The sequence below is a fragment of the Coffea arabica genome, chromosome 6e, assembly GCF_036785885.1.
Source record: "Coffea arabica cultivar ET-39 chromosome 6e, Coffea Arabica ET-39 HiFi, whole genome shotgun sequence".
NCBI lineage: Eukaryota > Viridiplantae > Streptophyta > Magnoliopsida > Gentianales > Rubiaceae > Coffea > Coffea arabica.
In genome coordinates, this window is record NC_092321.1 from 55,681,347 (window position 1) to 55,825,525 (window position 144,179).

Consider the following 144,179-nt stretch of genomic DNA (forward strand, 5'->3'; position numbering starts at 1 on the left):
TATTGGCAATATCCCTAAGATGTATAATGTGAAAACAGTATTGTGTGCTATTAATACACTTTGCTCATGTTAGGACCTTCCTTTTATATTCTTACTAAAAATGGTAAAGTAATGCCAACATATTAAAAAATAAAAATAAAAATCACACTCTCAAGTAAAATAATTATCTAAAATTGTAATGCACGTCTACTTTTTCATGCTTCCACAACAAATTTCTTGTGCTTTGATAACTACAACTATAATTATTGATATATATATATATGTAATAAAAGTGTGTTAAATGATTTACTTTTGGGTGTTTCTTACTTTTTTGGATCTACCTATATTGCCCTTGAGTAAATCATAAAACATCTCTTTAAGTAAGGAGTAATATACCAATAAGGGAGGATTGATGGGTTTTTTATACAATTACAAGTTTAATTCCGAAATATACCCATTTTACTACAAGTATACAGGTCAAATAAGTAGTTTAGGGCATATATCGGTTCGATCTTACATGAAGCAACTTTACAAGTACGAAGACCTTACTTACTCTATTATTTAGACTTATAATCAATTAAAGCAAGAAAAGTTGTAATTTCTAATATCTAACTAATCTTAACTAGATAACTTGTAAGGTAACAATGGAGAAAATTCACTAAATACTTGCGTTTAGAGATGTAGAGTCCACTTATGGCATAAAAAGATACAAATAAATAGAATTACCTCTTGTTACAACTCTTGTTTAACTAGAGATTCATTTCCAATATTACCTAATCTCATTCTTACGATGAAATGGCCTAAACTCGATTAGTTTTCCCTATTCTCATGGTGAATAACTAGATCTACTCTTGTTTCTTTCATGAAATGCAAGGTTAATCCACTTAAATGTATCTCTATTTTCATGAGTCTACTACTTAAGCTTGATTATGTTGTTCCATCATTATTACCAACCTTTATTGAATAATAGCAACTTATAACTTGCTATTGGTGATCAAGCAACAACAAGTGATAAGCATGCATAATAGACAATTTACTACAAGGTGTAACAAGTGTAAATCATGTTCAATTCATATCAAATAGCCATAAGGTTCATCTACTCCCTAGATCTAAAAATTTAGCTACTCATATGATGTATGACAAGAAAGAACATTGTTTCATTGCATGAACACTATTGAATCACAAGCAAAAGATAGATAAAGAAAGTTTAGCCAAAATAATGAAGAAGCTCCCAATGATCTTCTATTTCTTCAACAAATGAGTTGTACAATGAAATCTCCAACTGTTCTCACAATTCCTCTAGCTAGAGAGAACAAAACAAGGCTAAAAACTAAGCTCTCCTAAAATCTAATGATAACCCGCTCTAATGTCCCCCTTTTTCTCTTTCTAATCATTCTTACATATCTAGTGTTAAGAGAGTCAAAAAGTGGTTTTTGACAAGACATAAAGTTTCTTTTCTCTTCCTTTTGGAATCTTGAGCACGTGCAGCCAAAATTCTATTCAGAAATTGAGCAAAAAAGCAGTATGAAAGCAAAGCAAGTGGCAGAGCAAGTTGCAGAAATCAGGCTAGATGTGCGGCCTTAGGAATACGTGACTTACGATCGTGTATTAACAGCTCGCGTTTTCCCTTCTGCGAATTTAGCACCACTTCAACTGATATTTTTTCAATGATGTAGGATGAACTACCTCTTGTGCAAAACATGAAAATTGTAGCCCATTGACGTAACTTTCCAATGCCTAATTATCATCCAATTTGGAGTTCTGTGGACCAAGAATTGACCAAAATACCCTCTAATGGTCAGAACTCTATTTCAGCTTTCGACAATGAAATTGTACTTCAGTATTTCGACTTTTTGACAATAAAAAAGACTGAACTGGCCTTCGATTTTTTCATACCAAATGTAGATTTATCTCTTAAATTCAAAATGGTACAAGAATCACCTTAATCCAATCATTGTAACTCAAGATATAGCTAAAATATCATAAGGTGTCAAAGCTAGAGAAATTGCATTTCTTCCCTTGATTATTTTGCACTTCATGTCTTCTTTTTACCACTTTAAATCAACAATAATCATCCAATTATCTTCGCAATTCATGCCATTTGATGATTGAATCATTAAACCTACCAAAACATGAAGTTTTTGCCATTAAAATCTATAGAAATGCAATGTTCACACTTTAAACCACAAAATACATATTTTCAATAAAATCCTAGCTAATTAGCTATAAAAGTGACTAAAACACACCAAAACTAAATAAGAAAACACACTTAAAAACACTCAAAATTTGCACTTATCAAACTCCCCCATACTTGAACCATTGCTTGTCCTCAAGCAATAAGAATTACAAGTCAGCAATGATCCAAAAGTTTGAAAATAAACATATGTGCACCATTCCACTTCATTTCTTAAAAAAAAAGGTAAATAACTATTATGCAATCACGTAACTAAGCTCAAGTACTCATAATATCAAGTAAAGGAGAGCCAATTATACCATAATTGTAACTAGTTCAACTCAATTTCTCATCCTTACCCAATTTTACAAGTAACTCATATGTCAACAAAAAGGCTACCTAATCCCATGGTCATCTTCTTATTCAACTTAAAAAGGGATTTATTCATATATATATATATATATATATATATTTTACTCAAGTTGTGAAAGTGCCTTTTGATACGAAGATCAACATTTGTAGATGAAGATTGTCGGTTACTCAACACTTCACAAATTCAAATTACTTTGCATACTCTTAATTCAAGTACCGTTTTACGTAAAAGTCGACATTTGTAGATAAAGACTCCCGATTACTAAGTACAAGAACCATTGGAGTAGAACAACTTTTACTCTCTTCTTCTTTTCTTTTTTTTTTTATGAAAAAGATAATTATTCCCTTAAAAGAATAATTGATAAGTGAATATTTCACATTGATTTCATTTGATAAAATGTAAGTTTTTGTTGTGTTTTTAGGGGTTCATAGCCAGGTTTAAACCCTTTTAGTGCAAAATTTCTTCAAGTGTTACTTAGTGAACTAAATGTGCAAATGAGTGAATTAAAGCGTAAATATGTGATATTTTGAAGGTTATTGGCGCGTGCAACACTCTCTTCAGTTGAAGAAGATGCAATGCACTTCATGGAGGAAAACATATAAGTGAAACAAGAAGAGAATTGAAGCTAGAAACATGGGAAAATGGATCCGAGCTCAGATCCGTTTCCACAAGCCTTCAATCCGAGCCCTCGTCTGAGAATCTGGAGAAGTTGATCTGAGAGCAAGGGATCCGAGCTCGGATCCAAGTAGAATAGGCCCCGGATCGTCTTGCAAAATAAATGAAGGAAAATGGGAAAACCCAGATCCAATCTCGGATCTGTGTGAAGCTCCCGAATCCAAGGCCTCAAATCTTTCTCTTTCCTTTGCAATCTACAGAACAACTTATGTACATTTCACACTTACTTTTTGACTCTTGTTTCACAACAAATTCCGACTAGAAACTGGCAAAGCATCTTGTACACTTGAAGAAGGAATATTGGAGATTCTAATGAGGGGCATTTTTTGAACAAGAAGTAAAGAAACAAGTAGAAAAACACATTATTGAAGATAGAAAAGAGGGTGTGAGGAGATAGAGAAGAAAAAATATAGAGCTTTTCTTTCTATTCTCGCTAGTTTAGCTTAGTTATAGTTTTAGATCTAGTTCTCATTTCTATTGAAGAACTCTTGATGTATTAAAGCATTTTTGATAGCAATGAAAATGATGGAACTTGAAGATCATGTTTCTTCATTTGAATGAGCATATCTTCCTCTTTACTCTCTTTATTTGTTTCACTAATGCTTTGTTACATTAGAGATATGAGATTTATTATTAAATCTACTATGTCTAGCTTAATCTTCTTGTTCTAAGGATAGATGAAACTATTTGTGCTTTGACTATGGTTGAATGAAGTTGATTATTGCTATATTTTATACTTGCTAGTTCATTTGTTCATGCTTTAATACTTGTGAATGCTTGATCACCATTTGCAAGCCATTTTAGTTATTGTTAATCTATGAAAATAGTTGACAATAATGGAAAATGAATGAATAGAACCTAAGGAGTAGACACACAAAAGTAGTGGTGCACCTAGGTGGATGTTTATGATATTTCTTGTGCTTGATCTAGTTTATACTTGAGATTTCACCATGAAAGTAGGGAAACTCTAGTGTAGGCTAAGTTCAGTTCATTGGCGAAAGTGAGTTCCGATGGGTTGAGTGAAATGCATCCTTAGCAAGACAAGGGTGACGAGCGCGGGATATACATATAATAATGAACTCATTCCACAGTCAAATTTCACATTTATAACATTCTAAATACTCCACACGCGATTTTTTTGCAAGTATACAGGTCATGAGCGAATATAGGATATTAAGGGTCTAATCCACAGGAAAGATTTTCAATTACCGGTGATTTTTGAACTTCTTTATTATTTAAACTATCACAAGTAATGAAATTAAATCTACATTATTAAAGTAACAAAAATACAATAAAAAACTCCTAGATGTATGGAATTCCTTACTATTCTTGCAAGTGAAGTTATCAGTTAAGTGAATGCTATTTTCTTGATCAGTTATGGCGTAATTTCCTAATGTATGTGAAACCTACTCTCCTAATGAATCAACTATACTTGTAGTTAAATCATACCTACTCTCATGGTTATGAAATTAACTACAAACTCATTTCTTTTATGAAATTACACGAAACAAGTCACTAAAGCCACATAGGTGCTCCTCTACTCTCGTGAATGTACTTCCTAGGTTTATTACTTCTTTGAACTAGTGCTAAATTCCAAATTTCATTGCAAACTTAACACCTTAAAGTTATCATAATTAATGGCCGGTTAATCATGATTAGAAAAGCAAAAGTGATAAATAACTTGATCAAAATAATATCAGCAAATAACCAAGTAAATATCACTAACAAGATATAGAAAGTTCATCTATAACTCTAGGCATAAACTTTAACTAAACATGAAAACATATACCAAACTTGTATTGTAGTTAAACATGAACTTAAATACAAAAGAGAAAGTGATAGGAGAGAAGTCACCCTTGTCACATCAGCTCTAACTCTCCATCTTTACTCTTCAAATCTTCATCCAAGTCCAGCTACAAATACAAGAAGGAAAACTTACACTAACTATACTATACTATTCTAACTAATGAACTAAGGAAATTCTAGTCAAGACTACATTTTTGGTAAGTTTCTCTAGTCTTCCAAAATTGTGAAAATAGTCTCCAAAGGCTGCTATTTATAGAGGATTCAAGAGCCAAATGAGTTGTTTCTAGTTGTCATTTTTTACTCTTGAAACTCCCATGAATTGTTTCTCCAACTTTCCATACTCTTCTTGGACAGATACAACCGAAATTACTTGTTAGAATTAAGTTGGAAAGTTGTGTAAACAAAGTACAAGTTGCAACCGAAAATGATGAATACGTGACTTGAAAACGTGACCTTAAGTCGTGTATTGCACCCCCACGTTTTCTCCGTTGCAGGTTTGCACTTTCTGGGTAGAATTCATCATTGCTCCAATTGCAACTGATAATTTTTTTATGTTAGAAGCTAAGCTAGCTCTTGTATAAAACATAAAAATTGTAGTCCTTTGAGTTAACTTTTCAATGTATCAAGAATCATCCAATTTGGAGCTCTGTGTACCGATAAATAACCAAAATACCCTCGACTGGTCAGAACTCTGTTTCAAGTTTCGACCATGAAAATGTACTTCTGTATTTTAACCTTTTGACTAGGAAAACGGCTGAACTAGACTTCAATGTATCATACCACATATAGATCTATCTCTTAGTTTCAAAATTGTATAAGAATCACCTCAATCCAATGCTTATAGATCAAAATATTGTCAAAATACCACAAGATATCAACGTTGGAAAACTTGCATTTCATCCTTTGAGTATTTTGCACTTCATATTCTCTTTTTTATCATTTCAAGCCATCATCAATCATGTAATTCTCTTCTCAATTCATGCCATTTGATGATTGAATCCTTCAACCTACAAAAACATGAAAATTTCACCATTAAAATCCATAAAAATGTAATTTTTACCACTTAAACCACAAAATGTTTATTTTCACTAAAATCCTAGTTAATTAGTTATAAAACTAAATAAAACACATCAAACTTACTACTAATATACACTTAAAACACATAAATATGCACTTATCAAACTCCCCCACACTTGAACCATTGCTTGTCCAACAATGATCCAAAATTTTGAAAATAAAAATATGTGCATAATTCAATTTCATTTTCTCAAAACAAGGTGAATAACTATTATGCAATCAGTCAACTAAATTCAAGTACTCATAATATCAAGTAAAAGAGAGCCGATTATGCCATAATTTTAACTAATTCAACTCAATGTCTCATCTTACCCAATTTCACAAGCAAATAATTCCTATGGTCAATAAAAATGCTTCCTAAATCCATGATCATCTATTCATATTTAAAGAGGGATTCATTCATAGCTAAATATTCACTACAAGAAAATTGTTCATCAGTGACAACACAAAGTCATCACAGAACATACAAATATCGTCACAAATACCTTTTATTGACGACTTTTTGATCGTCACAAAGTCGTCACTAAATCCCCATCGGTAAAAGTAAACAGTGACGACCTAAAATGTCGTCACTAAATAGTTCTCATTAGTGACGACTTTAAGTAGAGCATTTTTGACAAAAGATCAAGTCGTCAATAAAACACTTCCAGATTGTCGTCACTAATGACAACTATTTAGTGACGACCTGAAATGTCGTCACTAAATAGTTGTCATTAGTGACAACAATCTGGAAGTGTTTTATTGACGAATTGACCTTTTGTCAAAAATGCTCTACTTAAGGTCGTCACTAAAAAGCACCGAAAGCCATTGTATATAACTATTTTACTGACAACAATTGTCGTCACAAATGTAGCTTAGATTTAGTGACAGTCTCTGTTGTGACAAGGAGTTTTTATTTTCTATTTTGTGACAACGTTTTTTTGTCATTAGATAATTTCTCAATAACTTAATAGTCATAATTTGGCCTGTAATCATTACTAAATCATTGATTTTAAACAAACCATACAAATAAACATGAGCGATTGATAACCAAAAGTATTTGCATTAGATTACATGGTAATAATATAGCATTCTCAAATGCCAAATTCAAGTGTACATTACCCAACTAATGCCTACAAAAATAACATTTGTCCAAAATATCACTTGTACATAAGGTACATTTACAAAAGCAATCACAGTTTAAGAAATTGAAGAACATCTAAATGAACCACTCCATGAGCAAAAGGCAATTTTGTCTTCAACATTCTTCAACCATAACCATAGATATCTTCCAAAAGCTAGTATGAATAGCATTTATCTGTCATAAAAGAGTAAAAGAAGTAGGTAAGGGGAGGAGTACAATAATAAAGAACAAGTAATGAGACTTAGATTATTAAGACAAAAATTACAATTCATTAAGAACCTCATATAATTTGGGCCCACATATTACAACACCAGCAAGAAGTTAGAAATCACAGTCCAATCTATACAAATACAACACTGCATAAGCTCAACTACAGAGCTCTCTAAAACAGTTTTTTTTTTATTTTCTTTCTTCTTCTTTAAATAGCTCAACTTATTGAACAATTAAATTGGACTCCCACCATAATTATTGTTTAATCTTTATGCTTTTGGTTGTTTATATATTAAAACACAGAAAGCAACTTATTGTACAAGGTGTGAATATAGGAGGTACTAGTGGTCTAAAGAATATGTCAATGTCATTTCCAGGTGCTTTGGGACCAGGAATAATCATTGATAGGAAAAAAAATGGATCTTTTAAGCATTTCCAAGGAGGTAGATTGTAAGGAACAAGGATAACAAGCCATATACTATATGAATTGCTCATGGTTCCAAAGGGATTAAAGCCATCATTAGCAAGTCCTAGCCTCACATTTCTAGGATCTTCAGCGAAGGACTTGTGATTTCTATCAAAATCCTTCCAAGCTAATGAATCAGCAGGGTGTCGCATCATGTTCTTATTATCTACACGTCTCTCCTTATGCCACCTCATATCCCGAGCAATCTCTTTGTTCACAAACAGTCTTTGCAGCCTTGGTTTTAATGGAAAATAACGCAACACCTTTCTAGGTATTTTGGAATTTGGAGATTTATACCGCGGTGCTTTACATTTTTCATTTGGACAATGATCAAGGCCTTTATTTTCATTCCAAAAAAGTACGCAATCATTTTCACAGGCGTAGATCTTTTCACACTTCAGCCCCAACTCACGGATGAAATTTTTTGCCTCGTAATATGAACTGGGAATCAAAGCTGTAGGAAATACTTGATGCAAGAACTTCAGCAACATATCAGTAGATTTACAAGTCCACCGATTCATTGTTTTCAAGTGGAGGATATGGACAATAAACGAGAGTTTTGAATACTTTTCACAGCCCGGGTATAGAGATTTTTCAGCCTCCGATAATAATCTGAAAAACCTACTTGCTTCTCCTTCTTTCTCGGTACAAGCACTCGTATCAAGTTCCGGTGAATGTCTCCAACTCTCACCAAAGTTAGCAACTCCTACATCATTTAACAGCTCCTCCATACTGTCAAAGTCACTATCGTTGTCATTTATTTCTATGTCATCATTCTCATCATCAGATTCAAACCCTTCGCCATGATATATCCACCTAGTATAACTATCAAAAATTCCTCGACACAAGTGATTGGCCATGACTTCCTTAGTTTGATCCTCAAAATTATTGCATACTTTGCAAGGACATGGCAGTTTACAATTAGGATCCTTGCCTAGAAAAGCAAACTTAATAAATTCATCAACTCCATCTAAATACTTGGGGTCTAGGTAGTTCTTAATAGACATCCAACTCCTGTCCATATTGTTGCAGTCCTTTATCCTACCATAAAGAATATGACCGCCACATTATATAGAAAACAAATGCAATGTAATATGAACTAAATTTAAACTCCTCAAATACCAGCAATGGGATCCAAGGTGTAAAACACATTTTTAGCAAAAATCAACCATCTCAAGTACAAATGCATTAGTAAGGCAACAAACTAAATAGAATCTGCAGCCACAGTATACATGCAAAAGTTTGGCAAACAAAAGATAAAGCCATAACATGAATAATCAATTTCATAGGCTGATTTTGCTAGCTAACAGCACACTACATGTTCAAAAAACATAGGATCAGGCATCATATATTTGTAAAGGGAAGATGCCTAATGCAGAAATAATAGAAGAGTAAAGCACAAATATAAATTTCAAGCCTGAATAATGGTAAGAAGGAACAGTACCTGAAACTCAGACCACTCAATTGGTTTCCTTTTCCTACCAAGAACAGGAGCTATTTGCAATCTTAGCACCGCTCCAGATGCAACAGTATGTGCCTTTACAAGAACCTCCTTATATCTGGTCTGAAATGCAACTGGGAGAAAACGTCCAGTGCTTTTGTCACCAACCCTGTTTATCAAGAATATCCCCAATTATATGGTAAGCCACTAATGTCTTGTATAATTAGTGGTAGGAATTAAGTCTTCAGATTTAATTCTAGAGAGAGAGAGAGAGCGAGAGATTAAAGTATGTGAGTTTGATTGAAGCAATAATAATTTCTAGAAGATATTTTCATCTATCTCATGTGTCGGTTCATTTAAGGCTTAGAAACTGATTCGCAGCAGAAATTTATTCACATGTTCAGATGTAAAATAACTCACACAGTCAACTTACTAGAGTTATGTTTTCTTTCTTCTGTTTTCTATTTTAAATGCCATTTTTCCCATGATGTGGATCAGCCGTTTTGGTCGGTAGATGTGGAGTGAGATGTATATATATATATTTTGGGGTGGGTCAAGTCCAAATACGATAATGTAGAAAAGATCAAAGCTGGCTAGGAAGTCCGTTGGTTACAGTGGGTCTAATCTACTAATTCCCATGATTTGACTCAATGGTCACACTTTTCTTGCCGTGGGTCATTTTCTTCTAAGTCTGATCCACAAACACAATAATAATAATATACTTTGCGGAGATATAGAACAAATTGAACAACTTTCCAATTAGGACAGAAATTATATATATAGTTCCTTGCAGGTTAGGTACATGATTTCACTACAACAAAAATGGCCTTTCCTGACATATCTGTAAGGACACTTGTTGGTTTGTGTCATTATAGCACTCCTATCATGACACTTATTAGTAATTCAATAATATATACTCTAATTTTTTTATTTTATTAGATATAAAAATAATAATGTGCCTTTAGACTATCTAACATAACACTTGAGAAAATATGAGATACACCAAAAAAAAGAAAGACACTAAACGGCATCGTTTGATTTTGGCGGAAGATTCATTCGCCCTAAAACACTCAAAATTTTCATTCTGCCGGCCAAAACACTTGCTCAAAACAATTGCTCAAAATTTTCATTTTCCAACTCCACCATTTCCCGCCACCCTCTCTCTGTCTCTCTATCTCTCTGTTGTCAGATTCCGATGTAGTTGGTGGGAAAAATGGGTAGCAGCCAAGCAGCAGTTTCCATGAAGCTTCAACCGTGGCTCTCTCAGGCAGCTAACAGCAGCATCAGCAACAAAATCTCTCTCGAAGGAAACCCACTTCCGGGTCATCATCATCTTCTTCTTCGAATTCAGCTCAACAAATTTCTCCCCCGACTCGAATAGTTTATCGAGAATTGTCTTCCAAGTCCAATCTCAATTTGCCCTTTTGGCAAACTACCTGGTTCATTGGCTTACTTTTACTAATGGCAATCTCGTTTTTCGGTCTCGCCATTTTCCTTTTCTTACCCTTGACTCCAATTTCACCTCTTCCCCCATCTCTACCGCTTCCGAAGGCGTCCAAGTAAGCCAAAAGCCCACTTACTATTTCAAATTCATGGTTTTTGCGTTCTTGTAGTTGCACAGATATGCGGTGCATCTTTGTGTGTGTGTGTGTGTGTTTTTCCCCATATTTGTTGAAATTGTACGCGGAAAGTTGTTTTATAGTTATTTTTGGTTCAAAATTTTGACCAAGTTTATGCTATTATAGGCATGTGATGGTTATAAATTATAGCGCTTCAGAGGTTTATAAGCTAAAAGAGGACAGGGAAAGAGGAAATGGAGTTGTTTGTGTAGAATTAGTAATAGCCTTCGACATGTTTGATGAAATGCCTCGATAATCTTTGTTGAAAATCTAGCTGGGTGTCAGTTAAAAATTGCTATTTGGATTTTTTAAAGAGCTGATTTATGAATTAAATTTGATTTTTTTCCTGTTTTATAGTTTGAGGTTTCTGTTGTGTGGCGAAAATAAAAAATGGTGTATGATGCTTTGAGTTCTAATAGTTGTATAATGGGGCTTTGTGCTAAGTCATTCTTATTTTGTTCGGCATCTGTGATTTTGGTAGATTACTTATGGGTCAGTGATCAAGTTGATGCATGAGAGAACAAAGTTTAGGCTGCATTTGCATGATGTACCATATGGCTCTGGTAGTGGACAGCAATCCGTCACTGGTTTTCCCAACGTTGATGACTCAAACAGCTATTGGGTATGTTTCTTTTTCTAGTATCTATTTTTTCTAGATCATCATAATTTTCTAAGTTTAGGTATGATTAAACTTGGCTTGCAGATTGTTAGACCCGTACCAGATACCAATGCCCAACAAGGGGATACAATCAAAGGTGGTACCATCATCAGGCTGCAACACATGAGAACCAGAAAATGGTTACATAGCCACTTGCTAAATGTAAGTCTTACTATGATGCCTATTGGCTTCTAAGGTATCAAACCAACAACTGATACTCGATCGTACCTCTTTTGATCACTTGTGCTTTTTCATACCAAAAAGGTACCCAACAGACCTGTTCGAAAGAGCTGAGATCAACTCAGTTTTAGACTGGCATCATGCCAATCTACGACATAGTTCAGGTGCCCATCTTAAGTTTTGGCTCTCTATTAAATTATTACTAATCTAGCTGTACATTATTAGCTTGTCTTCCCTTATCAAGAGAATTGGGATTTGTCTAGCGATGTCTAGATATAGTCATTCCAAGTTTCATTTTCAGTATTTTGCTTATAAATGATACGTTATCATCAATATTAATGTTGTACTCCTTGATGCATGCGCTTATTTTTCTTACAGCTGGATTAGTCTTCCATAGCAAATGGATCTTTTTTGAAGTCATTATGATCTCATCCCATGAAATAATTTTACCTTTCTTTGTTATTTGATTGTTGCCTATGAACATTTTGTGTGCTTCCAGTTAATTGATCTTTAGGAGAGTCATTCTAGATTTATTGTCCCATAACAATCTTTAGCTAATATATTACTGGTTTTCTTTTGGGTTGGCAGACCACACTTTTGGATTACATCAGGAAAAGCAAGGTATGAATCGATTATTTTTATTGATGTTCACATTGAGGTACATTATTTGTAATGCCATTATGATTTGATGACTTTAGAAGAAGTACCTTATTCTGTCTTATGTTATGATACTTGAATAGCTGAGAACTAAATCTTAGACAACCTACTGTAGGTGGCAGCATCTGAAGCAGGTGGAATTACTCAAGGCATGGGGGCATACAAGGTACAAGTACCTTTTGATGGCAAGCCACAGACTTGTGTTTTCCTTGACACCCCTGGACATGAGGTAATTAATGATGTAGCACTGGTTCTAACATTTAACTGCTTATTCATGCAAGTTTTTTTTTTCTTTTTTTAAAATTTTTATGTCAAATGCTCTTCTTGGAGATTTTGCAGACATATCTTAAAAGGCCCTTGTCAAGATGAATTATCTAACATAACTGTAAAAATGGTTGGATAGGCATTTCGAGCAATGAGAGCTCGTGGAGCCAGAGTAATAGACATTGCTGTTATTGTAGTTGCTACTGATGATGGAATTCGACCTCAAACAAAAGAGGCTATTGCTCATGCCAAAGCAGTTGGAGTGCGAATTGTTATTGCTATAAACAAAGTGCGCTTGCATTTATTCTGAGATTTTCCACTGTGTGTTGGCTTGTATATCATTTAGTCTCATTTGCATTCTGCTTTTGATGTATGAAACATGATGACAAATCTCCTCTTGCTTATGGGAGTTGGCATTTTCAGTTCTCATAATCACAGTACTGCTCAAGTTTGATGTTTCTAGATTTTTGCATCATAGCATATTATCTTATATGCATTCTGTTCTTTGGGATAATTTTAAAAGTCCTTTGGGTTTCTGATTGACGGAATGTATAGCAGGGAGCATTACTTGCAGGTTGCTTCTATCTCAAAAAAAAAAAAAAAAACTCCTGACAATTAAAAGTGTCAGCATAGAATTCGATATTCTAATATTGTACTATACCTATCCTGACACTTTCAATTATCAAGAAAAGGGATTTTTGTTGGTAGATGGGATGTTATAACAACATAGTTTTCCTGACATGTTGAATAGTATGAGTCTATCCCCACATTGGAAGGGACAACACTCGCCCTAGGTGTGAGGATAGATAAAGTGTCAGATTAGATTATCTATACTGACACTTTTAAATGCCGTTAAAGGCCATTTTTGTTGTAGTGTTTTATGTATGATTTTCGCATCCTTAGCTGAAAATTGTCTAAGGCTGTAAAGTGTAAATTTTTCTAGAAATATAATTTGGGGTCAAAGAAACAATGAGCTAGGCATGAATATTGGAAGCCCTCAACGTTCAAAAGAATCTTCCATCATGGAATGCAACTACTCTCAACCCATATGGCTCAAGACTTGTAAAAGAATTCTTTATAATTAAGTTGACTGTACAGAGCGGAACGAAGGATTTAAACATACGCTCTGTTTTTCTTCCAGAAACGGGAAATGTGATACAATTTAGTAGCATTTTTGCTGTTTTCAGCTTCAAAAGCCTGCTAACTTTTCCAGCATCTTCGCATATTTATGCCAAACAGCGTGCTGCATTCAAAGATCTCTTGTACATTTCAACTAAAACTTTCCTTGTCATATTAGATTTTCATTTACTACTAGTTTGCGTGCTCTTTCCACAGGATATTTCAAAAATGATAGGATTTTTGAAATGATCGACAAGAATTGATAGTTCAGGAAAAATGACATAATAGTGGATATCAAAAGTTAGGGACATGTTAATGGCACTCTCTTATTTTATGAAATTATAATCAAAATGAAGAGTGAAGATCTTTTTATCCTGTTACATAATAAAAAAACAAAAAGTTTGACAGGAGTGTTTTTAATATTTTCCTTCTGATCCACATCAGAAGGAACTGGAAGCTCCCATGTGCTTCCTCGACATAAATAGAGGGGGCAAAAGAATGGAAAAAAAAAAGGAGAGAAGAAAATGTAGTAGCATGGCTAACAATTTGACAGACGTTTAAGACTCGAATAGACAACTTCTCAAACCTGATCGATGCACCAATCAAGCGGACTCCTCTTCGAAATAACGGACATCCAACTCAACGACCAATCACGCTTGCAGAAATGAACTTGAAACAAATCAGCCACAGGTTAGATGAATCGAGTCGAGCGGGGGGAGTTCCGAGTACAACATAGCTATGATAGCATCTAATAATCAAGAGCTGCTAAAAGATTTTGGGCAGAAATTTGCAAAAAATATTGTAGAATATTAGGGATTTGGAAAAATTGGGGAAAATGTATAGGAGAGAGAAAAACGAACCTTTCCAAAGAAAACCTTGCCCTTTAATGCTGGACAGCCATGGTGATGCTAGTGAGAAGCCAGAGAACGGATTTGTTGTGTGGGTGAAAGTATCAGGTGCCGTGCGGAAGCTCTGTTTTGTGCTCAGTGCAGAAGCTTGTTTGTTTCAGCTCGATGAAAGTTTGTGTTGCTCAAGTGTTCCGTTGCTTTAACTCAGACCAAGTGTTCCGTTGCTTTTGTTTTCAGAATGTGTTCCGCTGCTTTGGTCTTTGCTTTGCTTTGGATATTGTTTTTGTTGCGCGGCACTTTCACTATGATTTGATCAAAATTTTGACTTCACTCATTTTCCCTCCATTTGATACCAAAAATCATGTTTTTTTCTGGATTTGTAATATGGTTTGAACCATACATTTTAATGCTATAGTATAATTATTTATTTTTTAGCAAAAAATAAAAATTTTCATCAACATAGGTGGCAAAATTTGTTAATTTCATATAATTGAAAATGTACTTTTATAATTTGCTAATATTTTATACTAATTTCTTATAATTGCAGCACTAAAGAACATCATGTAATTGAAAATAATTAAACTAAATTATATGGTTATAACATAGTTTCAATAAAAATAATCATTTTCCCAACATTTGAGACCAATCATCATGCTTTTTTTTATTTTTAATTTGGTTTGAAGCATAGATTTTATTGCTATAGTATTATTCTTTATTTTTTAGTACAAAAACACAAATTTTCATCAATATAGGTGGCAAAATTTGTTAATTACATATAAGTGAAAATATATTTTTATAATTTGCAAATATTTTAGCCCTGCAATTTTTTAAAATTGCAGCACTAAAGTACATCATTAATTGAAAATAACGAAAGTCAAATTCTATGGTTATAACAGACTTTCATTAAAAATAATCAAATGCTATTAATAAGACATTATTGTTAAGTCAAAATCAAAGAAAATTTAGTGATGACATAATGTTATCACTAATTTATTCAAGATTATAATGACAAGAAAAGTCGTCACTAATTAAATTGCTAGTTTTTAATATTGTCAATTGCTAGTTTTTAATACTTTTGTGAAAATATTGATAATGGTTGAGAAAATTTTGTTACATTACCGCAAGTGATAAATGTACTTTTGTTCTTTTTCAAACATTTATTTTAATGTTTAATTTTGTTTAAAACTATTGTACTAGTATAGATTTGCAAGACAAAACTTAAGTTCTCAATAGTTAAAAAATTCATTACAGAGAAAACACAAAGTAGTAGTTGCAAAATGTGTATAAATTGCAGATATTTTAATGTGTATAAATTACAGTTTATTTTAATGTTTAATTTTGTTTGAAACTGTATATTTTACTAGTATACATTTGCAAGACATAGATTTATGGGTAATTTCTTTTTTTTTTTGCTTTCACATATTTAATTTATGTTAAATACAAAACCTACCAGTTTCCCTTTCATAAAAATATTAGTGCAACACTTTTTGAATTTTACTTACAAACATTTATGTATTTAACATAAATTAAATGATTCAGAGTGAAATGCCCATAAAGAGCAGAATATTTGTTCATGTAATGGAGGAAACCCACAAAGAGTTGGTACTTTATGGGCCATTTCTTTTTTTAAAAAATTTAATTTATGTTGAAAAGATAACATGCCAGTTTTCGTTTTGTAAGAAATCGGTGTAACACTTTTTGAATTTTACTTACAAACATTTATAAATTTATCATAAATTATATGTTTGAGAGTAAAATGCCCATAAAAAGTTGGTACTTTGAATAGATAATGCTCATTTGCCCATAAATTACACCCCCTGAAGGCTATTTTGTTAATTATTTTGTAGTACTTTGTTATTCCTTTGCTAATACTACTTGGCATGTAGTACAAAGGATAAATCTGGCATAAATTTCTTATTCCATTGATAAAAAGACCTGCCTGCCTTATAACTATTGTAATGAAAGATATATCTTTAGAGTTTATAACAAATTATTACTTAAGTTTGAGAAAATTATAAAATATTTATGCATAGTTTATCAAGATACCATTCGCAATTTCCTAATAAAAAATAGGGGCTAAATTGTAAAAGCTAGGGTGCCATAATAGAAATAATAAAATTGGTGTATTACATATGGGGGTTAAATTGCAAAAGTTAGAGTGCCATAGTAGAATTAATGAAATTGGTGAATTACATATGGGGCTAAATGACAGGTCGTCAGCCTGTGCAATAATAAAAACCTGCTCAAACTAAAAATAATTTCTGTAGATAGTGGTAAGCAGGGTCGAATCCACAGGGACTGGGAGTAATTGTTTCTTTTTAAATTCACAGTGACAAAGTGGGTGTTTTTATCTCAGGGGTAACAATTTAAGCAATCCAACTAAAAGTAAAATAATAAAAATAAAATAGCCAACTAGAAATTAAATAACAATTTACTAAAATCAGAGGATCTAGCCAAGGAATGACTTCAGCAATGGTTCACCTAGTTGATCATTGAAGCAAAGGCAATTCCAACTATTCATCAATAAATAGGTTATAACTACCAAACAAGCGATGGCAGTCAACCCCTCCTTACTGTGTCGGTGATCAAGGTACGCCCGTTAATCACTGCTCTAATTGAGAAATAATCCTAGGTACGCCCATAGAATTTAATTTCCCAATTGCCTTACGTATTAGAGGAGCCCTATTCTAACCAAATAACACACTACCAGGGTTATTTTAGATTAGCCCGCGTACCCCCCTGACACGAATCCAATCATGCCAGTTATCACTATTTTGAGACAATTAAACAATTACGGATTTAATGTCCCAATTGACAATAGATTATCGAATTAACTAATTATCCGGATCCAAAACAATCAATTAATTAAACAATCATGAGCACTGTAACCAGGGAATATGCGAATACCAATAAATAAAGGAAAAAGATTAAATTAAATCGATCTCACAATTTTCAGGCAATCCAGAGCCTTCGTTGCTCCTTGACTAGAATTGGAAAATTAGTTCATAATTGCTGAACTAAATCCACGGGAAATTGAAAAGGGGACAGCGGCCATTGTCCGTTGAAATTCTGGAGAATCCAACTCGTCCGAATGTGAATAAATAGAAAAGCTATGAAAGGCAATTCATAGTTTCACTTCGTCTCACGCACAAAGGAAAAGAAACCAGCATTTAGAGAGGAAAAGTCAAAGCCAGCAATGGCTAAGCTCCTGACATTCGTAAGTCCCAAAAGCAAAAGGTAAAACTTCAAGGAAAAGTCAACAATTTGTGCTAAGCCAAAGACGAAAAACTAAGCATGAAGCCGGCTGCCTCATCCACTGTCTCCCAGGGAAAAGTGAAGATCTGATGCTCAAGAACTGCTCTCCTTGCGCGGCGGCCCCCTTCCGGAGAGGAAGAAGAAGACTCCCACTTCAGCCCTTCGTTCCTCCTTTTAATGCTGCGCTCTGCGAATTACCAAAAAGGACTTGTATCTCCTTGTTCCAAAAATGCCCTGGATGCCTGCTACTTGAACTCTTTCCTGATAACTGTCAAATCGGCACTTATTATGGTATTTTCGTTCTACTCCCTGAAATATATGTAAAATACTAAAAGTGAGTAGAATCTAATAATTAATTCACATTGGGTTAAGTAATAGGGAAAATTAATAATAAAATAAATGATAAAATTGCAACCTATCACTAAATTACAAAATTTAGGGAGTAATAATAGAATTAAAGAAATCGGTGTACTGCATATGGGGCTAAATTGTAAAAGTTAAGGTATCATAATGAAATTAATGGAATTTTTTACAACATTTGGGGCTAAATCGCAAAAGTTAGGGTGGCACAGTAGAATTAATGAAAGTGACTTAGAAATAAGTACTTTAAACAGTGACGATCAATTCTTGTCACTAAATCCGAATCGGTAGAGTGACAGTGACGATATTAGAAGTTGTCACTATATAGATCATTTTAGTGACAACTTTTTCAAGGTCGTCACTGAAAACTTAGTTGCTTTGAGCAATTATGACAACTTTCCTTGTCGTCACTAAACAACCACGTTTTGTGACGACTTTTGTCGTCACTAAAAAATGCTGTCACTAATGACCATATTTCTTGCAGTGTAGTTTGTGACGAAAATAACGGGTCGTCACTAAACATTTAGTTGCTTTGATGCAATTGTGACAACTTAAGGTGTCGCGACTAAAGAAGCTCCTTTTGTGACGACTTATTGTCATCATTACAAAATGTTGTCACTAATAACTTTTTTTTTTAGTGATCAGTGACGACAACAAAAAGTCGTTCGTAAATAGGCCAAGCAATAGTGATGATGTTCTTAATGTCGTCACTATTGTGTGTTCTAAACACTCCCGCGCTCTTGCTAAATCTTGGCGGGAATTTAGAAAAGTCGTCACAAATGAGTTGGCTCCCATTAGAGGTTTGTGACGAGTTAGAAAGTCGTTAATAAAGGATCCACTTTTGTGACAACTTTTTTTCGTCACAGAGAAAAGTTGTCACTGATGACCAATTTTCTTGTAGTGATTACTAAGTTGTAAAAGTGCCTTTTGATGCGAAAATCGATATTTTTAGATGAAAATCGCTGATTACTCAACATTACACATCCTCAAGTTGCCTTGCCTACTCTTAATTCAAATACTGTTTTATGTAAAAATCGATATTTGTAGATGAAACTCCCCGTTACTAAGTATAAGAACCATTAGAGTAGAACAACTCTTATTCTCTTTTTGTTTTCTTCTTCATTTTTCATTTTTTCCTTTTTTCCCTTTTTTTTGAAGAAAAGATAATAATTAGTCCCTCAAAAGAATAATCATGAAAAGAGTATTGCAATTATTGACTATATTTATCACTTAACTATGTAAAATCAAGTAAAGAGAAGAAATTTCATCAATCATACAAAATTTAGGCATAATTATCTCCACTTTACACGATATACTTTCCTATAAATACACAAATTATAATCACATAATAGTCATTTTCAAGTAAATTAAGAAAAGAAGTTTCCAAGTCACATATATTTATCTCAAAAGTAGAAGGAATTTGAATTACTAATGGTGTGCAACTTGTTACCCTTTGATAAAATCGAAACAATTTGAAACATTTTATGGCAAATTTATAATTTTGGACAAGATTTTGAAAAAATTTTGGTAGAGTTTTCCCTTACACACGGACGAAACTCCCTGTCAGCAAACCTAAGATTGACAACATTCAAGACACATGGCAATTATCCAATAACATGTTCAAACATTTAAACACAAAAAAAAACATGTTAAGACAATTCTCCCCCCACACTTAGCATACACATTGTCCTCAATGTGTAGGAGAAGAAAAGATGCAAAAGAAGAACAAGTTACTCCCTATTTTAATGGTTGCGGTCTAGTTCAACCTTGAATCACGAGTCATCAACTGATCAACCATCTACAATAAACTATCTACTAACAACTACCACAAGTTCCGAATTGTAAAATAAGACGTGCGAGTTAAACATCCCTTAAAGAGGAGTTAAAACAAAATACAACCACGAAGATAAAACAAGATGGAGACAAAGATAAAGATCATGCTAAATCTGGCTGAACCTTAGTCGTCGCTCTCTTTATCACGCATGGGAGGTGGACTAGCTCTTTCTGAAATGATCTTCAATGTAGTGTAGGTGAGTATCCATTTTGATTAACTGATGTTCAATGTCATCCAAACGACTAAAAAGCCTCTGCCAGTTGGATTGAGGTGGATGCACAGGAGGAAGAGGTGGTGGTGCAACAGTGGAGGGGCCAACCTCATCTCGACCATGTCGCACCTTGTCTCGTCATTCCCAAACCAGTTGAGGGACGACTGCCACATCTATGCCCATGCTTCATAGTCAAGTTACAGATAAATCAGTACTAGGGCGAACAACTTCCTGAGTAGCTCCAGCCAAATTAACTTTCATCCTCTCAAACATCAAGGAAAGTAGGCGAGGAAATGCTAATTTGAACAACATTGTGCGTCTTCTCTCTGTGGAGTGTTTTAAATTGACGATGATGTTCGGTAGAAGAATACGGGCATAGAAGGATTCCTGGTCGTGGAACATATAATGAAGGAAGTAGATGTTGCTCTTCTGAACCTCGTTGTAACCCATCTTCTTCGGAATTACATTATGCGCCATCATATAAATAATAAGACGATGGCGAGAGTCAAAGACACTTGCCACCATTGTTTCCTTCTGTGAAGACCGAAAATGTTGGTACTTAAAACCAAACCTATTCATGGCGTGCGATAGATCCTACCACTTATTGGGTGCGACAAATCTCTTATTCAGATGAACCGCCCGACTCTAGTTGCTACAACCCAAAATAACTGCCAAACGCTCCCGTATTAAATAAATGCACTTCCCACGCACCCACGACTCTACCACCTCACCATTGTGATGTGCCCTGTTGATGATGTTGGCATAGAAATCGCGCACTAGATCAGGGTAATAGGATGTTGACAGGTTCAGAATCGACGCCCAATCAAATTGGTTAAAAGCCTCAAAAATACGATACACTGCTTCAATATCTGACCTCACATGCTTTTCAAACAAGAATTCCAAGTTAACATGTGCATCATACCACTCTTGATTCTGCAGCATTGAAAATTTGGTGCTATCATAAACCATCGGCTCAGCTTATTGCAATGTTCTTCCCGATTGATGTCGTGGCACCAGTTGAGGCGACAGAGATTGCTCCTTGTCTTCACTTTCCTCAACTTCTTTGCTAACTTCCATCTCTTCGGTCTCCTCACTACTAGAAGAAGAGGGTTCATAAACAACTGGTCGATTTCCTCCCACCATGGTACCTAAAAAAAAAATTAACTCTTATATTAAAGCATAAAGGTACACACATCGCATATCATAGGAGAAACAATTCTAACAGAATACCTAAGAAGAAATTTTCCAATTATAGTAATCGTAGGCAATTCAATAGAATTTCATTTCAAATATGGGGATTAAAATTGACTAAATCAACCATACCAACACATCTTAACATCATAAATAATCGATGCAAATTTTCAAAAATGTATAATAATATGACATATAGACATGACATGAAAACTTGCTGAAAAATTACCAAAATCACCAAATTCTTGTCATCAGTAACAAATAAGATCAATTTAGTGACTTTTAGCAATAATCATGCTTATAGCAAATACTAATCGACAATAATAGCTAATATGTAGCCATAAACATGAATTAGGAAAAAATTATCCTGAAAAATCATAAAATCCATCAAAATTACTCCTAATCAATAATGTAAATGCTAAAACACCATCAACCAACCATTTTTAATCATAATCATCCATAAACAAGGGTTCAATAACAATCCAAGAAACTTTTTCAATTTTATCCAAATATAGCAACTCAAAAATTTAACAACAATATAGACATCCAGTTGCTATAGTAGAACATGTAATCATGCTTGAATAACATCAATAAACATATTAGAAATCATAAACATCCATAATATTCATCAAAATTTCAAAATTAGAAGATGCTAGAAAATTAAAAAATACCAACTTCTAAAATTCAAAGAATTAATGAAGAAATTTATCTCAATCACGTAGAAGGATGTTTGGTGATGAATAATATGCAAAAAGCCTTATGAGAAACACCCCAATTGACCTTCAATTGAAGAAATTGAAAACCAAGAACCCTAACCCCAAATTAATTAAAAACTAATTTTTTAGTTGTTTTTCTTGGATTTCAATCGATTAGAAAAGCTATATGATGATTAAAAGGTGTTGGGTTAATGATTTCTAGCAAAACTATGGAGTCAAAATGAAAGTGTGTGAATTGTGTGTGTTCTGGTGGAGAGAAAACGCGAGGAATATGAAGAAAAAAGTGAAAGAAAGCTTCTTCACGTTTCTGATTTTTAACATTAAGAGGCAATACGCAACCTCAAAAAGCAACTTGAAGTCGCGTTTTAGTATGTCGCATTTTCTGCTTTGTTAGTGCAGAACTGAATATGCGACCAATGAATACGCGACTTCACTAATAGTCGTGTATTCTGTTTTGTCAATATAGAATGGAAAACGCGATTTGAAATATGTGGCTTGGGGTCGCGTATTCAACTAAGTGTTGTGAATTTCTGCAATTTTTGTGCAGAAATTCATACTTTACCAAAAATGTGACTTTTACCCTCAAGTACTCAAAATATATCTTAGATCATTTTTTTTGCCAAAATTATCATTGCACGCACATGTAAAATGATCAAAATATCTATTTTACCCCTTTTTAACTGATCAATAACACCTTTAACGCAAGTCGAGGGGTTGAGTTTCTTGACCAAACTTCATTTTTGTTGCCTCAAATGATCCTCTTTGCTTCCATTTGCCGAACCTACAATACAAAAACAACAAACTAATTTAAATATATGCGTTAAACACGAAATCACACCGAGTTAACATATATAATAAAAACATTCGATTGCCTCCCAACTAGCGTTTTTGTTTAGAGTCGTTGACTCGACTCAAAAGATTTGGCTCATTAAGTTGAAGAAGAGTTACCCAAAGGACACTATTTCACCCGCCAAGAAGGATTTTAATCTTTGTCCGTTGATTTTGAACCGATCATTTCTTACACGGCCCCATAAGGAAAGACTTGAATGACTTCAAATGGTCCCGACCATCTTGATTTGAATTTTTCGGGAAATAATCTAAGGTGTGAATTGTATAAGAGAACTTTTTGTCCACCTCAAATTGTTTAGATATAGGATGCTTATCATGCTAATATTTAACTTTATCTTTATAAATTTTGACATTCTCATAAGCATGTAACCGGTGTTTCTCGAATTCGCTCAATTCAAGTAATCTTCTTCCACCTACAAGATTAAAATCTATATTAATTGCTTTAATAGCCCAATATGTCTTATGTTCAATTTCTACAAGTGAATGACAAGTTTTTCCATATACCAATCGACACGGTGACATCCCCAAAGGTGTTTTAAATGCCATCCGATAAGTCCACAGTGCGTCATCGATTTTTCTTGCCCAAATTTTTCTTAAATTGTTCACCATTTTCTCCAAGATGAGTTTGATCTCTTGATTGGCTAATTCCGCTTGTCCGTTTGATTGTGGATGGTATGGAAGTGATATCTTGTACCTACAACTATATTTAAGTAACAAAGAATCAAGTTGTTTATTATAAAATGCTTTCTTTCATCACTTACTATGGCTCTAGGGATACCAAATCTACTAAAAATGTTTTTTTTTTAAGAAATCGAAATACCACCTTAGTGTCATTAGTAGGTGAAACAATTGCCTCCACCTATTTAGAAATATAGTCTATGACTACTAAAATGCACTTATTATTAAAAGAACTAGAAAATGATCTCACAATATCCATACCCCACACATCAAATAACTCTACTTATAAGAAAGTAGTTAAGGGCATTTCACTTTTTCTAGAAGATATTTCAATTTTATGACAAGTACCATAGGTTTTAACATACTCCCTAACATCTCGGTACATGGTAGACCAATAAAATATCAATTACCACACCTTAATTACGGTTTTAGAAGTACCAAAATAACCACCCATTTCTAAATTATGATAATGTTGTAGAATATCACGTACCTCCTCTTCAAGAATACATCTACGAACCATACCATCGGTACAATATTATAGAGTAATGGTTCCTCCTAAAAATAACTTGTAACATCATGTAGGAATTTCTTCTTTTGGTGAGAGTTAAAATCCTTCGGAAGTACTCCACTTATCAAATAATTAGCAAAATTCGCATACCATGGAGAATTGATAATTGTTAAGTCAAATTCATTCAAAAAATGAGAAAAATTTTCTTTAATTGGAAATTGGTCATTTGTTGGGATATACTCTAACGTCGAAAGGTAATCTGCTACAAGGTTCTCCGATCCTTGTTTATCCTTAATTTCAACATCAAATTCCTACAATAAAAGAATCCATCGGATTAGACGAGATTTTGCATCTTTCTTATGCAGTAAATATTTAAGAGCTGAATAGTCCCCATAGATGATAATTTAGATCCTATCTAGTAGTTGCATAAATATCACCACCAATAATTCATTTTCTGTAGTTGCATAATTGATTTGCGCCACGTTTAGTAATTTGTTACCATAATAGATAACATGCATAATTCCTTCTTTCTTTTGTCCCAAAATTGCTCTAACCAAGTAGTCACTTGCATCCCATATCAATTCAAAGGATAGCGATCAATCCGATGAAGTTATAATGGGTGCGGAAATCAATTCCTTCTTCAACTTTTAAAATTGAATTAAACACTCATCATGAAAAGGGGTATTTTTACATAGTAAATCACACAATGGCTTTGCTATCTTAGAAAATTTTTTAATAAAATATCTATAAAAGCCTACGTGTCTAAGGAAGTTTCTTATCCCCTTGACATTATTTGGAGGTAGCATTCACTCAATAATTTCTATTTTTGTTTTGTCCACATCAATTCCTTTAGAAGAAGGGCAAAAAACCGCGGTGGTCCTCAAACTTACAACTTTGCATACTTTTAGTCCTCCAACTAATAAGTGCGTAAATGTAGTCCTTCTATTAATAAAAATGTGTAGTCATAGTCCTTCCGTCTAATTTGACTGTTAAGATGGACGGAAGATACAAAAATGATACAAAAAATAAAGGGATAATTTCAGAAACCTCCCTTGCGGTTTTTAACAATTTCATTTAGCTCCCTTGATGTTTTAAAAATTACATATGCCTTCCTTATCATTTAAAATGACAATACTACCCTTGAATATTTAATGAAATTTCCTTGTTTGGTATGTTTATATTTAGAATAACTTTTAAAATTATTTTTTATTATTTTTCCTTCTTATTCCTTTTTTTTAATTTTTTGCCAATAAAACTGTAAAACTATCACTATTATCTCTAGTTTCTATTGCAATCAAATGTCCAATTAGTGATTTTTTGATGAGTTAACTTTATATGCAATCCAATGTTTTTGCTGATCTTTATTTTCTATTTTTTGGTATTAAAATTAACAATAAATCAAAAGAAAATGGTCCAAAATCACTATTAAATTATGATAATCCAACTATTCAAAAAATTCATAAACACTAAATGAATTGTTTCAACATTTTCTTTTCTATCTTATAAATTTAAATACATAATAAAGCACCATCAAAAGTATCCTATCATAATGATAAATTATTATTATTGCCGTTTATCAATAGTAGGTACGAATATGAAAAATTGGGCACATTTTGATTATAATTATACTAGATAATCTTATAATTGTATAGGGAAGTAAATTAAAACTCATTGCACAAGGGTATTTTTGGAAATTCATTTAAATATTTGACCAAATCAATATTATTTTAAGATTTTGTTACTAAAACTATCAAATCAAGAGAAGTAGGTGTAATTTTCCAAACATCAGGGGAGCTGAGTGAAATTTTTAGAAACCTCTAGGCAGTTTTTTGTAATTATCCCAAAAATAAATGTCATGTGAGCAATGTGTGATGTGTTTCCCGTCTGTCTTAACAGTCAAAATGGACGGAAGGACTATAACTACACATTTTTATTAATTAGAGGACTATATTTACGTACTTATTAGTTGGAGGACTAAAAGTGCGCAAAGTAGAAAGTTTGAGGACCACCGCGGTTTTTTGCCCTTAGAAGAAATCTTGTGCCCTAAGACAATTCCTTCACGAACCATAAAATGACATTTCTTCCAATTTAGCACAAGATTTGTCTCCTTGCATCTCTACAAAATTAAGTCTAAATTATGAAGAAAATGGTCAAAAGATGAACCAAAAACTGAAAAATCATTCATAAAAATCTCCATAATTTTCTCAATATAATTAGAAAATATAGCCATCATGCAACGTTGAAATGTAGCATGTGCGTTGCATAGGTCAAATAGTATCCTTCTAAAGGCAAAGTTGCCATAGGGACAAGTAAATGTGATCTTTTCTTGATCTTCCGGAGCTATAACTATTTGGTTATAACTTGAAAATTCATCAAGAAAACAATAAAATTCATAACCAACTATACATTCTAATAATTGATCAAGAAAGGGTAAAGGAAAGTTATCCTTCCTATAAACTGCTCCAACCGCGTAGTCACTTGCACCACACATCAATTCAAAGGATAGCAACCAATTCAGTGAAGTTATAATGGGTGCGGAAGTCAATTCCTTCTTCAACCTATCCAATGCAATTAAACACTGATCATTAAAATGAAAAGGTATATCTTTACATAGTAAATCACACAATGGTTTTGCTATCTTAGAAAAATTTTTAATAAAACATCTATAAAAGCCTACGTGTCCAAGAAAGTTTCTTATCCCCTTAACATTGTTTGGAGCAGGCATTCGCTCAATACTTTCTATTTTTGCCTTGTCTACCTCAATTCCTTTAGAGAAAATCTTGTGCCCTAAAAAAATTCTTTCACGAATCATAAAATGGCATTTCTTCCAATTTAGCACAAGATTTGTCTCCTTGTATCTTTACAAAGGTAAATCTAAATTATGAAGACAATGGTCAAAAGATGAACCAAAGACTAAAAAATCATCCATAAAAATATCCACAATTTTTTCAATATAATCGAAATGTAGTAGGAGCATTGCATAGGTTAAATGGCATCCTTTTCAAGGCAAAGGTGCCATAGGGGCAAGTAAATATGATTTTTTCTTGATCTTCAGGAGTTATAGCTATTTGGTTATAACCTAAAAATCCATCAAGAAAATAATAAAATTCATAACCAGCTATACGATCTAATAATTGATCAAGAAAGGATAAAGAAAAGTGATCCATTCTAGTGACTGCATTCAATTTCTTGTAATCAATGCACATACTCTACACCCAACCACAAGTCGTGATGGAATCATTTCATCATTCTTATCCATTATTATTGTGATTCCACCCTTCTTAGGGACAACATTAATTAGGTTAATCCAAATACTATCAGAGATGGAAAAGATTATACCTGTATCAAGCCACTTTAGAATTTTATTTCTTACCACCTCTTTCATATTTGGATTGAGTCTCCTTTGCATTTCCACCACTGGTTTGCAATTGTCCTGTAATAAAATGTGATGCATAGATATGAAAGGACTTATACCTTTGATATCCGAGATTGTCCACCCCAATCGGCCTCTGGTGCTTTCTTAGAACTCTAAGCAGGTTCGTAGATTATTCCTCGTCTAAATGAGCACTTACAATTACCGGTAGAGTGCTATTCTCTCCAAGGAATTCATACCTTAGATGGTTGGGAAGCGGATTGAGCTCTAATTTTGGTAGTTCAATCTTCGAAGGTGGTGGAAGTCCTTTTCCCTAATCAAGATTTTCATAAACATTACCTCTTTTATAAGGTGCCTGAAAACCCAAATACTTGGCCAATGTTTCAATTTCTTCATCATTTTCCTCTTGTATCCCTACACTCATTAAACAAATCTCAAGAGGATTGAAGTCAAGATTGACTCGACTCAATTCTTGGGTTAGCATTTCAGTAGTACTAATGGAGCAAGCATGATCAGTAAAAAGAAGGGTATTTTTTCATTTCATGCAAGCTAAATACTATCACTTCTTCACCTACTTGAAATTTGAGTTTGCCATTTTTTATATCAATCACAGTGCCCGTAGTTGCTAAAAATGGTCTACCAAGAGTAATTGGTATAGACATATCTTCCTCCATATCTAATACCACAAAATCCACAAGAATGATGAATTTTTGAACTTTAATCAACACATTTTTCAAAAGTCCTAATAGATATCTAATAGCTCGATCAGCTAACTGCAAAGTAATATTAATGCGTTTAATTTCATGCAAAGCTAATTGTCTAGCCATCATTAAAAGAATTAATGATACACTAGCATCAAGATCACATAATGTCTTGAAAAATTCAATATTACCGATGGTGTATGGTATAGAAAAACTCACCGAATCTTTTAATTTCAGCGGCAGTTTGTTTTGTATAATGGCACTGCATTCCTCCGTTAATGCTATCATTTCACGATCCTCCAATTTCCTCTTTCGCATCATGATCGCCTTGAGGAATTTTGCATATGCAGAAATATGCAAAATAGTATCAGCGAAAGGAATATTAATATGCAATTATTTAAAAAATTTGACAAACTTTTCAAAATCTTTGTTAAACACATTTGGCTTGAATCATTGACGAAATGGAACTGAAAGAGGTATCGAAATGGTAGTGGAGAATGAAGATTGATCTTCTTTCGAATTTTTCCTACTACATTCCCCCACACTTTCCTCTTGCTCCACTTACTCATCTCCTTGCTTCTCATTCTCATTGTTCCTCCCATTTTCTACCACCAGAGGATCCTTTAGTCGTTTACCACTACAAAGAGTAATGGCCTTGACATGTTCCCTCGGATTCACCTCCATTTTACTAGGAAATTCTCCTTGATTTCGATTGTTAATAGAATTGGCAATTTGACCAATTTGGATCTCTATGTTTCTATACATCCCTGTCAATTGGTCCAACCGCCCCTCTAGTCGTTTGAACCTTTCTAAAGTGCCCTTGGTTGACTTTTCCACCACTATCTCCCAACCTGGTTTAGTATCCATTTGTGGTTGACTTGGTTGGATTTCCGGTGGATTATCTGGCTTTTGAGGATTGCTTTGATCTTTCTACCCAAAATTTGGATGATTTCTCCCACCCCAATTGTATGTATTCGAGTATGGGTTATTTTAAACATTTCTATTGTAATTATTAACAAATTGAGCCTGCTCAAGATCAAGACACTCGTTAATATCATGATCACCTCCGCATATGGAACAACAAACTACATGTACATTAGATGAACTTGAACCACATCCGACTTGTCTACTTAATACTTTCATCATATTACTCATTTGGGCACTAAGCATATTGATGGTATCCATTTCGATTATACCTGCTTGCCTCCTTGGATTGCCTCTTTCATTAGCCCAATGATAATTGTTTGCTGCCATTTCTTCTATCAAATCTTGAGTCTCTTGGGGTAATTTTGCCATCAAAACTCCACTTGCGGCTGCATTAATAGTCGTTTTAGTAGAAAAGAATAAACCATTATAGAAGGTTTGTACGATTAATCGTTCGGGAAGTCCATGGTGTGGACATTTTCGAAGCAAATCTCTAAACTTTTCCCACGCTTCATATAATGATTGACCATCTTGTTGGCTAAAACTAGTAATGCCCATTCTAAATTTAGCCATTTTACCCGGTGGAAAATACTTATTCAAGAATACTCTAGACAAATCATCCCAAATACTGAAAGCATTAAGAGCATGAGAGTGTAGCCAAATTTTAGCTTTTATCTCTTAAAGAAAATGGGAACAACCTCAGTCTTATAGCATCCTCACTCATTCCATTCATTTTGATTATATCACATTCTCCAAAAATGTGGTTAAGTGTGCATTTGGATCCTCTACGACATTACCTCCAAATTGAGATGGTTGGATCTACTCTTGTTTTCTTCATGACATGCAAGGTTAATCCACTTAAATGTATCTCTATTCTTATGAGTCTACTACTTAAGCTCTATTATGTTGCTCCATCATTATTACCAACCTTCATTGAATAATAATGACTAATAGCTTATTATTGGTGATCAAGCAACAACAAGTGATAAGTATGCATAGTAAACAAGTTAATACAAGGTGTAACAAGTATAAATCATATTCAATTCATATGAAATGACCATAAGTTTCATCTACTCCCTAGCTCTAGATATTTAACTACTCAGGTGATATATGACAAGAAAGAAAATTGTTTCATTGCATGAACACATATTGAATCACAAGTAAAAGATAGATAAAAAAAGCTTAGCCAAATTAATGAAGAAACTAGTTAGAGAGAACAAAATGAGTTGTACAATGAAATCTCCAATTGTTCTCACAATTCCTCTAGTTAGAGAGAACAAAACAAGACTAAAAACTAAGCTCTTCTCCTAAAATCTGACTATAACCCACTCTAATGTCCCCCTTTTTCTCTTTCTAATCATTCTTACATGTCTAGTGTTAATAGAGTCAAAAAGTCACTTTTCATAAGACATAAAGTTTCTTTTCTCTTCCTTTTGGAATCTTGAGCATGTGCAGCCGAAATTTTGTTTAGAAATTAAACTGGAAAGCAGAGCAAGTGATAGAGCAAGTTATAGAAATCAGGCTAGAATACGCGATCTCAGGAATACACGACTTACAGTCGCATATTGACAACTCGCGTTTTCCCTTCTGCAAATTTAGTACCATTTCAACTGATATTTTCTCAATGATGTAGGCTGAGCTAACTCTTGTACAAAACATGAAAGTGTAGCTCTTTGAGTTAGCTTTCCAATGTCTAAAGAATCATCTAATTTGGAGTTCTGTGGACCAAGAATTGACCAAAATATTCTCCATTAGTCAGAACTCTGTTTCAGCTTTTGACAATAAAATTGCACTTTTGTATTTTAACTTTTTGACAATGAAAAAAACTGAACTGGCCTTTGATTTTCATACCAAATATAGATCTATATCTTAGTTTCAAAATAGTACAAGAATCTCCTTAATCCGATCATCGTAACTCAATATATAGTCGAAATACCATAAGGTGTTAAAACGGGAGAACTTGCATTTCTTCCCTTGATTATTTTGCACTTCATGTCTTATTTTTACCACTTTAAATCATCCGTAATCATCCAATTATCTTCTCAATTTATGCCATTTGTTGATTGAATGATTAAACCTACCAAAACATGAAGTTTTCGCCATTAAAATCTATAGAAATGCAATATTCACACTTTAAACCACAAAATACATATTTTCAATAAAATCCAAGCTAATTAACTATAAAAGTGACTAAAACACACCAAAACTAAATAAGAAAACACACTTAAAAATACTCAAAATTTGCACTTATCAAGGATTAATGCCCTAACACAATATTAATACTCTGCTTTAATCAATTCAATACTCTCGTATTGCAATACCAATACTATCTAGTATTATCCAGTGACTAATACCTTGAGGAGAAAAAATCAACAATCTGCAAAGGATGGATGGACGTTTGGGTCACCGATTTACATAAATCTTCCTATATGGATTTTCAAGTTCATACTATAACCTAAAGATTCCTCAAAATCCGCGAGTAATATATCCTATTTTATCACCTTCATATCAGACAATTATCCATATATAACCAATAATTGAAAACGGACAATTATCCATACCAATTATAACTAATAATTGAAAACGGGAAATAATACCAACTAACAAATAATTGACCATCTATTTTATCACCTTCATATCAGACAATTATCCATACCAACTAACCAATAATTGAAAATGGAAGATAATATATACCAACTAACCAATAATTGAAATTTTCATATATGTAATGTAGCTATCAACATTAATCATCCCTGCAATAACCAAGACTAATTACTAGGAAGACGTCTATGGAAATGTTAATTTCAGCATTATGATTGAAGGTTATTACCTAGGAATGTTGTGAAGTAGAGAAAACTCCATTAATCTGTTGAACAGAGGATACCTTTGTTGCTTGTTCCGTACCATGCTGGTTTTGACGTGTGCACGGCTGTTGGTAGGGCATTTCGTTTCTTCCGGTTGTTTTTTCTTGAGAAGCTACTATTCCTAGCAGCATTCCATTTCTTTATCAAAACTTCAAAACTTTACTATCAATAATTATTTGAAAACTTTATTTTACTGTTTAATGAGCGTAAAACACAATGATCAGGAGTATCCAAAAGCGGCTGAGTCTCGGTGCAACCATGCAAGTACTTAAAGCAAGTCGCTAAGAATCTATGTAAAACAACGTACGATTGTGTTTTATAGAACTTTATACACAGAATTTTATCTAAACTATGTTTTCTAATTTTTTTTCTTTTAGTGAATATTTTAATCATGAAATTCAAACATGTAATAAACAAATAATTACTGCCCATACCATTATGTTTCGTGTCATTAATAACTAAAGAAGTTACTACCCATAATATCCTTTCAATAAGCCAAACAATCAATAAAAGAAGAAAAGTGCAAAAACATAATAAACTTCATTTGCATAGCTAGGTAAGCATACTAGAAATTTTGAGGAATGATCTTTCTACACACACGTCGATATAAAAACAAACTTCAAGAATTACATTAATGACATTCAATGAACATTTATTTTGACAAAAGATTAGAGCAAATATCAGTTGCTAGAATTAATTTTATAATTGAAGATTTATTATGGATCAACAAATTAAATGTTTACGTTTTTGAAAGTTAAATAATTAGCACAATAAAAATAAATAACTTAATAACTTTTTTTAAAAAAAATTAATTCAAAGGTGGCTAATTCACACACACACACATATATATATATATATATAAACTCTCATAATATAAACTAAAATTATAAAAAAAAATTAGAAGACAACTTTATTTGGACATATATTTACACACTGTTGAATTAAAATTTTCAAAACTTAGCCCCCTCTGCCCGCTTGGCTCTGTCAGCCCCTTGGCTTTGTCATTGATCACATAGAACCCAACCGCATTGAGTACTTCCCCTAATAGATGGGCCATCACCACTTCGTTCCTCAACCATGTATATTACTAGAGCCCCGCCTGAGGGAACAACTCTAAGTTCCACATCTTTTTCACTGTGTTGGAGTGAAAGAGAGACAACATGGAGGCCTTTTACCTCTACTTCCTCTCCCTCCTAGTCGTGTTCATTTCCATTTCTCTTGCCTTTCTTTGCCACGGTTCTGAGTCTAAAAAGTACAAACTTCCACCAGGTGCATCTAGATTCCCACTAGTCGGAGAGACACTCCATTTTTTCCTGAGCGGCCCTGAAAAATTTATTCATCATAGAATGAAAAAATACTCTGACGAAGTTTTCGCAACTTCGTTGGTCGGACAGAATATGGCTGTAATTTGTGGTGCAGCTGGGAACAAGTTCTTATTATGCACTGCAAACGATTTCGTTAGTCCTTGGCTTCCAGACTCACTATTGATGTTTTTTAATTGGGTGGATTCTCCTGGAAAGTCACGCAAGGATGTATTTTCAAAAATCCGCGGCTTTCATCAAGCAGTAATCATGAGGCCTGAAGCTTTGAAGAAGTACATACCTATCATGGATTCCTTGACAAGGCAACACCTGAAGACTGACTGGGATCCTTTCCAAGTAGTAAAGGTCCATCCAGCATCCCGGAAGATAACACTTGCATTGGCATGTAAATTAGTGCTAGGTCTGGAACCTGAACAAACTCAAAGATTTTCTGACTCTTTCACAGTCTCATTACAAGGTCTGTTCTCATTGCCTATCAATTTGCCCGGCACCACTTATAATCGTGCTTTGAAAGAGATCGAAAAGCTTAAGCAGGAATTCCTGAATATCATTCTAAAGAGGAAAAAGATGGCTTTAGAGAATGGGGAAAAAGCAGGTTCGGACATACTGTCTCGCACGCTGCTGGATGAAAACGCCCATTTGTTGTCCGACTTGGAAATTGCTCTTTATCTTGTAAGTTTGATGATGCCCAGCTATGAATCCACCAGTGCAGCAATCACCTTTGTCTTGAAATATCTCGCAGAGCTTCCCCATATCTATGATATGGTTTATAAGGGTACGTTACAAGCTGGTCTAAACTTCAAGAATTTTTCAAGATTATAGCATCTCCCCGTGTAGTGTGTAGTGAACGTAAATTTCTCCTATAAAGTTGCTGATGAATTGTTGAAATCTTATCGGTATAAACGGGTTTTGATCAACCATGCATTAGTGTATAATTTTCTTAAAGAGGCTAATTAATCAGCGCCTGTCTTGAAAGCTTTAAACATCTATACTAGCAGCTTCTTTGGTGATATGCAGAACACATGGAGATTGCCAAGTCTAAAGATCCTGAAGAGCTGCTGAACTGGGAAGATGTTAAGAAAATGAAGTATTCTTGGAATGTGATTTGTGAAGCTATGAGGTTAACACCACCAGCCGTAGGAGCCTTTAGAGAGGCCGAGACTGACATCCATTTTGCGGGTGTCACTATTCCAAAAGGATGGAAAGTAAGCACCAACAGTTATTGTAATCTACCGGGACAAATGACCATTACAAACAGTAATGAGAATTGATTGATGCTCCTTCATTTAATCCCTCATGATAATTGTACTTTCAGGTGCTTTGGAGCCCATTCACAACAAACAAAAACCCCAAGTACTTTCCTGAACCAGAAAATTTTGATCCTACGAGATTTGAAGGTGACGAACCAACACCATGCACATTTATACCATTTTCAACAGGACCGCGAATGTGCCCAGGAAAGGAGTATTCCAGATTCCTGATACTCGTGTACATGCATAATGTTGTGAGAAAGTATAAGCTGCAGAAGTTGATTCCAGACGAGAAGGTCCTATATCATGGCGGCCCTTATCCAGCTAGTGGTCTCCCCTTGCGTCTACAACCGCATTAAAACTTAATCATAGTTTCTCTTGAAATTTAATGTTTGAAACGCTCTGTTAGCATTTGGCTAATATGTTTGGGTTGTATCTGTCTTGCGTCATCTCTGTAGCCTATCAGACAAGAAGTCCTCTGTTTGCTGTTTGAATAATGAAACTCTAAATCGTTTCGATGGAATACATGTGTTCATACAATTACAATAATTCTAAGAAGTTTCCCAAGTATTAAACCACTTAAAAAATAATGGATTCCTAGGGTATAGAATTCATAAATTAATTTTAATTTGGTTAAATTACCTTTTACTCCTCCCTTGATTTGGCACTTTATCATATAACTCCCCTATGATTTAAAGATTCATATATAACTCTCTTATAATTTAGATTAAAGTGTCACTATTAATTTTTTTTTATTATAACTAATGGTCAATAGTAAAAAGTCAAAATCAAACTAATAAATTGACAAATTTCTTGTTTGATAGTTCTTGCTTCCATAAATTTCTTATGCCACCTGTTGTTTGACACAAACACATTTTCAGTCTTTTTTCCCCTTCTTCTCCTCTTTTGCTTTTTAATGGAAATGTGGTGTACAAGGCTTTGGCGTATTTTTTTAAGGAGTATGTGGACAAATTGTGATAGCAATAGCAAATGGAGTCTCAGATTTTATTTATTTATTTATTTAAACTAGAGTAGAAATTTCATCAGTAGCAAACCAATGGAACTAACATGAAAGCGGATAGGTAGAAATTGTTACACGAACGATTCACAAAAGTAACCAAGATTCAAAAGAACACTTACGTTCAAGAAATCTCTAGAGAATTCAATAAAAAACTATTTAATTATAATTGATAAAAGTTTGAAAATAAATCCCATAATCCATCCCTGTTTATAACATACAACCTCTAAATTGCGAAGGAAAAAATACAATTAAAAAAGAAAACTAATATAGAATAGTGACGCAGCCACCATCAAGATTCCCTCGCGGATGCATTCGGTGAACTGGTGAAGCATGGATCCTTGAAGCTGATCCAAAAGCAAACTCTCTAATTCTGTTATAAAGGAGAAAACTTTTGTGTCTGTTTTAAAAAATTTAAAGAGCCAACTGTTAGGCTATACTTTCGAAAATTTTTTTAGGATTATATGTATAGGTGACTAGCTATGATTATATAGGAAAATTCTGTGGGCATTGAACTTTTTTGAATAGACCAGTGGTGAATTTTAAGTTCTTCAAGCAAATCTTATTTACTTATTAAAAAAGTTTGTTTAGATATTTTTGTTGTCCTTTTTTGGGTGTATTTTGGATTTATTTTATAGATAAATAATGTAGTTGGTGGAAAAAATGATTTCATACTTTTACTATTCATAGGTAATTTAGGAATATATTGGATTTTTAGCATACAACAAGATGAAAGAGAGGAATCTTTCTCTAATTCATATTGCAAAAATATATGACAATTAAACACAATTTTATAAGCAATTTCATAGTTTTTTTCGTTGATGGTACGGCCATATCAGCCTTCCATTAGTGGAGATTTCTTTCCTTGCTTTTATTTATAAAAATATATTTAAGATAGAAATTGGCTCTAAAATTAACACCTTGAACTTTTTGGATTTTTTCAAAATAACTTTGTACAAAAACTATATTATTCTTTTAGTCAAAATATAAATATGTACATTGCATAGGTCAAAATGCTAGTATAGATATATATGAAATATAACCATATTTAGTTCAATAGCTAATCATATTCTATTTGGTAATATATTCTGTAAGACCTATTAAAAAAATTCTAAACAAAATAAATACTGTTTTTGTACAATAAATCTGTTGTCAGGCAAATGTTGAAGCATGCTTCAATAAAAAAAATATTTGCAGCACAACTCACAATCCTTTGGACCTATAATTCACGCACGGTGATCCTCTCCTAGAAGGACAACTAATGAAGAATAATCATAACTAACAGTCAACATCGAATTGGTGTTAGTCAAAAGTTTTGAATTTGCATTTCTAGTCCCTGATGTTTCAAGTTTCAATCATTACGGTCTAGATTTGTTTTGAATTGGCTTATGCATAATTTTGAATTTGATTTGTGTGTGTCAGATAGTCATAAGCAGATATGTGACTTTTTGTATAGCATGTGAGGGCATCAGAATTGTATTTCTTCTTTCTTTAATTTGTTTTTCAGAACTTTCTTCTTAGTTTCAGAGCACATGAAATAGGAAGCAACTAATGGGAATATGAGTTCTGGATATGTGCTTTATGTGAACTTCAAATTGCATCTGTAGTGTTGGAGCTTCTACAAAAAAAAAAAAAAAACACAATTGTCCGTCTTTTCTTACTCTTTCTTGGTAGTCCTAGCTGCTATTACCATTTCACCTGTATATCTGGTTCTTTATGCTTATGGTTTTATTTGCATGTCATATACGCCTTTGAATTTGTGTCCTTTCAAACCATGAAGGTTTTCCAGTTTTGCAATTAGAATAACCATATCTTGAATCTGGATTTTTTTCTTTTGCAAGCTGCAGGAAACTAATTTTTGCTAATGGTGTTGTAAAACAACAGATTAGCTGATACACAGTCTTTGGTTTTCCTAGTGTCTAGCAAGCAGTGTTAAGCTAGCTACACTTACAATTCTAATGGAAAAATCCTTAATACATGAAGTAAATTCTTTGAGTTTTCTTTTCTCATTCTATCATCGTATACTAAATAGCTGGGTGCTTGTTAAAGAGTGAAGCTTGGCTTTTGAGTAAGGCTTGATGATATGTTAACAGGACGGTAGCCTAGCTAATTCATGTGAATCGTGATTGAACTGAAGGAAGCTGATGTTGGTCTATAAAAGTTTTTTCTTGGCCATGGGGCCAACCCAGGGATTGCCTTAAGTCAATAGGAAGTTCTGGCTGCCTCATTTGACCGGTCAAAGAAATTGTTTGGGCTTGCAGGTTCCTATTGGTTGAAAGCTTCATTTAATGTAGCTTACCAATTAAGTAACACTGACATGTTATATTTTTCCTAATTCTTGTTAAATTTGTCAGTTTGGCCTTGATGATGACAACTTGGTCATCTGTTAAAGCATGGCGATATTCCCAGAAAATAGTCTTCCTACCAGAGCGAATTTTACCCTCAACTATCAACTTCATATCTTCTCATTAACTTTTCTAAATCTATTAAGCACTTATTACTCCACTTCCTCTCTCCAATTAAATTTTTCCTACTATCATACTTTCCTTCTTCCCTGTCACTTTTTCTCTCTCTCTTTCATTAATTCATCAATTATTTTCATGATTTACTAACTTAGATTTGGCTTTAATATTTTCTTATATTCTAATTATTTTGCTTCAACATACTCTTATATTTTTTTTCTTCTTAAAATTTTACTCAAAAGGCTTTTTTTTTTTCAAATACAACATAATTTAACTCAAACAAACAATAGTCTAAAAATGAAAATAATCCAAAAATAAATAGTTTTACTTTTCCTTCAATCTTCAAGGAATATAAAACAGATCTTTTTTTACTTTTTTACCAGGAAAAGATTGGGATTTGAGAAGTGTGAAGGGGTGGAATATACGACGTAATAGAATGTAAACTTACTTTCATCTAATTATCAGAGAATATAAATACTTGATAGAAACCAAGACTTACATGACATATATGAATATTTGATAGAAGCCAAGATTTACATGTCTAGTATAAATGTGGAAAAGGTACTAAAATTTTTAACAATATTAGCTATTCAAAACTACGATAAACAAGCAGAACTCAATGGAAAAATGCATGTTGCATGTCAAAAAAATTTTAAATATACTAAAGTATTGAGTTACAATGACATCATAATAGAAACAATTTTAAACCGAAATCTGTTGGAGTTGAATCATGTTTCAAAAAAATTTAAATAAAAGTTTTAGAATTGAATAAAAAAGAAAGAGCTTGTTGAAGCAAAAAAATTACTATATAAAAAAAGACTATAGCAAAAACAAGTTACATAACTATAAAAATAATAGATCAATTAATGTGTGTGTGAGAGAGAGAGGTAGGTAGGATAGGGACAGAGTGAGAGATCATATCATAAAATATTTGATTAGAGAGAAAAAAAAAAAAAGAGAAGTAATTAGTGTATAGGAAAATCAATAAAATACATGGAGTTGATTGATTAAGGATAATTTTGATATTTGAGAAAATTTTGCTTTATAAGAAGATAATTGCTGCAAAATCGCTTGCCTCTATTTAAAGGTGGGGCTTTTGGCTTTGCAATTCAAGCTAATATGACGAGACCCCCATTTCTAGTTGGCTATTACATTATTCCATCACCACCAAATTCATGAAATGATGTCCACCAGAATTCAAAATTGGTGGACGCTCGCTCAGGCATCATAAATGGTGGCCAATTATTTGTGTACGTATAGGTCTCGTATATGTAGGCCTGTCAACGGTCCGGGTCTAGATCCGGACCCGGACCCGGATCGAATCGGTGAAATTATTGCGGGTACAGATAGGGATTTAATTCCGTTACCCGGACCCGGACCCGGATCCGTTTTGTCAAACAAAAAAACGGATCGGATACGGAATATAGTATTCCGACCATATTAAACCCGGATCTGAATATAAATGGATTAATAATTTAAAATATATATATTTATCAATATAATTTGATTAGGGTGATGTATTTGAGTAAAGTTAATTTGATTTCTTTTCTTATTTGATTTTTTTTGTATTAGTTTACAAATATATTTTTTCTCTCATTTTTATTAGAAATTGTAAGTTTTGATAAATTTTTTCGGGTAGACTCGACCCGGATCCCAGGCCCGTCGGATTCGGATCCAGAACATAGAGTAAAAGACCCGTCGGATAAACAGGTCAGATCCAGATCCAGGATGGTATGTCGGGTCCGGGTCCAAAATAATAAATTTCGGCCCGGACCCGACCTGTTAACAGGCCTACGTATATGTCGTTTTGCTTGGTATTGATACACATTCATTTGTTTCTATGCTTATCTCCCCAATTTCACTTGGTAGGTGAAAGATGATGGGTTACGGGGATCGTGGAGTAAGAATAGCATAAGAGGGATCATGCAAATCTTCTCTGTATCCTTCCAATTTTATTAGATGTCTTTGAAAAGACATAGCATAATTCAATTTGACACGCATATATCATTGTCTTTAATGATGAATAGCTTATATAACCAGATTTGCTGGTGCAGAAGATGACAACTGTCCAAAATGGCCCACCAAATAAAAAAAATATTTCCAATATTTTTCTAAACTATTTTTCGAGTCTTTAGCGATCTAATATGGAATAGATATTTTTAGGGGTGTTTTTTAAAATTTTCGTACGAGAGTGTATGTGAAAATCAACTAGTATAGAAATATTTGTTTGGATTAGGTATTTTTAAAAATGTTTTTAAAATTTTATTTAGCTAGCCTTAAAAATTTGAAAAATTTTTATCACCCATCACCACCATCTGCCTGCCCCTGCTCTACCTCTATCGTCTCCTCTCTCTTCCCTCCTCCTCCCCCTCCCTCTTTCCTCCCTCCCCTCCCCTACTTTCCCTCACCCTCTCTGGTCACAACCGGCATGACTAGAAAGCTCGTGCTGATCACAATCAGAGAAACGGAGAAGGGAGAGGGTTGTGAGAGGAAGGAGGGGAAGTGAAAGGAGGGAGGAAAGAGAGAAGGGGAGGAGGAGGGAGGGAGGGAGGGAAGGAGGGAAGGAAGAGGGAGGAGAGAGATGGGGGGAGAGTGAGGAGGAGAGGGTGGCAGTTAGCGGTAGTAGCCAGTGGTGGTGGTGATGATGGTGTGTGGAGGAAGAAAAAAGTTTGAGATTTATTTTTTGTCTTTTAATTTTTAGTGTATTTGAGTGTGTGTTTTTAAAATTGTTTTTGATGTCTTTTCTATAATTTGTTACTATAAACTCTACAAATAGTTTGTAGGAAAAATAGCTAATCCAAACAGGGACAACATACCATTGAAGTTCCAAGCTCAATACGCATAATACATTGTCATTGACGTAATAAAAGAAACTGAGAAACACATCCCTTCTTAACTGACCCGGACTTATCCTTCTTAAATTCAACTATGTATCTAGCTAATTATTGAAAAGCCTGGATTTTGTGAAAAATCTTTCACCAGCTGATCTTACCCACTGGTTTACTTTGCTTCGTATGATCAAACCTGTGCACCTACAGTAACAGGACATACGAGATTATGCATAATGAAGTAAAAAAAGGAGGAGGGGGGGGGGGGTCCAAAAAAAAGTACGCATTTCTTGAAGTCATGTATGAATTAGTGACATGCAGCCAAAACTCTAAGAAAGAAAATTAGGCAAAATTGAACTCTATTCTCAGTTATTTCATATATTTGGTAAAAGCACCCCATATTCCAAAGCAAGTCATATCCAAATTCAAGAAATTAATGATAAAAAGCCGTCTATTTAAATTGAGCTGGAAATAGTTTCCAATCTTCACTGAGGATTTGCTGGGCGGCTATTGGCAGATGAAACTCTAGATCCCCATTCGAGCAGCTCTTTACTTGTATCATCTTTATGAACGATCACTTCGATGAAGCACAAACAGTCTTTCTTCTCCCCCATCGCCATCTCAATTGCGTCAATTAGTTCCTCCTCAAAGTGTACCTGAAAATTTGCACCACCATACAAATAGTCCGCCACACAAAATATTAATATATTACAATCCAAGGCATTTTTTTTTGGACTTAGCAATAATTACCTTTGTATTCCAGCAATTGCCTTCGCCATTGCAAAGTGCATCCACTAATCCAGTGTAGTTCCAGTTCTTAATCACATTGTATGGACCATCATGAATTTCAACCTCTATGGTGTACCCCCCATTGTTAATCAAGAAGATGATCGTCTTTTGGTTACAACGAATCATTGTACTCACATCTTGGGCAGTCACCTGCAACACAAAAACTTTAATAGTTTTTCACCTGAAAGCTCCCATCACCAATGCAAGCGATCACCCGCTTTTCAGGCACAGATTGAGCATAGCCCAGTGTAGCACCAATCCACCTAATGGAGCCATATTGCATTTGAAACTCATACCTGCAGCACCACCTTTTGCTGTCTAATTTTTAGAGAAAAAAAAATGGATGAAAAAGCACTAAATGATGTCGATACCTACCCACATCCTTCTGGTAATTTGAGCTTCTGGCAGTTGAACCAGGAATCACCAGTCTCAGCAATCACAGCTGTTTGTCTTTTGGATGTGCTGGAATAGTACATTGACCCTTAATGGCTCAGTAGGCTCACTTTTCCGGGGAAGCCCTTCGGGGACAAAGATTCGTTGATAATTTTCATAGGCAGTGTTATTCTTCTTGATCTTTTTGGTCAATTCGTGAAGGAAATCTTTCATGAGTATGCACCCAAAAGCAGGTCCGTTGCCAATGACAGCCCGGTCGGGCTGCACAATGATGGCCTTTTCTTTCTTGAGTAGGAGTGAATATCCAACTGAACTGTAGTCATTGAAGATTGGACCAACGAATATATAAGCATCGGCCGATTCCACAACCTCAGCGCAAAAGGCTGTGCCAACTGCACCCCAATAATGCCGATGAAGTGAGGGTGTTGCTCTGGCACTAAGGCCTTCGCAGATGGCATCATGGAAACTGCATAACAACAGGCGTCATCCAATTCTACGAATGCATCGCAAGCTTTTGCAACTCTCAGCTTCGGGCCTCCAACCATGACAGGCTTTACTGCCTTGTTCAAGAAGGCTGCTGCTGCTTCTACTGCAGCTTGGAGTCCCCTCTTATTAGTTATTACTCAATCTGAATCCATGTAATAATCTCAGGCATCAGTTGATTTTCGATAATTTGAGAATGAATCTAACAAGTATTTAAGCTCATAAGCAGTTTAATGTACCTTGGTGAGATTGAAAATGTCGGGGAAATCGGGTAATTTCCCACTCAAAAAATACAACTAGTGATTAAACCGATTCAATAATTCTCAGGAAAGATCGTCGAAACAACCTCCTAAGACAGAATTACCATTCCAAGTAAATTCCCAGGAAAGGCTGGAGGGGTCACAAGCGGTCCCACTTAAAACCCAGTCTCCTAAACAGAACTTACGTGCACGGTGTATTATCACAACTATACCCGTGTATACATAAATAATACGTACACATGAATAAGAAAAATACACCCAAATGAACCGTATAAAACACTACAAATATACCCGACAAATATAGACAAATATATTGAATACTATACTACAATAGAAAAGAAACTAATAAATAAATGCGGAACAAATAAAAGAGATAAGGAAAGAACGCACCCGAAAAATTGATAACGGAGTTCGGCCAATTTTGCCTACTCTTCGAGCACCACTCAAGCGACCTGCTTTTATAATTTAGGAGAGAAGAAAGAATACAAAGAATTACAAAATCCTTATGGGTAATTCTTTGTTGTTCTTGGTACAATTTAATTGGAAGGACTTGAGAGCTATTTATAACTCTCAAGCAATCCTACAATTCCTAAAACAATCGATGTGGGATTAAGAATTAAACCACCAATTTCAACAATTGTTGGCTTGTAAAAGTCAACAATTGATGCATTGAATTCAAGGTTTTGAATTCAACAAATCTCCACCTTGGCATAATTTTTAGTCCCACCCAAAAAATACAAACCTTCTCCCTCAAACAAAAAATCAAACGGTCCTTGTGGCGCTTCCAAATTTGCGCGCTCAGGCGCCAATTCAAATATGCAGGATATTGACCAAATTTAAACAATGTTCAAATCTGGACCTTGTAACCACCTTGGTCAGCATATCTGCAGGATTCTCCGTACTCCGAATCTTCTGGAGAAAAATCTCCTCTTCTTCGAGAATTTCCCGCACAAAGTGATAGCGAACATCAATGTGCTTCGTTCTTGCGTGAAAGACTTGGTTCTTTGCTAAGTGAATAGCACTCTGACTGTCACAAAACACGTCAATGTATTTTTGACCAACTCCCAAGTCTTCAAGCAATCCTTGAAGCCAAATTGCCTCCTTCACAGCTTCTGTAATCGCCATGTACTCTGCCTCCGTTGTTGACAAAGCCACCGTTGATTGCAAAATAGACTTCCAACTAATTGGCGCCTTGGCAAATGTGAACAAGTAGTCAGTTGTAGAACGTCGCTTATCCAAATCACCTGCATAGTCAGAATCACAATATCCAACTACACATTGACCAAGTGATTTATCCTGCTCAAATATTAATCCAACATTTACGGTATTTTGGATATACCGTAGAATCCATTTCACAGCTTGCCAATGACCCTTGCCTGGATCATGCATAAACCTGCTTACTACATCAATTGCCTGTGAAATGTCGGGTCTCGTACATACCATTGCATACATCAAGCTACCAACTGCATTAGCATACGGGACTTTCGCCATGTATGCTCGCTCTTCATCCGTCTTTGGAGATAATAGGCTACTAAGTTTCAAATGAGGAGCAAGCGGAGTACTTACAGGTTTTGAATTTTCATTCTTGCCAAAACGTTGTAGTACTTTCTTCAAATACTGCTTCTGTGTCAGACAAAGCTTGTCTCTCGTTCTATCCCTACTTATCTCCATGCCGAGAATCTTCTTGGCTTCTCCCAAATCTTTCATCTCAAACTCTTTACTCAACTGAGCCTTCAATTTGTCAATTTCAACTTGGCTCTTGATGCTATCAGCATATCATCAACGTACAAGAGTAAGTAGATGTAGGAATCATCTCGTAGCTTGCGGAAATACACACAGTGATCGTATTTGCTTCTTATGTACTTCTGGCCCATCATGAACTGGTCAAATCGTTTGTACCATTGTCTCGGTGATTGTTTCAATCCGTACAACGATTTACTCAGCTTACAAACCCAATTCTCTTTACCAGCAACTTTAAATCCATCTGGTTGAGCCATATAGATTTCCTCCTTCAAGTCACCGTGAAGGAATGCGGTCTTCACATCAAGTTGAGCTAGCTCCAAATTCAACTGCGCTACCAAGGCCAACAAAATTCTAATAGAGGAATGTTTAACAATTGGAGAAAATACCTCATTATAATCAACTCTCTCCTTCTGAGCGTAGCCCTTAGCCACCAATCTTGCCTTGTAACGAACATCATTCTTGTCAGGAAATCCTTCTTTCTTTGCAAATATCCATTTGCATCCAATTGCCTTCTTGCCCTTCGGTAGTTGTGTCAACTTCCACGTATTGTTCTTCTGAAGAGATTGCATCTCTTCTTCCATAGCATCTTTCCATCTACCATCTTCTGTACTTCGAACTGCTTCAGAAAATGTGGATAGAATATCATCAACAACTGGAAGTGCATAGGCCACCATATCAACAAAACGAGCAGGTTTATGAATTTCTCGTCTTGCCCTATTGACGGCAATTGACTCTTGCTGCTGTTGAGGTTCTTGGGTTGAAACCTCTTCCTCATCTGACTCTTCTTCTGTCATGGGAGAGTCACTGAAGGTGTTGTTTGTTGGGCTCACCATTATCTGCTCAAACTCCACCTGTTTCGGCGTATACTCCACCTGTTGCGGAGTACCACTGGTTCTGTCTTGTGTTACCTTATTCAACATGGCAGTTTTATCAATGGTAACATCCCTGCTGATAATGATTTTCTTTGCTTATAGACACCACAACCGGTATCCCTTAACTCCAGCACTAAAGCCCATAAAGAGAGCCTTCTTTGCACGTGGATCCAATTTTGATTCATTTACATGATAATATGCAGTAGAACCAAAAATACGCAAAGAATCATAATCTGTTGCAGGTTTTTCAGACCATACCTCTAATGGAGTCTTGCCACCGATTGCAGATGATGGCAAGCGATTGACGAGATGTTGAGCGTATGTCACAGCCTCAGCCCAAAACTTTCTGCCTAACCCAGCATTAGACAGCATGCAACATACTTTCTCCACTAGCGTCTTGTTCATACGCTCTGACACCCCATTCTGCTGCGGTGTTTTTCTAACTGTGAAATGCCGAACTATGCCACATTCTTGGCATATCTTCTGGAAGGGATCACTCTTGTATTCTCCACCGTTGTCTGTTCGGAGGATTTTGATCTTTCTTCCCATCTGGTTTTCAACCTGAGCTTTCCATTTAAGGAAAATCCCTAGCACCTCATCCTTACTCTTCATAGTAAACACCCAAACTCTTCTGGAAAAATCATCAATAAAAGTGACAAAATAATACCTGCCACCAAGGGATGGAGTCTTGGCAGGTCCTCACACATCTGACTGCACATAATCCAAAATACCCTTGGTATTATGGACCAGTGCCAAATTTCACTTTTCTTTGTTTTCCCAGAACACAATGCTCACAAAATTCTAATTTACAAACTTTCGTACCTTTCAATAATCTTTGTTTGGCAAGATTTTGCAAGGATTTTTCACCAGCATGTCCCAATCGCATGTGCCACAATTTTGTTGCTTCCGCATCCTTCTTGCTACTGGAAGATGTTGCTGCTGCTGCTGTTCCAACAACTGTACTACCTTGGTAGTAATATAGATTATTCTTCCTCACACCTTTCAACATCACAAGTGCTCCCGAATTTACTTTAAGAATTTCATCTCGCATCTTCACTTCCAAGCTTTTTGACTCCAAGAGTCCCAAGTAGATGAGATTCCTCTTCAAATTCGGCGCGTACCGAACATCCTTCAAGATTCTGGTGGATCCATCATGATTACGCAACTTGATTGAACCTATTCCAACTGTTTTACATGGATTGTCATTTCCCATGTACACAACTCCACCATCAAGTTCTTCAAATTCAAAGAACCACTCCAGCATGGGAGACATATGGTAGGTACAAGTTTAATCTAAAATCCACTCATTTGGATGGGATGTTAAAGGTGATACAGCCAAAGAGAAATCTGATTCCGCATCACTTTTGCATTCTGCAATATTTACGTCTTGCGGAGCTTTCCCTTTCTTCTTTAATTTTGGACAGTTTTTCTTCCAGTGCCCTTTCTCACGACAGAAAGCACACTCATCTTTGGCAACTCTACTTTTCGATTTGGACCTTCCTCTTCTCCCCTTTGATTGGCTTTGTTGACGACCTCTTGCCACTAACGCTTCATCTGCTGCAGCTACTTTCTTTTTCATTTTATCCTGCTTTCTCAATTCACGACTATACAAAGCAGAACATACAGCATCTAAAGACACATTTTCCTTCCCATGAAGTAACGTAGTTTCCAAATGTTCAAATTCATCAGGAAGGGATGACAACAACATCAAAGCCAGATCTTCATCTTCAAAATTTACATCTAAATTTAACAGGTCTGCTACTAATTGATTAAACATAGTGATGTGTTCATTTATAGTAGTACCTGGTTGGTAATCAAATCGGAACAATCTTTTCTTCATTAGGAGTTTATTCTGACCACTCTTCTTCAGAAATTTCTTCTCCAATGCCCTCCACAATTTCCATGCAGAAGTCTCGTTCTTGAAAGCATATTTTTGCTCTTTGGACAAACACGATCGAAAAGTTTCGCATGCCAACCGATTTATGGTACTCCACTCCTTCTCTTCTATGTCATCTGGTTTCTTTTCTTCAATGGCAATGTCAAGACCCTGTTGGAAAAGGAAATCCATGACCTCGCCTTGCCACATGCCGAAATGGCCAGTACCGTCAAATGTCTCCACCGCCACCTTCAAACTTGACATTGGAATCCTCGACCATGTGGACGAGGAAGCCGATGCCCCAGATATAATTCTTGACGTGGAATTGTCAGATGCCATTACAGACTCAAATGATAGTATTCAATATAACAAATTACAAATAAACTAAAGGACGAACCTTCGGCTCTGATACCACTTGTCGGGGAAATCGGGTAATTTCCCACTCAAAAAATACAACTAGTGATTAAATCGATTCATAATTCTCAGGAAAGATCGTCGAAACAACCTCCTAAGACAGAATTACCATTCCAAGTAAATTCCCAGGAAAGGCTGGAGGGGTCACAAGCGATCCCACTTAAAACCCAGTCTCCTAGACAGAACTTACGTGCACGGTGTATTATCACAACTATACCCGTGTATACATAAATAATACGTACACACGAATAAGAAAAATACACCCAAATGAACCGTATAAAACACTACAAATATACCCGACAAATATAGACAAATATATTGAATACTATACTACAATAGAAAAGAAACTAATAAATAAATGCGGAATAAATAAAAGAGATAAGGAAAGAACGCACCCGAAAAATTGATAACGGAGTTCGGCTAATTTTGCCTACTCTCCGAGCACCACTCAAGCGACCTGCTTTTATAATTTAGGAGAGAAGAAAGAATACAAAGAATTACAAAATCCTTATGGGTAATTCTTTGTTGTTCTTGGTACAATTTAATTGGAAGGACTTGAGAGCTATTTATAACTCTCAAGCAATCCTACAATTCCTAAAACAATCGATGTGGGATTAAGAATTAAGCCACCAATTTCAACAATTGTTGGCTTGTAAAAGTCAACAATTGATGCATTGAATTCAAGGCTTTGAATTCAACAGAAAATGGAACGGGCTCTCTGCTGAAAGTTGGATGAGGAATGCCTGCCTAGTTGCAACTGACGCTAATGTAGACAGGCTTGCTTTCTTTCAAATCGGTGGAAATGGCTTTATCAATTTGTTCATGTGCATCTTCTAAGTTATTAACCACGGCCTGGCACAAAAATTACACCCACAACAACAAAAATGGAAAAAAATCACTTCTCAATTAAACATCTATAATTTTAGATTGCTCCAATTTGCTACCACCATGATTTTTTTTATTTTATTTAATATAGATTTTCTTGGTATAGAAGTTATCTGCAGTGCAAATTTCCGACATACCAAACCAAGTTGGTCAATCAATTTGATACAGGGGTTGATAAAAGGAACAAGAGAGAGCGTTGTCTAGTAAATTCAAAAACCGTCGTAATTTTTTTTTTAGTGCAACTACTATTTTTGAGAAAATAAGATTCCAAATTCAGAAAATTATTTCTTCATTTATAATCTCCCCAAAATTTAATATTAGTATATATTGCTTTTGGTTAATCTAGGAGAATTTCATATAGTGATTAAAATTTACACAGGCACTTTTAAGAAGTAATATAATAATTATTAAAAATGGCATCATCTATCATTTGTCACCCGCCGCGATGTTCCATTGACAATAGATGCATTACTAAGTCCTTTCTTAAATAGTTAAACTAATTTAGGTTGAGATACAAAACCTAAAAGAGCTTACTCAAAAGGGGTAAAGCAAACAAGTTAGTAAAGAGAAAAAACTCCAACACACGCAATGTAGTTATAAATGGTGTTTTACAACGCCTTTTTTCTTTCCATTTTTTTTTTGCTTTTTTTGGGTTTTTTTCGGATTTTTATGTAGTCCTAAATTATTACACATAGATTTATTTTTAAAAAACTACACATAGATTTAAAAGGAAGAATCAAATTTACTACAAAAGACCCTATTATAGTGTGAAAAAACAAAATAGGCAATGCACCACAAATACAAAAGGACACAAGTACTTAAATTCATAGACACCCAAGTTTTTTGCTTTCTCTCTTTTTTTTTGGGAGGATCTAAGGACCACGTCAACCCAAACTAAGGCGAATTTCGATGCCCTTGATATTAATGCCAGACTTCTAATTTGGATTTCCCGAAGAAATCCTGATTTTCACGGTGGCATTGCTTCTATGGCTGTTCATGAAATCACCCAAGTGAAGTTCCTTCCATCCGTTGCCATGGGGTTCGGGATGTTTACCCGGTTCAATATCCTCTGGTGACTTGCCAATAAACACAATTTGTTGAGGTGAAAAACATCTAGTAATTTCGGTATGGCCTTCATCTTCAGCAAATATGATCGATGCAGATGCCCTTTCAAGTTCATGGGACTCAGAATCTAGCTTCAACACGAGATATGCCGAATAGAGTACTCTGCCTCTGTGCAGGTTCTTAGCAAGCACACATGCCAGAATGTCAAACGAGGGAACATTCTCGGGCTTGGCAACCTCGATGCTGAACACGCCTATCAAAATCAGTCCACAGAAATTACAGTACTATTGTAGACACCAAATTTTTGGTTTCGAATTTTATTTAATTAGTTTAATTTTAGATTTATTTGTTTCAATTTTAGGTTTATTTTGGTTGTTTCCTGTTTTGTGCCTCTTATTGTATTTTAATTAGCTTACGAGCATTTATTTTATCTACTAATTTGATTAAAAAAAAGAGAAAAAAGAAAAGGAAAAAGATGAAAGTGAAAAATGAAGGAAAAAAGATTGAAAGATGGCAACTTTGTTGTTTTTAGTTTGTATATTTTGGTGTGATGTTACTTAAATTGTTATTTTTTATTACTTAGCTTTATTATTAATTTTGTTAAATTATTAATAAAAAAAAAAAAGAGACTCGCACATGCAGCAGCGTAGGAAATTATTGTCTTTTTCATGGGTTTTTTCTGGTGGATCGGATGGCTGGAATTTTAAGGTAGAAATCAACCCCCCATCCTCACCTTTGAGGTGAGGGTTTAAGGGGGTTCCACTGGATATAAAAGGCTAAAAAAGAAGCGCAGCCAAAGGGGAGAGATAGAGAAATCTGAAGAAAGGAAAGAAAACCAGAGAGGGGGAACAGCGGATGAACGGAGAAAAAATTCTGAGGAGGGGGGAAGGATGAGAGTGGGCGGCTGAGAGAGAGGAGCAACTGGGGTTTTAGGGAAAAAGGAAAACAGCTAGAGAGAAAAAACAACGGCCAGAGGGGTCGGCTGAAGATTGCGAGGGAATAAGAGAATAGAGGAGAAAGTAAAGGGGGCGGCGGACGGGCCGAACAGAAATAAAAGAAACAATGAAGGAGAAAAGGGAAGCAAACGCAGGCAAAAGAAAAGGCTACAGTTTCTGAGGAAACCAGAGAGAAAGAAGAGCAACTGGCGGAAGGGAAAAACCCACGGAGGAGCGAAGAGTTTCAGGCCGTAGCGAGAAAGAGGAAAGGCCGCTGAAAAGGAATCAAAGCAAGAAGGGAAGGGAAGAAATATCTGGAAAAAGCTAAGGGTCGAGAGAGGTAGTTTATTTCTGCTATCTCCTTACGTTTTCGTGCATTTCATAGGCCAAAGAGGATCTCTTTTCGTTGTTTACCGGTTTTTTGTGTAGCCTTGTTTGATGGTTTTGTTTCCTAGGGTCAGATTTTGTTGGGTTGAGATTTTGTGCATAAAAGTTTGCTGCAATGAACTTGAAGCTTTCGGCTCATTGCAGCGATGATCATTTCTTTGTGGTTAAGTTATTGCTTTGCAATCTGTGCTGATTTTTCCCGTACGTAGTAGCATTATTGGATTTGTTGGGAGTAACTATGTGCATTTGTGTTGCTACAAAGCTATTGAGGAAGCTCTGGTCGAACGAAATTGCTGCCAGTCCTCACGTTGCTTGTTGCATTCAAGCCTGATGTTTTTGTTATGCTGTCTTCATTTTCCTTTCACTTGTTTGTTTATTTGCGCAAGTAGTCGCTTTCGTGTGTTTCGATGGAGCCTTGTGTTTGCTCAGAAGCTTGTCTGAAGTTGGTTGGGCCTGAATTGCGGTTGAATCTGTTAGTCTACTGATTGATGAGCTTGCTAGCTTTGATTTAAAAATCTGTCTGATGTTGAATGCTATGAAAATGAATGAAAGTTTACGTGGGTTGAACTGCAAAGCTATAGCAGAATTTTGTCGCAGCAATGATTGACAGGAGCTGCGTTTTCCTCTCCCCTCTCCCTGTCTCAAGTTCATACATCCAATTTTGGTTGATGATCTTGTGAATCTGATTGGAATATCATGTCTGCCTTTGGGATTAGCTATGTTTCTGCTACTTGGGTTTGTTCATTACCTGGTTTGTTGTTCAAATCTGATGCTAGGCTTCATCAGTTGCCGAAGCCTTCAGTTGCAGCAATCTTCTTCCATCTTGCATGAAAGTTTCATAAGTATTTGCATAATTTCCCTCTATGTCTTGCTTGTTGGATGTGGAAGTTGTTTGTTTTGCTGCTTAGTACAAAGTTTGGATAGATGAAATGATTTTAGTCAAAGCTGCTTAGAATTTGCTTATGAAATGGAAATGCAGCCGGCGGTCTTTTAGTTTTAGAAAACGTTAGTTGCAGAAATTTTCTTCTACGTAAGCTTGCATGCAGACAAAACACAATTGTCCTTTAACCCCTTAAGCCTCCTTAATGCTACTAGGACCCAATCAATTGAATGATTTCATCAATTTGGTCCCTGGTAGTTTTAATTTTTGCAACTTCGTTGTTTGTTTGTTTCAATTAACTACCATGCTTCGTTTATATTGCACTTAATTCATGACTTTAGGGGCTTTATCATCAAGCGAGCTTTGCTTTGCACATTTCTTTTAATTTTTCTTAATTAAAGTGGTACCTTGACCTTTTTATTGTTTTGAAGCCGTTTTTCCTTCATTTGCTTACCGACTCGAGAGAGGTACATCTATCCCTTATTTTGACCTTATTTGACCCTATGTGATCCAACGTGCTAAGTGAAAATTGCATGTCTACTTTGCTTTCCTTGCTTTTCCTTAATTCCTTTCATTTATTTCATTTACTTTCGCTTTTATTAATTCATTCTTTTATTTATTTATGAGGTATGTGTACACCTCTTGGCTTGTAATAGATAGGGCTTGGAGAGCATTTTTATTCACTTTTCCCCTTCCCCATTTGTTTTAGTTAGCCAATGTAATAGGTTTATTAGTGCGATTTGCTTGCTTTTGTTTCTACGTGTTAATTTGCTTTCTTAGGGTCTTGCATCTAGATACCATGCTTATGTGTTATGTGCAATATGTGATGTATGTGTTTATTTGCTTTATTAGCCTTTACATGATTTATTTGGTTTATAATGAATGTGTGACGTAACCGTGGCTAGTCCAAAGCTAGTCATGGTTGTCCCCTCAAACTCTTGCAAGTCCAATGCTTGTGAGAGATCGTTAGAAAATGGCTAGTCCAATGCTAGACCCAATAGGCCGTCCCCTCTCGTTAGTACATACTTGCATGTTTCACTACATTTCATGCATTTTTCTTAGTTTTTTGGCATTTGGCATGATCCTCCAATCCTTTCCCTTTCATTTTAGGTTTTTGCATTCTCATACTAGTCATAGGGTACATTCGCTTGAGAGTCCCCTTTAGGTAAGGGAAACGAGCGAGTGTGGCTACAAAATAGCCTTAGCACGCTAGTTCTTCCTTCTAATCAAAGGGAAAATTAAAGTCGTGAAGTTAGAAGTCATTTCCGTACCCGACTTGATGCATTCCTATAGGTTCATACACTTTCATTCTCATCATGTCACTCCCTCACCCTCTTATCCACATTTTCTCACTACTTATATCCTTCTCAATACAAATGCCATGTTCACACATTTTTCTTCTTGTCACTTGTTTTTCTACCTCACAAATTGCACCCAATTGCACTTATATGTATTTACTATCATATTTTCATCCATTTGCACACAAACACCTTTATTTTCCCAATTTGCACACATGCACTTGTCTTACATTCGCACACATGCACGTTTTCTTACATTTTCACACTTGCACTCATATTTGAGTCTTCATTTGCATCATTCGCGACCTCTATGAGGACTTTCCTTATTGGCCACCACAACTCATGTGGTTGGGACCAAAAAGCCTCGTAAGAGACATTTTAGATTTAGGATTGCATTTCTTTTTCATATCCATTAGTCATATCTAACATGCAACGCATATTTTGGGTAGAAGAATTAGGAAACGTGGGGCTAAATCGCGCAACTAGCTTTGGCTAGGGTAAGGGAGTGCCTTAAGCTTTGCCTTTGCCTTCTCCCTTATCAAATGTGACATCCGATCCCTTTCTTTGGTTACGTAGACCTAAAAGTTCTTAAAAAGGGGTTTGTTTACTTTGCTTTTCAAAAAAATTTATTTTTGGGTGACTTGGTACACCCTAACTCTATACCAAGTGGCGACTCCATTTTTCACGCAAAAAAACCCTTTTTGAACTCTGTTTGGCCAAATCGTCGCATTTTCAAGTCCCACGGCCTTTTATTTTCATTTTTACACACGTTCACATACATATCCCACACACTACTTTCACACACTCAAAAAGTGGGGCGCGACAACTATAATATGCAAAAAAATCGACAACTAAAGGGAGAAGTGCGACAACATGAATGCAATAGGAAGGGTTAGTGGGTTTGCATACCCAGAAGATTCATTAGAGTGCCATTTCCAACAGAGTGGATCATCACCGTGGATGATTGTTAGATCCCTTGCTTTGATGATGTATACATATCGCCCGATTCGGAGAAGGCCCGGATGATTTGTAACCAGAACAGTGCTTGCTGATACGAAATCAATAGCCAAATCAATGAATGACCTGTCTCTGAGTTGACTCCGGCTGACTTGGTTGATATTTGCAGAATCAATTCAGCGAGACAAGAAATTAGCCGAAACTGAGCGATTCATGACGATCTGACAAGCGAGATAGAAGTTTATGAAACACTTTGATTTTTTAGTATACTGAAGTTTGGAGCTTTTTTTGAAGCTTTTTTCATTTTTTAGTTAAGATGTGAGTCTTTTTTCATGAATTTTGAAGATAAAATCATCTTTTTCACCAAAAGAATCATAAGTTTTTGGGCAAAGTTTTGCTTCAGTAGAACTGTAGAAGGCAGAGCCGAAATCCGCTGAAGAAGACGATGAGTAGCCTCTGGTTTTAAATTTTAGACAATTAAGGCAAGGATTTCACACTATTTACCAAAATACCACCCATATTCTCTACTATGCTGGTTTAACCGTGGTTACTATGCAACTACTTCTTATCTTTTTCAAAATAAAATAATTTTATAAAAAGGCCAAAATCCTTTTAAATCTTAGTATAATTCAAAAAAACCATTTTCACTAAATAAATATTCTTCACTTTTCACTAAATAAATTAAAATTAAAATATTTATGGTATACTTCATAAGTATTAGCTATCGCAATGTGCATATTAAAATTAAAATATTAAATGAAATATTTTATGTAATCGCAATAAATTAAAATTAATGAATTATGTACAATTTTTTTATGAAATTCTCTAATTTTTAGTAATATTTTCAAAATTTTGAAAATTTTTATATGCTTTAATGTGCATATTACTCGATGTTCAACCGATATACCGTGACAGATGTAGAACAACCGCGACCGTGATCGGCGATGGCGAACCATGGATGTATACCTGTTGGAAAATTGAGGATAGAACTGAAACAGAAGGCTGATGAGCTATTCTAGTATGAATTTAAGGTAATGAGTACTGCTATTATAGTTATATATATCCTGAGCAGATGCTGCTTCGGAGCATGAGGAGGACCCTTTACATTTTGTTGAATGAGGATTGAAGATTGCAGAAATGGATATTTACAGGCCAATACAATTAAGTGACGTTTGTGGATATTTCTGTGACGGCCCCACCTCACCCTAAGGGGAACCAAAGGGTTCGATGGACCGCCTGCCCAACTCTCGCCAGGACTACGGAATCGAATCACACAAACCCGATATAGCGAACAAATGAATCCCCAAGAGAACAATCAATCAAAGACTACTAAGTTGAGAAACATGAGTTCTACACGGTAAGGTACCATGGTAACGAAAATGAAGACGAAAATGCAAATGGAAAGTGGACACATCACAATCCGACCAAGATACGGCCGGATTTGGTGAACAGTTCCCGCCAGAATTTTCTTTCCTTGTTCAAATGCCATGCTCATCCGATCGTCCAATGGTTACAAGTAGCATCTCAACAAATGCAAAGGTACCACCTCAAATGAATACACTTAATGTACATGATAAAACACTTATATACATACATTGAAAACTTTACAATTAAAAGCGTGATACATAATTAAAAGACAACTAAGGTTTTGATTACACAAGAGCTAACAAAAGAACGTTTACACAAGTTCAACCCTTTTCTCAAAATCACGGTTCATAGTATGGTTCTCTGTAAGGAAAACAAAGATAACGGAAAGGGGGTGAGTTTACCCTCAATGAGGTACCAAAATAATAGCAACTAAGAATCATGGAACTTCATATTCAATTAGTCACATATGCAAATCAAATAAAGAAATGAACAAACACTATAGATAGAAAGGATACGGGTGGCTCTCAGGAGCCCCAAATTTCCGGGTGCAGTACTTGATCCAAATCCGTTAACTCTCCGTCAACGCATGAAGAACAACCATGTCCTTAGACCCCCACTTTACACCAAATTCCGTCCACCAAACTTACCCCTTACTGGGCCCGAACACCTCAACAGAAACAGAAGTGGTAATACTCGAGTATACCGGAATCAAGAATCTCAATACCCAAAGATTCCTAAAAACAGACTACCGTGGTTCGTTATCTAATCGACCTGGCCCTTGCCGACACGACTCGAATAACTAGCCACAGGTTTTGAGCTCAGAGGTCACAGAAAGATCGTTGGATACAAGCCTCCAAACGACGTCAGAACAGATACAGATAACATATTCAAATTCATACAGTAAATAGGCATACAGACAGACAAGGGAACGAGTGTGATAAAATACACCCTCGTCTCAAACAGAATAAATAGATAGTACAGTCATTCAAATCACAGATGGCAAGTACAGAAACCAAATTAAGCAACAATGAAGGGAGTGGTACACTCACCAGTTCAAGTAAAACAAATTCAAACGTTCCCCCTCGAAGTACTTCCTGGATCACCAGCACGTCCTAAAATGATCAAAGTAAAATAATTATGGTTCCTATGGGAACGACATTCACAAATGAAACTCAACTATGAGTCATATGCCTAACTAAACGAACAACGAATGCAAGGGTGCAAAAGCATGATTTTGGACCGAAAAGGTAATGAGAGGACCTAGGGCTTGAACGACCCAAAAGCCCTTCATTTCTAGCAAAAAGGCAACTCAAACTTAAAGGAACCAAACGGCCTAGAAAATTGGACAGCATCTCCCCTAAATTTGCTTAGTTTTCCATCTTACAATCAACACCAACTCATCTCAAATCAATCACAATTTGACATACAAATCATAAACACACCTTTCGGCATAATAACCACAATTGAAGCTACACTTATCAGATTGAAACGAATTTTATAGTGTTTCGAAGCCAAGACATATACCTACATTTCTTATGAAAACCTCCAAAACCAAATCATGCATTTTCGTGGTCAAAATAGAAATCTCCACGAAAACAAAAATCTATCCGTGAAATAGGGCTCATTGGCAGTCAAGAGTATTTCAGTCATTTCACATGCTACAGTGCTTGGATTGAGCTGAAATTTTTCAGGCAGCTAGTAACACCATTTTCTACAACTTTCATGTTTTAACCTAAGTCTGATTCAGTCTCGAACATGCACGAATAAAGCCGGTCAGAACAGGGCAGATTTGAACCCTAAAACTGAAATTTCCGCACAAATTCTGAAATTTTCCGCAAACAACCGCAATTGACGTACAACGGCTCCATTTAACACAATTTAGAACTATCAATCCAAGGTCAATCATACCCATCATATGAAAACAGAAAAATCCCCAAAAAAAATAGAAATTTATATAACTCCACTTTAATCCATGAAATCTTTCATAAAACACCCTATTTAGCCACCACAAGTCACTAATTTGACATTAGCATGAACAAAGATGAAGTTTGTAAGCAAAGTACCTTGACACCTCAAGAAAGATGATAACTTAGGCTTTCCCTTTCACAAATCCCTCCACTAGAAACTTTAATCCTCCTTAGTAAGCAACTTTGATGCAGTAATCTACAATTTCAATGGTTGGAAATTAAGATTGAAGCAAGCAATTGAAGTTGAGGTTGACAAGTTTCTCTTGTTTCTTCCTCTAGGAGGTTCGGCCAACTCAAGCAAAAATAAAGATGATCTTGGTCAAATTTTTTATTTAGTAAAGGTGAAGAAAAGTTGGTCAAGTCCACCATCCAATCGGGTCGCGACACATGGCACTTTTAATGGTTCAAACTTATCTTCTTTTTTCCAATGGTTAATCTATCTAGGTAACCTCTAATTATTTCCTAACACCTAATACTTTAATCCCTTTGTGCAAAACTTAACCTAATTGGTCGAATTTCTCTCACTTAACGCACTCACGGGTCCCACGTCCAATATACACTCCAAACGTAACAGGAACTAACTTATATCAGGAAAATGATTTAAAAACTCTATTCACTTATAAAATCTCTAGAAAAATCAATATTATAGGGTATAGTGAAGAAAATGCATGAGAAAAAATAAAATAAAAGAATATAAAATAAGGGAAATTTACGAGTCTTCACACTCTCTCCCCCTTAAAGAATTTCGTCCTCAAAATTTCCTTCTCAACGGAATCTATCAAAATCTGCATTAGACGGCAGATCATACCTTCTACGTTCTCAGACGAGTCAGAGACCTGAAGTTGCTCTAGGAAATTCTCCCGAATCGGTACTTTCGATCCAGTCCCTTTTCCCTTCGTCTGTCCAGGGTTAGTCTTGATTGGTTGCTGGGTTCTTTTCCCTTCGCGCAGTACAATTGGGCAGTTAGCAACCCGATGATTGGCACCCCCACAACGTAGGCATTTTCTCCTTCTTTTCCAACAATTCACCTCAGTATGATTGATTTTTCCACAATAGCCACAAGAGAGGTGTGGAATTGAGATTTGACCTCCTGGTGAGGCCCCTCTCGGAGTATCTTCTTTAGGTGACCCCAAAATTTTCACACCACTAGTTCCTCTACCTACCTTAGCGAGTGCCCTACCTGGATCACCTTGTTCTTGTCTTTGAATTTTACTAAGTGCACCTCTTTTCTTTGCATGGAAGGCCTTCACTTGTGTACCTTAAATTTCTATTCTTTGGCTGTTCTCTGGAACTTCCGTAAAAGTATTAATTTGTGCCCTTGCTAAAGTCTCTGCTAAAATCCCTTCGCATTGCCTTTTCAGTTTTATGTTCTCGTGCAATAGCTCAATTTTCTCCGAACATTCATGTTTCCATCGCTCTTCCCAGTACTCGGCTAATCTCTTTTGAACCTCTACTTCGTTTCGAAGAATCTCAATTTCCTTATACATACTGATACGGAATATGGGCCGCTTATGGGCCATGTTTCGGGCTGCAAGAGAATGAATCTTTTAGTAATAGTTTAGTAGCTTATTTTTCAGATTTCTATTTTATTTGGTAGGAATAAGTTCAGTCCAAGACCTCATGTTGAGTTGGATCCGATTTATAGAGTCTAGGCTCACTATTACTTAAGTTGGTTAATTAGCCTTTATTGGGTTATGTTGGGCCAGCTTAAAGCCTTCATTGGGTCGATTATAAGCTGTCCATTAGTTAGCCCTAACTATGATTAGTGAGTCATTAGTTTAGCTGTCAAATCGAATAAGGAAACTTGCATTGTTTCCAACTTAGATTAGGTTTGCTTCTTTGTAAGGCTATAAATAGCCAAGCTTTGATAATTTAAGGTAGACATTTTTATGATAAAAATATTGAGAGAGTTTTCTCCATAACTTTTGAGCAAACCGTGAACAACTTAGAGTTATACTCTAGTGTTCTTGTTCGGCTTATCAATTCAAGAATCGCACTTGAATTGTGGCGCCTTCTACACTTGCCTGAGGTTCACTAATTCGTTTGGTTACGGGTTGAGATAATATCAACAAGTTCGTAGTCACGGGGATTAGAGGGGTCGTAGGGTTTCCGCTGCTACCGTTCTTGCGTTCGAAGTCAAATCCAACAAGTGATCTTGGGTCGCGAATCTCCTCACCAACGAGATTCGTATCAGCTGGCATCAGAGCTAGCTTGTTGGTAACATCGTTATCCCTCTTTTTGTGTACTAATTCGTGTCTGTCTTATTAGTTCAAAAAAAAAAAAAAAACAGGAACATTACCGCCGCTAGAACTTTTCCTTGTTCGTTCACATCGTGTCTTGTGGTATTGTGTGCAAACTGTCCTGAAGCTCTTTGTTACAATTGCTATTGATTCTGGCCAGATTGGAGTCTGTATTGTGTCACTTGGGTTGTGCAAACGACCCAGCAAAAGTCTCAAAAAAAAAAGAAGAGAGAAACAAAACCGAACAACTAGTGTCCTTAGAGTTGCGGCCATATTGCTGTTCCCATTGAATCTGGTGCACGCTATCCATACCCTTTACTGCCAATTCCTAATTAGTCTTGTGCGTTAACTCTGGTTGTGTCTTGCTGACATTACTTCAACTGCTTGGGTCCAGCAACTAAGGTGTTGAAAGTTGTGTCCAAGTCTTACAACAAGACATAGAACCCTTCGGTTTTCTATCTTTGCCGCACTTGATATCGTTTTACTTGCACTGACCAATCTGACCGAATTGCCTCATTATTGTTTGTGCGTGTCTATTGTTCAGTTTTGTTGTCTATTGCCTTCGTGACTAAGTTCCAAACCTGAGTTTAAAAAAAAAAAAAAAAACAGAAGCAAGACCCAAAGAAAAAAAAATTACAGCCGCAACTAGGGTCTTCTTCCTTTCTTGCCGCAACTAGGATTTTCCTTTTGGCGTTGAGTTGTGCGCCAATCTGCCAGGAATTTCGGTCACTAGATGGCTCTAGTTTCTGTCCAGTTTGTAGTATAATTTGTGTGGGGGTCTTGTGTGTTTGGACTGTATACAAAAAAAAAAAAAAAAAAAAGAGGAAAGGAGTACCTTGAAGCCAAGTTGCTGGAATTTTTTTTGCTTGACTGCCGAACCTGATTTGCCTTCACACCTTGATAGTCTGTGTTGTTTCTTGCAAGTGGAATACCAAAACATACTTGGGAAGTTCAGGAAGCCGCACAAGAAAGGAAAAGAAAAAAAAAAGAAAAAGGAAACCAAAAAAAAAAAGTAGAGAGAAACAGCCGCTGGAGGACTTCCAATCCTGATTGATTTCTAAATCCAAAGGGGTTTCCATTCTTATTGCTTCCTGATTTGTAGCCCCCACTTACCCATATTGATACCTTGGCATTTGAACCGCACCTCTGCATAACAAACAGACCCCAAAACAGCCCCAACCAGCCGCACCACACCTTGTTACCTAGACAGCCATAGTACAAACCAGTTCCTAAACAAAACCCACCGCCCACTAGCACTTGTTTCCCACTTTGGCTACAACACCTTGTGCCCCATTGTCAATTACTATCAAGGGCTAACCGACCCATTCTTCAGCATTCCACACAAAACCAATTCTCCATAAAAATCCCAGCCGAACCCAAGGCAGTGGTAAAATGAAATTCCAGTTATAAACATCCGTCTTAAGGACCAGGTTTTGTGTCTCAAATTTCCAGTTTTAAGTGTCGGACATTTGTTCATTATTGTGTCATTCAACTAGTACTTCTTGAGTCAATCATCTAAGCACTCTTCCCCCAAATTTCCAGCATTATTTATTCCATTTTCTAGCCTCGTTTACTTCACTCCAAAGCTGATCGAACCACATATTAGTGGGTCTTGTGCGAAACTAGTTGACTTCTTGGGGAAATTCTTCTAATTTCTTCAAGGGAAGCAAGCGGGGCCTTGAGGACAAATTTGTGAGGACTACTTGAGGAAAAAATTAGAGTGAAAACAAGAGTGACGAGTGCATACACGTGAGCTTGTGTGTTGTGAGAAATTTCTCTTCTCTGCTAACCAATTTTGCAGGTCACTTAACCATGCCTCGTGGAGTTGCATCTCATTCATATCATCAAGAATTCTTAGAGAACGAGCCTCTTAAGAGGAGGGGTTCCAAGCGAACTACTTCCAAGTACTCTAGTTCCACGCGTTCCATCTCCGAGCATTCACAACATGAGTTTCATCCACTTCAGGAGGAAATGGATCATTTTCGTGCCTTGTGCGTATATGAAAGATATAAGCGTACTTGTAATGAGTATGAGGAGGAGCAAAGGAGTTTGCGTCGAGCATCTAAGCCAAGGTCTTCATCAAGCAAACGAGCATCATCTAAGGGGTGTTGTGACAATCGAGTCATGAATTCTCGAATTGAATCAAAGCCTCGTGAATCAAAGGCTGATTTCCGAAGCCGGAATAAAGAATTATTTGACTCTATGATGGGAGAAATTCGCCAAGTGCTGAATTCATATTTTGAGCAACTTACTCATGTGTCAACCAATGGTGGTAAAGATGTTCCTTCTAGTTCGCCATTGATTGAAGAAATATCTACGAATGCTAGCAATGAACTTGAGATTGAAAGCCTTGAAGTCCCATCTACACAAGTTAGTTGTCTTGAGCTAGTTGAGAAGGAAGACAAGGGAAGAAGTGCGCTGACATTGGGAAACAATGCGAGGGCTTATTTTTCTAATGAACTTACCTTTGTTATGTTTAGCCTTTCTTCTTTTATACAGGTTAAGCAAGGAGAGATTGAGTTGATCATGGCATGTTCTATCCCTATATCCATTGGCGAATATCAGAATTTTCGTGGAGTTTGCATCTTAAGTGTTGTATCCCTTTACTATCCATTGATATACAACTTCACCCATGAGCCTGCTTTGCTTGTTGGGGGGAGTAATGAAGTTTCAAAGGGAGTCCTTTCACTTGAATTTTGTCCTTTGCCTCCTTACCATTTTGCAACAAGTGTCCCAAGTGATGATCAATCTAATGAAGTCGGTCATGTTCAAAGCGTTCTTCAGTTTGTCAGTTGCATTATGGAGGATCCAAGAAGATGTAAGCTTGCTGCCAATGTACCATACATTTTACCTTGCATCATGGAACCGAAGCTACATACGTTATCTTCGAGGAGTTGTTGGAGTAAAGCCTTGAGTTTTCCATGGCTGATTGTGAGCATTTTCAAGCTGACCAAGAGACATGTGCACCAAATTATAATAATCATGACGTATGCAAGTATCATTCATTCTAAGAGAGCCAATATGTGGAGATTTGAGGTTTCATCCTACCAACTCTTGTTAGTACCATTCATTTCCAACCACGATTTGAGGACAAATCTTTTTCAAGAGGAGGGGAATGATACGGAATATGGGCCGCTTATGGGCCATGTTTCGGGCTGCAAGAGAATGAATCTTTTAGTAATAGTTTAGTAGCTTATTTTTCAGATTTCTATTTTATTTGGTAGGAATAAGTTCAGTCCAAGACCTCATGTTGAGTTGGATCCGATTTATAGAGTCTAGGCTCACTATTACTTAAGTTGGTTAATTAGCCTTTATTGGGTTATGTTGGGCCAGCTTAAAGCCTTCATTGGGTCGATTATAAGCTGTCCATTAGTTAGCCCTAACTATGATTAGTGAGTCATTAGTTTAGCTGTCAAATCGAATAAGGAAACTTGCATTGTTTCCAACTTAGATTAGGTTTGCTTCTTTGTAAGGCTATAAATAGCCAAGCTTTGATAATTTAAGGTAGACATTTTTATGATAAAAATATTGAGAGAGTTTTCTCCATAGCTTTCGAGCAAACCGTGAACAACTTAGAGTTATACTCTAGTGTTCTTGTTCGGCTTATCAATTCAAGAATCGCACTTGAATTGTGGCACCTTCTACACTTGCCTGAGGTTCACTAATTCGTTTGGTTACGGGTTGAGATAATATCAACAAGTTCGTAGTCACGGGGATTAGAGGGGTCGTAGGGTTTCCGCTGCTACCGTTCTTGCGTTCGAAGTCAAATCCAACAAGTGATCTTGGGTCGCGAATCTCCTCACCAACGAGATTCGTATCACATACCAACCAAGTGTGCCATCTCGTGGATTCGGTGGAACTCAAGTGATAGACTGCCAGGCAAGTTAATGAATCATAATAAATAACTAGGTATAAGTGGCAATCTAACCATATAACTGTTAAGTTCCTTTGCTCCCAATTCAACCACGGAAGATTAAACTTAGATATGCTCAAATGAAATAGGCGGGAAAGTAGAACATAGTTAGGACAATATCTTATGATACTATACCACGTATCACGTATATACATATTGAAACCTTAAAGCATACTTCGTATATCAAGAGTTTCACACCTTATGCCACATCTTTGTTTCCAAAATCTCTCTACCTACTTCCAAAATTCTCAATCTCGGTATGCTAATAATCAAGCCAAATTCATACGGGAACATTAGTGGATAGGTATCAAGGAACTATAGACAATGGTAGTTCGTCGAGGACTAAGCTACGGGTATCCGATATCCAAAATAAGGTAGAGACTTAGATCATTGCAGTCAGGCCATCTCAAATCAAATAAACACTTATCAAGTTCTCACAGTCATAGCAAAAGAAAACAGGTCTTAGGTGTGAATTCCGCAATGTACCCTACAATCTAATCACCCTCTAGAAAACCCTAGCCAGACTAGTATGAGATTAGTCCATGATAACACTTCCAAATCCAACCCCCTCGATCAGGCTAAGTACTAGGTCCAATATAAAGATCTTTCGTGCTTTGTTCTTAGCCATCAAGACTTACCTCAAATTCAATCAAGATACAGACCCTTATTCTAGCGCTCTCCACCCTTTGGTACTCAGGTCCAAGAATCTAAAATAAGATAATTTACAACTCGAGTCGGCCGATCCCAAGAGTAAATCATCCATATTAAAGAGTCTTACCCGACATACATATCTATTGTCCCCAAAGTACCATGATAAAGGTTTAAACCTAGAACGTTTCATGATTCTTAACTTATGCTCAAAAGAATACTTAATCCTTTACACCCATTCACGAAATCAGGACCATAACACTACGAGGCCCAAACTCACTCCGCGCAGAGACCACGCGAAGCGGCTCTGATACCACCTGTGACGGCCCCACCTCACCTTAAGGCGAACCAAAGGGTTCAACGGACCGCCTACCCAACTCTGACTAGGACTACGGAGTCGAATCACACAAATCCGATATAACGCACAAACGAATACCCAAGAGAACAATCAATCGAAGACTACTAAGTTGAGAAACATGAGTTTTACACGGTAAGGTACCATGGTAACGAAAATGAAGACGAAAATACAAATGGAAAGTGGACACATCACAATTCGACCAAGATACGGCCGGATTTGGTGAATAGCTCCCGCCAGAATTTTCTTTCCTTGTTCAAATGCCACGGTCGTCCGATCGTCCAATGGTTACAAGTAGCATCTCAACAAACGCAAATGTACCATCTCAAATGAATACACTTAATGTACATGATAAAACACTTATATACATACATTGAAAACTTTACAATTAAAAGCGTGATACTTAATTAAAAGACAATTAGGATTTTGATTACACAAGAGCTAACAAAAGAGCGTTTACAATAGTTCAACCCTTTTCTCAAAATCATGGTTCAAAGTGTAGTTCCCTGTAAGGAAAATAAAGATAATGGGAAGGGGGTGAGCTTACGCTCAATGAGGCACCAAAATAATAGCAATTAAAAATCATGGAACTTCATATTCAATTAGTCACATATGCAAATCAAATAAAGAAATGAACAAACACCAAAGTTACAAAAGATACGGGTGGCTCTCAGGAGCCCAAAATTTTCAGTTGCAGTACTTGATCTAAACCTGTTAACTCTCCGTCAACGTATGAAGAACAACCTTGTCCTTAGACCCCCACTTTACACCAAATTTCGTCCACCAAACTTACCCCTTATCGGGTCCGAACACCTCAACAGAAACAGAAGTGACAATACTCGAGTATACCGGAATCAAGAGTCTCAATACCCAAAAATTCCTAGAAACAGACAACCGTGGTTCGTTATCTAATCGACCTGGCCCTTGCCAGCTCGACTCGAGTAACTAGCCACAGGTTTTGAGTTCAGAGGTCACAAAAAGGTCGTTGGATACAAGCCTCCAAACGACGTCAGAACGGATACAGATATAGATAACATATTCAAATTCATACAGTAAATAGGCATACAGACAGACAAGGGAACGAGTGTGATAAAGTACACCCTCATCTCAAACAGAATAAACAGATAATACAGTCATTCAAATCACAGATGGCAAGTACAGACACCAAGTTAAGCAATAATGAAGGGAGTGGTACACTCACCAGTTCAAGTAAAACAAATTCAAACGTTCCCCCCCGAAGTACTTCCTGGATTACTAGCACGTCCTAAAATGATCAAAGTAAAATAATTATGGTTCCTATGGGAACGACATTCACAAATGAAACTCAACTATGAGTCATATGCCTAACTAAACGAACTACGAATGCAAGGGTGCAAAAGCATGGTTTTGGAACGAAAAGGTAACGAGAGGATCTAGGGCTTGAATGACCCAAAAGCCCTTCATTTCTAGCAAAAAGGCAACTCAAACTTAAAAGGACGAAACGGCCTAGAAAATTGGACAGCATCTCCCCTAAATTTGCTTACTTTTCTATCCTACAGTCAACACCAACTCATCTCAAATCAACCACAATTCGACATACAAATCATAAACACACCTTTCGGCATATCAATCTCAACTGAAGCTACACTTATCGGATTAAAACGAATTTTACAGCGTTTCGAAGCCAAGACATATAACTACATTTCTTATGAAGATCTCCAAAGCCAAATCATGCATTTTCGTGGTCAAAATGGAAATCTCCACGAAAATAAAAATCTGTCCGCAAAACAGGGTTCATGGGTAGTCAAGGGTATTTCAATTATTTCACATGCTACAGTGCTCGGATTGAGTTGAAATTTTACAGACAGCTAGTTAACACCATTTGCTACAACCTTCATGTTTTAACCTAAGCCTGATTCGGCCTCGAACATGCACAAATAAAGCTGGTCAGAACAGGGCAGATTTGAACCCTAAAACTGAAATTTCCGCACAAATTCTGAAATTTTCCGCAAACAACCGCAATTGACGCACAACGGCTCCATTTAACACAATTTAGAACTATCAATCCAAGGTCAATCATACCCATCATATGAAAACAGAAAAATCCCAAAAAAAAAATCAGAAATTTATATAACTCCACTTTAATCCATGAAATCTTCCATAAAACACCCTATTTAGCCACCACAAGTCATTAATTTGACATTAGCATGAACAAAGAGAAAGTTTGTAAACAAAGTACCTTGACACCTCAAGAAAGATGATGACTTAGGCTTTTCCTTTCACAAATCTCTCCACTAGAAGCTTTAATCCTCCTTAGTAAGCAACTTTGATGGAGTAATCTACAATTTCAATGGTTGGAAATCAAGATTGAAGCAAGGAATTGAAGTTGAGGTTGACAAGTTTCTCTTGTTTCTTCCTCTAGGAGGTTCGGCCAACTCAAGAAAAAATGAAGATGATCTTGGTCAAATTTTGTATTTAGTAAAGGTGAAGAAAAGTTGGACAAGTCCACCATCCAATCGGGTCGCGACACATGGCACTTTTAATGGTTCAAACTTATCTTCTTTTTTCCAATAGCTAATCTATCTAGATAACCTCTAATTATCTCCTAACATCTAGTACTTTAATCCCTTTGTGCAAACTTTAACCTAATTGACCGAATTTCTCTCACTTAACGCACTAGCGAGTCCACGCGAAACGGCTCTGATACCACCTGTGACGGCCCCACCTCACCCTAAGGTGAACCAAAGGGTTCAACGGACCGCCTACCCAACTCTTGCCAGGACTATGGAGTCGAATCACACAAACCTAATATAGCGCACAAACGAATACCCAAGAGAACAATTAATCGAAGACTACTAAGTTGAGAAACATGAGTTCTACACGGTAAGGTACCATGGTAACGAAAATGAAGACGAAAATGCAAATGGAAAGTGGACACATCACAATCCGATCAACATACGGCCGAATTTGGTGAACAGTTCCCGCCAGAATTTTCTTTCCTTGTTCAAATGCTGCGCTCATCCGATCGTCCAATGGTTACAAGTAACATCTCAACAAACGCAAAGGTACCATCTCAAATGAATACACTTAATGTACATGATAAAACACTTATCTACATACATTGAAAACTTTACAATTAAAAATGTGATACTTAATTAAAAGACAATTAGGGTTTTGATTACACAAGAACTAACAAAAGAACGTTTACACTAGCTCAACCCTTTTCTCAAAATCACAGTTCAAAGTGTGGTTCCCTGTAAGAAAAACAAAGATAATAGGAAGGGGATGAGCTTACGCTCAATGAGGTACCAAAATAATAGCAATTAAGAATCATGGAACTTCATATTCAGTTAGTCACATATGTAAATCAAATAAAGAAATGAACAAACACCATAGATAGAAAGGATACGGGTGGCTCTCCGGAGCCCAAAATTTCCGGTTGCAGTACTTGATCCAAACCCGTTAACTCTCCGTCAACGTATGAAGAACAACCATGTCCTTAGACCCCCACTTTACACCAACTTTCGTCCACCAAACTTACCCCTTACCGGGCCCGAACACCTCAACAGAAACAGAAGTGGTAATACTCGAGTATACCGAAATCAAGAGTCTCAATACCCAAAGATTCCTAGAAACAGACTACGGTGATTCGTTATCTAATCGACTTGACCCTTGCCGACTCGACTCGAGTAACTAGCCACAGGTTTTGAGCTCAGAGGTCACAGAAAGGTTGTTGGATACAATCCTCCAAACAACGTTAGAACTGATACAGATACAGAATGAATGAATGATCGTCGGCAAATTGATGATCGTCGGCAGTTTTCTTTCATCTTTTCTTTTGAACCCATGAATGAATGAATGAATGATTATAAGGCCCCCATGCCACGTATTTCAGGTCCCTGTTGTGTTGATTGGTTGCTTTCTTAATTTTAGCATATTAGAATTAAATTACGGAGAATTAATAAAATGTAAGTCTGAAAATTAGATGGCCGGCAAGCCAATATGAACTGGAATTGTCTGCTTGTTTCAAACTTGACTTAAGATGCATACAAGTGATGTATAGTGGTCAATGATACTCAACTATATATTAGGCTTCATTTGTTGCCCTTTTTACAATGTTAGTTTATTATTGCAAGCCATATGGATCATCGTCTATATCTATAGCAGCTAGTTTTGCTATGATCATCTATTTTACATTTTATTACAGGCCAGCACAAAAACACAACTTTTCAGCTGAAAGGTTGTAAAGAAAACAATAATAGTAGATCAAGTAAAGGTTCCTTGTTGATTGTTAAAACTCAAAACAGGAAATGGACAACATGGTATAAAATATTTATGAGTTACCTATTTATTTGATATCTTTCAGGGTGTATAAAATGATATATGAATTTCAAATTCATTAATTTAATAAATTTATGAGCTTTTGGTGGGATCTTACGATTCTACGATCTGATCCTACGATCCGATTCTGTAAAATTAAAATCGATCCTACGTAGGATTCGATTTGATAAACCTTGCTTTGGACTAACTAGTTTTCATAAAAGAGGGTGGTATTTGGATCCATCAGGGTTTGAGACGTAAACCGACTCGTCCAGTAGCCTAGTCGACTGTTCATTCAATCTGATCAGACAATTCGAGTTAGGTTCCGAAACCTTGGATAGGTCCGATAGGAGGCATGCTCTGCCCATTTTGTGGCAGGGAAGAAAATTCCCCTCCCCCACCCTCCCAACCCCGTCCCCGGCCCTGCCCCGTTCTTGCCCATGGGGCAAGCGCTGCCGCCTGTTGTCATCCCTATAGGTGTTCGGACAAAAGGCCCGAAATGCAATTTCAAAATTGGGTATCATTCCATAAATTGACAAACCTCAGGGCAAAAAACATAAATTTCCATACTTAATCGAGTATAAAAATATCGCAGCTTTAATTTTTGTAACCGGTCCCCTTTGTATTGGCCGTTTGCCCCTCTTTTTTCTGGAGAGACTTCTCATTTTTCGCTAATAAAACCCCAAAAATATAAATAAATAAAGATCCAAATGTACGCCGGAGTAGCCTCCCATCTCCTCCGCCGCCTCCGGCCGGCCGCCACAACAACAACTACCTTCCTCCGCTACCACAATCATCCCAACTCTTTCAGCACCACCACCACCACCACCTTCTTCTCGAAATCTCACCCAATATTCTCCCTCTATCCCCCCAGCCACTACAACCTCTCCCCAAACCTCCGCTTCTTCTCCACCAGGCCACCTCGACCTGTTCGTCCAAACCGACCCGACATTGGAGCCCGAGCCCGACAACTCCAAACCCGCCGGCTATGGACATATGCCCTGACCTTCAGCTGCATCGCAGGGTTTATAGTCATCGTCCTCAACCAATTTCAAGACCAGCTCGTCTTCTACGTCACCCCAACCGATGCCCTAGCGAAATATTCTCAAAACCCTTCAAAATCCAAGTTCCGCCTTGGCGGGCTCGTTCTGGAGGGCAGTTTGACTCAGATTCCGTCGTCGCCGGAGATGGAGTTCGTGATCACGGATTTAATGACGGATATTTTGGTGAAGTACGAGGGTTCGTTGCCGGATTTGTTCCGGGAAGGGCATTCGGTTGTGGTGGAAGGGTTTATTAGGCCGTTTCCGGAGAAAGAGAAGGATGAAGATGTTTCCAGGGAGGGAAGTAGTAGTAGTAGCAGTATTCACGGGAAGGCGTTTATGGTTTCGGAGAAAGCTAGAAGTGGGGAATGTTATTTTAAGGCCACTGAGGTTTTGGCTAAGCATGATGAGAAGTATATGCCTCCAGAAGTGGCGACGGCAATCGAGAAGAATAAGAAGGTTTTGATTCAGGAGCAACAGCAGCAGCAAGAATCTGAGGGGAAAGGAGTTGGAGATGGGGCTGTTGGAACTGCAAAGGTTTAGGGGAATTGGTAATGATTTTGATTTTGGATTATTTTTTGCTCTTGTGGAATCCACAGTTTTGTTATATGACCAATATACTTTTGAGTGTATTTATTTGTAGTATTGTTATTCGTTAAAGGTACAATCAGGTAAAAGGAAGAGTCGGCGAAGTAGAGAGGGATATAGGGAAACAGAGAGGCAAATGATTAAAGGTTTAGGTTTACATTTTTGTGGTAGAAAATGACAATTTAATGGTGATAGTGGAATTGCAGTGACAGGTCCAGGGATGATTGGGTTCCTGTAGATCCTGAGTTTTGATACTAATGAATAAATGACGCACTCTTGGTGCGGTTTTGCATTTGATTTCAAGTATGTTTGGCTGGCAGTATTCTTTAGATTGTGATGAATTCTGTTGTCTGGTCCAAGTGTTATGAATCTAATGCTTGTTTCAAATTTCAACACAGCTTTGAGTGAAATTTAGTCTATTTTATGTTACTAGTGTGTATATTTTAATTTGCAAATACACCCGATTGAAGCTTTTTAAACAATTTTTTAGTGTATTTTTTTGAAAGGAGTGAAATGATGAGGTAGGTGCAAACTTGCTCATAAAAGGAGAGTATCAATTATGAAAATATATTGATGAGGTTAATTTGTCTCGTAAATATTTGGACTGTCTCTGAAGTTACCATGTGTTTAGAAGGATAATATCTTTAAATCTTATATTGACTGTAAATGTGTCATGATGACTGCGAAACTTACATGAACTTGTTAAAGATGCAACAATGAAGTTGTTGACATGGTGAATGGAATGGAAAGTGCATTCTTTTCCCAGTCAATTTTGACAAAAGTCAGTCTTCTGGGTTCTATATTCGACTTCAGTTTTTGAATTTTGGAGTGAGCTCCTTTTCATTTTGTATGCATGTGATGGAACTTTAAAACTAGGGAGACTCTTACAAATGTTTTTATCTCAGAGTTGGTTCTTCGTTGGTTTTTTGGTTCTGACGTTTTGATAAATGATTACTGGCCTTCATCGGAAGGATTTCTCAAAATAGTCTAGAATCTGCCATAGTTCAGATAGACATAAAAGTTGCTAGTCTTGTTTGAAATTTGATAGTCATCCTTATGTTAAAATTTAGTGAATTACACATTGAGTTTTGGTGTAGTAAGTCAATGAAGCAACCACCTTAATTCTGGATTCTCCTCTGTAACATTTACATGAATTGAAGTGAATATAGAATGGATTGGGATGACAATTGACAGCTATCAGTCAAATATAGACTTCCATAGTTTTAGTGCTGCAGATATAGTGCATCATGGTAGTAAGATTAAGAAATTCAAATTTTATATAAAAAGGAGCTCCAGGAAATATCAATTGCCATATTCTCTTTTGGACTTTCCAGGTTTAAACGCTTCCAAAGCTCTTGGCAAGTTTCAGATGACCTGAACGTAGTCGATTTGTCTGATATAGGGTTTAAGTATTAAGCAAATCAGGTAGTGCATCCTAATGTGGAAACTAAAATAATCCACGGGCTACTTCCATCTCAATTGAAACGGTTCTCTATCTTTGATTTAAGTAGTGTACTAGAATACTATTTTGCTTTTGCATCCTACTGGATGGATATGTTAGATTCATAGGGGTTACAGTGAAGCTTAATAAAACTTATTGAAGGTTTTAAGATAATAAGCTAGATTATGGTGGAACTAATTGGATACCCTGGGCACTTTTGATGTCGAGCCAAAATGAACATACCCAGAAAACTTTCCCTTATTGAACTTTATCTTTTGTAACTTTAATTTCTTAAGTGGAATGTTTTATGTTGAGAACTGATGTAGGCAGAAGTTTTATCCAGAAACATCGAGAACTTTCTCCATCAAGATGTTGGGAAGTAGGAAAAGGACTTTTTAGCTGTGTCCCCTAATTTAGTTTCAAGCTGAAGGAATGGAACTTAGAGCAGGGGAATGTGGACCAGTTGTAGCATTTTCTTTTCTTAGCAGCCAGGAACATCATGTTCGGGAAAAACTCTCTCACATTCATTTTTTTTTTCTGGATTTTAATTAGGATAGCTTGTTCAGAGTAAAAATCTCAATTAATTTCAACATGCTTTTGATCTGACGAAAAAGCTGATATCTACAGAAAATGACTGAAACTGATGGTCTACGGTTATCAAACTTGGACATGAATTCTTAATGAAAGCATGGAATTTCTTATGTTACCAAGGAACTGGAGTCAATGAAAAATTTAATGTACAGCAAAGATGGATGTAGCATTATTTTGATTTTGTCATTGTTCTCCCCTTTAATGCCCCCTTGCGAGTTAGCTGCTTTGGTAGTAACGGTTAAGAATAATTGTATATAATGGACAGATTTATTTCCATGCGTCCTTTTTAACAGAAAATTGGTCTTGGGTTTTTTTTTTCTTTTATTCTTTAGTGGAAACTTGGCCATTTCACATATTTAACACATGAGAGCTGTAGATTATCTTCAATTTTTCCCAGAAAGGGATGCACTCTTGTCCCCCTCTCTCTCTCTCTCTCTCTCTCTCTCTCTCTAACGTTTATCTGGTTAGTATCTCTTTGAGGCGTGGTGGTCACTTGATTGTTGCATCTGTGAAACATAAAGTGCTTGGATCACTCGTTTATCGATCTATTTTGTAAAGTCCCTTCTGACCTGCATTTCTGGACTTAACCACATGCCATTTTTGGTGTGATGAAATGGTTACATGCTTCCTCTTTCTCTAATTGGAAAATTAGATAATGGCTACTATTTCTGTAGTATTGGATAGCTAACAGTGCTTCTTACACCTCATGGAATTACTATTTGAACCTCATCTGATACTCCAAGTTAACAAGTTAAAACTGTATGTCTGATTCTGATGATAATCCTATTATAAATCTAGTTTGATATGAATATCTGATGATAAACGCGTGCCATATTTGGAGGCATGAAATGTTTATGTGCCTCTTCTTTATCTAGTTGGAAAATTGGATAATGCCTACTATTTCTGTAGTATTGTATAGCTAATGGCACTCCTTACCCTTCGGAGAATTACTGTTTAAACCTCTTCTGTACTCCTAGTTAGCAAGTTAAATTGTAGCCTATTTCTGAATATGATATGATAAGTTATCGAATTCATATTGAATAGAATGTGGTTGTGAATGGCATACAATGGGGAAATGCATGCTACCCTCAACAATTATCCTGTGATTGTTGTTAGTCTATCTGTTTAATCTTTTGCTCATATTCATGAACTTTGAAGATGACTGATGAACCTAGAACGTTTGCCTGTTACAGATGCATATCCTGTCACTTATAAACCATCTTACCCAGAAAAGGAAAAGAGCATTTCCGCAATCAGGGACATGAACAGACAGTCAACCATTTTTGTGTCTATACTTCTTAGGTACATTTTCAAAAAAATTTCTGAAAGACGGTTTAGGAAGAGAGAGGGGGGGGGGGGCAGTAACTTGGACGATAGAATGATCCAAATGATAGCTGAAGTTATACAATCTTGAAATGTGGATGAGAAAGGACATTTTGGTTGAGTTTCTCAAACTGAATTTCCCAACCAACTTGACAAATAATTTCTATGTGAAAGTTTCTTTCTCATGGTAGAATCTCTCTCAACTGCTCAAGTTAAGAAGCCCACATATGATGGATAAAGTAAGGCCATTAGATTTAGGCATGAATATCATGTTGATGGTCTCATAGCCATCATTACCTTGGCATTTATGCTTGAGGTTTAGGTCTTACATATTTTAAACCGTGTGCTTTTGTTTCCTTATTTTCCTCCTTCACTCATTAGTCTTCTCTTCAGCATCCATCAATTTAGTTAATTACTTTAAATTTTTTCCCCTTCTAATTAAAGAGTGAAAATAAAAATAACAATAACAAGTCAAGCAACACCAATGAATATGTTTAATGGGATGCAGATAATGTCAATTAATGCTAGCCATTAGGAAATGGTTTGCAAACCAAGACTGGATAATTTCCTTTTAGCGATATTAGAGAGATATAAAATGTTATTTTTATGTAGTTTTGAGCAGAGATAGGGGAGCGAAAGTATGTCCTATTGCAAAAGTTGGTTCTGGATTGTGTCATTATTTTGGTCTATTGCTGTTTACATAAGTGAGTCGGAAACTGTGGTATCTTTCTGGGTAGAGATTACATTTGATGGTAGTATGAGCTATTTAATTCAGTTCAAATCTACCTTGTGGGATTAGTGCCATTGTTCTACTGCTTCGTTGCTGTAGGTTTAGTTACTGTGCTTATAAAGGTGTCACAAATGTTTGTAATGCCTCTGGCAAATTGGCAGTAATACTTTTATGTCCTCTTCTATATGTTATTTATTTGAATCATGTTCTTGCTTCCCCTTAATCTATTACCCAGTCAAATTAATTCTGGCCACTTTCATCTCCTAAAGCTGACTGATACAAGTGGAAAGACAGAAAAGGTACATAACTTATGATTCATTTATGTTGGTATATTGTTAATGCTTGTTATTGAAGATTTTTTATGTTTTGTCATCATCGTGCTACCAAACTCTGAGGTGAATGTCATTCGTAGTGCATTATTTAGTGTGAATGTCATTCTTATCATGCTGAGTACTCTTGGCTGGCATGATCTCAAATCACCAAACTCTGAAATGAAAAGTGAATCTCTATTCTTGTCTTTCAATGTAAACCAGGCGCTTTGATCCTTCATGCTGTTAATTTGTTTCGTTTCAAAATGTGTTGCAACTTTCTTCTTTGGTTGAATGGGTTATGGAAATTACTTGCTCTCCGCCTACACCTCAACCTCTGGCCATTTTGTCTAATCATAGAAGGCACATCCAACTTTCTTGGATATATCTTCATTCTGTTAAACAAGCTTCACGAAATTTGAACTTGTTTAGCTGCTCTTTGCATTAGATGTGAATACAGGTAATGAACCTGCCAGAACAAGCTTTGCAGTCAAAGGCGGCAGTTCTGAAATTTCCTTAGGTTTATATTCACACTAGCCCATCGTCATCTATCATATTTTGGTATATTTTCAAGTTCGAAAGCATTAGGCATGGTTTTGTATATTGTAATGTTGGCATAACAAAAAGAATAGCCATTCACTTGTTAGACAGCATCATCAACTCAAGCATTTGCAGCGGACAGAGAGTACAGGTTAATGGAGGATGCAGAATCTAAGATAAACAGGATTTTTATTTATTTATTTATTTATTTTGATATTAAGTTGGATTTGATACTTCTCCTATTCCATTGGAGTTGATCTTTCAAAGTGTACAAGTTTTTGTAGGCACAAACTGTGAAAGAGAAATACAAGTTAACCTGAAGTTTGAGAACAGCAAGAGGAAGGCTGCAGCAGAAGGAATGAAGCAAAGTAAACAAATCCGGTGCAACTTAGAAAACATAATAGTAGCTATGATTAGAAGAAAGAACCAAAGTTGCAACAAGAAGAGAGGTCATGATAAAAAATTAAAGAAGCAAAATAATAATAGTAAGATAAAGAAAGATTTGAAAAAATATTACTGGGGATGTTGAACTTATTAGAAATGAATTTAGTTGAGACTTGAGACAAAAACTCAAAGTTGTATTATGTAATAGATCCATTTTTATAACGCAGAGTTCAAATAAATCAAATCCGAGATTTTACAGATCAATGCACATAACCCTGTTGGAAGTGGCCTTTGAAATCAACACCGTCCTTCGGAACAGTAATTATGATAACAATTTCATAAAATTAAAGTGAACTGTGTTTAACCCAGAAAACGGTTAAGAATTAATGTATATTATTATTTCCTTCTTTCCTGTTGAGAAGAAAGGATGTATATATCTGAAGTGAAAATCGTTCAAAATATTTTTCACATTTTGTCAAATGAATTTTTCCGTTCTTCAATTTTAAAATATTAGTTTTACGTCCCTACAAATTCAAGTTAGCAAAATTTTATTCCGATTTAAGTTTTCGATCATTTTTTAGCTTGAAATCACTATGTGATACACATGCTGTTTTTTTTTTTTTTTTTTTTTTTTGTACAAATGATCAAATCTCACTTTTTTAAAGTCAAGTTGAGTATGACTTGGATTAGATCCCACTTTTTATGAGAAAAATGAATATGATTCATGTTAGATTTTAATTTTTTAGGGGCAAAAATGAATATGGATTAGGTCATTTGTTTAACTATAAATGAGATTTAACCTTTTTGTTGAAAAAAAAGGCCATATATGGATTATGTGATGAATTCAGTGTAAAAGGTGATCAAATACCTAGATTCAAACTAAATTTTACCGACTTGATTTTGTAAAGAATGTAAAATTACTATTTTAAAAGTGAAGGACGAAAAAATTTATTTGGAGAAATGTGAGGAGCATTTTAAAATAATTTTCCCTATCTTGACCAACTTTTTGCATAATGCAGGGGTAGTAATTAAAGACACGTTGATTTGAGCTGGTATTAAACAATTCAAAAGCATGCCACAAGATTGTCAAAAAAATCAAAATTTAAACCAAATTGTTGGTATGATCGAGTATGTAGGATGGTTCCTTATCATATTTTTCATAATAAAAAGTATATCTATCTCAAATTTTTTATGCAATATGGACATAGTAATTTTTTCCTTACTATTCATCTAAATGAAATTTTTCTATTTTTAGCCACACAGACCGAGGTCCTAATTCCGCCATTAACATAAAAGCATCCTAATCTCAATTTCTATACATTATTTTGGAACCTAAAACAAATCCCAATATATAACCCAAAGTTCCAAATCTAAAGTTGGTAACCTCAAATAACCAGCAAACGCCCAACATTGTCCTTATACAACTGTCCCTTCAACTAATATGTGTGAAATATCCAAAAAGGAAACTGGAAAGAAGGAAGGGAAAAGAGAGAGATAGAGAGAGAGGGTGGTTGGTATTTTGTTGTTGAATTCAACACGAAGAATACGAATAGACGAACACATGCAATCTCTCTCTTTCTCATGTACTTTTTTCTGGATTCATGATCATATAGGTGTTGTATAATTAGCTATAGCAAGATTTTATATGCTACCAAATAAATGGAAAGCTTTAGAAAAGCCTATGGGGCGCTTAAGGATTCCACAAAAGTTGGCCTAGCTAAGGTCAATAGCGATTTCAAGGTTTGTGTACAAATTTGAAACCTTTCCTACATTGAAAAAGAAATGATTGTGCATTGATATACATTTTTTATAACATGAAATTCTTGATTTGCATTTCCCATGCAAATTTGCATGTTGTTGATACATGAGTTTTATTTGATTTGAGGTATGATTTCTGCTTTCGATGGTAGGATTTGGATATTGCGATTGTCAAGGCTACAAACCATGTTGAATATCCACCAAAGGAACGTCATGTTAGAAGTGAGTTTATATGATTCAACTGTCTTGCAATTTTTCTTTTTTTTTTTTTAGAAATAAATTCATAGGGTTTTGGGGAATGCAATCCTTCTTGCTCCCCCTTCTATATGAGATAGATGGTACAAGTTTCATGCAGGTTTCATCTGCGGCAGCATTTTCCATAGGTGGAAAACATGGCCTGAATTTACTAACTTTGCTATAGACTACAATGTATATCCATGCTCTTGCCTTCTTTGGTATTCTCATGATTGTTCCTGTTTTGCTTTTCTTAGAAATATTTTTTGCAACATCCGTGGCACGCCCAAGAGCAGATGTTGCCTACTGCATTCATGCTCTTTCTAGGAGATTGGCGAAGACTAAGAACTGGATTGTAAGTTTTTCTTTGCTCATCTTTTGATTCTTGTGCTTATCTTTCTCCTTGTTTTCCCCAAAACCCTTCTTGCCGCAGTAACCCAACTCCCACTTCCATATTGAGATGCTGCTGCACTTCACATAGATATAAATCTAAGACACTTTCATCTTCCTAGGCCTAACAGTGAATATAGAAGTCCTGGCATGTTTACTAATCCTTCTGAATCATGTGACAAACCATCTTAACATGGTAAGGCTTTGTGAATAAGGAAATAAAGGATTGAAAAATGCCAGCTTTTATTGGACTAAAGACTTCTCTGCAACGATCCCGTTGTATATTTCAACATCTGAAACTGCATTTCACGGTCACTCTAAATTAATAAATATAATGTATGTCATCAAAAGAGGGTTATCTAATCATGGCTTGCTTGATTTAACTCCATTTTTAGGTGTTTGAAATGCACTGAAAATTGTAATTTTGAAACTGTTGAATTTCAGGTTGCTATAAAGACACTGATAGTTATTCACAGGACATTGAGAGAGGGTGATCCCACATTTAGAGAGGAATTACTGAACTACTCACATAGAGGACATATTTTTCAGTTATCAAACTTCAAGGATGATTCTAGCCCTCTCGGTATATCAGTTCTTCTTGCTGCTACGTTTCTTTATTTCCCGTTTCCTTCTGTCCTTTTTACTTTTGATGACCAAAGAGAGAGTCTTAGAAACTTTTAATTACTAAGATTAAAGTGCATTTGCTTACATACCCATATTACTCATGCAGCTTGGGATTGCTCTGCGTGGGTGAGGACATATGCTCTCTTTCTGGAGGAAAGACTTGAGTGCTTTAGAGCCTTAAAATATGATATCGAGGCAGAGCGTTTGACAAAAACATCTGCAGGAACATCCAAGGTGCTTGCCCTTGTATCCTAAGATTAGCTGAGAGTTTTACCATGACTCTCATATTAAAATTTTGTTTTAAGTTTTGTTTTGTCAGGTGCACAGTAGAACTCGGCTTTTGAGTGGTGAAGAGTTGTTGGAGCAGCTCCCTGCACTACAGCAGCTTCTCTTCCGCCTAGTCTGCTGCCAGGTAATACTGTCAAAATCTCTCTCTCTCTCTCTCTCTCTCTATATATTTGCAACCCTTGTTGTGTTACTGTCTTGGCTTTTCAAGGAACCGTTTTGGGGGCAGCCTGAAAACCATAGTAGAATTAGCTGTTGGTCCATTTCCTTGACGACAATTTATCTTTTGTGCTTTGGCAGCCTGAAGGAGCGGCTTGCTTCAACTATCTAGTTCAGTATGCATTGGCTCTGGTATGCACAAGAACTTGTTCTGTTATTAACCATACTTTAGAACTAGATTATGTAATTGCAAAAGCATTGATTAACAGGGAAAAGTAAGACTCTCTGCAACTTAAACATCTCACTTGCCAGAGATGAAAAAGCGGTTCTTTTATTGGAGAAGCAACATGAAAAATTAACTAGTTTGCTTCTCATGTGTCACGCTTCCGTAGTCTCATATGGCTGATTTTGGTAGGATTCTCTTAAATGTGTGATATACTTGGCGTGATAGACATCAATGATCAACTAGTTTCAAGATGATGTGCTATTTATTGTTTTAATGTTCATATGTTGTCAAATGGTTGCATCTGTAACTTAACCCTATTGCCTGATTTTGTCGCAGACGATAATGTTCTGACTCTGAATCTGTTAACTTGTTGATTGTATAGGTACTAAAGGAGAGCTTCAAAATTTACTGTGCAGTTAATGATGGAATCATTAATCTTGTCGACCTGGTATGAAATTATCTCCTGGTTCTTCACACTGTCAGCAATGATAAATGATATCTGTAGATAATGAGGTCTACGTTTTCGTTGTGCTGCAGTTCTTTGATATGCCTAAATATGATGCAGTTAAAGCTCTTAATATATATAAAAAGGCTGGGCAACAGGTTCACAACCATTCATTCTTGAATCTCATGGAATTGCAACATAACTTGAAGTTGCCTTTCTTTTTTCATGATAGCTAATATGAAAGTTTCTGCTACATTTTCATTGTTTCATATGCAGGCTGAAAATCTAGCTGAGTTTTATGACTTCTGCAGAAGCTTGGATCTTGCTCGAACTTTCCAATTTCCAATACTAAGACAGGTTTATTTTGTTAATTCATTCGAAATCTCCATCCCAATAAATTCAAACTGTTGTAGTCACTCTTCCCATAATTTACAGCCTCCTCCTTCATTCCTTGCAACCATGGAGGAATATATAAGGGAAGCACCACAGATTGGTTCTTTATCAAACAGGAGGCTGGTAAGAGACATTAAGATTTTCATATAATGTTGATGCCTTGGATCTGCACAAATCTGAAATCTTCTCAACATAGCCATGCTGTTCCATAACTTGCTTAGATAATCATTCTTCATTTGCCATTATCACAGCAATGTCTCTGGATTAATTTATTCAGTACTTGCCAAGGTCATTTGACTTAGGAGTTGACATCAAAGAACATCTTTTGTCCATGTATTTCCACCTGCCATCACATGGCTAGAAAAATTGACTTCTCTACACTTTCCAGTTCTGCAGTGGAAATCTTATGCATTACACAGAAAGCAAACGAAGGACTATTTTTCCTCTCACTTTTGCTGTTTAGAAGTTAATTTTTTTCTAAGTTTGGATTGTAACTTGAGAATCTCAGAAAATCGTCTCAGTTTGAACTATCTGTGACCGAAGGGAACATTAAGTTTTGTTCACTGTGGCTGTGTGACATCTTCAAAGAACCAGTCTTGATTGATGCAATATTTCCACATCCCTTTTCGTTACCCAAGTTTTCATATTTGCTAGGTGAAAATGTGCAGGTTCATTGAGCAATAGTTGAGGGAAATACTTGATTTTTTATGTACATCTACCATGACAATAGTGTGTGCTGAGTACTCTACCAGTCTACAAAAACTCGGGTCTACTTAAGGAAATATATTTATGCCACTTTTCCATTTTTAAAAGAAGACATAAGGGCAGTATAGATCAACGTTGTTATGCATTGAAAGGAGACAAACAGCATTGTTTTTGTCTCACTGGATGATTCGGAAGTCATAATTCAGGAGTGTACCCTTTTCTTTATAAATCAAATGCACAAGATTATTGATAATTTTCGTGGACTAAAAAATTTGTCATTTTTGCTAATAGGAGTATCAGGAGACAAATGAAGAACCAGAAAAACCTGCAGAGCCTATACCTGAAGAACCTGAAGAAAAGGTTGAAGATGAAAAGGAACAGGTTGATGAAGAACCTCAGTTGAAAAAAGAAGAGGAAGACCCACCATTGATATCAGCCGAAGAACCTGCAGATCTGCTTGTAAGCTTTACTATCCTTTGAAATGCGCTTTGTGCTGGGCTTTGTTAGAGAATTATCATGCATTTATGCATGTTTTTTAATACAGGGTCTGAATGATGAAGTAAATCCAAAGGCAGCAGAATTAGAGGAAAGTAATGCACTAGCTCTTGCCATTATTCAACCTGGTAAGATAAACTTGTTCTTATTATCATATCATATATCAATAATTTATCCGTAGAGTTCATTGACGAGGTCTGCCGATTGTTATTCTAAGATGAAAGAGAAATTGACAGGAACTAAACACATGAATATTATGTTTAAGCACCTGCTCTAATTCTCTAAAGAAGACGAGCACTGCAACTGGTCATTGTGAGAACTACGAACATTTGATTTAGGGCAAATTACACTTTATCCCCCGGTAGTTTAGTGTTTTCTTACATAACCCCCCTATGATTACATAACTCCTTCGTGGTTTGGATTAAAGTGTCAAAATAACGGAAATAATCATTCGCAACGAATTCACCTAAAATGTCAAAAATACCCTTATGTAAAATTGAAAATTATTTATTAACCAAGAGGGAGGGTTATGTGTATATTTTGAAAATCATAAGGGGAATATATGGTAAAGCATTAAACCAAAAGGGGGTTATTTGGTAAAATACTATACATGGTTAGTGTGTCGTGTATTTATAAGAGTAATTTCAATATTTTTAAAAGTTCCATTACGAATGACCATTTCGATCGCTTTGACATTTTAATCCAAATTATAAGGGGGTTATGTATAGTTTTTGAAACTATAGGAGAGCTATGTAGAAAAATACTAAACCACAGGCGAATAAAGTGTAATTTGCCCTTTGATTTATCAAAAGATCTCTTTAATTCAAGTTACCCTTGCCACTTCCTTTTCTTGTCTTAATTGGCACAGTGATTAGTACCTGAAGCCAATAATCCAATCGTACTGGTAGGGGTATATTTATTGATAATGAAGTGCTCTTTTGACTAGTTTATTGAACATTGGTTGCTCTGGATTTCAATTCAATTGAATGATGAGTTTGAAAAATTCACAGGTAATGATCCTTCATCAAGTAATTATGCCCTGACTGAAATAGGCCAAACTTCAGGCTGGGAACTGGCACTGGTTACTGCTCCAAGCAACCATACTAGCAAACCACCTGAAAGGAAAATGGTATGTTTTCTGTCCTCCAATCTAAATGTTTGTTCATGTTATGCAATGGCTTATTAAAATCAAAATATTTGTCAAGTTATTATATAGCCAGATATTAGATTGTCTTAACTTCTGTAATAAGTAATTATTCTTCTGCTGCTAATGAGCAATTATTCTTGTGCTGCTGAATTTTCTATATAAACATTGTTTTATCTCAAGAATATGGACGGACCTAGCATGAGTAGACCTGAAAATTTTATATGCTGCTATGATGATAAAGCCTGCATAAAAACCTTCTTTTCCATTATCTGCTGATTCTTACGAGAATGGGACTGTGAATTCTTCATTCTAGCCCTTAAAGTGCTGTCTTGATTACAATACAGAGATCAAGTCTCTTTTTCTGTACCTCAGAAGCTCTTTTCTGTTCTTCTCATTGCTTTAGTTCATGGTACATCATAGTCATGTAAATCAGATTGACAACTTGCACAGAAGCTACAGTTTGGCTAGACATGAAGCATTGCAATCCCTTTACCTGTTTTCACACCTTGATTTTTGTTCCTCCTACCAGGCAGGGGGATTTGACAGTCTACTACTTGATAGCTTGTACGAAGATGAAGCTGCCAGGAGACAACTACAGCTGCAGAATGCCGGTTACAATGCAGGCTATGGATATCAAATGACAGCACAAAGTCCACTTGATCAACATGACCCCTTTGCAATGTCAAATGCCATAGCACCTCCAACCAACGTGCAGATGGCGCTGATGTCCCAACAAGAGCAAATGATGATGCAGCAGCAGCAGATGCAACAACAAAACATGATGATGGTTCCTCACCAATATCCAGCTCAATATTCACAACAACAGCAAGTGCCATATATGGCGTCTGCTAATCCTTTCGGAGATCCCTTCGGCTATCCACAGAATGCAACACCACAACAGGGAAACCATACATTAATCTAAAATTAACAGCCTCCTAATTCTTTTTCTTCACTGTTTTTTGCCTTTTTGATAGTTGAATCATCTTACTTGCTACATCCTGTAAAGTGACGAGTACACCTGTTGTATTTTATATGCTACTACTGTATTTGACATAGTAATTGTCACAAATTGCCTTCTATGGAATGCTGCATAGAAACTGGTTCCTGAGTCTGGACTGATAAGGAGAAACATTTAGTTCAAATTTTGTTTTCTTTTTTCAACTTTCGGATTTTGTTTCAGAAACTCTATCTTCTCTGTTTTCTCTGTGGTTAAGTAACAATTTGAGGTCTCAGTTCTTTGTTTCTCACACAACATCAGCTCACAAATGTATTTCTCGTTTAATCCAAGTTTTTGTAGTTAAACTTAGATTAAAAAAAAATGGGAATAATAGTAAACAAAACAAAGATTGCACAGCACACAGAGCAAAGCTCTAACTCCTAGTAACCAGTAAAAATCATAATAGTTGACAATATATATATGTGTGTGTGTGTGTTGTAACTGCAAAAATTTTAAAAATTTTTCCTAGTATGATTTCCACTAAATAAAAAGTTAGGAACTTGCACAAAATTTGTTTGTATAGCAACAAGATATTTCAATGACTGTTCATTTAATTAAATGGGAGATGTTGTAGAATTAATTAAACATTTTTTGCACCTTAGCATTAATTGCAAAATGGCAAAGATATTCTGAGATAGAATATATGTAGATAACCAATACTTTGCTTATCTTAAGAATAAATGAATGTAGATGACTAATACTTGTATTATATTTATTAGCCATTGAAACAAGAATATGAATCGAAAGTAGCTGAAAAAAATCCTCCCTCTTTTGTACTTTAAGTTTTATCTTTTGCATCAGGGAGGGCTTTTGGAGGTTTAATGTTCAAATTCTGCACGTTAGAAGGATTTAAAAAATTTTATAAATGAAGAAAATATCATATAAGATGATTGGCATAATTCATAATTTAAGTGCAAAGGGCCCTGAAAATTGAGAGGCAAGGTGCATTTTCCCTTCCCCATGTTTTATAAACAATGATTAAGACAAGGAATCAGCCACAAAGGCGGTAGAAAAAAAATGACGGTGGGGAATTTCAAATGGAATTCCTCACAATTGAAAGGCATTGAAATTCCCCACAAGTATATTGTTGCCCACGTGGTTTTCCGCTACGAAGTGTGCTACACTGCTGCTTGATTGCAATTCCTGTTGGCTAAGCTGTTCACAAATCGAGCTCGATACTAAGTTTGAATTTAAAAATATTAAATTTGTTGGTCGGTGAATTCGATTATATATATATATATTTTTTTTATTATATATATTTTTATTTTTATTTTAATAGTAAAATTATATATATATTTTTTAATATTTTATTATTTGTTAAAAAATTATTATTTTATTTATTTTTTTTTAAATTCGAGATTGAACTTGACATTTTGAACTCGTCAAATTCGAACTCGAGTTCAAGTTTCATAAAATTAACTGGAGGCTCAACTCAATTAGACCAAAATTTGACTCGACTCGACTCGTTTATATCCCAACTATCGACCATGCCAAATCAATCTCCTAGGCGCAAATGCGTCTAGGGGTGTTGATTAATGATAAATAAATAAGAGTATGCTCAAATTTGATTTGTTAATTAAACAAGCCTGACATTTAAGTGTGTTTTTGGGATTATTGGCCACCACAAAAATCATTTTTAAGTATCTTGATGGGAAGAAAGGTCAAGGGTTTGATCTTTGTCTCTTGTCACTTGCCACTTATACGTGACTTCTTCAAATTCAAACGAGCGTATAATACATCGAATCCAATAGTGATTCAGTTCTCATTTATTTTTCAACTTGATTAGGTCATTCATTAGATAGGTCAATGTAGGAGGAGGAGTGGTACTAATATAAAGGTTACCGAATGGCAAAAAAACAAAAAAAGACATGAATAGCATTTAGTATTCATTAAATTTTGTGTACTCAAACTGAGTTCAATAAATTAAAATAAAATTTAAATTTATAAATTGGATATTAAGATTCTCATGTGCTGTGCCTTAAATTGCATGAAAAGAAATGGATCGATTTGATTTTGTGAGCCGCTAACTATTTTTTGTTGCAAGTCAGGCGTGAGTTACAAAAAATGTGAACTAAACTAAATTTGAACTTAAAATAGTAATATTTGATATTAAATAAGTTTGAGCGTATCAAAACTCAATTCACATAGTTTAATTGCGTGTTTCGTTATCCTCTTTTTTAGTTAAAAAAATTTATTATACTACATTTACATTTTACATTTTATAATAGCATTAAAGCTACTCAAATCCGGTAGGAATCAAGCTAACCTCAATCTTACTTTCAAACTAGTTAAAGAAAACAAATAAATATCTTGGACAGATTAGGCAGCTTTACTCCAGATTAGCGTAATTAATCCATTCTAATCTCCGCTTTACGATTTTTCCTTTTCCTTTTTTTTTTCAGTCAAACTCGAGTCTGGACCACTGGTATAGTACCGTTCGTCCTTTTATATTTGTCCTATCATCAAATCATCCCTCCATTCTTCACCACGAGAAGAATACCTTTGCCCTGCAGAACCGAAAGCCACATCACTCCGCCGCCAGTAGGGTCAGAGATGGCCGCCGCCGCCGCCAACTTCACCGCTCCGAGCTCCACTTCTACCACCTCCACCATCTCTAAACACCTCTCTCACTCTTCCGCCAACCCCCTGAACAACAGTTTCCTTCCCAAATTTACCCTCCCATTCTCCCAAATCCCCAAAAATCCCACTCTCCACCACCGCCGCCGCGGAGGCCATTACACTCCGATTGTCACCAACGTCCTCTCCACCTCCACCGAGACGCCTAAACCCTCCTCATCCTCCTCCTCTTCCACCACCTCCACCAACACCACTGGCAGCCCGTTTGTTTCCAGATTTGGCCCTGATGAGCCACGAAAAGGCTGCGATGTCCTCGTCGAAGCCCTAGAAAGAGAAGGCGTGACCGATGTCTTTGCGTACCCAGGTGGCGCCTCCATGGAGATCCACCAAGCTCTCACCCGCTCGAAAATCATCCGTAACGTCCTCCCCCGCCACGAACAGGGCGGTGTCTTCGCGGCGGAAGGGTACGCCAGGGCTTCTGGTGTGCCAGGTGTTTGTATTGCGACTTCTGGCCCTGGTGCGACGAATCTTGTCAGTGGCTTGGCTGATGCGCTCCTTGACAGCGTTCCGATTGTGGCCATCACCGGCCAAGTTCCCCGGCGAATGATCGGCACGGATGCTTTCCAGGAAACTCCTATTGTCGAGGTAACTCGGTCCATTACTAAGCATAATTATCTGGTTTTGAATGTTGAAGACATTCCTCGAATTGTTCGTGAGGCTTTCTACCTCGCTAGAACTGGCCGGCCTGGCCCGGTTTTGATTGATGTTCCTAAGGATATACAGCAACAGATGGTTGTTCCTGATTGGGACCAACCAATGAGGTTGGCTGGATATGTATCCAGGTTGCCTCGGCCGCCTAATGAGCTGTACTTAGAGCAGGTCTTGAGGTTGATCGGTGAGTCGAAAAAGCCGGTGTTGTATGTCGGAGGAGGGTGTCTGAATTCGAGCGAGGAGCTTAGGCGATTTGTAGAGCTCACAGGGATCCCTGTGGCGAGTACTCTAATGGGGTTGGGAGCTTATCCCTGTTCTGACAAAGAGTATTCGTTACAAATGCTGGGGATGCATGGGACTGTTTATGCCAATTATGCTGTGGATAGAAGCGATTTGTTGCTTGCATTTGGGGTGAGGTTTGATGACCGTGTGACTGGGAAGTTAGAGGCATTTGCTAGTCGAGCTAAGATTGTTCACATTGACATTGATTCTGCAGAGATTGGGAAAAATAAGCAGCCACATGTGTCCATTTGTGCTGATGTGAAATTGGCTTTGGAAGGGTTGAATTCAATGTTGGAGGCAAGAGGGAATAAATTGAAACTGGATTTTTCGGCTTGGAGGGAAGAGTTGAAGGAGCAGAAGGTGAAGTTTCCTTTGAGTTTCAAGACTTTTGATGATGCTATTCCTCCACAATTTGCAATTCAGCTTCTTGATGAGTTGACAAACGGGAATGCGATTGTTAGTACTGGTGTAGGACAACACCAGATGTGGGCTGCTCAGTTTTACAAGTATAATAGGCCTCGACAATGGTTGACATCCGGGGGGTTAGGAGCTATGGGTTTCGGATTGCCTGCTGCAGTTGGTGCTGCTGTTGCGAGACCTGATGCGGTTGTTGTGGACATTGATGGGGATGGAAGCTTCATCATGAATGTGCAGGAGTTGGCCACAATTCGAGTGGAAAATCTACCAATTAAGATTATGCTTTTGAATAACCAGCATCTGGGTATGGTTGTTCAGTGGGAGGACAGGTTCTATAAGTCTAATAGAGCACATACTTATTTGGGAAATCCTTCAAAAGAGTCAGAGATTTTCCCTGACATGCTGAAGTTCGCTGAGGCTTGTAATATCCCTGCTGCGCGAGTAACAAAGAAGGAAGATCTTAGGGCCGCAATTCAAGAGATGCTTGATACCCCTGGTCCATACTTGCTGGATGTAATAGTGCCACATCAGGAGCATGTGTTACCTATGATTCCTAGTAATGGAGCATTCAAAGATGTGATAACTGATGGTGATGGTAGAACAGTATATTGATATCATAGAGTGGCAGCTATCAAGTTTAGGTTTTGGAAGATATTTTGGCAGCTGAGTGGTCAAAGTAGAATTATAGTTTTTGCTCTACCTTTTGGTTACTGCTGTATGTTTTGCTTTTAGCTGGACCTATTGTACTCTATTTTCAATGTAATGGTTAGTATTTTGGTTGCAATCGGTGCTGCTTTTCTTGAACCTCTAGTAAAAGGTGTGTTGTTGATACGTGTTAAAAGCAGTAAAAAAATATGGACGTTTTTGAAGCTCGTGTATGTATTTTGCCTTGTAGCTTCCTTCTGGTTTAACAAGATGTTTCATTTCAATATACTGGGTATCAGTTTGGAAGTGTGCATCTGTGATAATTTATCTGAAAGTATTTTCAGTCAACGATCAGGGGCATTTATAGCTTGTGTTTTGCTTTAATCTTGGCTTAGGAGGTTCACGGATAAGGGTTGACTGATGTTCGTTTATATTTTGCACTATATATGCACTAATGCTTGGCATTTTGACTGCATCCATACATCTTTGGCATCATAGATCTGGATTTTCTGACTTTTGGTTCTCTCTGATGATTTGGGTTTGAAAGAGTCTAAATGGTCTTAAAATCTTATATCAAGGTATTGATACTAATCCTACCAAACTGCAGGAAACTTGTTGAAAGCCAACCAATCCGAGAAATGGATCAGGAGTACTCCAGCCAAACTATGGTCTGTGCAGAGTTTAAAGTGCACAAGCGATGGATCAGGAGTACTCTAGTCGAACTTCTCGGTGAAAGCAAAAGCCGAGTTTAATTTAACAAAATTTGGGCGAAAGTCAACCCCTTCTAGCCAATCTATGGTCTGTGCCTACTTTTAGTTTTGTGCCCTCAACAACCTTTTACGCTACAATGGCCCTTAGTAATTATGTCTTAAAATGCATCTATCTCTTTTTCTTTTTCTTTTTTTCCTTGATAAATGAAGTCCAGCCATGTGGAATATGCGTGTCCAATTTATGGGGGTGGTCAAATTACGAAAGGACAATAAAAAGCACTAAAATTTCATACACGGTTGAAAAACCACAATCAGGAACATTTGCTTTCAATGGTTTTAGGTTGTTTGCAGAAATATCAAACCTAGAAAACACTTGAAAGAGTGCAGTGACCTACAAAGCACTTTGCAAACAACCTACGTTATGGTATAGAATGTAGTTACATTTATAAGAAATAGGCTGATTACCTGACTTTCAAATCTTGCAGCAGTCTTTGATCACTCTGAGTCATACTGGAATTTCCAGGCAGATACTGAGATAAATGGGGTTCTTTTCCACCCCAAGATGAGGCATTTTCCATCCATATAAATTGTAAAAGAACTGTAAAGAGCAGACCGTTTAAGAAACATGCTTGCTCGACGAAATGATGATTGACTAAGAGCTGTTTCCACAAAGCCAAATTTTGCAAAAAGGGTCCTCCAGAAAGCAACCCTTTCATGTCTATGAACCCTCTCTTTACCCTCTGCTGTGATAATATTTCTAATCATGTTACGACAGTAAACTTCCTCAGTCAGCTTTCTGTAGAAGATGTGATTGTCCATGCAGTCTTTGATGCTCTCAAACATGCCACTGAAAAAAATCAGAGCTTCATGAAATCGTTCCAAGAAAATTGGATTGTTCGTGCTTGCCTCCATTTCCTTGACAACCATCACACGTGGCTTCAGCTTTGAAATCACTGCTATCAATGCTTCCAAGTAATTTGGCCATGCTAACAGAGTCCAAAGACGCCTATCCAAATAAACAGCCACAACTTCATCAGCTTCTAACTTGAACATATCTTCCTTGAGGTCCTTCAGGTCTGAAACAACAATGTTGAAAGTGAAAGGTAAACTAATGGAATCTGCAAAAGCTGACAGCCACTTTACTGTCTCTTCCATCATCTGTTTAGAGGTTCCAACAGCTGTTATCTTGAGAAGCTCAATTGGATAGTTATACTGAGCAGCAAAATCCTGCATAATTAGCGTCCAGTGTGATCCATTATCAAGTCCAAAATTAATGAGGTGAACTCTCCTTGCTGTTGCCACAGTTGCCCTGATGGATCCAATTGCTGTGAATTGGCTAACGAGGGAGAAAGGGTTCTCTTGTTGAGATGCCATCATTCCAGGTTGCAGACTAACCAGAGCCAATTTCTCATCAATAGGCCTCCTTGTTTCTCCTTCCAGATCTTCTAATGATGCAACCATACCACATTCTTGATCAATTTTCTCTCGCAAAGCTTCAGCAAAATAGTGTACAATTCTTTGAGCAGGATAACCACTTTTAGAAGAAAAATGATTACACTTGTTGAGCAATTTCCTTGAATAAACATATTGTTGATTGACTACGTTTTCAGCAGCTGCTTGAAGTAGTATTGCAAGTCCCGAGTCTTCAGAAAATTCAGAACCGAGAGCAGATTGAGCTCCAATGCAACTAGCCACACTGGAAAGAACATCAGCCTTCTGGGAGTTGAGCACAAACAGTTGTGCTCTAGCTAACTTCATGATCCCTGCGGTTGACAAAGCTTGATGGCCAGAACTATTTGTTGGTTTAACAGTGTTTAGCTCTTTGAGATTACCCTCCCTCAAACGCTTCACTTTGTTACCATGCTGCTTCAGAAGTTCTAGCGATGTCAGAGGCATAAATGAGCATTCCTCCTTTGCTTGAGCAAGATAAGAGATCAGTGGTGGATTTTCAACCTCTACACCAATATAATCCATGTGTTTCCAGTTTTGCAAAGCAAAACGTGACCTGGTAGAAATTGCATAAAAATTACAAACTAAAAGCACCAATATAGTATGTTTTGGGCTCAGTTTTCCAGGCTTCCAGGCTCGGAGGAAAGGAAAAAAAAAAAAAAAAGGAGTGCCAAACTGCAATATTTGGTCCAAAAGCAAACCACGAAGTTCACAGAAATTGCAAAAAAAATGCAATCCTGGATCTTACTTACATTAAAGAAATTCAGGAATGCATGCGTATCCTGATACCTGCAGGAAAATGGTAAGCTGGAACGGCTTGCACAATCAATTGCAAACTACTCTTCTCTGGCTCTCCAGAAGAATACTCTCCCAAAATCCTTCACAAAAATACGGTGTGCCCAGCACCGTCAATGTATTCTACATTGTGCAAGTTGAGATCAAGGAGTGGAAGGTTTTGCAGGATTGAAGAGTGGGGAATTGTTGGTCAAGGTTCTTTTCTGGTGGTAGAACCTCTATGATCACCTAAAAAGACATCGACTCAAATAAAAAAGCATAGTTTGGATCATTTAGAATCAACCCTTCTCTTTTAACTTGCATTTATGATCAGACGTCTTCAGGGAATCACCCACCCATTCATCAACCATTTCTCTTTTTACCTCATTCTATTGACTGCAATCTGCAGCCAATGATATGAACTTCTCAATGGGCAGCTACCTCCATATATAGTGGCCTGACTCTGTTTCATTCCAACTAAGAATTGCAAAATGTCGAGCATAGAGTACGCCTTTCAATGCCTTTGCTTTTGCATTTTCTCATGGAAATTGTCTTTGTCGCCCTGATCATCCTAACCAAAGAATGCTTCCCTATTGGACAACAATATTTTGTCTGATTGGACCAATGCTTCTTGCCGGACATTTTTTACTGATAGCGATCATTCTTTAAGTTTGAGAAGCAACAAATGATTATCTCGAAGGTGGATCGACCTTTCTGTGCGAGCTTCTCGATCGATCATCGACAAAGAACCTTAAAAAAATGGGATGGAACATGGCTGCTTTGCCTGTCGATGTTTTCTCCTGGCCAGCTGCTATGCATTACTCTGGCTTCTAGCTTCTTGACAAAGTCGTGTGCCGATGCTGGTGATGGGAATCGAATGTAAGACAAATAGCTCCGGTCGAAGTCCACCTGGTGCAAGATATTTGGCCTTAGCTTCTTGACAAAGTCGTGTGCCGATGCTGGTAATGGGAATAGAATGTAAGACAAATAGCTCCGGTCGAAGTCCACCTGGTGCAAGATATTTGGCCTTGGGACTAGTGCGGCTGTAATTTTTGGGAAATGAGGCAGGTATGATTGGCTTAGGTCTGGTTAGATGCGGTTGGTGTATTGTATGGACAATGTGGTTATATGCTTAGAAGAATAGGTATATTTTATGCATTAACATATTGTATACGAATAAAATTTATGAGTACAATAAAGTTATGTAAAAGTACACCATACCATACAGTGTAAATCGTAGAATAACTGAACAATTGTATAAGATTGCCAACTATAACTGCCCCTGATCCTAATTTTTGTTTAGGTTCCATTAAGGGTGCAAACGAGCTGAATCGAATCGAGTTTCGGCTTAATTGAATCGAATCTCAATATAATTTTACGAAATTCGAACTCGAACTCAAACTCTACGAGTTCAAAATGTCAAGTTCGAACTCTACGAGCTCAAAATGTCAAGCTTGAGCTCGAGTTCAACTCAAATTTGAGTCGAATTCGAGTTCGAGCTTAAAAAATAAAAAATAATTATTTTATTTTTAAAAAATAAATAAAATAATTATTTTTCTTAATGAATAATAAATATTATGGATATATATGTAATTTTATTATTAAAATAAAAAGTATATATATATATATATATAATAGAGTTCGAACCGACTCGCGAACTAACGAGTTTTAGTATTTTTTAGCTCGAGTTCGAGTTCTAGTTTGAACTGTCAAGTTCGACTTAGTCAACTCAAACTCGACTCGAATTCAATATTGACCGAGTTCGAGCTCAGTCACTCACGATTGACTCGATTTGTTTTGTTGATTTGTTGCAAAGGTTGATGTACATGAAATGAATGGGTACAACAGTATACCCTGATTCACATCGTATTACAAATGCACCAACTGCAAAAGCTTTCGTTTTCTTGGCTGCTGTCTAGCAGTAGAAATTAGTAGGAAAAAAAAACTGATTCAGGACTCTCAAGCGGTTTCCTTTCTTCCTTTCATTTTTGCTACGTTCCCTTATTCCTTTCCCTTTGAGGGTTTAAAATTTCCATTGAACTAAGAACTAAAAACATTTCTAACTTTAGTTACAACATTTCTGAATGTTGATTTTAACATCCCTTGCCATTAAACTAGGTTTATTCTTTCCATAGCTAATTTTTTCCCATACATCTTTTGTGTAAATCAATCTTATATAAAAATTAATAATTTAAACTTCCCCCTTTCCCCACTTAAAAGGGAAAAAGGAAGAATAGAAAGAAACTTAAACAAATAAAAGAAAAGGAAGACAAATGTTAGGAAACGATTGCTGTCATTTGCATCTAAGCAAGAATTGAAATTCAAAGTATGAAATCAAGTGAGTGAGGAGATCTTCAAAATTTTTCCTATCACTGTCAAAACTTAGAAGTGAAAGCATCAGTAAAGTAGGCAACTTTGAAAAATTGCAGAACTAAAAAATTGTTACACCCTGAATAAAATGTAAAACCACAATTAGACTAGAAGGGCTATTGTCATCAAATGGACATGAACCAAAAAACAGAGGGTTATAACAACTCCTCTTCCATCAAAGTGTAAGCTGATATCAAAATTCTTTACAACAATATGAGATCTAACTTTTTACAAGGATTGGAGATCTTTCAACTAGAATATGCCAAGTACATGAGGTGATTTAGTTGGTTAGAGAGAGCCAGCCATGCAACTGTGTTTAACTTTTCAATTGAATGGACTGCCTGCATCCACAGTCATAAAATTCATGTGAGTGCCTTTTCAGAATATAAAGCAATTTGGTATAAATGGTCACTGAATTATTTAAAAATTTCTTTTGTTAGTCACTGAACTTTTTCTTTATCACCAATAGTCTTTCACCTAAGATCTACATTTCTGAGCCAAAAATATTTGTATGCTTTCATTAGTTGAGTTGACAAAAAATGTATATTTCCAGTATTTGAGTAACCAAGAAAAACAATTTTAATATTTGAATGACCATTTTAGCTAAAGAAAAAGCTCAATGACCAAAATAAGGAGTTTTAAATAGTTTAATGACCAATTATGCCATTTTTGCTCTATATATTACCTTCTTCCAAATAGTAGGGTCAATTTTGTGGAAATCGGAATATGTTAAAGACACATGTAATCATTATGTGTGAATGAATCGGCTGTGGATGAATTTATATATGTTAATTATTGGATTCAAAATATTTACTTTAGTACATATTACCTAAGATCGAAGAAAATTACATTTCAACCAGGAAAAATAGAAAGCAACTAATAAAACTTGCCAATACGATTACGCCAAGCTCAGAAGAAAAAATATTGTTGACAGAACCTCACACATCGATTTTTATATCAATATGTAGAAGAATCTTTTTGGAAATATTTTACAGAAATATTATTATTTTTTTTTTGGACTTGAACTTCCTATAAACTCATGGGAGATGTTAAGATAAACGAAGAATATACAACATTTCAACACTTTGAAAGTCATCAAACTAATCCACAAAAAAGTAGATGAAAATGTTTACCTTTTCATATCAATTCCTCATCAGTCCGAAACACAATATGAATTTTCATCATGTTCCTTCTGAGGTTTTGTTGGTTGATTTATGACGGCCAAAAGATGCAAGGCTGCAAATGATAACAAAAAATGAAAAAAAAAATTAGCAACACCACTTTTCAAACTTATCAATCTAATTCCGCTGTAATTAGATAATGCATACCCGCAAAGCTGTGGAACTGTCCAAGAATGGTCCGATCTATTGCTTTCAGGTAGTTTCATATACTTTCTCCAATCCTCAAGCATGATTTTAAGGTCATGGACTTTATTCTCTAAACCAGCACAGCAATTTGCATGCATGGTGCATACCTTGTTCAAGTCTCTACTAGGTTCACAAAATCCTCCAATATAAGCTGTATCAAAGAACTTGATTTTTAGTCCCATCTGCTGGATGCAGGGATCACGTTTAATCTTGTTGAGGACATCTTGATCGTGATATTTTGGATAAAGGATTCTTGAGTCGTGCCAAAACCTGTAGAATTGTCTTGTTTTGTTGTTTGATTTCACGTAGGTGAAACCTCCATTAGGTGCATTGTCTATGTCCGAAGGGTTGCCCCGAAAATAATCACAAGCAATCTGGAAATCAGCATCTGGATAGAAATGTGGAAATGGATCTCGAAACCACATTATATCTGCATCCTGAAATGAAAATGTTATAGGAACAATGTTTATGTTTCTGAACGAGTATAGACATACATACACACATACATATATATATATACACGTATGTATGTATGTGTATATTCACGCATACACATACATACAATATTCCGGTCTATAAGTATTTACATAAAACAAAAAGGTCACTTGAGTGAAACCTGACAGTAAAATAGAAAAGAACATGCCTATGTTACTCCTTTTGTAAAATGAAAGAAAAAGTAACATTATTTAACAAAATCAATTTGATTCCTTAATTCTGCACTTCATTTCGTGTTATATATTCACATAATTAGTTTATTTTGCTTATAATTCTTCAGTAAATGATGTTAACCGTAGCTGTTATAGCCAAAATAAGAAGTCATTGGGTCACTTTGCTTCCTATGATAAGTTAGAAAATTCTTTTTTAATTCTTTTAATGTACTCATAGATCTTGTCAGGATTAAAGTTGGAAAAAGAACTGGCAATGTCAACTATTGAAGCTGTAAGAGTAATTAATACTTGTAATCTCTCAATTGGACGGCCAATCATAGATTTCCTTGTTCCATTTGTCTAACAACAATTACTATACCAAAATGGGAGTACTTTTTAGGCATATAGCTATTTCACCATTAAGCTTGTAATTAATTGTTTCACATTAAACAGTTTTTGGTCCAAATCCAAGACAAGTATAAGGTACATTCTTCTTTTTTTCTAAGGCTAAAATTATGTTGGCTTAGAAAGTTCTCGCATGGAAAAAAGACAATGGAAGACAGAAGAATTACCGAAAAAAGGAAGTTATATCCCATATCAAGAACTTTTGTAAGAAACTGAACCCTCCTCCACATCATCTTCAAGTAGTCTGCACTCATAAAATATGCCTCCCCAGAAAAATCAATGCCATCAGTTCTGAGGCTATAGCAATGAAGCTTTGATTTTAAGCATCGAGCATATGCTTTTTGATCCAATGCAATCACTAACAAGTGCTTCAATAGCCCTTCTGTTTTATTCCCAATTTTGAAGCTTTCAATGAAAAGATCAAATATTGAATCTTTTGCTGCCCATGCTTCATTCAGAGTTGTCATAATAACAGTTCTGTTCGTTGTGGCTGCCTTTTGTAAGACTCTATTCAACTCATAAAGTTCCTGATTAGCATGCAAACAAGAAAAAAATTAGACCAAAGAAATTAAGCCCAAGGCTGCCTTTAGAGAATTAGTAAGAAATATATGGTACTTCTTATTTCTAAGGGCTAAATGCAAAATACACCCTCGAACTATGCTTAGTTAGCAACTTGCCCCCTATACTGTCTATTGGAGTAATTTGCTATCTTATACTATGAATTTTCAGCATAGTGCTCCAATTAAATTAATGTGACAAGTAATTCTTTATTGAAAGGGCAACGACAATCCCACAAATAATGTGTTGCTTAAAATACCCATTTCTTTAATTTATTTTATTTTATTTTTTTTAAATTTCAACCATAAACAATCTTACATCTCTTGCCATTGACATTACATTAAAATACCTACCATTGAACCATCACAATAGAAGAAAAAAAATCAAAACTAGATCAAAATCAAAGCTTTATATAAAGGCTAAAAATCCATCTATAACCTATGCAAAAAAATTGAAGATACACCTCATAAATCCACACCAAATCTTCAAATAGCAACACCCATAACACAAGCTTATCATATGTAGAACCAATCACATACTAAATCAAACTTCAATATGCGGCAAGCAGAATTAATAACACCCAATAACATAGACCACTAAAAAAATTAGAAGGATAGGAAATGATAGGATTTGGGTCTCTTGAATCAAAAAGTATTGGGAGTTTGGCTAGTAGCAATGAAGGTTGATAAATTTAAAGGGGATTGTGATTTTGAAACTTTAGAAACGATGAAGATTCAAAGAGAAGGCACTCAAGAGAGGGAGGCGATGATAGGCTTGTGAAGTTAAGGGATTGAAGAGGTAGATTTGAGTAGGAAAGATGAAGAGTGATCCATATTAAGGAGTTTGATGTGAGGGGTGGGATGGGTAAGAACTTGGTGGTGTAGCTTGGAGGAGGAGAAGGAGGACCGTTACCAGGTAGTTTAGAGGGGAGAGGAGGAGTGATGTAGGTAATTTAGGTAATTGGTCATTTAATTAGGATAAATTTATCACATCATCCTATTTTAAGCAATCTGCAATCAAATTGGTAGTATAAGGTGCAAATCCCTACAATTGATAGTTTGGGAGGCAAGTTGCTAACCATGCATAGTTCAGGGGTGCATTTTGCATTTAACCCTATTTCAATTGTAAATGTGTTTTCTTTTTCTTTTTTTAATGTTTTTACATATAACTAAAGTCTAAACTTTACACTACCGTTGCTACTATAACTTCAAAGAAAAAAATGGGAAAAAAAGGAGGATTGTTGCTTCCAATAACCAGTCATTATGCTCTCTTTTGTTCAAGAAATCCATTTTCAATTAAAAAAAAAAAAGAATTTGCCTAATGGTTTCCAGTTGGCCAGTTTTACAAGTAAATGTTCCCCAACTTCTTGTTTTGTTGGGGGGGGGGGGGGGGGGGGGTTGGGGGGAAGAAATCTGTCTATATGTGTGCTCTGAAGCCATTCTCATTCATTTACAGTTTTACAATTTCAAAATTATACTTAATCAGGGAAACAAAATTAAGAGATTATGCCAAGAAAAACATATTTCACTATCTTTATTTATTAATTTATTTTCCCTAGAACCTTGATAAATGCCTATTGAATGCTATTTATCTGAAGAAGAGGCCTACAACTTGTGGTGAATTTTGTACCAGTAAACACATTGCCTTAAAGAAAGGTGTCAGGAAGTTTATGAGGGTAATATTTGAATAAAATGTAAGAACTAGGGTCAAAAGCTAAAGTTAAATTTTGTGATGAATTGCAACAAAAAGACCCTATCAAATTTTTTGGTTGAATTATGAGAAATTAATAAGAGAAACATTAGAAGGACCATGTAGTCCTATTGAGAATTTTGAAGCCATCTAATTTCACCAGAACAAAAGGAAAACATGTTCATAATTTTTTTTGGTATTATCTTGCTTATGCATGTATATAAGATATTCATTACCAAAACAAAAAAAAAAAAAAATTATTCATTTTTATTATCTTCTTTTAATAGGAGCCTTCTCATAAAGTCCAAAGAAATCATCCAAAAATTTTGAGGATCAACTATCTAAAGATGCCAAACTGATTTAATTATTGAGGTTAATTTTGAACTGTCATATTCCATCCTGTATTCCTTTTTTTTTTTTTTGGACACAGGAGTATCCGAGCCTTCGACCTGACTAATCCCCTGCGACCCGAGAGGAGAGGCTCATTCCTCTCGAACACGTTAACCCCGAGACTCGATCTTTGGTGGCCATATCCTAAAGAGGAGCAACACACCACACGAGCTACCTCGGGTTGGGCATATTCCATCCTTCTGTATGTTAAACACTTTTTTTTTTAAATTAATCACTTAGTAATATTCCAGAAAATGCATTACAAAATACATATCAACTCATATTACTACGGACAGATGAGATCTTCGTAAGAAGACGAGAAATTCGGTACTAGATGATAGCCATGGAAATGAAACATCAACAACTTTTTATGAGGCAAATGAAAAATATAAATTAAATTATTTTAGCCAACTATTCTCTTTTATATTGTTAGCAACGTGATAAACCAATAATGACGTTTAATGTTCCTAATTAAGGAGCTGTTAGAAGAAGGAATAAAACGCCATTAAATGCGAAGTGGGGTTCAACGTTTTGATTATAACTGACATAAAAATTTCTGCCTTATGAAATCAAGCCTAAAGGAAATTGCTTTTTGCTATTTTCTTGTTAATTTACCAAACTGGTTAGGACCACAAGGAAAAAACAGAATAAGAACAATGCAGTTTGTGGAATAGTTTCTGAACTAAATGTTGCCAAACTAATCTAAAACTTGAAAAAGGACAAAGAAGCCTGGCTGGCACAATGTGGAATCCTATTAAGCATTATCTACTTCCTAATAGAAGTATTAAACCCCCTTAATCCGCACTTTGGTGTAGAAAAGATAATTAATTTATTTGTGGGGATATGGATTGAGAAATTACATACATAGATTATCTGAATTATTGATTGAAATAAGTTTGAATATTGAGGGAAAAAATTTCACCTTGTAAAAATATCATATGCACATTTGGAATACAAAGTAGGAATTTTTTTAATGGGACTTTAGTAAGAGAGAATTTGGCAATTGCCCAACACCCAAATTGTCTTGGTCTTTAATGTGCCAATTGCCCCACAGCATACGCAGCAAATGGTAAACTTAACAGCTTGATGGCAATTTTAGGAGCATTAATGGGTTGAGATTCTTATAAATTAAGGATGGTACATCAAAAGGTTGATCCTAGGTTTGTGCCTAATTAGGTTCACAGCCAGATATTTACAAGACAAAGAAAGAGGTAATCCTAAGGGAAGGGTAATTAGTGGTGCTTAATTATGCTAGTTAAGAGAAAAACAAATTTACTAAGTCTCCTAGTTGATATGAAATTCTGAAGAGGTCTAAGAAAATAAATAATAATCTTGATATTTTGGAGATAAAACAAATCTTGTCATCGGAAAAGAAGGCGCATCTCACTACCTCCCACTCCAAACCCATCTTCCCACTCTACCCCAACCAAAAAATTAGGGAAAAAAAAAGGCCTAAAATAGTGGCCACTAATAACCAAAACAAGCATTTTAAACTGTAAAAAAAGAAAAAAGATCTAGACACTAAAATCTCTGTAGTTATTAGGCAATTCTCATTTTGCAGTTCTCTTGTGCTTAACCTTGCTAATTCCACATACTATCACGCTTCTTGGGTGAAACAGGAATGGAAGAGAAGATGGTTGTGTGAAACTGGACAGAAAAATGAAGTATAATCCCAACAAATGAGGCCAAAAAAAATCCTCTTGTTTGGGAAAAAAGAATAAAATGTTTCGCACTGTAAAATACAACCAAAACCAACAAATTTTGATGTTGAAAAAAAAAAAAACCGCATGCAACTGAGTTGGGATGTGGATATTACCATCACTTGTTTTATAACCGAAACAGGATATATATAAGCATCATAATCAAAGCCAAAACAATCCTATAAATCAAGAAACTGCATGCATTTGGCAGAAGGAATCGATCACAGATTTGTAACTGACTTACCGAAGAAGAGAATCCGTCGGACGCCAGAAATTTATTGTACATTGAAGTGGGGAGCAATTCAAAACGATCTGCCGAGTGATAAAGAACAATGAACGCAAGAGCAAGTGCAGCAGATAAGACCATGGATTTGACAAGATGATGAACAAAATGTTGTTCATGGTGCTGATGATGGTAAGGATTCTGGTGTTGGATTGAATATTGCTGGCCCTTTTGGTAGTTGCCTCCTCCGGACTCCATGGTTGTCTTTGATCCCCTTGATCTTGATTTATTGTGATGTTTCCAATTCTTATGAATCCTAAAAACTTTGTTAAGCAATAAAGAAAATAATGTAACACTAGCACTAACTTTTTTTCATACATATATTTTTCTTGAGCCAATCATTCTTTAATTAATCTTGGTTGTATTTGTTTTACCTGTCCTATAAAGCAGATAAAACAAATACTAAGTAACACTAATAGTATATACGTACTCACAGGGAGGAAATGTATAATTGAGGGAAAGATACAAAGTTGTATATATCTTAGGCTAAAATGGGCATTAATTTTTTTTTCTTTTTTTCGAATCGAAAATGGGTATTAACCTAAATAGATATTTACTGGTTTTGGTATCATAGTTAGTTTCAAAGTACTTGGTCCTATGTGATTAGTATCCATTAGTTTTTGTGACATATTTAGTTTCAAAGTGTGGTTCTATGGGATTATCGCCTAAATCCTAGCAGCAATCTTAACAAACATCCAAGGAGTGAAGCCTTGCCTGAGGGGAAAAAGATCGAGTCTTGTTGGTTTTTTAAGGGGAAAAAAATAATTTTTCCCTTTGAAAGAAAATTTTTGGTTTTCTACTCTTGGGGATTTTTTATTAGTAGTAGTAAAATTAGTTGTAGTAAAATGAAACACTAAATTTCCATGGGAATTTTTTTCCTTTACTTTTTGTCTATGGTTTCATGGGATTTCTTTTGTCTTCCCCAGTATCAAATCTACCAACTTATATTTTTGCTCCTCTTAGTTTTTCTTCTTTTTTTTTTTGGAGGGTGATCATCTTAGGCCGTGTTTCATAACCCAGTTCAATACTTAAATTTAATGGATTCATATCTTAATATGTTCAAACGTGTTTGATCACCAAAAATTAAACATCTGAATTAATTAAATGGCACTGAATTTCCTAGGCAAAATTTGCTCTAAAAAATATGTGATAAACTATTCACTTGTCACTGAACAGGATGTACACTTAAATGTATTTGATTAATACTTAACAATTTAATAACTTAATGGATTTAGAATTCAGATTTCAGATTTCAATTTTCAGACTTCAGTTTTATCAAACACACCCTTAGTTTCTCCTTTCAACACTAGCCAACAATAATATTTTCCCTCACTTTTCATTGCAAATTATTTACAGGGAGCTTTTGAAGTATTAAAATTAAGATTAATCTTTCCTACACTGACAGTATATACACTATCAGTATTGGATGAATGACAACTATGCAAAATATAAATTTAAAATTCAACATTTGCAGACATATCATGAATCTAACAATGATAGTGTATACACCATCAATGTAGGAAAGATTTACTCTTAAAATTATTGAAATTTAACTAACAGGTTATTGGTTTGTGGATTTATACATCTAGATCGTCACATGGTGTAAGTATGATTTTTTATGCAAACTTAATTAGTCTAATTACAACTTATGTTTTTGGATAGGCATTTGCCATTTAACAACAAAATTGTATACACAAGTTGCAAGCGGCAAGTTTTAGGTATAAAGTACAAGAGTCCCATGTGAAGAATTTATTTACAACCCTAGTCCTATTTCTTTTTTTGCTCTTTTCGCAACTTTCCCCCTCATTTCTTGTGTTACCATACAAAGTGATGGCATATACCAATTGTAATGCCTATGTGCAGAAGTAAGTTGGCAGGACCAAGTTTATGTCTTTCTCCTTTTATTCAGTGTTGTTAGAGCGAGATTAGAACAGCCGGTTCGACCAGTCCGAATCGGACTGTCCGATCATGAATCGACCTTCTTTTCGAGTTAGTTTGCAGCACAAAACCGTTTTGGTCAAAAGGTGTCAAAAATCGACTAAATCAATGACCCGATTCTCAAATTTTTCTTTTTTGTTTTCCCCAAACATAATTTGAGTTATCTAAACTGTAACAATTTCATTTATTAATAGAAATGAGAAAACACTACCCACTTAAAATAAATACCAAAATCACTCGATTTTCTGAATGATCTCTAAATCACGTTGTTTTCATCCCTATCATCTTATCAATTTAGCATCACTGATTCCAACTTGCATTAGTTTGTTTTAATTTAGTTTGTCATATAGTTTTGGATAATGGACATATTTTAGCCATGAATATACATTTTTCTATATAATTAGGTATATATTTGATTGCAAGTCTAATATTTTTGAAACGTTTTGTATGATTGGTTGAATATAACTAAGAACTTAATTTCAATATTTCTAAAACTTATAAAAATATAAAATAATTATAACATCGTGCTGACGTCAATGAATTTTTTAGAACGGTCCTACCGATCTAACCAATTGACCCCTGACCCCAATAGTTTAGTTGAGTTGCTATCCGGTCTGAGTTTAACAACATTGCTTTTATTCCGAAGTATAAATTATCAATGATCAGATAAATGTTTATAGTCTAATGTCATGCTTCAAAATAGAGATATACAGTGACTACAAAAATCAACATCAAAAGCATACGAAGTAAAATATAAACCTCATGTATAAATGGATTGGAAAGCAAAAACAAAACTTCTTGATTAAGGTCTACTATAAAAGAAAATTTACCAAGTATAATCAATGACTCTAAACCATTAAGTGTAAATAAAGACATATTTTTTTCAAATTTTCAACATATTCCCAAAATCGGCCTTTTCTTTTTCTCTTTATATTAGTTTATATGGGGACTCTAATCCTTATGAGGAAAAAAGGGAAGTGATGAGACTTGAGGATTGAATCAAAGATCATACACACATGGCTGGATGCACCTTAAATAGGGAGCGATAATGGCTGTCTAGGTGTGAAAAGTGCAAAAGGACAAAACCCGACCATCAATTTGCTAGGTCAAATGTTAGCTGGTGACTGATAAGTGGTAACCAGCGTGAGTAATCGAAATATTTAAACTATAAAGTTTAATAACGAGAAAGGATAGTAGTAGGTTAAACAAAGTCGTCAAGAAAAGAATGCGAGTGCATTACTTTTGTTTTAAGGGATACTTCCAGAAACCTCCTCTGAGCTTTTTACTAGTTTCACTTGGCAACTTCAAATTTAAAAAATCTCACTTCACTTCCTTACTTTAAACTTTTATAACATTTAAAATTCATTTGAAAAATATAATATTAAAAAATTCATTTTGATAGAGAGAGTATAATTTTATTCTAAATCTACACTTTTCTTGTGACTTCTTAATTGCCATGACACATCAAATTTATCTCTTAATTTTTGTAAATTGATCGATTTAGTTCTTTAATGAAAATTTAAAAGTTGATAACAAGATCGAAAAACTCTTCAATAGTTTTTGTGTCATTGATTCACACACAAAATGCTAAATTATTTAAAATTATGAATACTTTATAATACTCTTAAAAATAACTTGTAATAATTTACAACCTTCATAATACCTTTTTGCACTAGCTTAATAACAATACGAACAAGTTTATATATAATTTTTCACATATTATTATTTTTAGTTTCCAAGCCATCAATTTCAACAAAAATTAGAAAATTCAAAAATATGTAAATGATTTACGAAACTTCTTAAATTATTTCAAAACACTTACAACAAAAAATATCATCCTTGTAACTAGCAAAAAAAAATTCAAATACACTTTCAAACATTAACTCTTGATATTTAAAAAACACACTATATTTTGTTCCATCAGTTTATTATCCTTCGTAATTTTTTCTATTTTTTATTTGTTATTAATGTAATCATGTTTTGGTAATAAAAAGTAAGACAACAAAAGGGCAATTTTGAGATAAGATTACATTTATTCTCCCAAAATGAATCTTTTAATATTAAATTTTGAAATGGGTTATAAATGATGCAAAAAACTTGAAATAAGGGACATAAGTGAGATTTTTCAAAATTCAAGAATGTCAAGTAAAACTACCAGCAACTTCACCTAAGATTTCCGAAAGTATCCCTTATTTTAATTTTTTGTTAAAGAAGTTGACAATAAAGGCGGAGGGTAAAGTAGGACAAAATAGAGGAGGGAAAAATCTGAAACAACACAGCACCTTACAGCCAACCCTTGTGACTGATTTTGCCTCCTTGCGTTCCTCCACTGAAAATCACTTCGGATCTCTATAACCTTCTCCGGAGCATACCCATTTTCTAAACCTTGTGAACTTATCATCGTCCAGTTACCTCATGCTCTGCCTTATCCTAAACCCTACTATCTAAGCATAATGGTTATAGACTTCTTTGGCCTCTCTCCTTCTCAAATGTCATTTGTAAACTTGTTTTCAAGTGTAACTTATTCGTCCCTCTTTTTATTGTCCGCATTCTTCGTGGTTGCTACGGCTTCCTCCCTACTACTATCACTAAAGAAGTTATGCCCATTGTGCAAGCAGGAAACCAGTGAAGTCAAACTATCCAAGTTGAGCTTTTTGCTATGAATACAATGAGAAAGAAAGACACAAAGTCAAGGCTTTGTCTGTAAGAGTAATCCCGATGCCTAAGTTAGTGGTTATGCTGAGATAGAAGTTTGGGGAGTCATATCAGCGAGAAAGTAAAGATTTTCGTGTTATTTCTAAGTATAGGATGGATTCATATTTGTAGCCCAAAAGATGAGGACAAAATTCAAAAAACTGAGATGCATCAATTATCAAGTCTTAGGTCTACTCCTAGGCAAGTAGTTTCTGACTACTATCACATAAAGTGGTAGAGCATTATGTTAGCCACGGTCTTGCTAGAGGATCAACTCAACTCAGCACTTCTATAGATATCGGATTATAACTCGGGATGAATTGGTGGATGAGGCTATATCTTGGGCCCTCACCACAAATTCTATGCTCTCGTTTACATGAAAAATTAGTCATGTCCCAATTTCTTTGACTTTCCACACACCTACAAACACATGCATTCAAATCCATTAGCCATCAACCCAATTCAATTACTATTTCCATACATATGTTGATCGAGAGTACATTCTTTATTATCATTGCTGATCGGCATTTCAGTGTCATTGCTATGCCAACCGTGATTCTTTACTCAATACGTACTATGCTGATCGAGACTATTGTACCAATTGAATTTCCCCGATCGGCAAGTACAACTCAACCATACGTTAATTGGTATTCCTACATTATAGTCAAGGCTTGTTTACCGTGGCCCTACAAAAACGAATTTCCCTGACTGAGACTATGCTGATCGAGTTTTTTTTTTTTTTTTTGTTTTACTACATTTTAACTAAAATTTTGATTTGGCTAGGCTTATCATTTGTATTCAAGAACACAAACATTAATATATCATGGATGAACTACATTTGTCGGATATGGTCAAGCTACAATGGTCAGACATGGTAGAAGAACATTGTTCAGACATGGCCGAACGATGTTGGTTAGACATGGCCCAAAATATGGTTATGTCCAAGGTCTTAGATAACGCTTAAATCCAAATTATGGGAGCTGTTATTAATGGATAAGTGAATGAACCATCAAATTTATATCCAGTGACTTGATAACATAAGATAATAATCACCAAAAGATTATTGTTATCAAAAACTCATGAGACAATCACTTGGTGATCATCTTTATCAAAAAAATCATGGGATAATCATCAAACGATTCATTTATGACCCACTCAATCCTATAATTATAGGTACAAGCCATCAAAGGTGGATAATCTGATACTCACTCAATTCTCTACTTCTCTTTTCCTAAAAATATCAATAACTCAAAAACTGACTTGATCATTGGGGTGACTCCAGGGATTAAAGCCTAGTCCTTTGACATTTCTTTTGCATGTAGGTCATATTCAAGAGCTGACTGGAGGTCAGTTCACCCAACCCCCACATCACTTTGAACAAGTATAGTTTATCTCATCCCAATAGGTCATATGGCGGTAATATTCTATTTCATGGGATCTTGATAATTACAATGCTAGCTTGTCATACGCACATCCCAAGTCAGTCTTGTTAAGTACCTAGGTTAGTTCGGCTCGATCAAGCCCCTAGGTCAGTTTGGCTCGATCAAGCACCTAGGTCAGTTCAACCTGGCCAAGCATAGTCATCTCAACAACTCAGCTTATTTGGCTAAACTATTCAAATCAGTTTGGTCAGTAGATTTTTTTTGTTTTTACAATTGGCGCCATCTATGGGAACCGGCAGTTGTGCTCTTCCCGTAAATAATAATACAAAAAGATCCTACGAGCATACCTTCCAAACTTAAGATCATTTCATCGTGATCAGTAAGAGCAAATGGGAAAGTATTCTCATAATATAATGAGAAGAAAGCAAGAAGATCTTACCAAAGACCTCATTACGAGATAACGAGTTAAGAAGCTCATCACATGGTCAGAAGCTGAAAAAGGAGAAGACCCGACATTGATGAAAATCGAAGAGCTAAGGTCCTCAAAAAACAAACTCTATGCATACAATAACTAGGGAAGAGAATTCAAAAGATAATGAACTATAGAGCTCATTAAAAGATGACAAATTGCCGAACTCATCAAAGGATGACGAACTATAGAGCTCATCACAAGGTGACAAGCTAATCTATGAGAAGAACTCTCACACACTACTGAGATTAACATATAAGCAAACCTCACCACGACAAAATTGATTGTCTAAAATTTTGGTGAGCTACAATATTTAGATAATCTGAACTAAGTTATTATAACAGCTAGGGATCTAACTAAATTTCTCAACTTCAAGTTTTTTAGATTATTTGTAATGATTTACCTATCTAAGGTTGTCAATTGATAGCTTTGATGAACTCTTGGTTAAAATTGTCTACACAAAATAGTATGAGCAATGAGAAATATATGCATAGGTAATAGATCGGATCAATTGTTTTCTTTTTTATAATCTTGCAAGTTTGAAATTGAAATGCCATTGAAATGAATGATGGAACTAAGGGGGGCTAATAGAGGCTAAGTTTTAAAAATTTTAATTCATATTGTTTAAATATTTGTGTAAAATATAAGTTGGCCCTTTTAATTTTTTACAATTTTAGTTTATATTATAAGAGTTTATGTATGTGTGTGTGTGAATTAACTACATTTGAATTAATTTTTTTCTTAAAAAAGTTATTTATTTTTTACATCCCTTTATAATTAAAGTTAATATTTGATTTTTTTAGATATCATAGATTTAAATAGATGAAAATTATTTCAAAATGAAATACTTGCAAACGTTATGCATTCGATTTGATAAATTTTCACAAAAGTGTGAACATTTTTGACATTAATCAACTTTTAGTATGAAAAAGATATTGGTGGTTTAGTTAATTCTGTTGAATTTTGTGGAGTTCGTACAACAAAAAATTGGTTAGTGAGAGCTGTATTTCTTAAAAATGAACTTGCTAAATCTTTTAAAATATTTCAGTGGGATTACTATGGTGTAAGATTCGTTTTGTAATCAGTTGTTTTCTCATTTGTAATCTTGTAGATTTGGAATTGACACGCCATTAAAACCAATGGGAACCAATGGGAGTTAATGGGGGCCATAGCCCTTCCCCCTAAATTTTAAAAATTTTAATTAATATCATGTAAATATTTGTGTAAAACAAAATTGGCCTTCCTGATTTTTACAATTTTAGTTTATATTATGAGAATATATATGTGTGTATGTGTGTATTTTTGTGAATTAACTACCTTTAAATTAATTTTTTTTCTTAAAAAATTTATTTATTTTTTACATCTTATTATAATTAAAATTAATATTTGATGTTTTCAGATGTCATATATTTAAATAGATGAAAATTATTTTGAACATAACACATAAAAATAAATATGTTAGGAAAAATTTTAGCCCCTCCAGAAAAAAAAATCTTGGTTTCATCACTGATTGAAATGCTTGTAAGTAGAATTCATCTATGGCAAGAGTATGATACATAGCCTTTTTTTCACTGTAGTTAATTTGTGTGATGACAAATGAAAATGGGTTAGTGATCATCAGTTTGTGAATGATTATGAGAGTAAAATACATTATGACAATAAGAGATGTAGAATTGTGAAAATTGTAATTCAAACGGGCTCCTAAATTTTGGATATGTGATTTTCGTAGTTGCGAGTTTCTTAAATTAATAATTATTTATTGTTATCAGTGATGTGATAAGTGTTAGTATTGCTATCAGTAACGTAGTAAGTACCAGTAGTAAATGTAAGATATGAAACTTGCAGATATCATTCTGCAGGGGTAGTTATCATCTGTTAGTTAAAATTTATGAGTTTTGATTTTGTGGATTAGTGGGTCATGTAAATGGAAGAGTGAGAAGGAATAAGGAGAAGATAAGGATTATTGAATTAAAATAAATCTAAAATTATAATAAAAAGGGATTCAGATTTCTGACGCTTGTGAAAACTCCTCGTCAAAAACATGCCCTCTAATACATATAGACATACATATTTACTAAGCAAAAGCATATAATAATTAATTAATCAATCTTCTTGAAGCAACTACAAAGATTCTTCTTAAATAAAGTATGGCTATGCCATATTTTGCATAATCATTTGCGTATTGCATTGTTACTATAATTCATGTTAATATAAGGCCAAAAAAATCCTGAAATATAAGCTTTTTGTATATATGAAAACAATAATTTCTAACTATAAAAATAAAATAACAACCTATTGTTCAATGACACATTTGATGTTATCCAATACAATATCCAAAACTCTTTACACCAATTTAAGTGTCGTAAAGGCCTTTCTTGATCGAAACCCCATCTATAGGTTTACGTTTAAAAGCAACATACATCAATCATTGTTTCGGGCAGAATTCGCAAAACTCTGTTTCTTGAAGTGCCAACAAACTTCAAAACAGTTCTCATTGTGCCATCCTTAAGGTGATAAAATAGCAAAACCAACACAGAAGGTATCGCATTAGCAGCCAGCAAAACCAAAATCCCAGAGCATTTCCTAATCAAAGAAAAAGAAAGTGAAATATAAACCCATTTAGGAATACAATAGTCTTTTTCTTATATTTTTCTAAGTTCTCCCATTCTACAATGTCTTCAATTTAAGGAATTAAACTATTCTTACTCCAGAAGCAATATACAAAAGAATTGAGCATAGGAGTGAAAAAAGTGTAAATCTACTTTGATACGAATACCCTACTAACATAGGGCCGAATTTGTACATGTGCAATTAGCTTTGCTTTTTGGACCAGATTATGAACCTAGCCGAAGCATGTCTCCCTCAAAACTAAACTGAAATTCACATAAGAAATCCCATTAGTTATTGTAAATAGAAACTTTTAGACCAAAAAAAGGAAGAAAAGGTATGTCCTGCAATCTTCATCAATTGGATGACAAATGAAAGATAAATGACACCAATGAAATCAAGAAAAATGATCTTTTAGAAAATTCATTATCATTTGAGCCAAAAAAAAAGAAGAAGATAAATTCGAGTTGATCATGAGTATTCTATTGGGTGACAAATGAATCAAGAAATAGTCATTTGACACTTCTCTTAAAATGGCTCGTCATTGGTCAAATGTGCCTTGCATTCTCATAGAGCAACAATCTACTAACTAGCAAAATGCAGCTTTGGATAGTAATATTTCAGAGGATGAGATTTGATCCCATTTGTGGAAGCTAAACATACCAATTAAAGTCAAGACTTTCCTGTGAGATGTTTGAAAAGTATTCTACTCATAGCTTTCAAGTTAAATAAAGAGTTAATATTATATATATTGACAGTATATACATTATATTATATATATATATATTGATAATATATACACTATTATGGTTAGATGAATGCGAAGATGTAAATCACCTTTGTTATGCTTCTCATTAACAATCCAAGCTTGGATGATCAATTGCATAACATCAATGATAAGATTGCATTCTGCTTATCAAGTAAAGTCTTGGCTCCTAAGAAGTTTTTGTCACTTGAAAAAGCAAGACATCTATCCAATCAAACACTAGAAGCTAAAATGTGATGATTTAGAAAGAAATGGCTCAAGTAACGTCATGAGAAATACTGATAAACTAATATTAATACCCGTGCTACGTACGATACTTACGTTATTGAAAGAAATTAATAGAGAAGGTAAATTTGAAAAAAGTTTAAAAAATTATACCAGCATAATTAAAATTTAAGATTTGTCTAACAATAGTTCAAAGTATAACAAAATGTGTAGATCATTCAAGAATTGCGTGTTTACAGAAGATAGATCTTGACATAATAATAGAAATTTATATTAGAAAATGAATGATATATAGATAGAAATAAATGTAATTGCATGTTTTATTTGATTTCAAAATGAAATATTTACAAACATTATGCATTCGATTTGATAATATTGTACAAAGGTGCGAATATTTTTTACACCAATCAACTTTTAGTATGAAAATTAATATTGATGGTTTAATTAATTCTATTGAATTTTGTGGAGTTCATACTACAAAAAAATGTTTAGCGAGACTTGTATTTCTTGGAAGTGAACTTACTAAATCTTTTTAAAATATTTCAGTGAGATCACTATCATGTAAAATTCGTTTTATGATCAGTTATTTTCTTCTTTATAATCTTGCAGGTTTGGAATTAAGACGCCATTGAAATTAATGATAGAACTAGTGGGGGCCATAACCCTCCCCTCCCCTCCCCCCAAGTTTTAAAAATTTTAATTCATATTGTGTAAATATTTGTGTAAAACAAAGTTGACCCTCCTAATTTTTTACAATTTTAGTTTATATTATGAATATATGTGTGTGTGCGTGTGTGTGTGTTAACTACGTTTGAATTAATTTTTTTCTTTAAAAAAGTTATTTATTTTTTACACCCTTTTATAATTAAAGTTAATATTTGATATTTTTAGATGTCATATATTTAAATAGATGAAAATTATTTCAAAATGAAATACTTACAAACATTATGCATTTGGTTTGACAATTTTGTATAAAGATGCGAACATTTTTTTACATTAATCAATTTTTAGTATGAAAACCAATATTAGTGGTTTAATTAATTCTATCGAATTTTGGGGAGTTCATACTACAAAAAAAAAAAAATGTTCAGTGAGACTTGTATTTCTTGGAAGTAAATTTGTTGAACCTTTTTAAAATATTTTAGTGGGATCACTATGGTATAAGATTCATTTTGTGATCAGTTGCTTTCTCCTTTGTAATTTTGCAAGTTTGGAATTAAGATGCCATTGAAATCAATGGTGGAATCAATAGGGGCTAATGGGGGCCATAGGCCCCCCTCCCAAAAAAAGTTTTTAAAAATTTAATTCATATTGTGTAAATATTTGTGTAAAACAAATTTAGCCCTCCTAATTTTTTAAAATTTTAGTTTATATTATAATAATATATGTGTGTGTGAATTAACTACATTTGAATTAATTTTTTTCTTAAAAAATTATTTATATTTTACTTCCCTTTATAATTAAAATTAATATTTGATATATTTAGATGTCTTATATTTAAATATATGAAAAATTATTTTGAGCATAACACATAAAAATAATTATGTTAGAAAAAATTTTAGCCCCTCTAGAAAAAAGTCTTGACTTCATTATTGATTGAAATACTTGTAAGTGGAATTCATCCATGGTGAGAGTATGATACATAGTCTTTTTTTTCATTGTATTTAATTTGTGTGATGACAAATGAAAATGGGATGGGTAAAATAGGTTAGTGATCATCAGTTTTGTGAATGATTATGAGAGTAAAATACATTATAATAATAAGATACGTAAAATTGTGAAAATTGTAATTCAAACAGGCTCCTAAATTTTGGATGTGTGACTTTCGTAGTTGCGAGTTTTTTAAATTAACAATTAGTTATTCCGAGTTTCTAATATCCAAGACGTAAGGTGGCTTATTCCTAACATGGGATTTCCCATGCGGCATTCCCTCTATAGTTGATGCATGATGACAGTTTATTAAAATGAATAAATATATAATGCAATAATTGGAATATGACCTAAAAGTGCCCCATTTAAATGTCGAGGTAAGCCTAAAATAATGTGCAATATATACATATTATTAATACAATAACCAAAATTTTAAAAAAAAAGTGTATGCACATATAAAGTGCTCCTTTGAGGGGTGAGATTATTATTAAGCACGCATGAAGGCTCTAGGGTGACACTCCCTTTAGACATTGATCTCTTAGACATTGCTACGTACACGTCATGCCACGACCACATGTCCAAGTGAATTGATTCTAATTCTAATAGGGAGGAGTTGTGTGACAACCACTAAAAAATAAGATAAGGGTTAAAAAAATAGTGTATGCACATATGAAGTGCTCCTTTGAGGGAGGGATTATTATTAAGCACGCATGAAGGCTCTAGGATAACACTCCCCCACCCCAAATGCAAAAGCGTGATAATATAAATGAAAGTAAACAAGTTATTGATCATATATACGGAGAGCAGGAGGCGATTACGTATGTGAAATATAGAAAATCCTAAAAAGAAAAGAGAAATAAAAAGAAAAATACAACCTAAACATCCCAATGTGATATGTAAAAAAGGTTAGAAAAAGAAAAGAATCGACTAAACCAAATGTTTGGACTCTCTAAAAGTCCCCAATGGAGTCGCCAGCTGTCGTGCCCTATTTTTTTTTGAAAAAATAACTTTATGTGTTGAAAAATGTATTTATTGATTATAGAAATAGAATAAATAAAGAAAAAGGAGCTAAAATGAGATTTAAAAAGTGTGATGGTTTGGGCCCAAAATAATAGTATAAAAAGGGTTTTTTAAGAAAAAATAGGAGTCACCACTTGGTATTAAGTTAAGGTGTACCAAATCACCCAAAATATGTTTTTAAATAAAAAATAAAACCTTTTTTAGACGACTCCAAGCTTTGAAAGACAAGAGGAAAGAGTTCGGGAGTCATGGTTGAAGAAAGGGAACGTAAAGATTTGATCTAAGGCACTCTTTCAACCTAATCAAGACTAGTTGCAAGATTTAGTAAAAAATTTTCTTAATCAAACCTATAAAACTTATCACATTAGGACATTTCTATATGAATGCGAATTTAAACCTAGGGAGTATTTAAAGGGACAATATGTCTCTTCATAATTTAATTGATACAAATCACATTAATTACGATGCTCAAAATGATTTTTAGAAGAGGTCACGAACATGTAAAAGATGAAACTCGAAAAAGAAATTATATATAGATGAATACACATGACCTAGAAAAGGGGAACACAACATAACAGATATGGGAAACGAAGATGCGTGACTTAACTTTCCTTTTTATAGAGGGGATGAGAGCGTGCTAAGGCTAAAAATCACACTCGTTCATTTCCTATATTTGAAGGGTGACTCTCCTAACCTAATCAAGAAAATGGACTAACCTATTTCTATTTTTCTAAATGGAGTATAAGTCTAGAGATCATGTTTCGCGCATATAAGGATAACAGAATAATAATAGGGGGAAATATCATGTAAGATGAGAAGAAAGATCCTAAAATGAAAAATATGCGTGGAATGCAATAAATGTCATGCAAACATATTATTCTAGCGCGTGAGCGGCCTAAAGGGTCTAACATTGGACTAACCCATTTATATTATCCTCACTAGCGTTGGACTAGTGAGAAATCGGAGAGAAAGGCCACAACTAGAATTGGACTAATGCAGTAACGTCATGCTATTATTATAACTAAATAAATCATATAAAACGTAATTAAAGCAAATATATACATAAAGCACGTAGAGCACATAGCACATAAGCATAATATCTAGATGCAAAATCCTAAAAAAAGTGAATAAATACATAAACACACAAGCATGCAAACACACAAGCAAAGAAACGCACATAAAAACCTAACTATTACATTTGGGCCCTAACTACAATCTAAGGGGGGGATTTGAAAAAAAATAATAATAATCTAACTATTACATTCATCTAACTAATTGCATTTTTTACAAAATCAAAATCTATCTATTACACAGCCTATCTAAATACATGTCTTGAGTATCTATCTATTCTAAATTGGTATTTAAATGCCTCTCAAATAATCATCAAAATTAAATAAAATAAATAAAACTTAAAATGAATAAAATGAGTGATTAAAAGAAAAAAGCACTTAAAGCATGCAATTACATATAAAAAACACATTGAAGCACATAAAAGAATTTAAAATAATAAAAAAAATTACCTCCCTTGAAATTGTGGTTAAATGGGATGAAATTTGCTCTATTTATACTCTAAAATCAACAAAATGATCAAAACACCAATTTAATTAACAAATAAATTATAAAGAAGTGGAAATAACCATGAAATCTACCAATTAAAACATTTAAATGAAGTATAGTTAACAATTAAAGAAGAAAAGTAACTTATATTTAAGAAATCAAAGGCAGTAGGGACCTAATTGCAATTAATAAGATTTTTGAGGTTAAATTATAATTATTATAAAGATTAGGGGTAAAATTAAAGAAAAATAAATTTTAGAATCCAAATTATAATTAAATTAGGGATCTAATTGAAAGAAAATCAAAGTTTTAGGGTTAAAATAAAAATACTCAAAAGTATAGGGACAAGATTGCAAAATATTTTCTGGTTTTAACCAGATAATGGCATTGGGCCATCTTTATTTCTTATTTGGGTCAAAACTCCCTAGGCCCAGGAAAAGTCCAAAAAAAAAGTGCCGGCCAACCTATCTTTTTTACCAATCAAACCCAATCGAAATACATAGGCTTTGAATCTCAAGCCCATGTAATAACACAACTATCCACAACATCTATTTACCAAAAGCCCAAAGAAAACAATAACCCAAGTCTTAATTTATCTCATTTTTACTACCCACCAAGCTATAAATCTTCTAAAAATTATTAAGGCCTAATTATGCGGTAAAACCCGAAAATAATCTATCCAAAACCTACTTAAAATATGAAAAAGAGGATTAAAACTTAAAAGGGGCAAAATTGATTTATTTTTCCAGATTTTGTGCCACAGTAGGACTATCCACAACATCTATTTACCAAAAGCCCAAAGAAAACAATAACCCAAGTCTTAATTTATCTCATTTTTACTACCCACCAAGCTATAAATCTTCTAAAAATTATTAAGGCCTAATTATGCGCTAAAACTCGAAAATAATCTATCCAAAACCTACTTAAAATATGAAAAAGAGGATTAAAACTTAAAAGGGGCAAAATTGATTTATTTTTCCAGATTTTGTGCCACAGTAGGATTATTTAAAAGCTTAGGGGTCAAAACAAAATTTTCAAAAATTCCCATGCATCTTGTTTGAAAGCTTCTACAACTTTCTGGGTTTTCATCAAACACAAACAATGCCCTAACGGATCCAAAGTTTCAGACGAAAGTAGCAAGGCCACATAACCATAGTTATTAAACCCAGCCAGGAGAGAAACCCGGTGAAAGAGGTGGGTCAACGGGTTACTGGTTCAACCCGTGGGTGAGTGGTCCAACCGGTGGGTCACTACATATATTTAAATATTATGTTTGATAATTTTTGATATGGTTAAAACTATAATAAACTATGTTATAGTAAATACTCAGTTAGTCCAATTTATTATAGAATCATTAATTCTTATAAGAATTAACAAAACCTAAATTTAATTAGTAATCCACCAAACTTCAAGTATAAAATTTTATCTAAGTGTAATTATCTAGTTTATTTTTGAATTTTAAGCACAAAAGGTTATTAAGAATAATATTTGTTTTTAAAATGAATTGTGTAATATGTTATTTTTTAAATCCATTTCATAATTTATAGAATTTAGAGAATAATAAAATTTTATTAAAAGATTCCAAACAAATATTGTTTTGAAGAAATAAAATAAGAATAAAAATCTAATATATAATATAGAAGGAGTGAATAAGCACCAAGTGAGCTGCTAGGCTAGTGGTGAGTGCGCGTAGCTTTTATGCTTGAAGTTTGAGGTTTGAATTAGCATTGGAGCATCTTCTAATCATTTTTATCCCAAAACCTGGTTCCTTACAAACCGTCCGGTTCAATCGAGTTGACCGATTGAACCGCTGGTCCGTTGAAAAGTCAACGGGTTTGGTGCACAAACAATTCAATTACAAACTCAGCCCAGTTTCATGGCCGGTTCACCGGGTTGACCAGTTGAACCGCCAGGCCGGGTCAGGTTTAATAACTATGCACACAACCCCATCATCAAGATTCAATCTTGGTACATTTAACACGAAATTATGCAATAAAATCTGAGCTATTATCTCATAAAATGAGCAATAAAATGCAGCGAAAAGAAGAAAGAAAAAAGTGTAGGGAGAATGCGGATGATTTTGGCACATATTAGATAGCAAGGAAAAGATGAAATACATCACCTTTGGCGTTTTAAAAAGGCGAAACAACATGTTGAGCGTCAAAAGAAACGGATCCAATTGCTGGAAGAGGAATCAAACTTCTGCTGCAAAAACATTCAAGTGTTGGCGAGCTGGTAATTTCAAGCTGAGATTAGAGAGATTTGGAGTTATTTTTTCGGGAAATTTTCTTAACAAAAGTTGTTCGTTAGTGAACGTATATAGTATAGAAATGAAAAAATAGCCTAAATAACTAAAAGCGGGATCGAATTTTGATCCGAAAGAGGGCCAGAAAGTCAGCCCTGGCTCAAAAAAGTTTTTGCAGAAAATTTCTGCTTCTCTCTTTTTTTTCTTTTCTCTCCCGTACTTCCTTTTCTTTCCCTTTTTGTTTTTCTGCCGCCTCCCCTTTTCTTCTTACCCTAAAGCTACCGTTTTGAAGCCTTTATATGGAACAACCCCCCCTCCCACCACCAAACCCTAGGAGCAATGGTGGAGATAAGAGCTGGGTATCTTGGCAACTTTAAAGCCATTGGATGGCATTGATTCCAAATTTTTCTTGATTATTCGGATTGAGGCCAGGCGGCCTTGTATTGGGGGGCTTGGAGAGAAAGAAAAATGCAAAAAAAAAAAAAAGAGTGGAAATGGGATCAAATGGCTGCTGCAATTCTGGTACTATTCATCCATGACTTCTGGTACGAAACCATGGAGAAATGGCGCGGGCGTGATCAGCACGTGTCGTGGGACTTCTTCTTCTTCTTTTTTTTTTTTGCAAAAAACTTAGTTTCTCATTTTCTGTTTTTTCTTCTTTTCTCTCTTCTTCTTTTTTTTTTTTTTTGCTTTGCCCTACAAAAACCAAGCAAATAATCAACAAGGTAAAAAAATGATTTTCTTGGAAAAGAAAAGAAATAGTAATAAAATAAAACAAAATAAAATAAAATAGAATAAAATTGGTATCTACAACATATAGATATAGAAAAACAGAAGTTTTTTGAATTTCACTGTCCTCACCATGCTCAAAGAGTAGCACAGAATTCTGTGCCCTTCCTTCTTGTGATTCAGCTCCAATTCAACTATTCAACTGGCCTGCACTCGAGAGTTTCTACATAAAAAAAAAAAAAAAAAAAAACCCTAGACGGTTGCTTTCAAATGGGGCAATAGAACAAGTTCTATTTCCAAAAAAACAAAAAAGTAGTCCCATTAGAATTAGGAATTCATGTACTGCTATTTTTGTACTAAAACCATGTACCAGAAACAAAACAAAGAATCTATAGTGCAGAATAAAATTGCAAGTTTTAAAACCTTTTACCAAAAACCAAGCTTAGTTTTGACTCGAGAAAAGCACACAAATACAAGTTTAATTGAGCCCAACTTGGCACCTTCATTGATACCTACCGTCAAATATTACCAAATCTCCAAAAGTATGAATTGTACATTATGGATGCGGTTCGAAGTGCACTATCTTGCACCACCAGACTTCACGTTCAATAATGACTGTAGCACACTGAGCTAGCTTATGAGCAGCTCTATTGCAATGTCTCTCAGCCCAAATAAATGGTTCAAGGCTCCTAACGAATCGAGTCAAATCAAACTTTAGCCTAATCGAGTCGAATTTTGAATTAATTTTATCAAACTCGAACTCAAACTTGAGCTCGACAAACTACCAATCTAAAGTTCGAGTTTGAGCTCGACTCAAATTCGAGTCCACTTCGAACACGAGCTCGAGCTCAAAAAAAATAATTATTTTATTTTATTTTTTAAAATGAATAAAATAATATTTTTTCTTAAATTTCTCTTAATAAATAATTAAAAATTAGGGATAGATATATAATTTTACTATTAAAATAAAAAATAATTTATATATCTATATATATATATACACACTCGAGCTCGACTCGAACGGTTTGATTCGTTTGCAACCCTAATAGCTAGTTTGGGAGTTTAGGAAAGAAAAGAAAAGAACAGAAACCTTAAGTTAGAAAAGAAAAGAAAAGAAAAGAAATGATTATAATATCTTTTCATGTTATTTGGGAGTTTTGGAGAAGAAAGGAGATGAAATAACTTTCCTTTGTTTGGAAGGGAGAGAATTGAAAAGACAAGTTTCAATTTTACGTAAAAACCCTTAAATCTTAAGATACCATGAGAATTTTATTAGGTTATATAGTTATATTTTAATCTTTTAAGGGTAAAAATGGCATATGGTATAATTCATTTAACTCACTCCACTTTCTCACGTTTTCCGCCGATTTTGAGCAGAAAGTTTTTCTGACGTGGAAGGGAGCTGACATCCTTCCGTTTCTTTTCAATTCTTTCCTATCCAAAGTCCCAAATGTGAGAAAGATTCAACTTTCCTTTGTAATCTTTTCTTTTCTCACCAAATCTGCTCTTCCAAACTAGCTATAAGAGTGGATGCCATCTACCAAAGGAAACACATAGATAATCAAAAACCTCAAATCAATTTCAAGCACTTTATAGTTTATTTTCTCTAGACAAACCAAGTTGAAATTTTGCGTTTTCCATTTAACTTTTGTTACTAGTTTTGTAGAAAGTTGTTTCTCTATGCACAAAGCTTTACTTTCATGAATCAAAACTCACGTATTTTTTTTTTTATCAGAAACCTAATCTATCAAATAACATAAAATTAACCTTAAAATTGCTTGTCGGCAAAAGTATTTCAACCCAAATATGTTTTCAATTGAACCCGACTCCAATTTTTAGTTGATAGGTTTTGGCCAATCTAACTACTTAAACATTTTTTTTAATAAGTAGGAGGTTTTGCACTCAAAATTTCCTACTTGGGATTCCTCCAGTCTTACCACTCAACCCAACCCTTCCTAAGCTAACTATATAAACTTGATTAAGTTTAACTTAACCCAACCCAATCTTTTATAATTTCCAGTCAACCTAAATACTTAGACCCATAATATACTAGCACTTTGCAGCATGTTGCGTCAATTTTTTGAGTTGATTCTGTAGTGCTTAAACGTTTTTAAAAAATTGCATAAATTTATAATTTACATTTTTATTTTTTTATTTATTTTTAACCCCCACCCCATGCAGTATTCCCTCCCACTCCAACTACTGGCTGAGGGAATCAGTCCCCCAACCAGTCAGCGGGAAAGGACTAGAATATACTATAATGCTTCAGCTATAATATACAATGCTTCAAATGTAAGATTAATGGAACACAAATGAAATTAGCCTTAGATGTTTAAGTTAGCAGTTTAATCACATTAAAATATAATTGATCATCAAGACGTGTTTATAGATCTCAAAATTAAAATTTATTTTTTATTTAAATTCGAACCCGAATCCAAATCAAATCCGAAACACAAACAAAAGTTATATAGTTAATATTTTTATATCTATATAATGTATAAAAAGAGAGAGGAGGGATTTGTATCATTTTTTATAATTCCTATTGCATCATCTCCCAAAAATATACGCACACAAACACACACATGCACCCCATTTTTCTAGCCTAAGAAAACTTCCAATAAGACAATAACCACCAACAACTACTTATCCAAAAAAAAAAAAAAAAAAAAAAACACCATTACAAGTGTGTTTGGATTGTAAGTTATTTGCCCAAATATATTTGCTTACATCACCATTACAATTTCCAATATACCTTTTTATCTTTCCAATTATCTTTTTATCTCACATACATCACATTATAAAAAGTGCTACAGTAAAAATATCTCAAATAATTTACAATCCAAACACACTAGTACAATTCTTCCATCCATATTTCTAAAACAAAACCTTAAATTACTACTAAAAAATTTAATAATTTTTTCATTTAGAAAATTTTCTTTTTGGATTTATACGCCCATAAGGTGTGCCGTTCCCACTGATTTTCTTAACGTTCACGTCATAAGGTGTGCTTTTCCTACTAATATGTATATATAGTGTCGCCAGTCTCCTGGCTCCGTCACGGTCACTAGCAACCGCCAACTATTCTCCTGTTGTTGTCTACTCTATCCACCCCAATCCATATAACTTCTCCCCTGTTTCCCCAATTCTCTCCTCAAATTCCTACCACCACCACCTCCGAAATGGCGATGACGCGTCTCATTTCTCAAACCCTAATCTACCACCCCAAATCATCATCTACCCTTCCCCTCTCCCCTCGAATCCTTGCTCAACGGCACCGTTCCGGCAAACCCCGGGTCACCGCTCAACTCATAGAAATCGAGTTGGATTCTTCTTCCTCTTCAGCTTCATCTTCTTCCTCCTCCTCTTCCTCCTCCTCGTCCTCCGCGTCATCGCCGCCGTCGTCGGCTGATGTGGAGACCATCAGCGGCGGGATCAGGAAGCTGGAGGAGGTCATACAGAACATAATCGTGCGCCGGTCCGCTCCCGATTGGCTTCCGTTTCGACCTGGGTCTTCTTACTGGGTGCCACCTTCGAATCTCCGGAACCATCCCTACGGCGGTGTGGTGGAGGTCATTGGGAAGCTATCCACTGCTGCGCGGCTCCACAGTGAGGGTCATCTTGGTCCCAGTCTGAGCCAGGGGAAATCTACTTCGACTACTTTTGAGTTCGTGACTGACGATGAAACACCGGCTTTCCCGTCCTCTCGCGGTTGGCCCTCCACTTCTTATTTCATTGAAGGTAAAAATAAAAAAAATGGCAGTAATTAATTCAGTATGTCCCTACTAGAATTTATAATTGAATTTGATAAGGGTTAATATGCTGAGAACACTTTTCTGCTTGTATCCAGTGGTTGAGGGGAAAACGAGGAACAAATGCTCTTGTCCATTGATGGGCTAGATAGGATTCTCATTTTCAGATGTCAAATAGATTGCTTTAGCTTTTATGATAGTAAAGAAATAGATAAGAAGGGGTGATGGTAGAATTTTGGGCAAACCTAGGTTTAATTTCTTGGTTTTTATGTTTTAAGTCATGCTACCAGTTCGTTGTTATTCATCTTAGTGAAATGGAGAACAAAATTATTGTTGGCTGGATATGATGTATTGCCTATTATAGTTTAAGCCGCATAGAAGTATCATGAGTATGCAGAGGACAACTTCTGAATTGTGGTTTTAAAGTTGTTACAAGAGCATAGTGGAGCTTGATATTTGGGGTTATAGCACAATTTGCGGTAGTTTAGTGGGGGTTTAACATCAGCCAGCAGAAAATGAGGGTGTAAAAGTACATTTGGAGTATCATGACGTGTATTCAGGAACCAATAGGTGAAATACTTCCTTTAGAGTTGTTATGGAAGTAGCTGAGCTTTAAAACTACGCATCAGGTATACACTGTATGACTGGGTTCAGTATTTGAGTTCTGAAGAAGCATAAATGAGGTGATCTAAGAAGGCTGCTCCAGCATGGTTATGCATTCTATTTATCTAAAAGTGAGATCTAATCACAAGATGTAGCAGGTCTTTCTATCTATAGTCTTCTTGCTCGGTGGAATATTTGTGTTTAAAACTCAACCGTCGTCGTCTATTTGCAGTGCTCTTTGGAAAATTTCTGCAAAAAGCTGGATCCTGTTGACCTGTCTCCTCTATCAATGCAAATTTTTAATGAGCTAACATCAGTGACTTCTAATTTTAATATTTCCTTTAAGCTGTTTTTCTTCTTCATCTTCTCTTGTGATTGTGCAATATTTTCTGATAGCTAAATTATCAATTCTTAATTCCATTGTGGTGACAAATGGAGCAAACTGCTTTGGCACTATAAATTTTCAACCATACAGTTTTCCTTTTGATATAAATGCATATAGTTGGAGTGATGCTTGTGACCATTTTGCTTTGCATTGTTTGGTTGTTATTTTTGTGGTGTCTGAATTGAACTTCTATTTCATGGGAGACCAGTTTGAAGTGAATAGTTACAAGTCTCAGTTTTGATATGTCAGATTCAACATGTTCGATAGTGTGGATGGATCTTTTCTAACTTTGGTAAAGATCCATCAGCTTGCACAGTGCTTCCTTCCTCCCAAACACTCCAAAACTCCATATTACCCAAATTTTGCCTTATTTCCTATTATTTCCCTTAGTGGTTCGTACTTCACATAATTTAATAGGACTAGTTGTCCCTATGCTCCCTTGTTCCTTGCCTCCATTGACCTCCCTCTCTTGAAAAAAGGGCCTTGTTTCTATATCACATAGCATGGCTATTAATTTATCTCTGAATGTGCATTTGATATTTCAGACAGCGTCATAATCTACTCCTATAAATATGATATCCCCATCCCCTGCTTCAAGTTTTCAGTATATCATGCTTAAGATACCAAAATTTCTTCCAAGTAGCTCAAAAGTTCAAAATCATTTGAATGCTATAAGCATTGTCTTTGGTTCATATGCCATCAGCTAGGTTTTGTGCCGGTCTTTTAACTTCACCAATCACATAGATGATGAAATTAACTTTGGCAATGGACCTTTTTCAAGCTATGGGAATTCTTTAGAAGATATATTAGTGTCTTTCAGACTGCATATTACATGAAAATATACTAGTCTTTTATGCTGAAACCATACTTCATATTTTGACTTAAATTCTAGAAGTCTTTCTAGAATAATGTCTCTCGAATTACTTATGCCTATGTGCATGAACATGGATATCTTTTGTTCTGCTAATGGTTGACAAAAATTAAGAGTAGAAGAACAAAATAGTATGAGGAATGCAAGGGTTGTTAAATAACTTTGTTTTCTGTGTCTTCTTATTCAAATTCTATGCTCCTTGCTGAAATTAATTTCTTTCCTAGAACAATATTTTTTGTTACTTTTATCCATCTTTTCTATATCCCTCTTTCAACACTTCATATCAGGCATTATTATGTCAATCTTCTTATCACAGTTGTTATCAAACAGTGCTCGCATGGCATTCATCATTTAGTAAATTCATATTCAGCAGCCTTTCAACTTCATTTACCGGTCTTACCAGGACAATGTATACATAACATGGTCAAATTTTTTGCTTTCCATGTAAAACTAACTTAATTGCGATGCAAATGCCATATTTAGAGATAGCATGGCTTAAATTTTGATAACTTCATTCCCTTGCAGAGAAAATATTTTTCTCCAGCTCCATGTGCTGTTTATTCTGTATGTTGAGAAGCATCCGTTGGTGCTTGAGGATATGATTCATTGAATTGCTAAGTCAGTGCCATAGTTTTACCTCAGGAAACATTTTCTTATCTGTATGATTTAAATGAGATGCAACTGTTACATGACGAATAAGCACATAGTTCGTACTATGGAGGACCAGCATATCGGTTCTCTTATGACTTAGACCTTGAGTTTATGGCCTAGGGCTGGTGAAATTGACAGTTGAATGAAATTTGAAGAAAGGGCGAGAAGGATCATCTAGGAATCTTTGGCAATCTCGTTAAGGAAATACTGTGGTACACACTTTCAAGAGGGCTTCAGAATGTAGAGTTACTATTCTAGCACTGAATTCTATTTCTCTGTGACCAAAACACTGTGTATCATGTTGAAAAAATTTAGAGTATGATAATATCTTTTTTTACCTTATTGTTTTGTGCGCCCAGTGACAACATGTAATTTTAGTCATTTGAGTTTTCTACATGTATGAAGTGTCTTGCAGGAATTCTCTGATCCTGGAAAAAAATTTTCTGCATATTTAAGTAAACACATGAAATTAAGTAGAAAATTTAACAAGATCAATTGTACTGTAACTGAAACTTCAATTTCCTGTATTCGCATTATAAATCTGGCAGATAGTGGCCTGGGGGTATTATTAGAAAGCACACAGAGTGGCATTTAGTATGTATGCATTAAAAATTTCTTTTGGGTTTTGTTGTTTGTGATTTAGCTCATGGTTGGCAATCATGCCAAAAATTTTCTTTAGCTGCTGAGAAAATATTACCTTTAAGCAATCCAAGTACAATATTGCTGAGAAATGGGAATTACTTCAATACTACAACTTAGGTGCAATGTAGGGCACTATAGTGAGATTTCTTTGGAATTTTTGTAGTTACAACTATGAGGCTTCCTTCTAGTTGTTATTAGTACAGTTACCGTTGTTGTACGCTATCATTGTTATTAGTAATAATATGATTGTTATTCTATAAGTCAAGCCATATTTTATTACTATACTGTTATTTATGTGACAGCACGTTTTGGCTTGCAGAGAGTGCACCAACATATCCGGTGCCAATGGAAGTGGAGATGGAAGCAGAGGTGAAGGTTCCGGACAACTCAAAGGGTGGTTCTACAGATGAGGATGAGGAAGGGTAATGACATGTCCTACCCCAAGAGGTTTGTAAGGTGAGTCAAATTTTCATCATCAATGGGTAAAGCTTGTTTGGTTCCCAGAAGCTTGTTCGCCCAAGAGGTGAATGTATTGTTTAGCTGTATGGCTCTGCCTTTTGGCATTGGAAGCTGCATTCTTGTATTATGATATCAAGTTGATATTCTCTCTTTGTTGTCATACTAGAAAGAGGAATTAATTTTCTCTAGTGTCATGAAGTTGTTTATTATGTCTTCCATTAGATACCTCATGCTTAAACATTGTTGGACTAGAATTCGCAGCCCCTGCCTCTGTCTCAACCATAAAAATACTTAAGCGATCCATCTCAGTTTGGTCTATATGTCCTGAATGCATGTAGATAGATGCATGCAGGTGTTTCACCTACAAGTCACCTTTGGCGTTGCATTTCTGGGGAAAATAGATTCTAGAAGAAGCTCGCACTTTGGAGTTGTTTTTTTTCCTGTTAAAAGGGGAAAGGTTAGGAAAGATGGGCTAGCTGCTGTAACACGGTAAGTTTCCAAGGTGCTTTAGAAAAGTGTTTAGTCATGTTTCATTTGTATTTCGCTGGGATTTTCAGGTCTTCACCCTTGTACATATGCTAAACTTGGAATGGCAAGAAAAATCAGCTTTATTGAGGAAAGGCAAGCATGCGAATTTGGATGGTTGTAAAGATGAATCAATGGTACTTTCGGGATGATGAAGTTCATCAGATATTGGTCCTTTCAACTTCTTGCTTATCCTTCTATGTAGAGAAAATATTTATGTAGAGAAAATATTTATGATCCTACTCTGTTTTGTTTAAGATCAACTTTGATGATGTAATGTGTCGCACATTGAATGAGCTGATGTGATGTTTATTACTTTGGTTTTTCTCTGCCTTACCATCTTTACATCTTCTGCAGTGTCTTTTCTGTTCTCTCTTCATTTGGGATTACTTGTAATTTTTTTGGTCAAAAGTCATCACTGTGTAGATCAGAGAATTAATAATTACAAATTACTTACATTTAGACTGACAAATGCTAGAGGATCAGTGTGTGCATCTTTCTCAAGCCACACAGGAAGCTTTCCTTCCACCTAGTATCGTCAACAAGGTTAATGGCGAATTTTGCCAAATCATGACAATTGCGATTACATTCCCTCTCCATGAAGGTGAATGAACATCATCAGAACGCCCTACTTAAAAGTAGGATATCATCAACCATGACTGCCAGCACATCTAAAGAGGAAATTCCAGTACAATTCAAGTTAATCCTGTCAACTAAATATTTTACAATCAGAATGAACTAGAATTGAAGTCCAGTGCTCGTCCATTGCCTTAGAGCAAGGCGGTCCTGATTGCCTCGGCCTCCAATATAGCAGCATCATCTCTTGACTGTTGTTGGAATTGCCCAGGTGGTGATGAGGCTGTCATTGTAATTCTAAACCGCAACACCATTACCCCCCTTGTTCTCGATTTTGTTCGAGACAGCATCAATGTATATAAGCACCGAGTGTTGGTTCTGGAGAGGCCTAGTGCGAGATTGTACTGCAATCTATTTCTGTCAATCTAAGTCCCCTTTTTTTTCAATAACGATAACATATGTATAACTAATCTATTATATTCAAGAGGGAGGAAAACAACTATGTGAGGGGGACTAGCAGATATACAGATTTGACCAGATCAAAGAGATGCTTTGATACTTATTTTAAATCTTTTTCATTATAGATGAGGTTTGAACCTCCAATTTATAGCTGAAAGAGGGACTTGTCCCTTTTTTGGTGGCCATTGAATCAAAACTCAGTGGTTTCTGTCAATTCTAAGTCACTTAGAAGGGAAAAGAGGATCAAAGCATGGAAAACGAAAAAGAACGCAGGAAGTGCTCGCACCATCTTTTGTATTTGAAAAGTACAAGGCTAATTATGTTGGGTGTTAGATCCCTTTTATAAGAGTAGCTACAACTATTTGTGTAGGTGCAAATTCAATGAAATACGGCACCAACAGTAGAGGTGTCTTCTTAGTTATATTATTAGTTTCATTAAATGTGCTTTTTTTTATGTTTTTGCTGATAAAATTCATATCTATCTATGTGATATGTATAAATTGGACACGAATTCTACTCAACGTCGTGGCTTGAGCAGCAGTATGCGTTCCAAAGTTACCTCTCTACAAGTGAAAAGGTATCTTGAAGAATTGGGTGGGAAAGAAAAACAAAAGGAAAAGACCATACATTATTGTTTGCAAACTATTTAGCAGGACTAGCACGCTCTGAAGAGGGAACATAAAATTTATGTCCTCATGTTTATTTTTTTTACAAATATGTCCTCAAGTAGTTGTCTACTTGTCTTTCAATAATAAATTTGAGAATTTCTTTTTTTTTTCCACTAAGCATTTTAAATAGAGTTTTGTCTATTTTAATGTCAAAACTTGGATGGAGGTTCAAATTTCACTGTTTGAATATTTACAATGTACAAATAGTTAAGTTAGCTTGATTTTATCTAACTTGTTCAATTGGTTAGTTTTTACTTTGTATTTGAACATTGCCATAGTCTTCTTCTTTTTTTTTCCATTTAGGGGTGTCCGATCTTTTATTTGGCCAGACTAATCCCCTAAGACTAGCAGACCAAGGATGCTAGCGAGTTACCTCACGGGAGTTGAACCCGGGACATTCCAGTAAAGACTGACGACTAGTCCCGGTCGAGTTATCTGTGAAGGGTGAATCTTGCCATATTCCACCATATAACTTATGAATAAATCTTGTATATATACTAACAGTGTATATACTCTCAGTGTTAAAAAAAAAATAATCCATAACTTATTAATGTATGATTTGTACAATCCTTCCCTCCCTCACCCACCCAATCCTCCCCCTCTATTCATGTATGGGTTATATGTCATTAACCTAATAATTCCCTCAATTAGCCTAAGCTATTATTAATTGGAAAAACCATATAGTGACAAGATAGGTATTATTTACATATAAAGTAGAAGAACCGTAAAACCACATAAACCCTGTAAAAAAATATCTTAACAGAAAATTCCATAGAAGCAGGGAAAGCTGTTATATCATATCTCCATATAGAAAAGTTTGTGAAAAAAAATCATAATGCGTGGACATGTACAAAATCCAAAATCTTTTTAAATTTAGGTACAAACCTTACTACTAATATACAAAAAATTTGTAACAAGCTTGTGTATATGCCCTCTCAGTAAAAGAAAGGAAAACAAAAAAGCACTTATGCCTAAAAAAAAGAGAAAATTTATTCCAAAAGCAAATTTAGATCTTTAGTTCCACATCTATAAAAATTTCTTTTGGTTCAATAAAATTTTTTTTTGTAGCGGATTTTTTTTTTTTTTTGTATATACACGATTACAAAATGTACACATCCAGCAAATTGTTCTAAATGGTCTTATAAAGTATAAAACCTGTTTTCTTTTTTCCCTTTTTTTTAAGTTAAAAAACCCAACAAATGTAAGAATTCATGCAATGACGTGGCAATGCGCCATTGGTCAACGTTACAAAGTACCACGTAGCCCGACATTCGATTGAAAGGAAGAAAAATAGAAGAAAAAAGGGAAAAAAAGTCGTAAAAATAAAAAGCAGAAATCGAATTGTTATAATAATAAAAAACCCAAAGAGGAAGAAGAGTTGAGAGAGAGAGAGAGAGAGAGCTGGCTCCCATGGCTGAAGAAGAGCAGCATCAGCAGCAGCAACAGCTTCACTCTTCCCCTTCTTCTTCCTCTTCTGCTGCCGAAGAAACTCTCAACAAGCAAACCCAGGTAGAGAATGTTCCCTTCTTTAAAAAAAAAATTGAAGAAATCGCAATGGAAAAGATTCAATTTTGGGGTTTCTCATATGTGGATATATGTGTGCTCAGAAATGCCATAAACTTGGCATTTTTGGTTTTTTTTTATCTTCTTTGTGTTTTTGCTTTTCAGATTTTATGGTTTTTTCAATTTTTTTTTACATGGGTTCTTCGTGTATTTGTTTAGTTTTGTTTCTATGATCTGGGCTCTGTTAGCTTCTGGCATATGATCGTCCGTGTGTGTCAGAGAGAGAAACATAGAGAGAGAAAAAGGCGATGAAAACCCTTAAAGAATCGAGTTTCTTCAATGGAAGGAAATGGGGTTTAGGTTTATTTAGAAAGTTCCTTTTCATTTTTGTTTCTCGCTAAATGTTACTTTGTATTAGTGTTTCAGGGGGAAGATTTTGAGAGAGGAGAGCCATGCCTTGAGGTGGGGATTTAGTATTACTTTGTTTTTGTAAGAAATCTTACTGTTGAGCACTGGAGGAATGATTGCTTTGTCCAAAATTTTCAGCGTGTGTTCCATGTGTAATCGGAGAATGCTGGAGATAGGTAGCTTTTTCCTACTAGTTTGAATGGAGAAAACTCATGTTCGAGTAAATTAAGATTACCGTCTTGATCTTAGATTTCATCAGTGATGGAAATACTTGGTTGGTATACAAGGAAAGGATTTTTTTTTTTTTGCTTGCCTTTTAAATTTTTGTCGTTTCGTCTTTGGTGATGTTGGAGGTCTGGACTAGGTGATGGTTGCCAGGTGGCATCTGGGTGTAGATGATCAACTACATTTCCAATAAAAGCAATACACTTTATCTAGCTCCATCACTCGAATTCTGCTTGAATTTATTGAGCTCCAACTTGCTTGAAATGTAAGCATAATATCTCCACAGAATCACCAAAGTCCAGTCTAGTGTGCATGATGATGTTGTTAGGTTCGGAAACTGGGATTCACAGAGAATTACTATATCCCATTTTCTTGTAACGCATTTAAATTGCGTTAGTTCTGTAATAGTAAAGCCATCATTGAAGATTTTGTTGTCCTTTTGGTAGTATTAAGTGAAAAACTTGTCACATGGTATGTGGATGCATTCAGAGTGTACTTTGTTCCACGAACATTGCTCTTATAGGATGTAAGTTACAGCAAAGAAATAGTTGTTATATATAAGGGAATAAGATACTTTTTCCACCTAGATCTGGAGGTAGAAACTAGTTGTTATCTCACTGATTTGTGATATTATGGAACTAATGCGCCATTAAAAGATTGTCTGGTGGTTCTATGCTGTTATGAGGGTTCACGCTAAACAAAAGTTAATCAGGTTTTGCCATTTGCTTTTGCTATAAACTAGGTACGTTTTAAATGTGAAACCTTACTGCTAGAATGTTGCTTAATGGTTTCAATTTTAGATTGTTTACATGTAGAGCTGAGGGATAATTACCGTTTGCATTTTCAGTTAGATCGTACTTTTCGTTCAATTTATCACTTTTAGAAAGGTCACGATTGGTTAGGTGGTCGGTTATTACCATTATAAGAAAGCACGAAATTAGCTTAATATTGGGGCCACTTGATACCACCTATGTTTTTGGTGTTTTGCATCTGATATTAATAGAATACATGCTCTGCTATGTTTACTTCTGTAGGATGAATATAAATAGGTTTGATACATGTATCCTTGTTACAACGCAGGAAAATAGGATTGATTCTATGAAAGAGCCTTTTTTCGTGCCTTTTTTCTTTTTAGTAAATCTATTTCTTATGTTCGAAAGACTATTTTCTGTGGCAACAATCTGTGGTACCTGGCAGTGACTGTCTGGCTTATGGCCTGTGGGACACTTTCTCAGCCTAGATATCATTGATGGCCCAAGATTTGATATTGAGACTTGAATCCACCCAAAATGCACCACAAATGGCCCAGTCTGGTGGCGTTGCCAACCATTAAGCTTGTCCAAGTTTTATACTCCTTTCACCTAGACAATCTGTCATCACTGTCTTCAATCAACGTATTTTGTCCTAAATTGATGAGTTATGTATCATGTGTGAAACTGAATATCCAATTTGGCTGTAACAAATGCAACCATTGCACCCATTAAATTGTTCCTCATATTTATAGGAGTCTATTTGCGTGCAATAATGGTCCAACCCTTTTGGGGTTGGTGAGGGCATTTTCTTTTTGGCATGAGTGGTGTGTGTGTGTGTGTTTGGAACTTTTTCAAAGAAGAGGTTCTAGTGTCCGCGGGGGGGGGGGGGGGGGGGGGGGGGGGGGGGGGGGGGCTCCAAGAAGGGGAGGATCAGAGAGATGGTTCAGAAATGGGGTAAGAGGGTGTTGACTCACAGAAAAGGGTGTTTGGAGGATGACAGGGGGGAACCAGGGATGAGCCATGAAAAGTGGGTTTGTTTGCTTTTTCAGCGTGAGGCAGGAAGCTGGAAGGGTACAATGAACAGGGACAAGAGAAGAGAGGAGTATGAACTTTTATACTGGTAAACGAAGAGGGTACATCATTTATGTGTAATGATCATGCATGTTTTGTCCAGTAACTTTCTTTGGTTAAACAAGTAAAAGCATTATTTTTACAAATATTTTTGGTTAGGACAGAGTGTTAACTCTTTTAGTTGCCAATATGAATCTTTTTTGTTAGTGTGTGATCACGAATGGAAAAAACCAATACACAAATCATGCCAGCTGTCACCTTAGTCTTTGAGTCCCCAAATGCTCGTATGATATGGGCTGAATAGCAACATTTTTCCAGTGCTTGGTTATATCAACTGCCGCTGAGCTTATTTTTTTGAACAATTATTGTTCTAGTCCACGTTCCATGAACTGGTTATATCAAAATCTTTTCCTTCTTGTATTTGTAAACTGAGTACACAAGTTGTTCGAAACCCACTAGTTAGCAACTAAACAAGGAATTGATTTCTTGGCTGGTAAGATGATGCAGTATTTAAGTTGGAGTTAAGGATATACATTTGGAATTCTACTTCTTTTGATTCAAGGCTAGAATCAACCTATTTGGAAGGGTTATCCTGGTATTTCTAGCAAGATGTGAGGAAAAGAACCTTTTGTTATTTTCTTTTCAGATTTGATATTTGAAAATATCAGATGAGGAAGTGTTTTCATTAAAGCTGAAGTTTAATGTGACTTTTTGCCAACAATTTAACACCATAGCCCACCACAAATCTTTTGGAGGTAGCTTATTTGTTTACCAAATTTGTGGAAGGTGTGCTATATTAGGTTCTGCCTATGTTGTAAAGTACAAATAAATGAAAATAAAAGCTTTCAGGGATTTTATTTCCAGTGTGGTTAATGCTGTGAATAAATTATGATTTTTTTCCCTCATCACTCTGATTTCCTCCAAATAACTTTGCCGTTCCTTTCTCATTCAGAACTGGAAAGGTTTCATATTTTTTCTTTTCTTTGTTTAGAACATGAAGAATGATGTAGTTAACTTTATTTTCATTGACAAGCAAAGCTAAGAAACTTTATTTTGTTGCTGTGGAGACTCAATACTTTGTGCTCATATGGTTATATGCATTCCTTAATTGGGTCCTAATCTCTTTGTTTCAATTGTCTAGGCACAGTTTAGCAGCTTACCTTCGCTAAATGGAGATTTTCAGACGCTCCCGATCATGTATCCTTCATATTTTCCTGGATTTTACCCTCCACAACAGAACCAGGAACAGATGAATCATGGGCGTGGCCTTTATGCTGTTCCAGCTTTTCCATTCATGGGGCCTACTGCTGCATTTGCACCAAATACTCTAATCCCTTTCACCTATAATATACCTTCGTGAGTGTTCTAGCTATGCATGACTTGATGGTATAATAATTCAGTAGTATTTTGCTTAGGTCAAGTAATCTTTCTGATTCTTTGTGCTGCATGCAACTTTACAATGGTTTTGCAAGTCCAACGCTTTCTTGTCTGTTTGATTTTTTCCTGCATATAAGATTTTTTTCCTAATCTTTCTATTTTCCTCTTTTGCCTTTTTTTCCAGCAGAGAGACATTACAAAATGGAATCCTCACCTAAATATCAAGCTATTACACACCAAAAAGAAAAAAAAAGGCAAACAACAATATTTTTACAGTTTAACAGGACAAAATGCATTGAGGTTGTTTACTGGGATTGCTGCATATTAAAGGAATGGAATTATAATTTCTGAAGCAAAAAATGGTAAGGAGAAAAATGGTGCCTCTTAAATAAAACATAAAGAAATGGTCCCTCTGGTGTTTACTTTTATCTGCACATCAAAATGATGTTAATCTTTGGTTAAACACTTAAGTTTACTCATTGCAAGAAACTGGTTAAATCAAATTGAACTTTATTTGGCAATGCCTGAGATATGTGTTCATCATAGTTTAAATGGATATACTGATCTGCTATGTGGTGTAGAACATGATGAAAGGCCAGATGGGTGACTTCATCTCTGTTAGAATCTTTATCACTAAAAGTGATGGACATCTTTTTATATTTACTGATTCTTGGGCCAGGAGAGGAATCTTTCGATGGTATTACAGATTTACAATTTTTAAAACCTAATACCATTTTATTTCCTCCATAGTTTGAACTACTAGGGTGTTGCTTTTGTTGTTTGATATCTTACACTTAAACAATTTTTTTATTGCCGTTGTTGGTCTTCATAAGCATCCAGGTATTGCGTGAATCTATCATTCTTCGCATATTTAGCTCTGCAACATGTATTCCCTGATATAAAGCACTTGACTACTTTGGTTTAGAAATTGGAAAAGGTAAAAAAAGGACAATGGAAAAGCAAATGCTTATGTCATGTTGGAAATGGGCCTTTTCCAGCGGCATATAAAACTCAATCACCATGTTAGTTCTCCTCTCTGTTGGAATATATAGGATGATTATGTGGGTATACTTCTAAGCTAACAAGGTCAAAAAACTTTTTCTGTGATGTCCCAACTGGGACCTACCTCCAAACACTGTGTGTGAATGTGCTGGAGGAGAGGTAAAGGACCAAGCAGAAGCACCTTGAGTTAGAAGAACATATCTGGTGTTTTCAAGAAGTGACTAATGAGGTCAGGATTTGGATTAGTGAATTTCAAGCAGGTTGCCAGGCCATGACTAGGTTAGCCAATCAAGACCTAGAGGGCATGGAATTCTTAGACACTGGTTACGAGGATCCTTCTAAGACTAAATCTGGTGCCAATTCAGTAGCTGGACCTGCTAGGTCCGCTGGACAAGATGTTTGAGGATATTATGTTAATTTTAGGAGAGTTATTTTTTCAGTAGGTTTGATTCCTCTTTTTCTTGCGAGAGTAGGCAGGCTTAGGATGGTAAGTTTGGAATTGGGGCCTAGCTGGGGCGTCACATATTTCTTATGCTTTTTTACTAGCTTATTTAGACGTACATGTTTAGTGGCTCTACTAAAAGCTTTTCCTGCATGTGAGACTTTGATGGAAGCTTGTAAGCATTTGCCAAGTATACTTGTCTGAATTGTTAGTAATGTGTCATAAAAGTTTGAATTTCCTTTCCGTGTTACAACATGACCCTGCATGTCAACCATTTCTCTTCCACACTCATCACTTTTTTAAGTGTGTTCAGCAAAATTAACCAAAGTCCCAGAAGATCATTGGGCATACGCGGCAATTATAGGCCTTTCTTATGCATTGTTCAGAAGTTGTCCCTCGTTACAAATTGTGCACTTAGCATGCAAAATAGCAGGGAAAATTATTGTTCCATGCACAAAATCGATCTTTAGTGTTGTTTCTGGGAGTATCACTCACTAAATCCTGAGCAAGTTGCAAGGTTTCCATATTTTGCTTTATTATATATAGTCCATAGGTTGTTCTTATTGAGTTAATAGGTAATAACACAAGTAGGGCTGTAAACAAATCGGATCGATCCAAAACTTTTGACCTGTGAGGCTGGGTTTCAAGCTTGTATCTTACACAAGCTTAGAATTTAAGCTCAAGTTCAATTTGACTTTCTTAACCTAAAGGGGAACCTTGTGTAGATACCATATCCTTATCATCAATCTTGTATTCTATAGGGTCTATCTCGACTGGAAACCCCGAAATTTGTTTCTATTTTTTTAATTTTAGTAGTATTTTATGAATATTACATATATCGATTTTATGGAATATAATAGTAAAAATGTAATTCTATGTAAAATATAGCTGTATGTTTCTTAAAAAATATAAAAAAATACTCGAGCCTTAACGAGGCAAATACTTGGTATTCGAACTCAGTTCGATAACTTAATCGAATTCTAATCATTGTTCAAATTTGAGCTCGACCTCACTAAAAATTTTACTGGAACTGAGCTTTTGAGTTTTGACAAATTGAGCCTGAACTATTCGTTAAGGCTTGATTTGTTTACAGCCCTAGGTGCAAGAGGATAAAAGTATGTTTTCTGACATTAATTTCGGTTAAGATTCAGTACAATCCTTGTTAAAGTAAATGATGCCCTTTTATTTTTCATTCAGTAGCTAACAAATTATGTTATTAGTCGGTTAGAGTTTGTTGAATCAAATAAGGTCTGTTGAAAGTATGCTTGCAGACTCGGCCCTTCTCCACCTGCAAAACCCTAACAAATTATATATCAAATATTGTTGATAAAGAACTACATGGAACCTTTTGAGGGAAATGAAACTTTGTCCTAATCTTTTATAGTTATAGATGTTCCTTTCATAGTAATCTCTTCTTCATATTATGGCTCGATTTATTTGGTTACTATCTGTCAGGATATTAGGACTATTGGAGTTTGGGCCCTTTGGGGTTTTAGACATGCTGAATGTGAAGCACTCCTTTCGCAGCTGAGATTTTGGATTCACAAGAAAGTAAACCGTCATTTTAGAATTTACCATATCCTTTAAAAAGATTTGAAGTGGTAGTTTGGTAAAAACTAGTTAACTTACTTCAAGGTTTTTACCTTGCTTGTTTAGCTTGCAGAGGCAATCAGCAAGGCATTTTAATAAATGCAGAAATCAAACATGTTGGGCAACATGTCTTGGCCTCCGAATAGTGTCATGATATTTTCTATGTGAATGCAATAATAATAATGTGTAGGAAGTTAACAACAATCCATTGACATGCATATTATGCACTATTTTATGAAAATCGTAATTGTTTCCATCTTCAACTGCAAATCTAGAATTCTAAGTACAGGAGGTCTTGGTGATTTTATTTAACTGATTTGGCAACTCTGTACCATTCACAGTGGGCCAAGTCCACCAGAAACTGGAGCAGTGGGTGAGAATCAAGGACAACAGCAACATGAGCAGCAACAGCCGCAGCAAATGCAGCCTGGACATCGACAAGTTGTTGTAAGGAGATTTCAAATTGCTTTCCAGCTTGACTTGCTGCTTATTCTAAAGCTGGTGGCAGTTATCTTTTTGTTTAACCAAGATGGATCTAGACAAAGGCTGGTGCTGCTTGTGTTTTTTGCTTCATTAGTTTATCTGTAAGTAGCAGAGTTTCTCAGGATTTTCGCTTTTGTTGTTTGTCCACCGCCAAAAACCACTGGGCAACTGAATTCTTTGTTTCCAATGAAAAAAATCAAAAAGTTCATGACTCAATCAAAAGTTTGTTACATGGTTTATACTGTTCAGGTATTCTCTTACTTGCTCTCCAGCTAATAAGAGCTGCAATTATTCTACTGGCTGATGCAGGTATCAAACTGGAGCTCTGGCACCATTAGTTCGGTGGCTTTCACAGGGGATGCACCGGGCAGCTGCACCTCCCCAACCACCAAGGCCTGCTGTGCGGGCAGATAATGCTCATGCTCATGCTCCTGAGGGAGCTGGAAATGAGAATGATGCTGCTGCTGCCGGTACTTTGACTAACTATATCTCTATTGAAAATCTGTAAGCATGTAATGCAGAAAAAAAGGCAAGAACTTGTATTTAAAAAATTAATTTTTCCCAATCCTGTGATGAGCTCTCAACAAGAATATATTTTGGCTATTTATTTAATCTGATTGAGTTACTTCCAGATTCTCTCTTGTATAGCCTTCTTATTGGAAGCCTCATATGTTTCACTTTCTAATCTCTCTCTCTCTCTCTCTGCACACACACACGCACGGAGAAACTCACATCTGCTTATTTGGTGATTTATCTAACAATCTTGGGTTCCCTGTGAAGGAATCTGTCTTGAACAACTTTCATTTACTTGTTTTTTTGGTGAGCCATATCAGAGGTTGTTTGTGGGCTCGGCTAGGTTCCCATTATTCGTGAATCAATTAGTCTGAAAGTCAATTTTTTTTGGGTATAAAGAATCCATGAAGAGTGCAAATAGACGATATCAAATGGAAAGAGAATGGTCTTGTTACAGTTGCTCCCTGCTGTAGTTTCTTGATGTTGATGTGATTCTCATCTTTGTTTGCTTAGCTGCACTATCTGCATTTTCACAATTTCTGCTTAACAACCTTACAGCTCATCTAGCACTATGATAAAAGATTGTTATCATCAGAATCTAATGGACAAAACTCATAAATGACCTGCATTTTGATATGTCAGTGGTTACATGAAGTTCCATTCTCGATCCCTTACTTATTTCAGACTACGGTTGTCACCAAAAGAGTAATCATTTCCTAACACATGACCATCTTCAATCTTGGCAGATGGACAACCTGTAGGCGAAAATGAGCATCAGCCTCTTAACGAGAATGGGGCAGAAGAGAATGAACCTGGCGTGGAACCTGGCAGAGCTGAAGGTGGCAACCGCTTGTGGGTAATTGTGAAGGAGATCCAACTGATTGTCTTTGGCTTCATCACATCACTACTTCCTGGCTTTCATAACATAGATTAAACTGTAAATGGATGTAGATCCATTATAGTTACTCTGACAAAGGTGGGAGAGTTAAACAGGCTGTCCTTTTCTTCACACCCACACCCCCCCCCCCCCCCCCCCCCCCAAAAAAAAACAAAAAAAAAAACTATGTGAATGCCATAACTTTCTGGAGACTGTTGGAGGCTGTATGTATGTTGAAATGGATTTTCCCAGAACCAGCCCGCTGAAATGATGTAAAGGCCTTAACATAAATAACATTTTCCCTTTGGGATTTTAGGCTTTACCCTGAAAATTCTAGCATAGCAGGTCCTCAATGAGGAAGTCCCTTAGAGTGGTGATGCACATGTTGAACGGCCCTTTTTGCTTGGGGGGTGTGAACCTTTGAATTCCTAGGGGCCACAGGTGTTTATGGAGGATGAGAATTTGTATTAAAACACATATATTCCTAAAGATTTTACTCCCAGCTATTAAAATATAGATGGTATTTAGCTTTCAGAGTATCACTCGCAACCGATTTGAGTTGATGCTTTTGGCAAAATCATTGTCAGACATATTAAAAGGAATTCGTGTTGAACCAATGGGTAATTTCATTCAGAAAAGGATCTGTTAATAACTATGACAAATTTTTTAATTAAATAAAGCATAAAAAGAAGATGGTTGGACATGGCAAATCAAATATGAATTCACGTTGATCTGGTTAAATTAAATCTACAGAATTTTTTTTTCTTTGGGTTTGGGTTTGGGTTTGAGTGTCGGGTTGAAGTGCGAACGATTTTGATAGTCACATAATAAATCATATAAATTACAAGTACAACGTAGTTAAATAAATAGAAGGAAAATTTGTCAAATTGATCCTCACAATTTTAGAAAAAATTTTTTTTAGTCCCTCGTATTTAAAATCAGCCATAATAGTCCTTCAGATATAAAAAAGTCTACCCAATTGATTTCAAAACTTGTTTTCACTCATTTCTCTAACTAAAAAGCACACGCCTCTCTCATGTGCCCATAATTTTAAGGGTAAAAATTAAAACACATTTCGTTTCCTCTTAAGAAACATATCAGCCACCAAATCCTTAAATATAAACCTAGATTAAACAAGAGAGATTTTAACTTCTTCATTCTTTAATATAACGCCAACAACAATGCCGGTTTCCAAGAATCTCCCTTCTAGAATTTGCAGGTTTCCAAGAAGTCAAAATCATGAGCACTTTGCCACAATGACACCGATTATTGTTTGTTTCATTGTACTCTTTAATGGGTGAGTTTCTGAGGTGTCTTTTCTTGCTTTTCTACTATTACTTGTAGGTAATCATATTGAAATTTTCTTGGACTGGGGGTTTGGTAGCTTACAATTAGGGTTTTGGCAGCTGAAAAAATAGGAAAAGAGGGAAGAAAGGGTTTGGTGGCTTACATTTTCGTCTTCTTTTTTTTTAAAAAAAAAAAAGAGAGAAAATGAAATGTGTTTTCATTTTTGTTCTTGAAATTATGAGCACATGAGAGAGGTGTGCACTTTTTGGCTGGAGAACTGAGCAAGAACGAACTTTGGGACCAATAGGGTAGATCTTTTTATATCTGAAGGACTATTGTGGCTAATTTTAAATGTGAGGGACAAAAAGAGTTTTTTCTGAAAATGTGAGAGACCAATTTAGCAAATTTCCCTAAATAGAAATGGCAAGGAGACGGTTTCGACCAGGAGACTCTTCCCTTGTAGCTCACCTCGTCGTTAGAAAACTGTCATGTCCCTGCCCTACCCCCAACCCCCGTCCCTCCACCCTCCCCCCTCCTACACTACCTAGCAACTTTATTTTCTTTTGGGACAATTTCAGAAACCTCCCTTGAGTTTCTGACAATTGCACTAGCCTCGCCTAAAGTTTGTAAAATTACACAAATCTCTACTGAAGTTAAAGTTTTGATAACAAAATTAGTCCAATTAGAAAAAGTACTATTAAAAATATATTTCAAGAAGAGGGACGAAATTTTGATTCCATAAATACCCCTTATGTGTGTACATAAGTTGTATTAGTAAAAAAAATAAAAATAATTAAAAGTTAAAAATAACTAATATGCACAATTTAGTATTCAAAAAGTTCATATTTAATAAACAACACAAATAAGCAATAAAACTACACTAATTATCACAAGATTCAGCAAAACAGACTAGTTATTTCTTTTAGCATGATGTTTGCTATGATTCTTGTGATTTTGAATAGAAAAAATTTCAAATTTTCCTTCTTTTCATTAAGTAAAATAATGTTTAATAAAAAAGATAAAATCAAACTCTAAAATATACTCAGTTACCAGTTCATCTAGCTCCTGAGGTTGGACCACTTGCCTCACAGCTTCCTCAGCATGCACAACATCCTCTTCTCCAACTTCTTCCGTATGCTCTTCCTTATTCTCCTCATGTTCCTAACCATAGAGAATTGAATAATTTTTTAAATTATTCTATAAGTTAAATGGTTTGCATAAAAAGGATAAAATAAATTTTTAAAAATATTTAGTCACCGGTTCGTCCAGTACCTAACCTTGGGGTACGTCCAACGCAGCTTCAAGTTCCTTTTCTTCGGCTTCTTCCACGCCATTTTCCTAAGCATAGAGAATTGAATAAATTTTTTTAACTATTCTATAAATTAAAAGGTATTGCATGAAAAAGGATAAAATAAATCTCTAAAAAAATTTAGTCACCAATTCGTCCAATACCTGAGCCTGACCGAAGACCAGCTCATCGTCCTCATGATGCACTACTTCCTCTTCACCGATTTCTCCAAAGTTCTCTTGCTCTAGTTCCTAGGTGATAGAATTTTAAAAAATTTTGAAATTAAAATAATTTGAATTAATTGAAATAAAATCTCTAAACAAAAATCATCAACTCTTTGTTGTAGCTAGTTTTCCCTTGCATCACCTCAACTTATATATTTAATGAAAATGGAGGGCATGAAAGGAAAATTTTGAAAATTTTTATATTCAAAATCAAAAAATTCATAACAAATATCACGTCCAAAGAGATGACTGGTCTATTTTTTTGAATCTTGTGATCATTAATTAGTTTTGTTGCCTATTTGTGTTGTTCAATTTATTAAATATGAATTTTTTGAGCGATAAAATGTGTGTATTAATTATTTTTAATTTTTAATTATTTTTATTCTTTTACTAATACAACTTACATACATGTATAAGGGGTATTAGTGGAATAAATGTTTCGTCTCTCTACTTAAAGTATTTTTTAAGGATAATTTCAGAAACCTCCCTTGACATTTCTTACAATTTCACTAGCCTTCCCTAAAATTTGAAAAATTACACAAACCTCCCCTGAGATCAAGATTTTGATAACAAAATTAGTCCAATTAGAGAAAAATAACTTTAAAAAGTACTTTAAGAAGAGAGACGAAACTTCCATTCTGTAAATACTCCTTATGCGGGTACATAAGTTGTATTAGAAGAAAAATCAAAATAATTACAAGTTAGAAATAATTAATATACACAATTTACTATTCAAAAAGTTCATATTTAATTAATTAGACAACATAAATAAGCAATAAAGCTACAGTAATGACCACAAGATTCAACAAAGCGGACTAGTCATTTCTTTTAGCATGATATTTGCTATGATTCTTGTGATTTTGAATGAAAAAATTTTAAAATTTTACCTTTCTTTTCATTAAGTAAAAATAATGTTTAATAAAAAAGATAAAACAATACTCTAAACAATACTCAATCACCAGTTCATCTAGCTCCTGAAGTTGGACAACTTGCCTTTCAATTTTCTCAGCATGCATAACTTTCTCTTCTCCAACATTTTCCATATGCTCTTCCTCATTCTCCTCATGTTCCTAACCATAGAGAATTGAATAATTTTTTGTTGATCTTGATCCCTATCTTTTGATGTTTACAAAACTGTTAACTGGTATTTTGGGAGGAAAACATCTAGTCACTGTATTATGAGTGACCAACTAGTATTTATAGGAGTACAAACCTAATAAACTATTTACAAGAATACCCTTACTAATTTATTATGTACAAGAATACTTATATTCTCTTAACACTCCCCCTCAAGTTGGAGCATATATATCATAAGCACCCAACTTGTTACAAATGTATTTCACCCTAGAGCCCCCTAAACTCTTGGTAAACACATCAGCCAATTGATCTACAGATGATACATGAGATGTCTTGATGACCCCGTCAAGCAATTTCTCTCGAATGAAATGACAATCAACTTCAATATGTTTTGTCCTTTCATGAAACACTGGATTAGACGCAATATGAACAGCCGCCTGATTATCACACACTAAATTCATAGGCTGTTTATGCTCAAACCCAAGTTCAAGTAACATACTCTTCAACCAAACCAACTCACACACAGTGTGAGCCATAGCGCGGTATTCAGATTCTGCACTTGATCTGGATACAACTGTTTGCTTCTTACTCTTCCACGACACTAAATTACCACCAACAAACACACAATATCCTGTAGTCGATCTTCGATCTGAGGCAGAACCAGCCCAATCTGCATCACTATATCCTTCAATATCAGTGTGTCCATGATTTTGATACAGCAACCCTTTTCCAGGAGCACTCTTAAGATACCTGAGAATCTGTATAACAGCATCCCAATGACTAGTACGAGGGGTATCAAGAAATTGACTCACAACACTCACTGCAAACGAAATATCAGGTCTCGTTACAGTGAGATAATTTAATTTACCCACAAGTTTTCGATATTGCTTAGGATCATCAAGTAATGCACCTTGATCTCCTGCTAATTTCACATTGGGATCCATAGGAGTATCTACAGGTCGGCAACCTAACATCCCAACTTCACTCAACATATCGAGTACATATTTCCTTTGACATAAATAAATCCCATATTTAGACCGAGCTATCTCAATACCCAGAAAATACTGTAGATGACCTAAATCCTTTGTCTGAAAGTTTGCCTGCAGATTGGATTTAAGTTTCTGGATCCCCACAACATCATCACCTGTAATCACAATATCATCCACATAAACAACTAATAAAATTTTACCAGCATTAGAATGCCGATAAAATACAGAGTGATCTACTCCACATCTTGTCAGACCGAACTCCATGACAACACTACTAAACCGGCCAAACCAAGCCCTCGGAGACTGTTTCAATCCATATAAGGATTTTTTCAAACGACAAACCAACCGCGGATTCTCCCCCTGAACAACAAATCCAGGAGGTTGTTCCATATATACCTCTTCTTCCAAATCTCCATGCAGAAATGCATTTTTCACATCCAACTGATACAATGGCCAATTATAAGTTGCTGCCAAAGAGATAAGAAGACGAACAGAGGTAATCTTTGCAACAGGAGAAAATGTTTCTAAGTAGTCTACTCCATACACCTGAGTAAATCCTTTAGCTACCAGACGAGCCTTCAATCTATCAATAGAACCATTAGGCTGCACTTTTATAGTGTACACCCATTTACAACCAACAACAGGCTTACCTGAAGGACGAGGGACAAGATCCCAAGTACCATTTTGTTCCAAAGCAGACATCTCTTCTTGCATAGCTAATCTCCAACCAGGATGATTAAGAGCATAGGTAATAGACTTAGGAATGGAGATAGAATCAAGGGAAGCAACAAAAGAAGAATATGACATAGAGAGACGAGAATAAGAAATAAAATTAGAAATAGGATGGGAAGTACAATGTCTCTTACCTTTGCGTAAAGCAATAGGAAGATCTAACTCACAGGAGGGCGTCATACCTGGATTTGAAGATTGAGAGTTAATTGGTGAAGTGCGTGGCATATCAGGAACTTTCTCAACCATGGAACGACGAGAGTAAACTTGAAGATGAGGACGAGATAATCGAGCTATGAAATCTGGTGGACTAGATGACTCAGGTAATAAAGGGGAAGGGACTGGTAAAACAGGAGAGGAAAAAGAGGGACACTGGTCTAACTCACAAGGCATACTTTGTTTGATAAAATATGGAGTGGATTCAAAGAAAATAACATCAGCACAAGTAAAAAATCAATTTAAAATTGGACTGTAACATCTATACCCTTTTTGTGCTCGTGCGTATCCTAAGAAAATACACTTAATGGCACGAGAATCTAATTTATCCACCCCGGGAGTAAGCTGATGAACAAAGCACACACATCCAAAAATACGAGGAGGTAATTTAAACACAGGTTCATGAGAAAAAAGAATGGAGTGAGGTAATTGACCTCCAA

At 35.4% G+C, this 144,179-nt stretch overlaps 10 protein-coding genes, 1 non-coding gene and 2 pseudogenes across 18 annotated transcripts in view; 8 read left to right on the top strand and 5 right to left on the bottom strand.

Moving 5' to 3' along the window:
• LOC113694654 (translation initiation factor IF-2, chloroplastic-like) overlaps positions 1-13,159 on the top strand; it is a 20,584-nt gene extending 7,425 nt beyond the window's left edge. Inside the window, exons 2-7 of the mRNA XM_027213509.2 lie at positions 11,424-11,564; positions 11,646-11,762; positions 11,865-11,944; positions 12,369-12,401; positions 12,553-12,666; positions 12,841-13,159. Of these exons, the coding sequence (XP_027069310.2) occupies positions 11,921-11,944; positions 12,369-12,401; positions 12,553-12,666; positions 12,841-13,011 (342 nt within the window). The 5' untranslated portion in view covers positions 11,424-11,564; positions 11,646-11,762; positions 11,865-11,920 and the 3' untranslated portion in view covers positions 13,012-13,159. The remainder of the gene's footprint in view (positions 1-11,423; positions 11,565-11,645; positions 11,763-11,864; positions 11,945-12,368; positions 12,402-12,552; positions 12,667-12,840) is intronic.
• On the bottom strand, positions 7,702-8,904 carry LOC140009952 (uncharacterized). Its single transcript, XM_072056301.1, has one exon. The coding sequence runs from the start codon at positions 8,902-8,904 to the stop codon at positions 7,702-7,704; it is 1,203 nt and encodes a 400-aa protein (XP_071912402.1).
• Positions 13,160-29,728: 16,569 nt separating the features above from the next.
• LOC113697699 (small nucleolar RNA R71) lies at positions 29,729-29,835 on the top strand. Its single transcript, XR_003449971.1, has one exon. It is a non-coding gene; the product is annotated as a small nucleolar RNA R71 (small nucleolar RNA).
• A 3,433-nt stretch (positions 29,836-33,268) lies between these two features.
• Positions 33,269-35,210, top strand: LOC113697175 (beta-amyrin 6-beta-monooxygenase-like). Its single transcript, XM_027216664.2, has 3 exons — positions 33,269-34,229; positions 34,472-34,659; positions 34,770-35,210. Exons 1-3 carry the CDS (start codon positions 33,293-33,295, stop codon positions 35,061-35,063), a joined length of 1,419 nt encoding a protein of 472 aa, XP_027072465.1. The 5' UTR covers positions 33,269-33,292; the 3' UTR covers positions 35,064-35,210.
• Positions 35,211-40,100: 4,890 nt separating this feature from the next.
• On the bottom strand, positions 40,101-40,159 carry LOC113697673 (U6 spliceosomal RNA; annotated as a pseudogene).
• Positions 40,160-41,497: 1,338 nt separating this feature from the next.
• On the bottom strand, positions 41,498-59,104 carry LOC113696831 (pyruvate decarboxylase 2-like; annotated as a pseudogene).
• Positions 59,105-69,630: 10,526 nt separating this feature from the next.
• Positions 69,631-70,959, top strand: LOC113695373 (cytochrome c-type biogenesis protein CcmE homolog, mitochondrial-like). Its single transcript, XM_027214452.2, has one exon. It carries the CDS (start codon positions 69,750-69,752, stop codon positions 70,620-70,622), a length of 873 nt encoding a protein of 290 aa, XP_027070253.1. The 5' UTR covers positions 69,631-69,749; the 3' UTR covers positions 70,623-70,959.
• A 6,684-nt stretch (positions 70,960-77,643) lies between these two features.
• Positions 77,644-83,767, top strand: LOC113695117 (putative clathrin assembly protein At5g57200). The gene is made up of 15 exons (XM_027214094.1): positions 77,644-77,724; positions 77,895-77,964; positions 78,234-78,331; positions 78,811-78,949; positions 79,097-79,224; positions 79,310-79,402; positions 79,576-79,626; positions 80,043-80,108; positions 80,198-80,263; positions 80,382-80,462; positions 80,541-80,621; positions 81,495-81,662; positions 81,748-81,826; positions 82,709-82,827; positions 83,375-83,767. Exons 1-15 carry the CDS (start codon positions 77,644-77,646, stop codon positions 83,765-83,767), a joined length of 1,713 nt encoding a protein of 570 aa, XP_027069895.1.
• Positions 83,768-86,298: 2,531 nt separating this feature from the next.
• LOC113695617 (acetolactate synthase 2, chloroplastic-like) lies at positions 86,299-88,698 on the top strand. The gene has a single exon (XM_027214745.2). The coding sequence runs from the start codon at positions 86,396-86,398 to the stop codon at positions 88,439-88,441; it is 2,046 nt and encodes a 681-aa protein (XP_027070546.1). The 5' UTR covers positions 86,299-86,395; the 3' UTR covers positions 88,442-88,698.
• A 905-nt stretch (positions 88,699-89,603) lies between these two features.
• On the bottom strand, positions 89,604-92,312 carry LOC113696832 (DELLA protein RGL2-like). 2 transcript variants are annotated; one of them, XM_027216215.2, is made up of 2 exons: positions 91,423-92,312; positions 89,604-91,189 (listed from the first exon to the last, which is right to left on the bottom strand). In XM_027216215.2, the coding sequence occupies exon 2, from the start codon at positions 91,156-91,158 to the stop codon at positions 89,680-89,682; it is 1,479 nt and encodes a 492-aa protein (XP_027072016.1). In that variant the 5' UTR covers positions 91,159-91,189; positions 91,423-92,312; the 3' UTR covers positions 89,604-89,679. The 2 variants fall into 2 exon arrangements, with proteins under 2 accessions (XP_027072016.1, XP_071911952.1); XM_072055851.1 differs by having other exon boundaries at positions 91,386-92,312.
• Positions 92,313-93,796: 1,484 nt separating this feature from the next.
• LOC113695777 (uncharacterized protein At4g15970) lies at positions 93,797-97,761 on the bottom strand. Of its 2 annotated transcripts, none has more exons than XM_027214926.2 (5): positions 97,294-97,761; positions 96,364-96,723; positions 95,106-95,581; positions 94,911-95,013; positions 93,797-94,118 (listed from the first exon to the last, which is right to left on the bottom strand). In XM_027214926.2, the coding sequence occupies exons 1-4, from the start codon at positions 97,342-97,344 to the stop codon at positions 94,959-94,961; spliced, it is 942 nt and encodes a 313-aa protein (XP_027070727.1). In that variant the 5' UTR covers positions 97,345-97,761; the 3' UTR covers positions 93,797-94,118; positions 94,911-94,958. The 2 variants fall into 2 exon arrangements, with proteins under 2 accessions (XP_027070727.1, XP_027070728.1); XM_027214927.2 differs by having other exon boundaries at positions 97,218-97,759.
• Positions 97,762-121,135: 23,374 nt separating this feature from the next.
• On the top strand, positions 121,136-126,306 carry LOC113696967 (uncharacterized). Of its 6 annotated transcripts, none has more exons than XR_011817170.1 (4): positions 121,136-121,836; positions 121,946-125,455; positions 125,801-125,947; positions 126,016-126,306. XR_011817170.1 is itself a non-coding variant. In XM_027216347.2 (3 exons), exons 1-2 carry the CDS (start codon positions 121,278-121,280, stop codon positions 125,423-125,425), a joined length of 666 nt encoding a protein of 221 aa, XP_027072148.1. In that variant the 5' UTR covers positions 121,137-121,277; the 3' UTR covers positions 125,426-125,455; positions 126,016-126,306. The 6 variants fall into 6 exon arrangements, 1 of the variants encoding a protein (XP_027072148.1); XR_011817169.1 differs by having other exon boundaries at positions 121,137-121,836; positions 125,319-125,455; positions 125,797-125,947; XR_003449746.2 differs by having other exon boundaries at positions 121,137-121,836; positions 125,319-125,455.
• A 2,712-nt stretch (positions 126,307-129,018) lies between these two features.
• LOC113697363 (uncharacterized) lies at positions 129,019-138,251 on the top strand. The gene is made up of 5 exons (XM_027216952.2): positions 129,019-129,195; positions 132,787-133,001; positions 136,398-136,640; positions 136,849-137,009; positions 137,799-138,251. The coding sequence occupies exons 1-5, from the start codon at positions 129,097-129,099 to the stop codon at positions 137,984-137,986; spliced, it is 906 nt and encodes a 301-aa protein (XP_027072753.2). The 5' UTR covers positions 129,019-129,096; the 3' UTR covers positions 137,987-138,251.
• The last annotated feature ends 5,928 nt before the right edge of the window (positions 138,252-144,179 follow it).

Bases quoted from the DNA above. Each gene is read 5' to 3' on its own strand.
- LOC113695777 (XM_027214926.2), bottom strand. From the start codon at position 97,344: ATGTTATTGGGTGTTATTAATTCTGCTTGCCGCATATTGAAGTTTGAT. The intron at 96,724-97,293 runs GTATGTGATTGG...CATGCTAATCAG, and splicing joins GCATATTGAAGTTTGATTTA to GAACTTTATGAGTTGAATAG. The intron at 95,582-96,363 runs GTAATTCTTCTG...TTTTCATTTCAG, and splicing joins GATATAACTTCCTTTTTTCG to GATGCAGATATAATGTGGTT.
- LOC113697363 (XM_027216952.2), top strand. From the start codon at position 129,097: ATGGCTGAAGAAGAGCAGCATCAGCAGCAGCAACAGCTTCACTCTTCC. The intron at 129,196-132,786 runs GTAGAGAATGTT...TCAATTGTCTAG, and splicing joins CTCTCAACAAGCAAACCCAG to GCACAGTTTAGCAGCTTACC. The intron at 133,002-136,397 runs GTGAGTGTTCTA...TACCATTCACAG, and splicing joins TTCACCTATAATATACCTTC to TGGGCCAAGTCCACCAGAAA.
- LOC113695117 (XM_027214094.1), top strand. From the start codon at position 77,644: ATGGAAAGCTTTAGAAAAGCCTATGGGGCGCTTAAGGATTCCACAAAA. The intron at 80,109-80,197 runs GTATGAAATTAT...GTTGTGCTGCAG, and splicing joins TCATTAATCTTGTCGACCTG to TTCTTTGATATGCCTAAATA. The intron at 80,622-81,494 runs GTAAGAGACATT...TTTTGCTAATAG, and splicing joins CTTTATCAAACAGGAGGCTG to GAGTATCAGGAGACAAATGA.
- LOC113695617 (XM_027214745.2), top strand. From the start codon at position 86,396: ATGGCCGCCGCCGCCGCCAACTTCACCGCTCCGAGCTCCACTTCTACC.
- LOC113697175 (XM_027216664.2), top strand. From the start codon at position 33,293: ATGGAGGCCTTTTACCTCTACTTCCTCTCCCTCCTAGTCGTGTTCATT. The intron at 34,230-34,471 runs GTACGTTACAAG...GGTGATATGCAG, and splicing joins CTATGATATGGTTTATAAGG to AACACATGGAGATTGCCAAG. The intron at 34,660-34,769 runs GTAAGCACCAAC...TTGTACTTTCAG, and splicing joins CTATTCCAAAAGGATGGAAA to GTGCTTTGGAGCCCATTCAC.
- LOC113695373 (XM_027214452.2), top strand. From the start codon at position 69,750: ATGTACGCCGGAGTAGCCTCCCATCTCCTCCGCCGCCTCCGGCCGGCC.
- LOC140009952 (XM_072056301.1), bottom strand. From the start codon at position 8,904: ATGGACAGGAGTTGGATGTCTATTAAGAACTACCTAGACCCCAAGTAT.
- LOC113696967 (XM_027216347.2), top strand. From the start codon at position 121,278: ATGGCGATGACGCGTCTCATTTCTCAAACCCTAATCTACCACCCCAAA. The intron at 121,837-125,318 runs GTAAAAATAAAA...TTTGGCTTGCAG, and splicing joins CACTTCTTATTTCATTGAAG to AGAGTGCACCAACATATCCG.